Source organism: Lissotriton vulgaris, chromosome 5, assembly GCF_964263255.1.
Source record: "Lissotriton vulgaris chromosome 5, aLisVul1.2, whole genome shotgun sequence".
In the NCBI taxonomy this organism is placed as follows: Eukaryota; Metazoa; Chordata; class Amphibia; order Caudata; family Salamandridae; genus Lissotriton; species Lissotriton vulgaris.
Window position 1 is genome coordinate 61,586,828 of NC_141693.1, and position 134,151 is coordinate 61,720,978.

At 48.6% G+C, this 134,151-nt stretch overlaps 1 long non-coding RNA gene across 1 annotated transcript; it reads right to left on the bottom strand.

Moving 5' to 3' along the window:
* Positions 1–42,387: 42,387 nt before the first annotated feature.
* On the bottom strand, positions 42,388–107,408 carry LOC147710166 (uncharacterized). Its single transcript, XR_015295852.1, has 5 exons — positions 107,178–107,408; positions 93,891–93,912; positions 92,402–92,575; positions 85,526–85,578; positions 42,388–43,343 (listed from the first exon to the last, which is right to left on the bottom strand). It is a non-coding gene; the product is annotated as an uncharacterized LOC147710166 (long non-coding RNA).
* Positions 107,409–134,151: the final 26,743 nt, after the last annotated feature.

Sequence of the window (134,151 nt, forward strand, 5' to 3'; positions counted from 1 at the left end):
ATGGATCATGCTACCTGGTTCGGACCAATTCCATTTTATGGAATAAAACCCCTTAAAACTCAGATGCCACGGACTCTGTGTCTCTTATTTTGATTGAGCTATTTTATTGAACTTTACCGCATAGAAATTAAGTACCAGGTAATTTTATTTACCACAAAAGCCACAGCTTCTTTAAAAGGAAACAGTCCAGCGATGAATCAGTTGAAGAATTTGTGGCAGCTCTTCGTGTTCTTGCTTCTACATGTGATTTTGGAATTGGGATTGGAATTAGAATAGGATTTGTAAAGCACGTCACTATCCAGAGGCGTCCCAGCGCTGAGCCTGTGGAGTTAGCTAGGGAACGGGTTTGACCTAGGGGAAAAGCCAAGTTTTCAGGAGGTAATGGAATTTTAATGGATTGGTTTTCCTACAAATGTTGAGGGGGAGGGAGTTCCAGAGCTTGGAAGCATTGTAAGAAAAGAGGCGTCCTCCTGACCGCGCCTTCTTGATTCTGGGATTGTTTGCCAGGAAGAGATAGTCAGATCGTAGCTTTCTGTTGGCTTTGTACGGTTTAATCAGGGCTCTTAGGATAGGAGGGCCCTTACCCTGGAGGATTTTATGTGTTATACAGAGGGACTTAAAGTTAATTCTCTCCTGGATTGGGAGCCAATGGAGGGAGCTTAAGGCAGGTTTGGCTGAACATCGATTTGTTGTGCCTGTAAGCAGTCTGGCTGCCTAATTCTGGACGAGTTGGAGTTTATTTATGACTGTTTTTGAGGCGGCAAGTTAGAGGGCGTTACCGTAATCCAGTCTGGAGAGAATAAGACCCTGAATGAGGAGTTTCCTGGAATGAGGAGGTAATAGGGGGAGGATTTTTCGTGTCGTTCATTGCAGGCCAAAGCAAACTCCAGCGGTTTTCCTAGCTTGAGTTTGAAAGGTGAGGTCCTGGTCAAGCCAGATACCCAGGCTTTTTATTTCTTTTTTTGGGGAAGGAGCTGGCCCCATATAGGACGGCCTCATGGAGTTGGGGGGGAATTTTGATTGATTGACCAGCACCAGAATCTCTGTTTTATCTCTGTTTAGTTTAAGAAGAGATTTGTTCATCCAACTGAAGATTTCTTTGAGGCAGGAGCATAGATTTTCCGGAGTGGAGAGATCCGTCTGGTTTAGTGAGACAACAAGTTGGGTGTCGTCTGCGTATGTGACCAATTTAATACCGAAAGGGGCTACAATTTCCTCCAGTGGGGACATATACACATTGAAAAGTGTAGGGCTCAAGGACAATCCCTGAGGCACATTGGAGTGGAATGGCTCTAGATCGGATGTTGCCTTCGGAAACCTGAAAGGTTCTTTTTTCTAGGAATGATTTGAGCCAGGATAGAGCCGACCGTGTAACTCCTATTCTGCTGTGACGGTGAGCCAGGATACGGTGATCCACCGTATCGAAGGCTGCGCTCAAGTCCAGGAGGATCACTGCTGCAGATCCTCCTGAATCCAGGATCATTCTCGCCTCTTCTACAACTGCCGTCAGGGCGGTGTCCGTGCCCTGGCCAGGACGAAAGCCTATCTGAGAGCAGTGTAGGAGTCCACTGGACTGAAGAAAGGCGGAGAGCTGTTGGTTGACAAATTTTTCCGCCACCTTGCTGATTCCTGGTAGTAAGGAGATGGGCCGGTAGTTACCCATCTCCAGGGGATCAAGGTGTTTTTTTTTTAGCAGTGCTCTTACTATGGCTCTTTTCCAGTTGGGGGGAACAGTGCCCTGTCCTGGAGAGACGTTAAATAGGTAGGTGATGGGGGAGGTAATGGTGGATGTTACTAGCTTCAAAATGTTAAGAGGTGCAGGGTCTAGGGGGGAGCCACTTTTAATTGATTGTAAGATGGGGGAGCATCTCCACTGTGAGGGGGGAGAAATAATCTAAATGAGGGGCATCGTTTGAGGGAACTGGAGAGTGGTGTTTTTAGGATATTTTGGATTTTAGTGGTGAAAAATTCTGCCAGTTCGTTGCATCTGCGACCAGAGTGGTCAGAGACAGAGGGTGGGTGTGGGTTTTTCCAAAGATTTTTAACAATGCAGAATGTTTCCCTAGAGGAATTGGCGGAGGCTTGAATGTTTTCTTCGAAGAAAGCCGTCTGGGTTGTTTTGAGGGTGTCTTTATAGGACCTAATGGCAGCTCTGTATTAGTTTTTTTTATTATTGGCCCAGTCTTTCCTCCATATACGTTCTAGTTTTTTTCATGTCACGAAGTTCTGGGGTGAACCAAGGGGATTTGAAGGTTCCGCTTTTCTTTGGTAAGATTTTTCTTGGCAATACATGGTCCAACGTGTTTTCTATCCAGATTGAGAATTTCTTGTCTGCTGCTATCAATCGGTCTGAATCGTATGTGGGGACAGTGAGTTTGAGTTCACATCTCCAGTCATCAGAGACTAGTTTAGGCCAGGGTCGATCTGGGAAGCGTGGAGTCGGCGCATGGGTGAGCTCAATAAAGGTTGCCAGGTGAATGGTACTAGGAAGTGGTCTGACCACGGGATGGGTAGAGGCTCACTAATTTTTAATTTGGTATTATTTGAGAAGATAGGGTCTAATAGATGACCTTTTACGTGTGTGGCTTGAAGGCTCTTAAGGTGGAGATGATAGGTAGCCAAGTCAAGTGCTAATTCACCTGCCACTTTGTCCAATGGGTCATCAAAGTGGAGGTTTATATCTCCCAGCAAAGTAAAGTTGGAAGAGGTGCTGGCAGTGAAATGATGGTTTCCAACAGTGAGCTACAGAATTGTCCCTGTGCTCTCGGGGGGCGGTACAGGAGGATGCCCGAGAATGATTTTGAGGGGGAGAGTTGAATAATAAAGTGGGCATTTTCACAGTCAAGGATGAGGCTATCCAGGATGCGGCAGGAAAGGTGGTTTTTTATAGAGAATTGCAATCCCCCCACCCTTACCACACGCTCTGTCGAGGCGTTGGATTAGGTATCCTCGGGGGAGGGCTTGAACAGCGTCCGGATCAGAGCTTGGGGACAACCAGGTCTCTGGCAAAAACAGAACATCCGGTTTTGTGTCCTGAAGCAGTGTGGACATTTCCAAGGAATGTTTAGGCAGAGATCTGTAATTCAGCAGAGCCATGCTGACAGGGGCCTCGGTGGGGTATGAAATTCTCTTTGGTGACAAAGTATATGGACAGTGAGCACAATGGCTTTGTAGTTCCTCCAGGGAAAATTAATGGAGGCATGGTGGATTTGTGGTCTGCCTGATTTGAAGTAATGTATCCCGTGTATAAATTACAGGGACTGAGGGAAGGGGGGCAAAGATTCCTGGCCCTGGGCCTGGTCTGGCTCGGATGGGCGCAGACGGGCTTGCCATTGGCGGGCATCGCGGTGTGCATCTCGGTTTATGCAGTAGCGCTTGAAACTAGAACGCTGACCTCGTTGCACACCAGCACTTCCGGTCTGCGTGGCCTTCCCTCCACTCAACCGGAACACTCCGTGGTGGACCGGGGAAGACGCAGCCTGCCCGTATGATAGCAGCGAGTGGTGAGTGAGTTTTTGAAAACAAACAATGCGGCGCTATTTAAAACAAAAATGGTCTGAGCATGAGGATTGTTGTGCAGGATATAAAATCTCTATTTCTTATGTTAAAAAGTGAAACATTGCGGTAAGCATATGCAGTTCAGCAGATAAGCAGTGAAATTCGGGAGCCCTTTACCAGGCGCTCCTACCTCGGACTGTGTTGCCCAAGTCACTGTCCCATAGCGCGTCCGCGTTTTGGGAACTATACAGATATTTCTATCAGAGACCAATTTGTTTTTAACTGTTTCTCAAAAAAAATGCAAGAACGTCTTATAACATGTTGTAATCTGTCTCTTTCAGAAGTTGTTGATATAGGTAAAAGTACTGAACGCTCTATTATTTCTTCCCAAGCATTGTCATGTCAAGAGGGTCGTTCTCCCATTTCCTATGTTTCAGATAATTCTGAATTCACAAATTCCAATTCAGCTATAACAGTTAACAAAGATATTAAAAGAAGTTTTTGTTTTCACTGTGGTTCTAAAAACCATATTGCCAATTTTCCCTCTTGTCCTGCTTTGAGTAAGAAATGCAGTAAATGTAAGTGAACAGGTCACTTTCAAGAATTGTGTAGATCTCGACGTTAGAAATCACAATATAGAACTAGAATCTACTTCCACATAAAATTCTGCTTCTATTTCTGACTGCAACACCAAATTCTCAAACCTCCTTCTCTCGATAGATGAACCTTCCAATTCCATTGAGTATGAACGTCCCCTCTGCCAGGCTTTTATTAATAACAAATCATTACAAGTCATGGCCGACTCTGGGGCTCCTATTACTGTTTTAGCGAACACCACCTTTTATAATATTTGGGGATACTCTATTCCCCTTAAAGCCCCTGATATCTCTCCCAAAGCTTTTGGTGAGAAAGATATTGATCTTTTAGGTTTCTTTATTGGCTCATTACAAATTGTATTGTATGGCATACTTGTATAGCTCTAAACTGTCACCCAAAGGGTTTCCTGGCGCTTGACTTGATCAGCCATACACAACTTTTGTGCGACTTTAGAACTTTACGGCAACCTGGGAAAAAGGTGTGTTTTTAATCCTTTTTTAAAGGAGGAGAAGTCCTCCTTACTTCTCAATGACAAGGGTAGAGCATTCCACAACTTAGCTGCAGTGAACCTAAAGGAACGTCCCCTATCCGCTTCCTCATGATTTTAGGAATAACCACCAGGCAGGCGGAAGAGGAGCGGAGGGATCTGGCGGGAATGTACCAAGAGAACATCGTCTGCAGCGAAGAAGGCCCCTGGCCATGAAGAGCCCTAAAAACAAGGCATAATGCCTTAAAATCAACACGCCGGGCAATTGGCAGCCAGTGGAGATCCATGAGCGCCAAGGAAGATGAATCAAGACGCCGTCTGGAAAGGGCCAGCTTAGCAGCCATATTCTGCACCCGCTGCAGTTTACCCACTAGGGTGGCTGGCGCGCCCAGAAGTAGCGCGTTGCAGTAATCGAGCCTGCTTAAGATGATACTACGCACTACCTCTGGGCGGGCATGCCCCGGGAGAAAGGAAAGGATCTTCCGCAAGGTTCGAAGCAGCAGCATGCACTTTGCCACGGTTTTATTACAATGTATGTAGGAGGGTGCTGCACTCTGGTATACAATTTTATCAAAGTTGAGCGATAAGTGTGCTGTGTTAGATAAGTGCCTGGACACTAACTTAATCACTGTATGCGGCCTGACGCCGAAAGGCCGTCAGGACTCTAACACGCACTACAAAAATTAAATACTCCTTTTAGCGAGTTACATTCACTTTTATCAAGTATGCTTAATCAAAAAGTTCATTACATTACAACCATCATAAAGAAATACTTTTTTTACATTGTCAAATTGGCTTCACGTTTCAAAAAACAAAAGTATAAATGTATACATTGAGTAAATATCACAATAACACCCGATGCATTTCGGGGCATCAGCCCCTTCGTCAGGAGTCTGTTGAAAAAAAGGGAAAGGAAACCTTATTACTTTCAATGTTCTGTGGAATCAGTATTGTTGAATTCTACCTGTTTGATTCATAGGGGGCTTACCTTGTTATTGCAAGTACTGAATGCTACTATCCGATGATGAGCAATTAAAAATTAAATTCTATAATGGAGAAAGAAAACATTCTTTTACCCTCTGCGAGTTTATTTTATATGGGTTTATTCTCAAGATCAACGTTTTAAATTGAAGAGAGTCATGAATTTTACCTGATACTCCCTCGGGTATGTAAACTCTGTGAAAAATAGTATGTGCGCTAGCCCACAACAAGAAACATATAAAGGAACCACACGTTGTTACAATTGCAAAAACTGTAACAACATAATACCTGGAAACATACTACTACATCCACGTACTGGTGAAAAAATTCAACTGAGACATAGTACGACATGTAACTCAGAGTATGTGGTATACCCCATCAAATGCCCATGCGGCTTATTATATGTTGGAAAGACTGAGCGAAAACTAAGATTGCGACTCTCAGAACACAAAAGCCGCATTCGAAATAAAAATTTAACATCTCCACTTGCAAAACATTGGTTGGAAGCGGGACATACTATAGCGCAACTGAGATTCCAAATTATTGAAGTACTCCCGCAGCGATTAGGTTTTGACAACTAAAAAATCCTACTCTAGAGGGAAGCTTTTTGGATTCGAAAATTACAGACTCTGACCCCCACTGGGTTAAATGATAAAATGGACATGGCGTGTTTTCTGTAATGCACGCAGAAAAACAAAAAAACATTAACACATAAGGTTTCAAAACACTAAACCCCATTGGGTGACACCAACACACAGTGATACTTGTATATACTTGATTCCAACACACTACATAAAAAACCTTTTTTTAAAAATTGTTTTTGGACTAGATATTGTAAGAACACAGAAAGTAATTGCATGAACATATTTTTAAGTTTGTAAATAGGCAGGTGAGATGTTGCTGATAATATTTTTTTGCATCTTTTCATCATTCTTGGTCTTGTTGATTTCTCTCAAAATAATTAACGCCTGTTTAATTGTTTTATTCTCCACACCGATATAATCTAGGACGCCATAAATACCGTGGCGTTAAGAAAGTAATCGAGTATAAGCCTTTTACCCATTTATAAACAATGCAACAATGTGTTTAATGCTTAACAGATCGTAACAGTGTAAAACACCTTGTAGAAATGGCGCCCGTAGATGTTTAGTCCTATTTTGATTTCCGTGCATAGCATACCAAAAGCGAGAAAGGACATTATATCCAACAAAGCTCAGGCGGGGCGTTGATGCTTTAGCCTCCCGGTAAACTGTAAGGAGCTTCATTTCGAGCGTATCAGTAAGCATAGCTTTTTCCCAAACCATTAGAACACTAAATAGCGAGTACGCTCGCCGACATCTAGTCAGTTTATTTAACAAAAGCGTGTATCTTTTTTCACGCAGTGCCATTAAAAAATATATAGCGGGATCGGCTCAACACGAGAACCCGCAGGTAAGGTGCACAGAACTTACTATCATATGCATATCGGTATCGCGAGTGCTACACTCGGTGACTATATAAGGGTCATACATTGAATTTGATTATTTCAATGTTCTACAGGCATAATTTATTCACGAACAAGTGAGAGGGGTCAAGCTATAACCGAAACCCTACAGGTAAACAGAACTTCCTTTTCCTAAAACTCATGATGGATTTTGTAGCACTGAATAAAAAGATTGAAAGTTATATATTTAATCATTGCAGACAAAACAAACTAAGATCACCTCTATGAAAGCAACAGGTGAGCCCAATACTGAATTGGAGATATCGAACTGTCAATATTTTATTCATCAATCAGTTCCATAATTTATAGTCCATGATTATTATTATTTTTCACAGAGTATACATACCCGAGGGAGTATCAGGTAAAATTCATGACTCTCTTCAATTTAAAACGTTGATCTTGAGAATAGACCCATATAAAATAAACTCGCAGAGGGTAAAAGAATGTTTTCTTTCTCCATTATAGAATTTAATTTTTAAATGCTCATCATCGGATAGTAGCATTCAGTACTTGCAATAACAAGGTAAGCCCCCTATGAATCAAACAGGTAGAATTCAACAATACTGATTCCACAGAACATTGAAAGTAATAAGGTTTCCTTTCCCTTTTTTTCAACAGACCCCTGACGAAGGGGCTGATGCCCCGAAATGCATCGGGTGTTATTGTGATATTTACTCAATGTATAAATTTATACTTTTGTTTTTTGAAACGTGAAGCCAATTTGACAATGTAAAAAAAGTATTTCTTTATGATGGTTGTAATGTAATGAACTTTTTGATTAAGCATACTTGATAAAAGTGAATGTAACTCGCTAAAAGGAGTATTTAATTTTTGTAGTGCGTGTTAGAGTCCTGACGGCCTTTCGGCGTCAGGCCACATACAGTGCCACGGTTTTATTGACAAACGCATCTAGCTGTAGATTGGGTTCGAACAGCACCCCCAGGTTCCGGGTGGACACTGCCACTGCCCCCGTGCTCTGGAAAGAAGAAGGCCAAAAGTCTGGTGGCAAAGGCCGAGGGACGCGATCCAAAGAGCAGTGCAGTACCTCGGTCTTTGAGCTGTTGAATTGCAGTGAGTTGAGACTCAACCATTCTGCAGTAGCTGACATACAGCGGTGGAAAGTCTCCTGTGACACAGCATCCTTACCCTCAAACGAGAAGATAAGTTGCGTGTCATTCGCATAATTGATGACCGCAATGCCATAGGACTTGATTAAACTGATCAGGGGACGGAGGTAAAGATTGAATAGAATCGGGCTAATGGCCGACCCTTGAGGCACGCCCTGCCCCACCCTCCTGATGTCCGAGCGGTAGGGTGGCAAGGCAACCACCTGGTGTCTATTACCAAGGTACGAGACCAACCAGTCAAGGGCCACGCCAGAGACCCCAATCTCCTCTAGTCTCCTGATCAGAGTGGCGTGGCTGACCGTGTCGAACGCGGCCGACATGTCGAGCAGCATTAAAAAGGCTGCTCGACCAAGGTCGACACGCGAACGAAGGTCATCCAGGGCGGTCACCAAGGCAGACTCAGTGCCATGAGCTGGCCTAAAACCAAACTGGGCCGTATCCAGGCAGATGTTAGTCTCCAAAAAACTGGACAGATGTTTTGTCGCCAGTTTCTCCAGGATCTTAATTGGGAGAGGGAGCAGAGAGATAGGTCTATAATTCGCTGAGCAGGTAGGGTCCAGTGTGTCCTTTTTCAGAAGTGGCGATACCACGGCCAACTTCCAACAGTCCGGAACCTGAGCAGTGCTAAAGGACTGACAGCAGATAGCGTGAAGAGGGGGGTAGAGCTCCTCATGGAACAATTTCCAATATTTATGTGGCAATGGGTCTAGAGGAGAGCCCGACGAGATCCCATCCGCCACAGAGCAGAAATCCTCAAAAGAGGGAAGAGGGAACCTGTTCAGCTGAGCCCGCCTATCGTCCGGCTCTGAGAAACCAGGAGTGATCCCCCCTACAGAGTGAGGCATATCTTGAAGAACTGAGGTGACCGGGGTCCCAAGATTACTCAGAATGAGGGAGATCTTATCCTCAAAGGCCTTTGCCAAAGAATCGCAAAGCAGTTGGGAGGCCAAGATGTCCTTAGAGGCACATGCGGGGCGAGATAGATCCCTAACAATCTTAAACAGTGCCTGAGATTTATTTGCTGCTGTTAGCAATGTTTCCTCAAGGAAACTAGCTTTAGCGCACTTAATCTCAGTTTTGTAGACCAGTAACGCCTGTTTAAAGACAACCTTGTCGGACTCAAGATATTGTCTCCTCCAATGGCGCTCAGCGCGTCTACACTGGAGTTTCAGTTGAAAGAGCTCCTTGGAGAACCAAGGCATAGCCGGTTTAGCCCTGTCTCTAATTTTCCGTAGTGGAGCTAATTCATCCAGTGAAATGGACATTTTCTGACAGAGGGTCAGATAACTCTCCTCCACGTTGTCTCCCAAAGAGAAGCCTTCCGCTAGCAGGGTTGGCAGACTCGACTGTTTCAGGAGCCTAGACCATTGCCTACCCAGCTTTGAGGTGGCTCCTGTCCTGCCCCTCTCCAAAGAATCAGCAGGCAGTAGCAGGGAGAAATGGACCAGGGAATGGTCCGTCCAACATTGAGATATGATGATGTTCCGTACCAACACCCGACTGGCCTCTGCCAGGATCATGTCCAGTACATGACCCTTTGAGTGGGTCGGGGTGAGTATCAGTTGCTGCAGATGGATGTTGCGACAGGACTGAATCAGCTCTGTATAGGCTAGATCCATGGATCCATCCGGCCACAGATTAAAGTCTCCCAGGATTAAAATCCTAGTAAGTGAGTTGGAGAGCTCGTAAATCAGGTCAATCAACTCAGGAATAGCAGACAGAGCATTAGCCGGAGGTCTGCAGCACAACAGCCCGGAGCACAGAACACCTCCTTGTCCGTTTATAGAGAAGGCCATTAGTTCGCACCCCTGGACTTCTCTTATCTCTAACTGGGAGACATCTAGACTTTCTCTGTAAATGAGACCTATGCCTCCCCCTCTAGTCCCTACTCGGGGCTTATGTCTGATTTTATAGCCGGGAGGGCAGGCAAGACCCAGTTCAACCGAACTGTCTGCTGAAGTCCATGTCTCTGTCATGCAAAGCATGTCTAAATCATGTGACTCTATAAGTAATGCGATTTCATCGTGGTGTCTGCAGAGCGATCTAACGTAAAGCAACCCACAGGACAAAGTATCCTGACGAGTGACGATAGTGTGAGCCTGATAGCTCGGTGTTGGAGAGGGGTCCATACTTATGAGCTCGTCTCTCGTGTAGGTAATATAGTCAGGAGGCTGGGAGGCAGCATAACCGGCGCCCGGCGCGACTTGTGCGCGAACGGGCGCAAACGGGCTTACCTCTGGCGCACTTCCGGCGCGCCTGCGACACGCCCGCTGCGCGCCTATGCTGCGCGCTTGAGAGGTCACAATCTGTATACCGTAGATCGCGGACGTCCTGTGAGGGCAAGCCACTGGTGCCTCCACCAAGATGGCGCCTGAACTGCATCGCCTCGTGTAACCCTCACCCAATATGGCGGCGAAGAAGACGGCGCAATGCAGACCCACCCTCCCAGTAGTCCCTCTGTCCCGCAAATGCGGGTGAACAACTATTAAAGTGCAGGTAAGTGCTAACAGGGATGCCCGATATTTCTAGTAAGGCAGAGTGCCAGCAAGCGTCTGTGTCTAAAAACGGGCAGCGCGGCGCTATAGATCGAGTGCCACGACAATTTAGCTGTAGGAGTTTTTAAAAGCAACCAGGTGCCAGTCAGAATATGAAATAAATTCAAAAGCAGCGCGAGTGCGCAAATCAGCAAGTCAACCCTTCTCAAGGCAGGACCCACCTTTTTATGGACTCCACCTTCGAGCGCGGACGTCCTGTGAGGGCAAGCCACTGGCGCCTCCACCAAGATGGCGCCTGAACTGCGTCGCCTCGTGTAACCCTCCCCCAATATGGCGGCGAAGAAGACGGCGTGATGCAGACCCACCCTCCCAGTAGTCCCTCTGTCCCGCAAATGCGGGTGAACAACTATTAAAGTGCAGGTAAGTGCTAACAGGGATGCCCGATTTAACAATTTAACTCACTTCCCCCCACTAGACCTCTCCACTTTAGAATCACTGGCCCTCAGTGTCAAATCAGGTTCCCCGTCCGACCCTGCCCCTCCTGACATCCTAATGGCAGCATCCCACACTATCTTGCCCGTCATCAGAGAGGTATTAAACTCCTCCATCTCCTCTGGCACTGTTCCATCCGTGTGGAAGCAGGCCATGGTTAGGTCTCTGATCAAGAAACCCAATCTGGACCCGTCTGATTTGGCGAACTATCGCCCTATTTCTCTGCTCCCTTGGCTGAGCAAGGTTTTGGAGAAATATGTGAACCAACAGTTGGTGTCCTATCTAGAGGACCACCATATACTGGATCCCACTCAGACGGGTTTCAGACCCAAGCACGGGACAGAGACCGCCCTCCTCATGGTCGTAGAGGAAGCGAGAAAAATCTTGGATCAAGGAGGATCAGTGGCAGTGATCCTCCTTGATCTAAGCGCGGCTTTCGACACAGTGTGTCATGACACCTTACTAAGCCACCTGTCTAGTGTGGGGATTAAGGATAGAGCCTGGGCCTGGTTTGAATCCTTTCTCAGGAACAGGTCTTTCAGGGTTTTTGACGGCGATTCAGTTTCCTCCAGTAGACCTCTAAATTGTGGAGTTCCTCAGGGCTCCTCTCTGAGCCCTGCTTTGTTCAACCTATACATGAGGCCACTGGCCAGTGTCGTCCGCCCTTTCGGAGTTAAAATCATCTCATATGCGGACGACACACAGCTGGTGGTCTCACTGGCGCAGGAGTCATCTCGTACTGCGCCAGGCGGGCTCAGAGAATGCCTGGAGGAAGTGAGGAGCTGGATGACGTCATCATCCCTGAAATTGAACAGAGAAAAAACTGAGCTAATGCTCCTAGGACTCTCAGAACCGGCACTTCCCCCTTCCCTATGGCCCCCTAGCCTAGGACCGCCGCCAACCCCCAAAAATTCCATCAAAAGCCTTGGGGTATGGCTGGATAGCTCACTCTCCTTCAACACCCAAGCTACTAAACTCTCAGCTACATGTTTTGCCATTCTGAGAGTACTAAACAAAATCTTCCCCATCCTCCCCCTGGAAGCCAAACAGGCGGCCATTCAAGGACTCATCCACTCCCGGCTCGATTTTAACAACGTACTTTACCTGGGTGCATCCGAATATACCCTTCGAAGGTTGCAAACTGTTCAGAACAGCGCAGCTCGCCTTCTACTTAAAATCCCACACAGACACTCAGTTAGGACCGGGTTAATAAGCCTCCACTGGTTACCGGTCCGGCAGAGGGTTCTGTTTAAGGCGCTATGCATAGCCCATCAAGCCTTTTGGGACATGGGCCCTATCATTACCCGTAACCTGATCACTCAGTACATCCCAAATCGGAGTCTCCGTTCTAGCCAGACCCTCCTGGCAGTAGTCCCAATAATAAAGAGATCCAGAACTGGCGGAAGAACGTTTATGTACAACGCAGCGAAGGCCTGGCATGCTCTACCACTTCATCTTAGAGCCACCCAGAACCTTACTATGTTCCGCAAACAACTGAAGACCCATCTTTTCACATCTGTTTGCTAAATCCGCTATCTTTTTCTCCCATCCCTGTGCACTGTAGGTTCACGATTTCCTTAGCGCTTGGACGCCCACGGGCAACAACTGCGCTCTACAAATCCCCAAGTTTACAAGTTTACAAGTTAACAGGGATGCCCGATATTTCTAGTAAGGCAGAGTGCCAGCAAGCGTCTGTGTCTGAAAACGCGCAGCGCAGCGCTATAGATCGATAGAAATTCTTGGAAGTTCTACCAAAACCAAAATGTATGTTGCAATCAGAGGAAGAGATTTGGTAGGTTGGAAAGCTCTAGCCAGATTGGGTATTATTTTAAAACCCGGTCACAAAAATCCTATTGTTTTGGGAGAGGCACCTATTCTTGCTATTGACAATGTTGATTTTAGTAATTTTTCCCCTATTGATTTACTCAAAAAAGAATTTCCATTGGTATTCAGCAGCAACATTGGTACCATCAAAGGTTTTGAACATGTTATTAGACTTAAAGCCAAAGCTATACCTGTTACCCATAAGGTTAGACCTGTTACCATTAGTGTCAAACCTGATCTTAAAAAACAATTGGAAAAACTTACAAAAGAAGGCATCATTACCCCTACTGATTCCTCAGAATGGGTTTCACCCATTGTTCTTGCTAAAAGAAAAATGGCGATCTTCCTCTTTGTGTTGATCTCAGGTCGCTTAAACGTAACATCATTGTTGATTGCCATTCCCTCCCTCATATCCAAGAAATGCTTTTAAATATCTGTCACGCAAAATATTTTTCTACCATTGATATGCATGCCGCTTATCATCAAATACCCTTAAATGTTGATTCTCAAGAACTTACAACATTTATCACTCCTTTTGGAGCGTACAAGTACTAGAGGTTGCCTTTTGGCCTAGCCTCGGCAGCCTCAGTATTTAAAAAAGCCATGGATGTTCTTTTTAAAGATGTTGCTAATGTTCAGGCCTTTCAGGACAACATTCTTGTTTTTACTGAGACGAGAGAAGCCCATTTGGATACTTTACATAAGGTCTTTTCCATTTTAAATACCAGAGGAATCACCATACAACCTGAAAAATGTAAATTTTTGGTTGATGAAATTGATTACCTTGATCACACCATCACTCCTCAAGGTATCAAACCCAAGTTTTCAAATGTAGAAGCCATTGTAAAAGCTCCTCCTCCCTCAGACAAGGATGCTGTTAGATCTTTTTTAGGTCTGTGCGAATATTATGCTCGATTCGTACCCGACTATGCCTCTTTTGTTTAACCTTTGAGATCACTTTCAAAGAAAGGCACCACTTTCGTTTGGACCAATTACATTAATTCTGCTTTCACTAATATTAAGACTTTATTGGTTAATGCTCCTGCTCTTAGTCCTTTTGTACATGTTCATCGATGTTCCATCACTGCAGATGCCAGTCTAACTGGTCTTGCTGCTGTATTTGGTCAGCAAGTCTTTGATAAAGATCATACAGCAGCTTTTGCTTCCAGATCGTTATCTGATGCTGAAATCAAGTATAGCACAATCGAAAGAGAGGCACTAGCTTGTGTTTGGGCTGTTTCCAAATTTAAGTCTTATCTTTGGGGAAATTCCTTTACTTTGTACACTGCTCACAAACCTTTGGTCTATCGCCTGCAAGGTGATGGGTTAGGCAAAGCCTCCACCCGTCTTGTGCGTATTCTTTCCAAATTACAGGAATATAATTTCACTGTTAAATATATACAAGGCGGAAAAAATTTCAGAGCGGATTGTCTTTCTCGTCAACCCTTACTTTTTTCTGATGACACTATTGATGAGTTTGATTGTGTTGTAGCTTCTATTGATGCTTCTTTCTCCGATGATATTATTTCTAAAAATTAATGGCTTGAAGCTACTTCAACTGACCATATTTCAAAAAAGGTTTATGAATATATTGTTAAAGATTGGCCTCACATTTGCAACATGCCTCATGACTTAAAACCATATGCTCAAATTTCTTCAGAATTGTCTTTGGAAAATGAAATTTGCACTAGAAATGGTTGTTTTGTTCCTCCATCTTCTCTGAGAAACAAACTCATTTCTATTGCACATGATGGACATCTTGGAGTTACAGCCACTTGCAAGAAAATCAGAGAAAATTATTTTTGGCCCTCTATGAATGCTCAGGTCTCTTCTTTTATTGATTTATGTCCTCAGTGCATTGTTTCAGACAAACATTGGAAGATCACGCATAATCCTCTTCGTCCAGTTCCTTTACCGGATAATCCTTGGACGAAAGCTGCCTTGGATTTTGCTGGATCTTTTCAACTTTTACCTAATTCTAAAAGTGTTTTACTGGTACTTATTGACTACTTCTCAAAATGGATATACTTTTCTTTTGTTGAGTCAGCCTCCACTCAGTTCTAACTTTACTTAAGAATGTGTTTTCACTTGAAGGCCCTCCAAAGGAATTAGTTACTGACAATGGAACTCATTTTGTTTCTAATGCCATGAAAGAATTTTTGAAAGATATGGATATTAAGCATCTTCAAGTTGCTTTATACAGTCCCTCTGCAAATGGCCTAGCGGAAAGAGCTAATCGCTTTCTTAAAGAAGGCATTCAAACTGCTCTTTCTTTTGGTTTAGATTTTAGTCTTTTTCTCAAAGACAAAGTCAATGCCTATCATAAGTCACCTCACTCTACTACTCGCTTCACTCCTTTAGAGTTGCTGAGAGGCAGGAGGTGTTGTACCAAACTTCTTCCATCTTGGTTGGAATGACATTCTTTATCTTCCAGTAATTCAAATGCTAGTATCATGTTACGTCAATCTGTCTCTTAGCACAGAGCAAGCAAAAATCTCATTTTGATCTTTAAAAGCATGTTCACACCAAAGACTTTGTTGTTGGTTCCTGGGTACTTATCAAGAAACCTTTTTGTGTCAAAAAAGGAGAATCTTCCTATTCTTCTCCTTACAAGATTACTAAAGTTGGACTAAGTGCTTGTTTATTGCAAGATGGGAAATGGTGGAATAAAGGTAGACCTGTTCCTATCTCCAACGATCAAGTTATCATTCACATGAAAACTTGTGTAACTCCTGATTCAGATGACTCTATTTTATTTGAAACGCCACACATCAATGTTGATAAAAGTATTGTATCCAATATACCTTTATCTATTTCTCATTGCAATGTTGTTACTCCTTCTGTTTCTTCTCACAATGTCTCTAACTTACCTCCAAGGAGAATTTGTAAGCTACCTGCACACTTTAAAGATTTTGTCATGTCATAATTTCTCCATTAAGGGGAAGATGTGTAATGTTCGGATATTTCTTCTATTTCTTTACCTCTCTATGCCCTTTCTCTATTTTTCCTACTCTTTACTCGGTTCTATTCTAGAACTCTACTTCTGGATTCTCTACTCTTCTCCTCCGACTGTTGGGAGCTCACTGCTGTGGGTCCCGATATTTTATCTTTAAATAATCAAGAAGAATTATCTCCTTGAAGAAACCGCCTCCTTGTCTTCCTCGACGGTACACACATGTTAGAAGAGCCAGGTTTTCCTCATGGCCTTGGCTCCATCCCTGCTGCCAGGCCATCCCGGGTAGGCTGCGTCTTGAATACTTGAAACCCGGTTGTGCCAGGATTGGGATAAGGGAGTCCCAGGTGGCACATCCCCTCTGGCCCTGCCCTGGGAAGCACTGCAATTTTGCTTTTTCTGGATTGTGGTGGATGCGGTTGGTTCTGTCTTGGGAGGGCTTTCAGTCACACCAACCCTTCTCATGCCGGGGCCCAGTGGCTGGTATCACCCCACTGCATGCCTCTGACAGTGGACTGTTCTACCGGGTTCACCCCCAGCAGTGACTGGAAGGAGAGCCTAAGGCTGGGCAAGACACAGGACACCAGCAAATCACGCCCAGTTAGCAGGCATCGAAGGCAGCCGAAGACCCAAGCCCTTGGGAGCGCCGTATGAGGTGACCGGGCAATTGCACTTTTGGGGAGACAAACAAAATGCAAAACAGATTTCAAAATCCTCTCTCTCCTAATAGGGAAGAAGGCCATTAGTCTTTCTCGTAATTTGGGCAGACTAGGTCAAACAGGAGGACATTTGAGTGAAATAATTTGACTTCCTGAAATCCTGGCTGGGTTTGAAACTTCAAATGAGTCCCCTTCATGATTTGTAGGGTAACTTGGCCATCTGGTCACTGTATGTCTTCCTATGGCACGGTCCTCCAGATGACTGGACTCAGACTTTGACCATCTGGTCATCCCATGCCTTTCGCAGAGAGATGCTGCCACACATTCTATAGGAACAGCAGGCACAGAGGACCATACAGAGGCAGCTGGATCCTAACCATAGGGTTAGGTCCAGGTCAAGGATGGGGATTGCCAACTCTTTCAATGGGCCTCCAATCAGAGCTTCTTACCCTGACGGAGAAGGGGGGCCCACCCAGGGCCTCTGGAACCCGTTCCTTGGCACTTTGGGATACAGCGACCAGCAAATGAAGCCCAGGCGCAGAGCACCGCAATGCCAGACCTGCTGGAACTCTGACTCAGAAACTGGTCAGCGTTCTCCTACCCCCCCATAGCAGGGGAGTCCAGGTGCGGCTTACAGAAGCCTTTCCTAGGTGCTTTGTGAGACGGCAGGCCTGTGAATTGGGCCCCTGGCCCAGAAGTCTGTGTTTCGGAGCCTGCTGAAGCTCTGGCTGGTGACCCATCCAGAACTCTGACTAAGCAGGGGAGCCCTCCTGAGGCTTGTGCAACCCCAGCCTGGGCCCTCTGTGACACTACAAATTACCACCTCAGACCAGTAAATGTAGCCCTGGCCCAGGAAAGCCCGGAGCTCTGAGGAGGGACCTGGTCAGAGGGTTCAACCCACGCTGAGTAGGAGAAGCCTCCATGGACCTACGGAAGGGTAACTTTGGAAGCTTGGAACACCAACAGTTGGTGCCTGTTGGACTCTTACCAGGACCTGTCAGAGGTTTCAATCCTCTGCGGGCCTGTGGTCCCCCGACCAGGGTATGGAAGGATGCCTCTGTGCAGAAGAAGAGCCTCGCAGTCCCCATTGAGCCTGGTCACAGCCTCCTGGCTGGAGGAAGCATCTGGTTAGTGCAGCAGACGTTCTCTCAGACGTTCTCTCTCCTTCAACAATTTTGCCAGCAGGAAAATTGTCTAGGCTTTTTGTAATATGTGTACCTAGGGTGACAGGGGTAGGGGAGGTTAGGTTCACATTCCAAGGCAACTCAGACTTCTGAAGACTGATTGATTCATACCCGGAGATCCTGTGATCTAGGGGTAGAAGTATAAAGCCATTTAGCGGTTGTAAAATCTGAAATTCGCTTAGTCACATGGTCTGCCACTGCCAAGTGGCTTTTAGGAATGTATTATATGCATTTTCTGATTCTATGACAGGTTACAGAATTCCAAAATGTATTCCAAATCTGTCCCCTCTCCCTGGTTCAATCCCACCCTCTCCTTCGTTCACTGACGAGTCGAACAGTCTTAAGCGCAGCAGCGGAGTCTGTGGTGCTCGTGGAAGGGCAACTGTGAGTCTGAAGCAAAATAAATATTAATGACACTCACTTTTGTTTGTTCCAGGAATGACCAGTTCTATGTCACAGTACAGAGAGTGTTTACACAGAGCTAAGAATATTATTACTAAGGTTCATCCATTCACTATTACACTAAGCACAGCACAGCACCCTTGAAGACAAGTTACTTAAGATATACATTTAAAATGTAGAGATCCACTACATCCAGCAGACACCCACGATCAACAGAAGTGACGAGTCAGAGCGGTGCAGTCCTTTGTCGCGGTTTTCCCTCTTATTCCTTTCCCTTATACCCGTTTCCGTAACTGACCCTCATATTACTGTCTACGTGGTCACTGGGGAGGCGGTGAGCGACGGAAATATGCTTTGCTCCCACTGGATTCGGAGATTGAAGGTCAGTGCACACTGACTCACTGCCTTATAGACTGTGCACTCTTGTGATACAACGCCGGGCTCCTGAGATGGTGTAGCCTTACAGAGTGTAGACTGACATGGTGTAGGCTTACAGAGTGTAGACTCTTGTAATATAACACCTAGTTACTGACATGGTGTAGCCTTACAGAGTGTAGACTCTTGTAATATAACACCTAGTTACTGACATGGTGCAGCCTTACAGAGTGTAGACTCTTGTAATATAACACCTAGTTACTGACATGGTGTAGCCTTACTGAGTGTAGACTCTTGTAATATAACACCTAGTTACTGACATGGTGCAGCCTTACAGAGTGTAGACTCTTGTAATATAACACCTAGTTACTGACATGGTGTAGCCTTACTGAGTGTAGACTCTTGTAATATAACACCTAGTTACTGACATGGTGTAGCCTTACAGAGTGTAGGCTGACATGGTGTAGCCTTACAGAGTATAGACTCTTGTAATATAACACCTAGTTACTGACATGGTGCAGCCTTACAGAGTGTAGACTCTTGTAATATAACACCTAGTTACTGACATGGTGTAGCCTTACTGAGTGTAGACTCTTGTAATATAACACCTAGTTACTGACATGGTGCAGCCTTACAGAGTGTAGACTCTTGTAATATAACACCTAGTTACTGACATGGTGTAGCCTTACTGAGTGTAGACTCTTGTAATATAACACCTAGTTACTGACATGGTGTAGCCTTACAGAGTGTAGGCTGACATGGTGTAGCCTTACAGAGTATAGACTCTTGTAATATAACACCTAGTTACTGACATGGTGTAGCCTTACTGAGTGTAGACTCCTGTAATATAACACTTAGTTACTGACATGGTGTAGCCTTACAGAGTGTAGACTGACATGGTGTAGGCTTACAGATTTTAGACTCTTGTAATATAACACCTAGTTACTGACATGGTGTAGCCTTACAGAGTGTAGACTGACATGGTGTAGGCTTACAGAGTATAGACTCTTGTAATATAACACCTAGTTACTGACATGGTGTAGCCTTACTGAGTGTAGACTCCTGTAATATAACACTTAGTTACTGACATGGTGCAGCCTTACAGAGTGTAGACTCTTGTAATATAACACCTAGTTACTGACATGGTGTAGACTTACAGAGTGTAGACTCTTGTAATATAACACCTAGTTACTGACATGGTGTAGCCTTACTGAGTGTAGACTCCTGTAATATAACACTTAGTTACTGACATGGTGTAGCCTTACAGAGTGTAGACTCTTGTAATATAACACCTAGTTACTGACATGGTGTAGACTTACAGAGTGTAGACTCTTGTAATATAACACCTAGTTACTGACATGGTGTAGCCTTACTGAGTGTAGACTCCTGTAATATAACACTTAGTTACTGACATGGTGTAGCCTTACAGAGTATAGAGTCTTGTAATATAACACCTAGTTACTGACATGGTGTAGACTTACAGAGTGTAGACTCTTGTAATACGACACCTAGCTACTGAAATGTTGTAGCCTTACAGAGTGTAGACTGAGATGGTGTAGCCTTACAAAGAGTAGACTCCTGTAATACAATGCCTGGCTGGCCCCTGAAATGTTACAGCCTTACAGAGTGTTTTTCCTCCTACTATGCCTGGCTCACGATATGGTGTAACTTTCCATAGTGTAGACGCCTGTAATAAGACGCCTGACTCCTGACATGGTGTAACCTTACAGAGTGTAGACCCCTGTAATGCAATGCTTAGCTCCTGGCATGGTAATGGCTTACAGAGTGTAGACTCCTGTTATTCGACGTCTAGTTACAGACATGGTGCAACCTTACAAAGTGCAGATTGAGATGGTGTAGACTTACAGAGTGTAGACTCCTGGAATCCAGAGAGACGACCAGACGACTTCTGCACCATGCCATATCCCGCCACACTCCAGGAGTAGGGTGGCTAGAACAGGTACGGCAACATATACTGGGTCTTGCAAAGCCACGGGGAGGGAACGGGTAGGCCTGTGGGAGGACACCGCTTCTCTCTCTTCTGGTGGTCACACTCTTCGTAGGATCGGTGTATCCCTCACACTCCCTGCCCCAATATAGATGGTCTCAGGTGACGTCCACTGACCCGTGGTCTGTCCTCTTTTCTTTCCTTTTTCCCGTACCGCCCTGGACCGGGACTTCCACTGGAGTGCTGGTTCGGACCCCAGCCCTCCCGATTTTTGCTGGAACCGGTGCACGAGAAAGAACCTCCTCTTAACCGGATCCTTGCTTTACCTTGTGACTTTCTGTAATAACCCTATCCGCATATAACAAAACATCTGAGAACCTTTCTTTTGGTCACCTACCCCCCCGCCACAGAGGGTAATAGTCATACAGAGTGTAGACTGACATGGTGTAGCCTTACGGAGTGTAGACTGAGATGGTGTAGCCCTACAGAGCTTAGAATCCTGTAATACAACTCCTGGCCGGCCCCTGAAATGTTACAGCCTTAAAGAGTGTAGTCTCCTCTAATACTAACCCTGGCTGCTGACATTATGTAGCCTTACAGAGTGTATACTCCTGTAATACGACGCTGAGCTCATGACATGGTCTAGCCTTACAGAGTGTAGACTCTTGTATTAAGAACGCCTAGCTACTGAGATGTAATAGTCATACAGAGTGTAGACAGACATGGTGTAACCTTGCAGAGTGTAGACTGACATGGTGTAGCTTTACAGAGTGTAGACTCTTGTAATACGAAGCCAGGCTCCTGTTCTGTTGTAGCCGTAGAGAGTATAGAATCTTGGAATTCGAAGCCAGGATCCTGACATGGTGCAGGCGTACAGAGAGTAAACTCCTGTGATAAAACGCCTGGTTCCTGACATGGTGTAACCTTACAGAGTGTAGACGGAGATGGTTTAGCCTTACATAAGTGTGGACTCCTGTAATACAATGCCTGGCTCCTAACATCATATAGATGTACAGAGTGTAGACCCCCGTAATAGGATGCCTGGTTTCTGACATGGTACAGGCTTACAGAGTGTAGACTCTTGTAATATGTTGCCTGGCTCCTCACATGGTACAGGCTTACAGAGTGTAGACTCTTGTAATATGTCGCCTGGCTCCTGACATGGTATAGCCTTACAGAGTGCAGACCTGTAATAAGAAAACTGGATCCTGAAATGGTACAGGCTTACAGATTGTTGACTCCTGTACTACAACGCCTGGACCACGACTTGCTATAGGCGTACAGAGTGTAACCCCTATAATACGATGAATAGATCCTGACATGGTACAGGCTTACAGAGTGTTGACTCTTTTTTTAATCATACCTTTTTATTGAATATGTGACGACAGAGAAATAACAGTCCAATCAGTATCATCAGGCTTTGTAGATATACGTAATAGATACAGGATCCCCCACTTCACACAAGTTGGAACTCGACGTTATCATAAGTCTACATCACTACATACATTTGTGACTACATTCTCGCCAATGGCTACTGCAGAGGACCTCATTCCTGAAGCAGAGCAGAAACCACCCGGTGTTCATTCCAGTGACCCCAAATCTTTTCCCACTTACGGGGGCAACCGCGACCCTCATAGATCACCTTCTCCGCCACCATCATCAGTCCATATCACGCCTCCAATCCTTGAGCTGTGGTGGTTTTGCTCCCACAATCTTGCTATGTTCCTTTTGGGCACCATGAGGCCTAGGGTGACCCATATTTGCTCCATGCGGCCCAGATCCGTGCCCTCCCACACATTCAGGAGGCAGCACATCGCCGAGGGAGACGAGCCCCCACCTCTGACACTGTTTATACAGGCCACCACTGAGGTCCAATAAGTCTGTATTGCTGAACATTCCCAGAGTATGTCAGTACCCAACGTTGCCAGAGCTGAAGCAATGTGTCGGATGCACTGTTATTAGTTTATTAATATGTTAACGAGATTTCTTTGCATACCATGCAGTCATCTAATAGTCTGTTTTCTAACAGGGATGCTTCAGGGAGGACCTCCCCTTTAGGGACCGCTGCCATTAAAGCGTGGCAGTACGGAAGGTTTCCGAGTCGGCAAAGTCCTATTCATGCTATAAACGGCAAAACTGTTCCACCCCTCCATAGATCTTCCACTCTTGAGATACCTATCAGGTCCCATTTATCAAAGCCGGGTCTTCGGCCTAATGTGCCCAGTATTCCTGAGTCCCATAGTGGTGTTGTCTGGGTGATCCTACCCTCCCAGTCCAGTGTTTTAAGATTTGTGTGCCACAGTTGGACCGGAAGAGCTGTGGGTCCCGTAAGGATCATATATCTTGGGGAGGTGTACAGTGCTCATGTGTTTCCACTTGGCCCTAACACATAACGGTCCATATTGTACGCTGGGCCATCTGGCGGACGCTGTACCCACTGGTTAACAGTGGCTAGCTGTGCCACCTGGTAATATCTGTGGATGTTGGACAACGTTATACCGCTATCATACTAGTCATATGTCCATTTTTTTAGGGCTATACAAGGGGCACCCCATCCCACAACAAAGTCCTTCATTCAGTCTCTAAAGTCTGGAAGTAGTTATTGGTGACTGGGAATGATGTATTTTGCACACGTAAAGAAACTGCGGCAGGGGGGGGGCGTGGCTTGGCTCGCGGCAAGATGGCTGCACAGTAGTGCTGCTCTGCCAGCCATCACTAACATCCTGCTGAATATCCTACTCCTAGGTGATCATCCGTGCATTCCTGGAATCTGAGGGGACAGATGTCACTAAGTGCTGCATTTTGATCTGACTTTGGGCCACCGAAGTGGGCTGAAACTGCATGGAGATGGCACTGCGAGGAACTGCGGAGCACTAAGATGGCGGCCGCGAGGCTATAGAGGGGTCGCGGCCACGCTGTGGGCTGTTTCAGCTTGAGAGGCGTGTAAGAGCTAACCGCAGGAAACGACACAGGCTGAGTTGGCTCCCGCGGAGTGCAGGTGAGGCCGCGAGTGTGCCCTTTATAGAAGCTGGTATCTGCTGGGCAGCCCCCCCCCAGCGCGAGGCGAGATCGGTGCCTGCTCTGGGGCCTGTGGCATCTACACGAGGGCCCGGATCTGCACCGCAAGCTAGGCCCTGTACTACATTTTGGCAGCTGAATCTCCCGGGCTGTGTGCGCTGTATACTGCTCCTCAACCTGCCTATTCCCTCACATCACTAGGAAGGCGTGCTAGGCGAGAGGCCTCTGTGAGCTGCTGCGGCCTGGGCGCGGCGTTGGAGGTGTGCACCGCATTTGATCTCTGCTGCCATCAGCGGCATTGGGACTGTGGTTATTGCCTAATCGGAGCGCAACTCTGGTATCTTTGGAATTGGAGACTTCCCTGAATTACTGCGGCCTGGGGGTTGTGCAGGGTGTGTGCGCTGCATCTGATCTACGTGGCCATCAGTGACCTTGAGTCGAAGTTTTTGCCTATATCGGCGCGTAATACCGGTATCATTTAAACTGGTGGTTCTGACTTTCAAGTGGCTTACCCGGGGCTTGGCACTACTGTACGGAGCTGGTGGTGGGTAAAACATACTGCGCCCTTGTGACTGCACTCAGGGGACTTCATAATCACTGATCTCTGGGACGACTTGGAGACACGCCTGTATTCAGCTGCAAAACATTGATAACTCCCCCCCCTTCTCTTATATCAACACGGCTTGGACACTGGGCGCAATGGGCAAACCCGAGAAAATTCAACCCCGGCTCACGTTTGAGCTCCGCAAGGGTGGAAAGTCGACACAAAATGCTGCATCCGACTCTGAGCTGGAGTCCGCAGCGCAGTCACCAACGGCACTGGAAACGACACTGGCAGCCATTCAGGCCAGCTTACAATCAATCAACTGCAAAATTGAGGTGCTGAACAGCAGAATGGACCATATATCGTCCAAACTCGATAAACATGCACTTCGCCTTGGTGAAGCAGAGCAGAGATATCAGACACTGAGGACGGTCTACAACAACTGGCAGCAAAAACATCTGACATTGACAAGATTCTGGCGCTTATAAAGGAAGAAAATGAGGACATTGAAGCGCGCTCTCGGCGCAATAACGTGTGTATTTTTGGCCTGCCAGAGTCGACCAACGTGGGCAGGCTGGAGGACTTCGTTGAAACACTGCTGCGTGAGGTATGCGGGGCTGACAATCTCTCCAACATGCTGGTGCTGGAGAGAGCCCATAGATCACTGGCTGCTCATCTCCCCCAGGTGCCCTCCGAGGCCCATAATTGCCAGATTGCTGAATTTCCGCGATCGAGACACTGTCCTCCGCATTGCACGCCAGAAGGGTACCATCTCACACCAGGGCAACACACTATCGTTCTATCCAGATTTCACAGCTGTAGTGAAGACAGCCAGAAAGGAATTTCAAGGAGTCAAGAAAATGTTGCCGAAGGAACAGGTGCCCTATGCGATGCTGGATCCAGCCCGCCTGCGGACAGGGGTAGATGACAAGGCCAAGATTTTTGCCAACCCGAAGCAGGCCATGGAGTACGCCAAGACACTCAGGTGCCAGAAACAGGTTGCAAGTACAACGTCAGACATTGATGAATAAGATTGATGCCTGTGTGGGCTGTTCTAGTGTGCCTTAGGTAATAGATGTAAACTATGGAAGTAGGTGAAAAGCGCACTCAATTATATTGATAATTCTGCTTTTAGGTTGATATGTGTGCAGTGTTAGAATTATGTCTGCTAGACATATGTACGACAACTAGTGAAAGTGGCTTAGCTCCAAACGGGCAACTAGGACTCTAACACTCATCAACAGTGGCAATTTAGTAAAGTAAATTCAATTTTTAATAAAGCAATTATACAGATCGTACTTAATCGAAATTTGTAAACAGGTCTCTAATCATACATCTGATTATTACAAACCCATAACAATACATCAGTTTTAACAAAACATCAAATTCCAAATGATCCTTTTTTGATAGCCCAACCCTATGCATTTTGGGACATGCGTCCCTTCGTCAGGGGTTTTCTGTGGAAACAAGAAACATAAGGAAACAATTTCATTTGTAGCACATGGAAAGAATATTGAAAGTGTTAGTAAAGATGGACAAGGTCTACTAAATTGACTCCATTTGGTGGTGATACCATCACCAAGGTGAAAAAACGGCGAGTGCACACACACGATACCCCAAACTTACTGAATAATATCTAGTTAGTTGCTGCCGCCGGCTGTTTAAACACAAAGAAATGCAAAGAATAGCTTAAAAACTCCACAATTCTTTCGTGGTGTTTTCTGGGTCTTAGGGCAGGGGACTGCAGGCGCGAACTGACCGTGATATTCCTCCACATCCTGAACCTCCTGTTTCAGCGCCATTGACTTGATCGATTACTGTTTATTGTTGACGCGTTTACTATTCTGCCTGCCATTTTTCGCTGCTGGGAAATTGTTTGGCACCTGATCCTTCCATCCTATATTATAAAATGAAAACCTTTTATATCCTGTTTACCTAATTGTGCTGTTCAGTGGCCAAGAGTATACTAGCATGGAGAATCTGCTCCCCGAGGTGCTGCATGTGATTAAAAATTGCTTTCTGTTACTCTAACTGCTTAGCGGCCGGCCCCGGGGGTTGTAGGCCCATGCTTGTCTTTGGTTGAAATGTCAATAAAGGTTTAAAAAAAAAAACTCCACAATTCGTGGGAGCTCCAACTTAAGTAAACCGGACCAGAACAGATGCGTGACTAACATACCTTTTTCAATAATCTCTGAGGTGCAAAAGGTGACTTCCGCGTGTTCAAGAAATGTAAGCATAAATCTATGAATGAAAAGTACAATGTCAAAGCCCAGACTAAATAGATGGTCATTATCTGAAAAAGATGTACCCTCTCTGTGAAAAACATTAGTGAAACGAATTATGTGAGCATTGACTTTTCGTTCCACTAATGTTTTATACAGAGATACAATATCACGCCATTTACACAGAGCCAGACCACCTTCCGGCTACCAGCCACTCTTGTTGAGGTGAGCCATGGTGGCTTAACGCCGTTCTTGTTCTATTTTTTCCCTACCACATACTTATCCCTGACTTAAGCACTGTAATTTATATGCAGGGATGATCGACCCGTCAACATTTTGCAAGAACGATCGCTTTGTTTGTTACTGCTACCTCCCGGTGAGAAGTGGGGTGCATCTTTTTCAGATAATGACCATCTATTTAGTCTGGGCTTTGACAGTGTACTTTTCATTCATAGATTTATGCTTACATTACATTGCATATCACAGATATAGTTGTTGCATTGAGCGGAAGCTTCACGCATCGTGGGAGAAGAGCGTCACCGCTGTTGTTGTTGCCGTCGCATCGTATGGGTGTCGCCGCTGCAGTCCACGCATCGAACCGAGAGCTTCTCGCATCCCCGAGAAGCGTACCGCATCTGGAAGATCTCCACGTCTTTATTTCTTTGTATCTGAACTTTGCCGCATTTCCCATCGCTGGGACATTGCTTGTCGTGGAAGCGCAACGCAACTTAAGGTACATTGACGCAGAGTGTCGTATCTAAGAACTGAACTGAACTAAGCTTAAAACTACCATCTTAAAGTAATCATAGTGTGTATTTTTGTCGTTTATGGTCTTGTGGTAACTCTATATAAAGTCTACTTATTTTTTATATAAAACCTGTGTGGTGTCCATTTGTAGTGTTGTCACTGGGTTACTGTATGTGGTCACAACAGCTTAACTTACAACGCCTCTGAAATAAGCCTTGACTGTTCGCACCACGCAGCCTAGAGGGTGAGCAGGGGTTATTTTAGGAGTGTAATCCCCTTGTCCTGACTAGAGGAGAGGGTCCCTATTTGTCACAAGTACCTACCTGTGCCAACTAGAGACCCCCAAATCTAACACAGGCCCATCGGCATTTCCATGTACGCAGATGACATTGTTCTCTTTATTCGTGATCCACAGGTCCACCTCTCTGCAGTGCTTTGTGAGTATATCCGGTTTGGCCTGTATTCCGGGTTGACCATAAATTGGGAAAAACATCGGTGATAATCCCACTCACGCTGTGCACTTTCCCTCCCTCACTGGAATATCCCCTCGTCTGGACTACCGACCCCGTTAAATATTTAGGGATCTGGGTGCATCGGGATCCGGCAAGGGTTATTAAGGAAACCTACGGCAAGGCATACACTGCCTTAGTGGGCCAGGTGGAGAGATGGATTCGACTTCCCCTGTCTTTGGCTGATCGGATTGCCGTGATCAAGATGGTCATTCTTCCACGATTCTTGTAACTTTTTTGCAACATTCCACTTAAGCTGACCAAACATTTCTTCTCTATGCTCCGATTACAACTTCTCTCACAGGTATGGGGTGGCAAGCAGGCAAGGGTCGGGTGGGCCACGCTCACACTCCCTTTCGCACGCGAGGGGGGTTCGGGGCACCAGATCTATACATCTATTTCTTGTGCGCACAGGCTCAACGCGCCTACTATTGGTTCAGGCCACGCTCATTCACCCCGCATGTCGCTGTGGAGGAAGGTGACGCATATCCAACGCCATTGATGGGAATTATCACAAACACATAAAGGGGAACCCCTCATCTAGAAATAAACACTATTGATACCACAGTGGCTGCATGGCAGGCGATTGGTAAATTAGTAGAGAAGACCCCTCTATATGCGCCGGCTCTACCGCTGGCGGGACACGCTGCGCTGTCCATCACCTGTGAGTCTGGACCGCTGCGCGAGGTGGGGATAATACACATGCAGGACTTATTCCCAGGTGGCACATACTTAGATGACAATGACATGGGATTTGTCGCTGATCCTACCCCACTCTTCCAGGACACCTGATATCGATTAAAAAGGGCCGTCAAAAGCCATTCCTCATCCCTTCTTGCTGAACCCCGACCCTCAAATCGCCACAGCTACTGATTATAGCCTCCTCCAAGGAGAAGCTCATTACTAAATTGTACAGGTCGGTTAAGGAGGAGATGGTGAGGAGGGAGGATAAAAGCTTAGAACGTTGGAACTCCATATTAGACCCCCCCATCACGCTGGTTGACTAGGAACATATATGCATGCTGACAGGTAGGCTATCGCCGAATGGTAACTTGCGGATTTTACATTTCAAGTTTCTCCACTAAACATATCATACACCTGCTAAATTACACAAATTGGGGCTGAGAGACTCGGCTCTATGCAGGAGATGTGGTCATGGGGAGGCGGACTTTCTCCATCTTGCTTGGGGCTGTGGATCAGTGTTACAATTCTGGGGTGAGGTGATTAGCAAATTACATGTCATGACGGAGGTCCTAGTGCCATGCACACCTCTTACATGTCTACTCCATCATGTACCCACATTGAAAGGCGTGCAAGCCAGATTTGTACGAATAGCCTTGCTACTTGCAAAGAGACGTGTAGTGATTGCATGGGACAGTAAACTCTCTCCTAAAATAGATATGTGGGTCAAAGATTTGGTCTACTGTTAGGAAACCTTAGAACTATATGCTGAAGAATTGCCTACGACTTCTCGCCCTAAGGACATCTGGGAGCCGTTGAGACAATACCTGTTGCCTCAGGCACGTAACTCTGATACATCTCCCTGAATCAGTATTGCATTGCTACCTATATATGTGTAATGTGTACAATTCCAGACAGAGTCAGGACACGGCCAGACATTTTTTATGCGTCATTTCACCTGTAGATCACGAGCGATATATTTCCAGCTGTTAACCTCTGCATGAATTGTTCTTTTTACTTTTATTGTTTTTACAGTCTGTTCAAGACATGCACCAGATTGTTTTTTTCTTGATGTAGTGCTTGCTGTTGCACATGCTACGAAACCTTAATAAAGAAATAAAAAAGCAGTGCCATCATCTTGAACAAAGCAGCTCGTCCAAGAAGGGACAGGGGCAGGGCCCTCCAGTGGCAAACGTCTTCCCCTCCCTTGTTTCCTCTTGATGTGTGTCCCGGGTCTGTTGTCCTGATGCATCTCCTGAACGGCATTGTCGTCATCCATGCCGGTTCGTAGCCCCCTGCTTGCTGACAGTTCTCCAACCGACCAACCACTCCCAGGCCTCTTCAGGTGATGTGAAAAACCAAGTTTTCCCCTCTGCTTCCACTCGTAATTTAGCCGGGAACAGCATTGCACACTTAATTGCCTAGTCCATCAACACTTTTTTGACTTGAGAAAGCTGCGGCGTTGTCTCGGAACTTTGAGCGTAAAGTCAGGAAAAAATGTTATTTGCACATTCTCATAAGTCACTGGGGGTGCACTGCAAGCAGTTTGTAATATCATGTACCGGTCTCTGAAGTAAAGATTTGGGCTATGATATATAGCGGGCCTGCCCCTGGCCGTGGGCACCCCACCTCCCCGGGATCCGGTGGGCCCATTCCACTGAAAAATATTTAGAGATGCCACGAGTCTGTAGCTCCTTGGTCACCAGATCTTCAACAAACAGGTAACCTGCTGGCCGATCTGCGGACTCCGGAACCCCCAGTATGCGTATGTTGTTGCGTAGCCGAATCCATAAGTGTTTCCAGCGAGGACTTTATCCCCTGGATCACCGCCATGATATCTTGCAGCGTCAAGGATTCCTCGCCCGATAGAGGTGGCCCCACAAACTGTGTTTGGTCACAGGCCCACCACCGGGCCCAGCATTCTCCATTAAGAGGAAGTGGTCCAGCTTCGTTTGATGAGCGCCTCTCTGGCCTTTACCCACTGCCATGGTGTCTTCTTCAGGGTACCGGAAAAAGGGCAAGTAGGAAAGGATCGGGCAGGGAGGGGGTGAGGAGGAGGGTACTCCCCATCGCCTGCCTCTGGGTACGAGTTACACCCAGAGGCCTGTAGGCTTTCCCACAGTTTGAAGACCAGGTCTCCTATCCCCACCTGCACACACCCCCACGATAGGCCCAGAAGCTCCTACTGTCAATGTCCAAGGTTCACCAAGGGGGGCAGAGGGAGGCGGTCATGAAGGGCCCAGTTTCAGATGTTCAATCTGGGCCAGTGATATAACTATGATGAGTCCAAGCACTCTGCTAATGCACTGGAGAGGAAAAGGAGAAAAGTCCCTTCACCAGCCAAGTACTGGCCTCTGCAGTAGTAGCATGAAGCAGAGGCTCTAATGGAAGTGGCACCCCTGGGAGAGAAGCACTGTGTTGCACTCACCAGTGCTTGTTGGAATCTCGGCAGGTCGGTTCGAGGCTAACTCCCCAGTGACGTCCCAGGAGGGAAAGGAGGCCGTGCATGCAGCGTTTCTCTAGGCCTCCGGCATGCCAAGTTGCAGCAGGCATGTCTCAATCCATTAATTGCTCTTTTTTGCAACATTGCAAAAAGTGGCATTTTCAAAATTGTAATGATAAATTCAACTTCACCATTCACTCATTTAGGAAGGAAAATGCTACTTACTAGTATGCATCTGTTCTTGGCATGTAGACCTGCAGAGATTCACACTTGTGCATAGACCGCCATCTGGTGATGGGCTCGGATGCTTGCACCTTGTTGTTGTCTTGGAAGAAGTCTTTTGTAGTCACGAGATAGGTGACTCCTCCCTTGGACGATAGTGCGCATGGGCATCGATCCATCCTCAGATTGTTTTTTTGCCATGATGGGAAATGATGGAGTTTGTAAGAAACAGAAAAGATGTCCTTATGAATGTATCCAAGTAAGATAACACTGGAACAGATACAAACCCGGGGAGGTGGGTCGGCGTGTGAATCTCTGCAGCTCTACATGCCAAGAACAGGTACATTCTGGTAAGTAGCATTTCCGGTTCGAGGCATATGAGCTACAGAATTCACAGTTGTGCATAGACTGTACAGCAGTGTCTCCCCTAGCGGTGGTCGCCTGTATCGGTTGCAGTGGTTTGAAAAAATGTCTTAAGAATAGCCTGGCCTACAGAAGCTTGTTGCTTCGCCTGCACATCTACACAATAGTGTTTGGTGACAGGTGACCACCCAGTGGTGGTCGCCTGTATCGGTTACAGTGGTTTGAAAAAGTGTCTTAAGAATAGCCTGGCCTACAGAAGCTTGTTGCTTCGCCTGCACATCTACACAATAGTGTTTGGTGAAAGTGTGTGTAGTAGACCATGTTGCTGCCTTACAAATGTCTTCTAGGGGAACGTTCCCTAAGAATGCTATGGAAGCCCCTAGTTTGTGTGTTGAATGCGCTCGAGGGGGAATGATAATGTGCGTTTTGCTTTCTGGTACCATATTTGAATGCATTTCACTATCCACCGGGCAATTCCAGCTTAGGAGATGGGGTTGCCTTTATGAGGTGGCGAGAAAGCTACAAACAGTTGTTTCGTCTTTCTAAAGGCTTTAGTCCTGTCTATGCAATAAAGTAAAGCTATTTTAACGTTGAGCACGTGAAGAGCTCTTTCCGCTACCGATTCAGAGTTTTGGAAAAATACTGGTAACTCTACTGATTGATTAAGATGGAAAGCAGAGATTACTTTGTGAAGGAATTTTGGATTTGTTCTAAGAACCACTTTGTTAAGATGTATTTGTAAGAATGGTTCTTGTATAGTTAAAGCCTGGATCTCACTTTGCGACAAGGAAAGCTACTTTCCATGTAAAGAATTGTAATTCACATTTGTGTAAAGGCTCAAATGGGGGACCCATGAGTCTAGTAAGAACGATGTTTAAGTTCCACACCGGAGAGGGTAGCAGTCTGCGTGGAATTATCCTTTTAAGGCCTTCCATAAAGGCTTTGATAGCGTGTACTCTAAACAATGACAAATGTTGTCTGTTTTGTAGGTAGGCGGCAAGGGCAGCGAGATGTAATCTTATAGATGAGTATGCCAGATTGCACCTTTGTAGATGCAGCAAATAGCAAATAATGTTTTGAACCGAAGCATCTAGCGGGTCAATTTTGTTGTTATTACAGTAAATGACGAATCTTTTCCATTTAGCTGTAGCAAGCTCTAGTAGTGGGGCGTCTGGCTTCCTTAATTAGGTTCATACAGTCGGGTGGGAGGTTGAGGTAACCGAACTCTAGGATTTCAGAAGCCAGATCGCTAGATTCAGTTGGGCTGGATTTGGGTGCCTTATTTCTCCATGGTTCTGCATGAGCAGGTTTGGGAAGATACGTCATTTTTGGTGCGGAACTACTGAGAGTTCAAGAAGTGTTGTGAATCATGGTTTCCGTGCCCATGTGGGAGCAACTAGAATCATCTTGAGAGACTGTTGTTTGAGCTTGCGTACTACTAGCGGAATGAGCGGGAGTGGCAGGAAAGCATATGCGAATCGTCCTGACCAGTTCATCCATATTGCATTGCCCTTGGACAACAGGTGTGGGAACCTGGCGGCGAAGGTTGGGCATTTTGCTTTTGCGTGGGTGGCGAACAGATCTATGTCTGGTTGGCCCCACATCTGGAAAAATGGTTGAAGAACTTGTGGATGAAGTTCCCATTTGTGTATCCACTGAGTCTGATGACTTAACAGATCCACATTCTGATTGTTCACGCCTGGAAGATGTTCTGCCAGAAGATATATGATTTGTGGAATGGCCCATCTCCATATGAAGTTGGCCCTTAATGTAGGTGGGATCATAAGGGAAGGGTTTATATTTTTTATCAATCCGAGGATTGAGAATTCTAGCCCTTACTGGGTCTTTGAATATCTCTGGAGCATGTTTAATGATGCCCTTTAACATGGGTAAAGTTTGTACTGTCTTTTGTGACAGTGCAAAAGTGTCTATTAGGAGGTCTCCCTCTGTGGGGTGCGAATGTATTTGAACACCATGATATTGGGCAGCCCTATCAATGAGCTAACTAAAGCCAATATTATCATCTGGGGGAGAGGGCTTTGTTAGGTATGCATCGGGATCAGGAAGGTCTGGAGGATCTACTGGGTCATCATAGTCATTTCCTGTGTCTTGTGGTATGTCTGTGTCTTCATCAGGGTCAGTAAAAGGGTAATTATTTCCTGCCCCACCCCCTAAATCATCATCATCCTGTGGTGGTGGTGAATATGGGGGAAGTATGGGAGACTTTGGAGGAGAGAAATGCTTAGTAGGAAGAACAGGAGAAGAGGGTTTTAAAGGTGACGTTGCACAGTCTTTTTTCTTCACAGGCACCTCAGGGATGTGTGGGGTGTCCAATTTCCTCTTCTTGTGTGGAACGTAGACAATATGGCCTGTCATAGAGTCCACATGGAGAGTTTTTTGTTTTCGATCGATTTGATCCGGTAGAAATATTTCTTCCTCTTCGATAGTAGCTTTCGCCTCCTATTTCTTTGGTTCTGAGCGGGATTTCTGCTCTGGAGCCTTAGAAGGGGTTTTTGGATCCTTCGGCTTAGGAGTCGAGTCAGAAATCTTTTTCGGTTCCAAGTGTTTGGAAGTGGTTTCGGATCTGATGCCTTTTGTTCTTTGGGTGCCAAGGTGTTCGGTGCCGAGGCCTTTTTGGGGACTAAGGGAGTAGGATGTGCTCCTGACTTCGCTGCCGACGGTGTTTGTGGGGCACTGACATGCTGCTTGGTCAGTTCTGAGCCGCCAGAAGGCTTTTTCTTTGTCTTTAGGGCCAGGCCCAGGGGTGGGGCTTCTGAAGCTTTCTTTTGAACGCGACTGGGGCCAGCAGGCAAAGGCTTGACCGGAGCCTTCTTTTTTTGGGTGGGGTTGGGGTAGGGGCAGTTGTACTCACTCGTGACCTGGAGTGATGTGGTTATCGGAGTTGGAGTCATCTGCCTCGGATACGATGTCAAGATCCTCCGAATCCTCTGCTTCCGGAACATCGGGGCCTTCATCCAAGATGTCTTCTGGCACCTATACAGCCTGTTGCACCATAACGTCTTGTCGGGCCCGGCGATCACGGATAATCTTCTTGGACCGGAAGGAGGCGCAGGCTTGCCAACTTTCCTCCTTTTGCTCGGGCGAGAGGCAGAGGTTGCAGACCTTGTGTTTGTCGCTGTGTGGAAATTTAGCTCCACACTGGGGGCATTTTTTGAATGGAGTCCTTTCCTTTAGCCGTAGGCCCAAAAGACGTCGATAGGCCCAGTGGCCCGCGTTGACGACCGGAATCAAAATTTGAGTTAGCGCATCGAAAGGCACGTAAACGCAAACAATACCGTCGAGTTTGTGATGGGTTACGCGTCGAAAAGGTTTGAATAACATGGTACCAAAACGGAGAGCTGAAGTCACAGCTGTAGGAGAGTAGGGTCTGCTTCCTATGGTCACCCCCACTTTTTGCTGTGATTTTCTGGTTTTTCGATTCTAGTGTGGCTGTGGGCCTGCTAATCAGACCCACAGCCCAGCTGTTCTCTCTCTAAATTGATACCATGTACTTTAGGTACATACCAGATTGGATATTGGGTCACCTTTGTGAGCCCCTGTATAGTGTACCATAGGTACCCAGGGCATAGGTGTATCCAAGGCCTACCAGGGGATGCAGCATGTATTATGCCACCCCTGGCTGGCCATCTAAACTGACACCACAGGCTGATCACTCAGCTTGGGTAAGATGGTGTTTTCACCCCTTACTTAGATATAGTATATCTATATCTAGCTTATATATAGACACATAGTAACCTATAAGTCACTCCTATGGCAGGCCTTAACAATCCTCGAGGCAGAGTGCTTAGTTTTATGTGAGAGGGTGCCCTAGCATGAGCTGAGCCCCCCTGCAGCTTTCGGAACCATCTCCTTATAGCTGTTCTATGATATAGCCATACCATATACTCTTAAGTGCATTATAATCCTTGCGGTTAATGCTAACTTTGGTTTGGCTTTATCAAAACATGTTGTGTAAGGTGTCAAACACTTTGGAATACTACCCCCCCCCCCAACAGTCCTGGTAGCGGGGGTAGCCTTCCACCCTTCTAGAGGGAGAAGACATGTAGTTACTGCTTTACCCGGTTAAAGTTAAACAGAGCCTCAGCATCACAAAATGGATGCTGCTGCCACAGACACGAGTCTGACCTCCTGTTGCTATGGGAAACTCCAGCAAGGGAGGTCTGGACAATAGGTTTCCTGTCGAGGGAGGTGCCAGCACCTCCCCAGACAGCCTGTAGTGTATTGGGGCAGGGTGGGTTGAATAGAAAGATGTTTTTCCAGACACTGCCTGGGTCAAACAAGGTGCTCCATGCATAGCCCGGTTTAAACCAGTTGCTGGGGCACTCCAGCCCTGCTCTGGCATGAAACTGGACAAAGGGAAAGGGGTGTAACCACCCCTTCCCAGGTCCACCCATAGGAGTGACCTAGCAGGTAATCCAGCCCCTTTTCTTAGTATAAGTATAGAAGCTGTGTCCCCAGGACTTTAGATTATCCTGGAACTTAACTTTGATACTGAACTCTTGGACCTTTGACATTCTATTTTGACTAGAAGACTGAAGACATCTCCCTTGTGGTCAATGAGTGACCACCCTGTGCAAACAGTCACCACCAGTAACTTGCCGGTTTGCTTTGTCGATGCTCCTGCTGGAACCCGAAGACTCAGCGACACAGGAACTAGACTTCCAGACTTCTCTGACTCCGATCCACATCCAGAGCAAAGCTGAGACCCGTGGCGGACACAAGAGATGTGGGACCAGACACCCTGTACATCCTGCATTTTGCTAACTGCATCGACTCCTGAGGTAACTCACAGTTGTGCATTGGGGTATGAGAAGCCCCAGACCCGAGCACCATTTGCACCAAAGCTCAGCCCGCCACACTGCACGAGTGCCGCGTGGGGCCTGTTCCTGCATTTCAGCTCGACGCGTCTTCCCAATTGCTAGCCCGCTGGCTAGTTAGCCCTCTAAAGACTGCTTTTTGAATTTACACTACTGGCCTGGTTGTTCCAGGCTTGCTCCAGCTTCCCTCCAAAGGAGAAGCGCCCCAGACCTTGCTGGTCTGACTCGAAGCCAATCTTCACTTCCTGCGTGAGTTGCGTTTGCCAAGACTTGTTGGGTCCAATCCGGATATCGACGCCGCAGTCAACTAGATCCTTTGTGGGACAGCTCGAATCCAGCTCCTGGTTGTTGTCAACACCTCCTGGTCCTCGTGGCTGCAGAGACAAGCTTCACCTCTTCACCTGAAATCACCTCGACATCGCCTGGTTCCTTCCTGGTCACTGGCTAGTGACCCAGACTCTGTCTCCTCTGCTTTCAGGTTCTTCAGTTCCTCGATCCACCCTTGAATCCACCCGGACACTTTTCATCTGGTCGGCTGCAGCACTTCTTTGCAGATCTTCATTGAAACCATCGACAAAACCCGACACCAAAGGACACCTATGCACCTGGCTTCCCTGGTTGAGGAAACACGAGTACTCCGGTGCTCCCATGGGTCTTGACTCTCGAAGTGTCCTAGTCTAAAGGGGTTTTGTCGTAGTCCATCCGGAAGTGCCCTAAATCTATAACTTTGCAACTTTTATGTTCCCACTATAAGTCAATGGCAACTCGCGACTGTGTTTAGACACTGCACGCATCTCCCGTGGGTCTCCTACTTCCTAACCTTTGGTTGTCTAGTGTAGCCCCAGCGATTCTCTAGGCCCTAGGCCTTTTCACTATTTCTGTGGTGGCTCTTATACCACTATTTTAGTATATGGTTTTTGACGCCCCTAGGGCAAAACTGTATTTGTGCAACTTATCGAATGCTAATTGAGTAACTTGTGATGTATTTTTACCTCTGACCTCAGAAAGAGTACAGAGGGATTGTGTTAGAAATAAATACATATATATTTGATATATACCTTGTGTGGTGTCCTTTCATTTGGTATTCAAGGGACTATAATTGGTAAAACTAACAGCTTCACATGCTCTTTGGAGTTTAGCCTAAGACTGCTGGTCCATGCTACCACTAGGATAGCTTGTCTATAAGGTTGGCTTTACAACAACCATCAATAATGGTCGATTTAGACTGGTGCAAGGTGCCACTAAAATTAGTGACACCATATGCCATGCTAACTTCTCACAACAGCCGAACCCGATGGCGGAAAAAAATAAACAATCTGAGGATGGAGTCGATGCCTATGCGCACTATCGTCCAAGGGAGGAGTCACCTATCTCGTGACTACAAAAGACTTCTTCCAAGACAACAACAAGGTGCAAGCATCCGAGCCCAACACCAGATGGCGGTCTATGCACAAGTGTGAGTTCTCCAGCTCATATGCCTCCAACTTACAGTTTATGAAATGCACCTAGGAATCCCCAATGTTATCCTTTTGGAGGGGTAGGCCTCACCGTGGTGAAAAACAAATTTGGGAGTTTTTTACTAACAGGACATGCAGAACTTAAAAGTACATATCCTACCTTTTAATTAAAAGAAACAATTGATGGACGGAATGCTGGGCAATGCATGCATTCACCCCCAGTCACAAGGATCTGGGTTAAATCCATCATTCTTTTGCTAACCACACCACCCCAGTTTGGACCCAACCATATGCAAATCAGTCTTCCCCCTGTTCCTTGTGGGAACAGTCCAGCCCGAACTGCCAAGCCTGGTCCTTCCTGGACCGGGAACAAGCATCCTGGGACCGGTTTCAAACTGGAATGGCATGGTGAGAAAAAAACTATGAATTTAGGCTCAGATCTCTGTACTTGGGTGAATGTATGACATTGTTCTGCATTCTGTCCATCAATATTTCTTTTTGCATTTGTCACCCTGAGTGGGAAGGGTATGCCCAGGCCTGGGTACCGGACTCTCCATGCCACTGGAGTCAAGGTATTCTTGCTGATGAGGGTTGAAAGCCCGAAAGCGGTCCTAGGATGCTTGTTTCCAGTCCAGGGAGGACCAGGCCTGGCAGTTCAGGCTGGACTGTTCCCATTGGGAGCAGGGTCAAGACTGATTAGCATATGACTGGGTCCAAACTAGAATGGCATGGTGAGCAAAAACGATGGCTTTAGGCCTAGATCTCTGTACTGGGGTGAATGTATTTTTATTTTTATTTTTTTATTTTGAAAGTTTTATATAGCGCGAACAAGATCTTTGCAGATATCAGAGCGCTTTACACGGCTGGGAATGCCAGCAAGAGAGTGGGGTTACACATAAGACGTACAGTACATCAATAATACCAGTATAACAGTTAAATGTGTGCATAGATAGTCAATAGCATCAATAATACAGGTAAGATACATATTCATAGAGTTCGAACAGCGAGTTAAATGTGTGCGTAGATAGTTAGTAGCGACAATAATTCAGGTGAAGTACATAGTCGCGGTCTCACTACAACTCAAAATGGCTCAAGGTGAAATACATAGTCATAGAGTTCGAGCAAAGTAATACAGGTCAGAGTAGGGTCTTTCCAAATCCAAACTAATAGGTCAAGTGTATTTGGCCATAAAAATAGCTTTTACTTCTTTCTTAAAAAGTGTGAAGGAGGAGATGAGCCTGGAATGTATGACATTGTTCTGCAATCTGTCCATCAATTGTTCTTTCTACCTTTTAATTACACAGCACCTTGACCTACCTTAAGGGTGACTTATATAATAAAAGAGGAATTTAAGGCTTGGCCAGGGGGTTTAAATCAAAACCAAACGGGATGATGGAGGGAGTGTTGAACATTGCAAGGACTCACCCCCAGTCAACTGATCTGGGTTTAATCCATCATCATTCTTTAGCTCACTCCCCTACCCCAGTTCAGACATGGCCATATGCAAATCAGTCTGACCCTGTACCTCATCAAGTCAAGTCAAGTCAAATGGATTTATATAGCGCGCTACATACCCAGAGGGTCTCAAGGCGCTTGAGGAAGGGTGGGGAATTACTTGTCAAATATCCAAGTTTTAAGTTGCTTTCTGAATGCTAGATGGTTCTGAGTGAGGCGAAGGTGAGTGGGAAGTGAGTTCCAGGTTTTAGCAGCCAGGTAGGAGAAGGATCTACCTCCCGTGGTGGTTTTATTGATGCGAGGTACGGTGGCAAAGGCTTGGTTGGGGGATCCTAGTTGGCGGGGGTGGGGTGTAGAAGGAAAGTCGTGTGTTGAGGCAATCGGGCCCGAGTTCGTAAAGTGCTTTGTGTGCGTGGGTTAGGAGGCGGAAAGTAATCCTCTTATTGACAGGGAGCCAGTGGAGTTTTTTCAGGTGACTGGAGATGTGGTCTTTACGCGGGATGTCTAGTATGAGTCTGGCTGATGCGTTCTGGATGCGTTGGAGTTTTTTCTGGAGTTTTGCGGTGGTACCTGCGTATAGGGTGTTTCCGTAGTCCAGGCGGCTTGTAACCAGTGCATGAGTGACCGTTTTTCTGGTTTCGGTGGGGATCCAGCTAAATGTTTTTTTGAGCATGCAAAGAATGTTGAAGCAAGATGATGAGACGGCGCTGACCTGTCTGGACATCGAGAGTGAGGAGTCTAAGATGACGCCCAGGTTCCGTGCGTGATCCGTCGGGATGGGTGCTTTTCCAAGAGCCTCTGGCCACCAGGAGTCATCCCAGGCGAAGGGGGAGGTTCCTAAGATAAGGACTTCTGTTTTATCTGAGTTAAGTTTTAGACGGCTATGCTTCATCCATTCGGCTACTTCTTTCATTCCTTCATGTAGGTTGGTCTTGGCGGTATTAGGGTCCTTGGTGAGTGAGAGGATCAGTTGGGTGTCATCAGCGTAGGAGATGATGTTGAGGTTGTGTTGGCGTGCGATGGCTGCGAGGGGGCTCATGTATACGTTGAAGAGGGTGGGGCTGAGTGAGGATCCTTGTGGTACACCACAGATGACTTCAGTGGCCTCTGACTTGAATGGTGGGAGGCGGACTCTCTGGGTTCTTCCGGTGAGGAACGAGGTGATCCATTCCAGTGCTTTTCCTCGGATTCCGATGTTTCTGAGGCGCTGTAGAAGGGTGTTATGGCAGACTGTGTCGAAGGCTGCGGAGAGGTCGAGGAGGATGAGGGCGACTGTGTCTCCATTGTCCAGTAGAGTTCGAATGTCGTCTGTTGCGGCGATGAGGGCGGTCTTCGTGCTGTGTTTGGCTCGGAAGCCGGACTGTGAGGGGTCGAGGGATTTGTTGGTTTCGAGGAAGGTGGCGAGCTGGTTGTTGACGGCTTTCTCGATGACTTTGGCCGGGAATGGTAGGAGCGATATGGGTCGGTAGTTTTTGAGTTCGGTGGGGTCAGCTGTGGATTTTTTCAGAAGGGCGCTGAGTTTGGCGTGTTTCCAACTTTCTGGGAAGGTGGCGGAGTTGAGGGAGCAGTTGATGACGTCTCGGAGGTGAGGTGCTATGATGGAGTCTGCTTTGTTGAAGATGTGGTGAGGACATGGGTCTGTGGGGGATCCTGAGTGGATGGAGTTCATCAGGCGAATAGTGTCCTCAGTGGAGATTGGGTTCCAGACGTTAAGGATGTTCAAGGGGGGTGAAGGTGCGGCAGCAGGTTGTGTGGGTTGGTCTCCGGGTTGGTTGTCGAAGCTGTTGTGGATGTCTGCGATTTTGTTGTGGAAGAAGGAAGCTAGGGAGTCGCAGAGGGCTTGAGAGGGGGTGATGTCGTTGGAGTTGGCTGAGGGGTTGGTAAATTCTTTGACGATGTTGAATAATTCCTTGCTGTTGTGGGCGTTGTTATCTAGTCGGTCTTTGAATGCGGCCTTCTTGGCAGTTCGGATCAGTTGGTGGTGTATGCGGGTGGCGTTTTTGAAGGCGTCCCTGGTGCTGGTGTTTGGGTCTTTTTTCCAGGCCTTCTTGAGGGAGCGACTGCCAAGCCATATCTTCCCTGGACCGGAAACAAGCATTCTGGGACTGGTTTCTGGCTAATCAGCCGTCATCAGCCAGGCTAGCTTGAATCCAGTGGCAAATTGAGCAAGGGACCACTTCTGGGCATTCCCTGCCAACTTAGAGCACACAAAGCAAAACCAGAGGGGATGATGGACGGAGTGTTGAACATTGCAAGCACTCACCCCCAGTCAACTGATCTAGGTTTAATCCATCATCTTTCTTTAGCTCACTCCCCCACCCCAGTTCAGATATGGCCATATGCAAATCAGCCTGACCCAGTGCCTCAGGGAAACAGTCCAGCACGAACTGCGAAGCCATGTCTTCCCTGGACTGGAAACAAGCATCCTGGGACCGGTTTCTGGCTAATCAGCCGTCATCAGCCAGGCTAGCTTGAATTCAGTGACAAAGTGAGCAAGGGACCCACGTCTGGGCATACCATGCCAACTTAGGGCACACAAAGCAAAATCAAAGGGCATGATGGACGGAGTGTTGAACAATGCAAGCATCTTCACCGGCCTCGTCATGCAATCTGGGCAGGGCCGGCTTTAGAGTTAGGGGCACCAGGGGTGATAATACTTTTTCACACCCCTCCGCCCATGACCGCCATTTCCAAATATTACCTCCCTCCCACCTTCCAACTGTGGCACTCATCCCTACTCAGCTCCTCTCTCACATGTGAGTATTTTGCTTTATAGCGCTACTCATGCCAACTCTAGGGTGTCAGAGCACTTTACACCAAACACACATTAACAGAGGCAATGAATCTTACAGGTGTAAATCAGTCTATAGGAAATATTACACAAACGAATGAGGATTACCGTTCTGTGATCTGCTTGTACACATTCTTTGCAGCTGGCATATTAACCCTCTGCGCTACTTAAGGATGACTTGAAACTGTGACAAGACAAAACTATGATCTCTCTCCAGCAGAAACATTAATCACCTGCGTTATCTTGACATTTTTATTGTTGCCTGAAGGCTGCTGGACACACAAGGAAGCAGCAGGTGCTTTTAAAACCCAAAGTTATTTCTGCACACATCGCAGCTCCCAGGTCAGCCCAGGTGCGGCTGCACCTGTCGCACAGTCCTAAAGCCGCCCTAAATCTTGGTTACATACAGGGTGCACGTGACAACTGTCTTGCCTCTGAGGTATTTAATATTAGCACTGTTGTCGGGCTGGGGCAGGAATGGTTTCTAAGGTCATGTTTAAAAACAATCACTTTCAATAAGTACTACTCAGCTCAGCGCTATAATAAGCATATTAATGTCAAAGCTCCACGTGTGAAAGAAATACACATTTGTGAATTTTGAAGAGACTTTATCATATGTTACATGATGTCTGGTGCATGATTCACACAGCAAACATTTCCTGCCCTTGTTTTAAAATTGTACAATTAAAAGAGATATGTAGTAGTCCGTTTCATGTGAGGCTTCTGGTTGTCATGGCAACATGTGGGAGGGTCGTTGTGAAGAAGATTCTTTGGAATGTTGGTGTTTGAAGATTCTATGGAATGTTGGTGTTTAAACTGTGAATGGCAGTTGAGGGGGGCTCTGCACATTGGGTGGGCTGACATCTATACATTAATAAATCTATATGAAAGAAACCTTTTCCAGTCACTGGAGTTACTGCCCCCCAAGGGAGCGTTTTATTATTTAAATGCATCTCTGCTTGTGATCCTCGTCACATTATCACTATGCGGGGAATGGGTGGGAGGAAAGGATGAGGGGCTGAAGCTCCCTGCGGCTCTCACACCAGCCTCAGCTCCGCTCTCAGGAGATAGAAGTACGGGAAGAGCCTCTGTGTGAAGGGGGCCGGCGGGAAGGAGAAGAGAAGCTCCATGGAGACAGCATTGTACAGGGACAGCCGCCCCCCTCGTAGTCCAGATACACCCCCAGCTTCAGGGGCTTCTCACGAGGGGCCAGAGGGGTCTCAGGGGAGGTGAGAGCCGTGTACTGACCCTTCGACCACTGCAGAGCCCAGACTCCCCCCTCAGGTAACCATGTGAAGCCTCCCTTCCTGTCCACAGACTCTGCTGCGACCCCCACATGCCACCCTCACCCCTCCTGCAGCAGCTGCACCTCCCAGTAATGTCTGCCGGAGGTGAACCCCTCGCTCCCCAGCACACAAGTCAAGTACAAGGTGAATCTCTTGGGGGTGTCCGGCAGGGTCTGTGCTGTGCCCGTCCATCTCACTCGTCTCCCTCACTCAGACAGGAGGAGCAGAGGATGAGCCGTGTCAGGATCCAGAGTCACCATCACTGCAGGGAAGAGATTCACAATTAGAGATTTAATTACACAAATAAAGGCTGCAATTACTGCTTCTGTTTTACATATGATTAATTTACCCCACATCTGGAAGGTGTGCTAGAGAGCACAGCACTAGACTGATCACTACACTAAAGCACACATTCATCTACAGCACACACTGCACCGACCAGCACACTGCACTACATAGACAAGGTATTCTACTACACAACACACTGCACCTCGCAGCTCATACTACATCACACTAACACACAGTAACAGATACAAGAAGAGTACTTTACTAGTCAGTACTCTATATTACATGGTACAGAGGAAGAGAGCTACTAGAAGGTATACAGTACTAGTCAGTAAAGTGCATTAGATCGCACTTAGTAACAGAGGTACTCAAAATGATACTGTACTAGTCAGTACACTGCATTGGATGGTACAGTGTGACAAAGCTACTCCAAGGCATACAGTACTAGTCAGTATACTACATTAGATGGTACAGAGGAACAAAGCTACTAGAAGGTATATAGTACTAGTCAGCAGTGGCAGTTTCTCCATGGGGGCATAAGGGTGTTGCCCCCCTGTATGTGTTGCTAGATTAAAAATGTTATGCTAACAACAATTATAAATGTTTATATTCCTGGCCGTGTCACACTGTTTTTATTTCGGCCACAGCCGGGTGCAATGCCCATTGCAGGCAGATACCTAGTCGTCCAATCATGTGAGTGGGGGGGGGGGGGCATCTTATAAACCGTACCAGAGGGAGTCAGACTGGCTGGGCCTGAAGTTTAAGTGCGCATGTCGGGTTGCAAGGGTGTTTTCCTAAGACCAACCCGACATGTGCACGTGAGTCCTCTCCACCAGCACAACTTTAGTGAGTCAGGGATCACAGCCGCAGCCTCCACCGGTTATCAAGGGAGCGCTGACTTTGGCTGCTCCAGCCAATCCTGGAACTGCTCTGTGAATGGATTGACTCAAGAGAGGCGAGGAGTAGTCCTGGTCTTGGAGGCAGCAGGTTTGGCTTTACAGAAGAACATGGGCAATCACAGTATGGATTTTTTATAAAGCCATTCAGTGATTAGTCATTTTCTATCCCATGCTGCCTTTCCTTCAGTTGCTACGGTTCCCGCCTCATAGTGCCCAGGGACAGAGTGGAAAAACAAGGGTTAAGCGCCGCCTGACCGAGAGTAACTTAGAGCTCTCCACATCATCTGGTCCTGGTCCCAAGTAAAAGACCCAAGAAGTGACATAGTAAGGCCTTCCTGTTACGTTTTTAGGGTGAACATTATCTGTGCTCAGTGTGCTGGAGTTACAGTTATGTAGAACTGAACACGGAGTCCCGACGTCAGCTCAACCTCCTGTGATTCTGGGCCAATCACTTAACCTCCCCATGCCTAAAACAATTTACGTGACCATGTGTACTTCTAACTGGTGTTCATGCAAAGCGCAGCAATGCCAATGAGATTGATGTCCAATCTCAAGTTAACCTGTCTGGCAGTGGCAGTGCACTTAGAAATCCCTTTATATGTATTTAACTGAGCTTCTGTAGCAGCTCGTTCGCAACCTCCCATCCACAACTTTTACACCCACCAACTTCAAATGGCACCAGCCGCCACTGCCAGTCAGTACAGTGCATTAGATGGCGCAGAGTGACAGGGCTACTCCAAGGTATACAGGATTACTTAGTAAACTGTGTTATATGACACACAGTCATAGAGCTACTCCAAAGGTATACAGTAGTAGTCAGTACACTGTATTGGACGGTGCAGAGTAGGAGAGCTACTAGAAGCAATACAGTACTACTCTGTGCGCTGCATTAGATGGTAAGGAGTAAGAGAGCTACTAGAAGGCATACAGTACTAGTCTGTGCACTACATTAGATGGTACTGAGTGACAGAGCTACTGGAAGGTATACTGTACTAGTCAATAACCGCATTAGATGGCACAGAGTGATAGAGCCCCTGGAAGGGAAACTGTACTAATCAGTGTGAGAAGTTAGCCTGGCATATGATGTCCACTATTCTAGTGGGCACCTTGCACCAGTCAAAACGACCCTTATGATGGTGGTTGTAAAGTCAACCTTATAGATCAGCTATCCTAGTGGTAGCATGGACCAGCAGTCTTAGGCTAAAACTTCAGAGAGCATGTGAAGCAAGCTGTTTAACCAATAATAATCCCCTGATTACCAAATGAAAGGACACCACACAAGGTATATATCAAATATAGATGTATTTATTACTAACACAACCCCTCTGCACTCTTTAAAGTTACAAGTTACTCATTAAGCATACTATAAGTTGCACAAATACAATTCTGCCATAGGGGCCTCACGGACCATATACTAAGTAAGTGGGATAAGAACCACATCAGGAATAGTGAATAGGCCTAGGGCCTAGGGAATCGCTGGGGCTACACTACAGAACCCAAGGTTAAATGTATGTGTAAATGTATAGGCATTTATATAGCGCACTACTTACCCGGAGGGTCCCAAGGCGCTTCGACCGCTGCGAAACCCTTCCTGGCTTCCCTGAGAGATGGTCCCTTAATGGGTATCTCCAGGGTGAGACCAGGCATCCCCGGCGGTCTGGTGGGGCCGTTAGTGAAGATGAGGCAAGCTAATGGCCAGAGTTGCCGAGTGTGATCGCTGATCAGAGTGGGCACCGAGGCGAGAGAATTATCGAGTCCGCTGACCCTGGTCCAGAAACCTGCCGCGCCGGGAATCGAACCCTGGTCCCGGGCCGTCCTCTGCTCTCGGGTCTGCCGCCTCTAACCGGTGAGCCACACTACTTCACTTCACAAGGTTAGGAAGTAGGAGACCCACGGGGGACGCGTGCAGTGTGGGAACACAGTCGCGAGTTACCATATAGTTATAATGGGAATGTAAAAGTTACGAAGTAGTAGATTAAGGACACTTCCGGATGCACTATGGTACAACCCTTTTAAACTAGGACACTTCGAGAGTCAACACACACGGGAGCCCCGGAGTACTCGAGTTACCTCACCCAGGGAAGCCGGGTGCATAGGTGTCTTTTCGTGTCGGGTTTCGTCCCTGTTTCCTATGGAGAGCTGCAAAGAATTGCTGCAGGCGACCAGGAGAAAAGTGTCCGGGTGGATCCAAGGGTGGATGGAGGATGAGAAGAACCTGAAAGCAGAGGGGACAGAGTCTGGGTCACTAGTCAGCGACCAGGAAGGAACCAGGCCATGTCGCGAAGATCTCAGGTGAAGAGGTGAAGCTTTTCTCTGCAGCCACGAGGACCAGGAGGTGTCGACAATGACCAGGAGCTGGATTCGAGCTGGCCCACGAAGGATCTAGTTGACTGCGGTGTCGGTATCCGGATTGGACCCAACAAGCCTTGGCAAACGCAATCCACGCAGGAAGGGAAGATTGGCTTCAGTTCAGATCAGCAAGGTCTGGGGAGCTTTTCCAAGTCTGGAGCAACCAGGCAAGGGGTGTAGTTTTAAAAGAAAATCTAACTATCCAATGGGCTAGCAACCGGGAAGACGCGTCGAGCTGAAATGCAAGAGCAGGCACCAAGCAGCACTCGTGGATTGTGAAGGGTTGAGCTTCGGTGCAGGTGGCGCTCGGGTCTGGGGCTTCTCAAACCCCAATGCACAACTTCGAGGGTGCCTCTGTCATTGCACTGTTAGCAAAGTACAGGTAGTCCACGGGTATCCAGTCTCACGTCTCTTGTGTCCGCCACAGGTCTCAGCTTTGCAGTGGATGTGGATCTGAGTTGGAGAAGTCTGGAAGTCCAGTTCCTGAGTCGCTGAGTCTTCGGGTTCTGGCAGGAGCGTCGACAAAGCAAACCAGCAGGTTACTGGTGGTGCCTGTTTGCACAGGGTGGTCACTCCTTGACCACAAGGGAGATGTCTTCAGTTTTCTAGTCGGTATAGAACGTGGAAGGTCCAAGAGTTTCGTTTCAGAGTTTCATTCCAGGATAATCTAATGTCTCTAGACACAGCTCCTATCTTTATACTAAACTAAGGGGCTGGATTACCTGCTAGGTCCTTCCTATGGGTGGACCCTGGGAAGGGGGTGGTTACACCCCTTTCCCTTTGTCCAGTTTCGCGCCAGAGCGGGGCTGGAGTGACACAGCAACTGGTTTGAACCGGGCTATGCATGGAGCACCTTGTGTGCCCCAGGCAGTGTCCGGAAAGGCATCTTTCCATTCAACCCACCCTGCCCCAATGCACAACAGGCTGTCTGGGAAACCTATTGTCCAGGCCTCCCTTGCCGGAGTTCCGTCCAGCTGCAGGAAGTCAGACTCGTGTCTGTGGCAGCAGCATCCATTTTGTGATGCTGAGGCTCTGTTTAACTTTAACCGGGTAAAGCAGTAACTACATGTCTTCTCCCTCTAGAAGGGTGGAATGCTACCCCCGCCGCCAGAACTGGTGGGGGGTAGTATTCCAAAGTGTTTGACACCGTACACAACATCTATCTATATCTATACTACTATTATAAAGAGAGAACTGGGAACCTTTGAGGCGGGTAAACTCCAGAACTACACCACCAATCACGACACCCAATACAGCGTTGGAAAGGGGAGTTCCAGGAGATGGTCATAGGCTATACATCTGGACACCATATACATTACAAAGTGCAAACAGCATTAGGGGTAAAGTAGTTCCCTGTGGGCGTTGTTCTGCTGGGGCGTGTCAAAGTAAACTTGTGGGCGGAAACAACTCATGGGCTGCAGCTACAAGCACACACAAAAGCACTACGACTTCAGGCACAAACATTGCAAAATCACTCACATTAAGCACTCAGCGGTTTATCTATACAAAAAAAGGCATGTCACTTACATAGACAGTGACTTAAGTCGACGATAAATTCATCCGACTTCAGGCACAAAGATTGCATAAGCACTCGGCGGTTTATCAATACAAAGAAAGGCACGCCACTTCATGGACAGTGACTTAAGTCGAGGATACATTCATGCCGCGTTATTAAAGAGCCCCTGAATGCCATAAACAAAGGGGCGCGGCAAATAGTACAAGAGGCGCGGCACACGCACGCTGTCATAAGGGGCGAGTAAACTCAAAGAGGGCTGCAACTTAAAAGCACTCCGCCTTCACGCACAAAGAGCACTCGGCGTTTTCAGGGCACGTCAAATACAATAAATGCCATGCCACTTACATGCGCTGTCAATTCGCTCGCCTTTACATTCATTATCACAGGGCCCATAATTGACATAATGAAAGGGGCGCGGCAACAACTAAAACAGGCGCGGAACCATTGGTCACACGTAAGGGGCGGGGAACACCTCTTCCCTACGCGTTCCTTGTCAGTGGGGAGAATGTAAAAAAAGGGGTGCGGCTTACAAAATAAACCAATCGCGCTACATTGCACACATTTCACACAGTACTTGCAACAAAAAATATGCAAAACCTTCTCCGATTTGTCTAACGAGCACCTTCGTAATAGGGGGCTAGCAGAGGGAAACGAGACACACAACCTTCGAACGCTAGGAAAACACTTGCATTGCATTTATTTCGCGCTGTGCCACTCTCTAATCGCATTGTCATTCATTAGACTTACTTACTGAGTGCACGCATTACTTACCAATTACAAAGAAAGCCTTACTCGCAGGGCCACTGTCTTCTCTCATTCTCATTGACAACACTTCGCCAAAAACACGAACAATAATGACTACGGCCATTAGTTCATAAATACAACAACACACTTTATCTATCAGCCACTCTACTTGCGTTTGCATTACCAGCACTTCAAGAACAACACGATAATTAATGAGTGCCGGCATTAATTCACGATTACAAACAAAGCCTTGCTCGCAGTGCCACTCTCTAAAATTGCTTGGCAATGCAAAACGGAGGCTCAAACATTACTTTGCTTCAACATTACAAAGAAAGGCTTGCTCACAGTGCCACTGTCTACAATTGCTGCGCAAGATAAAATGACTTTCAGCCTTTGAAATACATAAAACATTCACACGGGGCTGCCAGAAGAAAAGACATCACGCATTCTTTAACTCTATTTATACTTTGACTCAGACAGTGCTGAATGCCAATTCACGCCGCTTTCAGCTATCGCACTCTTTTATCAACACAATCTTGAACTTTCATCTACAGTATTGCCCTTTTAAAGTACCAGACAACACTAAAACAATACCTGCCATAACTCAAACAGAGTTTGACACTGTTTACTACTTCCCAAATAGGGGGTGACCTCTAACCAAATAGCCATTTCAGTAAGGCTAATTTACCTTTCACAGTCAGGGCTGCTGTATACTAATTAACAAAGCTTTGTCTAGCACACACTTCTCTTGCCTTTCTCCACTCAAATATTCACACATTTAAGGACCTTTAAGTCGGCTGTGCAAATAAACTGTATACTAATTAAGAAAACTTTGCCTATCACACACTTCTCTTGCCTTTATTCACTCAAATATTCACACATTTAAGGACCATGAACTCGGCTGTGCAAAAAAAATATCTACATGGTAGCAGAACAACTAGGGGAGTAATAAAGGGGCACGAGTTTAAAACAAAAAATTTGGGGGGAAAGGAGACCCTTTCACAATACTGTACTGCGAACAGACACAGTAATACCTTTCACACATTCAAATCTTTCATTACAATTGCAAAACATTTACCAAAACATACATCACCAATTCAGAAACACGGGACAGCATAAACATTAAAGGACATAAACAGCACTGCAATTAAACATTAAACTTAGCTGCACTATCATTACACTTTTCTTTGCTTTCACAATCTATATCTATATCTATACTACTATTATAAAGGAAGAACTTTGAGGCTTTGAGGCGGGTAAACTCGGGAACCACAGCGCCAATCCACACATCCGATACATCTTTGTAATCCTCAGGGTGTGCAGATGGACATAGGCTATATAAATTAAAAATAAATACGTTATTAAAAAAAAAAAGTTAAAAAAAAGTAGTCCCTTCAAAGTAGCGCCGGCCGCGACGTGCGTGCTGACATCAGGAGCGGCGTACACGCGAGGAGCGGCGTACAGGAGTAGTGGAGAACAGCACGGGGAGGAGCGGCGGAGATCAGCGCGGGGAGGAGCAGTGACGAGGAGCGGCGGAGATCAGGGGAGCAGCACACATGACCGGCGGACAGTCGGTGAGGATCAGCGGGCAGACAGTGAGGAGCGGCGGCGGGGAGGAGCAGTCAGCGGCGGATGAGGTAGGGCGCCAAGTTACCAGTCAGCAAAGCAAACGTGAGGGAGGAGCGCGGCGGGGAGGAGCGGTGAGCGAGCCACAGGTACCGGAGGAAAAACAAATGTGTGCAGGAAAAAGTAACGTGGGCAGGTTAACAGGAGGAAAAAGAAAAATGTGCAGGTGACAAAATCGAACAAAGTGGAGCGGGGAGCAAACGGGCCATTACAGGACGAAAAAGTGAAACGGGGCATTACAGGGAGGAAAAAGTGACGTGGGCAGGTTAACAGGAGGAAAAATAAACGTGTGCAGGTGACAAAAGTGTACAAAGTGGAGCAGGGAGCAAACGGGCCATTACAGGACGAAAAAGTGAAACGGGGCATTACAGAGAGGAAAAAGTGACGTGGGCAGTGACATGGGCAGGTTAACAGGAGTAAAAAGGAAAGGTGTGCAGGTGACAAAAGCGTACAAAATGGAGCGGGTAGCAAACGGGGCATTACAGGACGAAAAAGTGACGTGGCCAGTGACGTGGGCAGGTACCAAACGGGGTATTAAAGCAGGAAAAAGTGACGTGAGCAGTGACATGGGCAGGTTACACAACATCAGGGCCGGCAGGGGCCCTGAGCCACGATTGCTCCCGGACAACGTCGGGACGGGCTGCTAGTACTAATATAATAAAGAGAGAGCCCAAACCTTTGAGGCGGGTAATCTCAGGAACCACAGCACCAATCACAACACCCAATACAGCGTTGGAAAGGGCAGTTGCAGCAGAAGGACATAGGCTATGCAGACGCCCATCATATACATTTAAAAGGTAAAAGAACTGTGCCAGCAAAGTAGTCCCTTGTGGGCGTGTCTGAGTTGTGCTGTGGGCGTGTGCTGGGGGCGTGACAAAGGCTTGGGGCGTGTAGTACATTGCACCCTTCATGCCATGTCTCATATTGTGTGCTGTGGGCGTGTGCTGGGGGCGTGGGCGTGTGTGGGGCGCGGGATTACGGGAAAAAAAGCAAGCGTTGTGCCCAATATTTCATTGTTTTTTCTTCCCAGGTTCTGTACATTCCAGCTCCGGGTGTCCACCCTGCTCCCTTTAAATACCCCTGCACCCCATAATCATAACACACCCTTACTCCTTAAAATACCCCAGCACCCTTAAACACTAACCCATCTTAACCCTATAAATATACCCTGTACCCCAAAACCCAAACCTTGCCCTAAACCCTTAAAATACCCCTGTACCCCAAAACTCAAACCTAGCCCTGAACCCTATAAATACCCCTGTACCTCAAAACACAAACCTACCCCTGAACCCTAAAAATACCCCTGTACCCCAAAACCCACACCTAACCCTGACCCCTAAAAATACCACTGTACCCCAAAACACTAAAATACCCCTGTACCCCAAAACCCAAACCTAGCCCTGAACCATAAAAATACCCTGTACCCCAAAACCCTAACCTACCCCTGATCCCTAAAATACCCCTGTACCCCAAAACCCAAACCTAGCCCTGAACCCTTAAAATACCCCTGTACCCCAAAATCCTAAAATACCCCTGTACCCCAAAACCCAAACCTAGCCATGAACCCCTAAAATACCCCTGTACCCCAAAACCCAGACCTACCCCATAACCCTAAAATACCCCTGTACCCCAAAACCCAAACCTAGCCCTGAACCCTAAAAATTCTCAGGTACCCCAAAACCCAAACCTACCCCTGAATCCTAAAAATACCCCTATACCCCAAAACCCAAGCCTAGCCCTGAACCCTAAAAATATCCCTGTACCCCAAAACCCATACCTATCCCTAAACCCTAAAACTACCCCTGTACCCCATAACCCAAAACTATATCTGAACCCTTAAAATACCCAAACACCCCAAAACATACACCTCAGTACCCCAAAACATATACCCCTATACCCATGCTTACCTTATCCAAACGTTAAAAAAAACATGCTTTTACCATTCATGCATTTACAACGAATTTCGTTGTAAATGTATGCGTGGTAAAAGCATATAAAATGTAATGCCATGCGTTATAATGGCATTGCGGAGTCATGGTACTTTCCTAATGAAAGTATGCGGAGTGATGGTATGCGGAAAGAAAGTTGCGGAATAATGGGTGTTTACCCTCCCCGGTAAGTACATTGGTGGCACGGCGGCCCACATCTCCAGCAACATACTCATATTTTTTCACCACCGATTTGAAAAATGCACAGGTCTCTCTCATTGATGGCCAGCACCGACATACACTTTTAGACACACCTCCCGCCACAAGTTCTAGAATTGCGAACTTTAGAGCTGGGGAGCTACGTTTGAATCTCGGCATCAGCTCAACATCCTGTGATTCCAGGCAAATCGCTTTGTCTCCCCGTGCCTACCACAAATGAATGTGTTCTTCTGTAATGTAAATTGTGCTCATGCCATGTTGTCAAGTTCGCGCTATATAATATTGCAAGGAAAAATAAAGTAGAGAAACTCGAGTTCACACACTACTGAACGCGCACTCTTAAGTGCATCAGCAGTGCACTGTGAATCGGAGCGTTTCACAGGCCTGTCACAGATAAGAAATGCTATCAAAACGAAATCCTACAAAACAATATACTACTGGCCGGCAGCAATTCATACCCGGACAACGTCGGTACGGGCTGCTAGTATATTATATAGTACTGACTAGTACAGTACACCTTGGAGTAGCTCTGTCACTCTGTGCCATCTAATTTAATATACCGACTACAACAGTTTACCTTCGAATAGTTCTGTCACTATAACATTTTTAAGCAGTGTACTGACTAGTACACTTTACCTTCCAGTAGCTCTCCTACTCTGTACTATATATTATATAGTATTGACTGGTACAGCTCTGTCACAACTAATGCAGTGTGCTGACATGTACTGTATACCTTGGAGTTGCTCTGTATTAACTAATCTGGTGTACTGATTGTAGGAGAGTAGGGTCTGCTTCCTATGGTCTCCCCCACTTTTTTGCTGTGATTCTTTGGTTTTTCGACTTTAGTGTGGATGGGGGCCTGCTAATCAGACCCACAGCCCAGCTGTTCTCTCTCTAAATTGATACCATGTACTTTAGGTACATACCTGATTGGGTATTGGGTCACCTTTGTGAACCCCTGTATAGTGTACCACAGGTACCCAGGGCATAGGTGTATCCAAGGCCTACCAGGGGCTGCAGCATGTATTATGCCACCCCTGGCTGGCCATCCAAACTGACACCACAGGCTGATCACTCAGCTTGGGTAAGGTGGTGTAATCACCCATTACTTAGATATAGTATACCTATATCTACCCTTCTATATCGACACATATATACCTATAAGTCACTCCTATGGCAGGCCTTGACAATCCTGAAGGGAGAGTGCTTGGATTTATGTGAGAGGGTGCTCTAGCATGAGCTGAGCACTTCTGCAGCTTTCGGAACCATGTCCTTATAGCTGTTCTATGATATAGCCATACCATATACTCGTAAGTGCATTATAATCCTCGTGGTTAATGCTAACTTTGGTTTGGCTTTATCAAAACACTAGCAGCCCGTCCCGACGTTGTCTGGGTATGAATTGCTGCCGACCAGTAGTATATTGTTTTGTAGGATTACATTTTGATCGCATTTCTTATCTGTGACAGACCTGTGAAACGCTTCGATTCACAGTGCACTGCTTATGCACTTAAGAGTGCGCGTTCAATAGTGTGTGAACTCGAGTTTCCATACTTTATTTTTCCTTGCAATATTATATAGCGCAAACTCGACAACATGGCATGAGCACAATTTACATTACAGAAGAACACATTCATTTGTGGTAGGCACGGGGAGACAAAGCGATTTGCCTGGAATCACAGGATGTTGAGCTGATGCCGAGATTCAAACGTAGCTCCCCAGCTCTAAAGTTCGCAATTCTAGAACTTGTGGCGGGAGGTGTGTCTAAAAGTGTATGTCGGTGCTGGCCATCAATGAGAGAGACCTGTGCATTTTTCAAATCGGTGGTGAAAAAATATGAGTATGTTGCTGGAGATGTGGGCCGCCGTGCCACCAATGTACTTACCAGGGGAGGGTAAACACCCATTATTCCGCAACTTTCTTTCCGCATACCAGCACTCCGCCTACTTTACATTACGAAAGTACCATGACTCCGCAATGCCATTATAACGCATGGCATTACATTTTATATGCTTTTACCACACAGGGGTAGTTTTAGGATTTAGGGATAGGTATGGGTTTTGGTGTACAGGGATATTTTTAGGGTTCAGGGCTAGGTTTGGGTTTTGGGGTACAGGTGTATTTTAAGGGTTCAGGGCTAGGTTTGGGTTTTGGGGTACAGGTATATTTTTAGGGTTCAGGGCTAGGTTTGGGTTTCTGGGTATAGGGGTATTTTTAGGGTTCAGGGGTAGGTTAGGGTTTTGGGGTACAGGGGTATTTTTAGGGTTCAGTGCTAGGTTTGGGTTTTGGGGTACATGGATCTTTTTAGGGTTCAGGGCTAGGTTTGGGTTTTGGGGTACAGGGGTAGGTTCAAAGGTTCAAAATAAGCTTTATTCGATATTCAGAAAAATATCATATAAGCATACATTATTATACAGAGTTTAAAAAGCATTTATATAAAAAATGAACGAAAATATTTCATTTTAAAAAGACATACAAAAATCAGGGGAAAGTTAAAAATCTACGATTAAAAAAGAAAGATTAAAACAAACAGGAATGATTACTATCTCCAATTTCAATCTAAGGTTTTCCTGAATTTTATCACTAATTTTAAGAACTGTTCCATTTTGGTTATCACCTCCTTATCTTCAAGTTCCTGTAGACGCTCAAAAGCAGTTTTACATGTCCTGATATTCCATCTCTTAAGTAGGGGTAATAGTAGGGCTTTTCTCAATCTCCCGTAATACTTGCAAAAAAGGATGGTGTGAATGTTAGATTGTTGTGATATAGTATCACAGGGACAGGGACAGGGAATCCGCGACCAATCATTGCACAGGGGTATTTTAGGGTTATGGGGTAGGTTTGAGTTTTGGGGTACAGGGTATTTTTATGGTTCAGGGCTAGGTTTGGGTTTTGGGGTACAGGGGTATTTTTAGGGTTATGCGGTAGGTTTGTGTTTTGGGGTACAGGGGTATTTTAAGGGTTCAGGGCTAGGTTTGGGTTTTGGGGAACAGGGGTATTTTAGGGTTTTAGGGTACAGGGGTATTTTAAGGGTTCAGGGCTAGGTTTGGGTTTTGGGGTACAGGGGTATTTTAGGGTTCAGGGGTAGGTTTGGGTTTTGGGGTACAGGGTATTTTTATGGTTCAGGGCTAGGTTTGGGTTTTGGGGTACAGGGGTATTTTTAGGGTTCAGGGGTAGGTTTGGGTTTTGGGGTACAGGGGTATTTTAAGGAGTCAGGGCTAGGTTTGGGGTACAGGGGTATTTTAGGGTTCAGGGGTAGGTGTGGGTTTTGGGGTACAGGGGTTCTTTTAGGGTTTAGGGCAAGGTTTGGGTTTTGGGGTACAGGGTATATTTATAGGGTTAAGATGGGTTAGTGTTTAAGGGTGTTTGGGTATTTTAAGGAGTAAGGGTGGGTTATGATTATGGGGTGCAGGGGTATTTAAAGGGAGCAGGGTGGACACCCGGAGCTGGAATGTACAGAACCTGGGAAGAAAAAACAATGAAATATTGGGCACAACGCTCGCTTTCTTTTTTTTCCCCGTAATCCCGCACCCCGCACACGCCCACGCCCCAACACACGCCTACAGCACTCGATATGAGACATGGCATGAAGGGTGGAACGTACCACACGCCCCCAGTGTTTGTCACGCCCCCCAGCACACGCCCACAGCACAACACAGACACGCCCACAAGGGACTACTTTGCTGGCACGGTTCTTTTACCTTTTAAATGTAGATGGTGGGCGTCTGCATAGCCTATGTCCTTCTGCTGCAACTGCCCTTTCCATCGCTGTATTGGGTGTTGTGATTAGTGCTGTGGTTCCTGAGATTACCCGCCTCAAAGGTTTGGGCTCTCTCTTTATTATATTAGTATAGAGAGATAGTATAGAGTAGGAGAGTTACTAGAAGGTATACAGTACTAGTCAGTACAGTGCATTAGATGGCGACAATTGACATACCTAATCCAAGTTATTCAGTACTATTCGGTAGACTTCTTTAGATGATACAGAGTGACAGAGCCACTACAAGGTGTACAGTACAAGTTAGTACACTGCATTCAATGGTAAAGAGTGACAGAGCTACTAGAATGTATACTGTAGTAGTTAGTACACTACATTAGATGGTACAGAGGAACAGGGGTACTCCAAGGTATACACTCCTAGTCAGTACACTGCATTGGATAGTACAGTGAGAGAGCTACTCCAAGGTATACATTATTACGCAGTACACTGTGTTGTAAGTCACAGAGCAAAAGAGCTACTCCAAAGGTATGGTGTAGTGTAGTAGAGCTACTAGAAGGCATACAATACTACTCAGTGGACTGTATTACATGGTAATGAGTGACAGAGCTACCGGGAGTGTTACTGGCGATTCGATCACAAGGGAAACGGAAGTGACGCAAGTGATGAGAGGACACACCGCAATCCTAGGAGAGGATCAGAGAGGCTCTCCTCCTGTGAGGCTCCGGCCCTTACTCGGGCCTTTGAGCATTGCTAGAGCTCAGAGCTCGGAGCTTGTACCTGCGTGCGCTGGCATCCCCACGGCTCTGCTCCGAAGAGGAAGTTGGCTGTGCGGTCCCAGCGGTCCCTTGCCAGTGAGGTCTCAGCAGCAAGGCTCCAGCAGCAAGACACTGGCGTGGACGGCAGTGGCGGTAGTGTGGCCCTGCGTGCAACATTTACCACGCTCAGGCTCGCTCCGTTCAGCAGCGGCCACTTTGCAGCTGGGATATTCAGGCTAAGTCAAGGAGTGCGGCTGGTGAACCGGCGAGGACACAGGGGCAACAAGAAGGAAGTGACACTGGAATCTTGGGATTATACTCCAGAGCCCAGGAGGCAGGTGGTTGCAGGCAGTGGCATAACAAAGGAACATTCAGCCCCTGTGGTGCAGGGGAAACCTGGGCTGCAGGGGGCCCCTCAGCACAGTACTCAGGCCAAAAAGCTCCGGATTAACCCCTTCTATGCTTATGACGAGCTCAGCTCATCATGGGGCACAGTGGAGCTGTGCTCATGACGAGCTTAGCTCGTCATAACGGCCGCGGCACTATCACATGCGGCTAATTCCCCGCTTGTGCGGGGGTTCGGTTGCAGTGGGCATGGGGGGACCCAGGGAGAGGCAGGCGCGAGCCGGTCTCTCCCTGGGTTCGTTGTTGCGGGCACGAGCTGGACAGGGCAGGTGTGGGTGATTGGAGGGGAGGTGTTAAAAGGGGTTGGAGGCAGGCGAAAGGAAGTGCGTAGTGGGAGGCAGTGAAGGGAGGTTCGTTTTGCCTACTGCTCTTACCTGTTGCTGTCGGGGATATGGACGAGGCGGCGGAGGTCCGTCGGGCGGTGCAGACCCTCTGTGCAGCGGGACGCGAGGACTTGCTTCGTCCCGGAGTGCCGGCGGAGCCGTGGGTGGGGTTGGCCCGCCCCTCTCGCAAAGCGGCTGAAGGCGTGTCGAGGGCGGCGACTGCCTGTCTTTCACCATGTCCGGAGGAGGAGGAGGACGGCGCTGTGGCTATGCCGGCGGTTTTGCCGGTGACAGCTCCGGGTCCCGCGGCCTTGGCGCCCCCGCTGTTTTTACCGGGCGCCCAACAGCAGGTATGTTTGGCCCTCACTGGGGCTGCTGGCTTGCGAGGGGCGCCCGGTGGGAGGCGGGACGTTCTGTGGGAAGGCCTGTGCAGCGGGAAGGCGGGCCCCCTTCTGGGAAAGCTAAGAAGCCTTCTGTGTGTGCCAGGGCTAAACGGGGGAGGAGCCTCGACTTACAGAGCCTCCCCCAGGCCCCCTTTGCTGCTCCTGTGCAGGGGACTCTCCCTGTCCCCTTGCGGGCTGTGCCTGATGGTGCTCCCCCCTACCTCATGGTTAATGGGCAGTGTTACCTTTTGTCCCCTGCCACCCCTATGTTGGGACATGCCCCTCCTCCTTTGCCCAGTGGTGTGGTACAGGGCTGTTTAGATATTGGGGATCCTTCCTCTGCGCTGTCTGGGTTTTCAGTGTTGGGTGCCCCTTCTGCCAATGAGGTGTTTCTCCCAAGTGGCTTGTCATCTACCCCCCCCCCAGGTTCACAGGGCCCCGGTTCCTGGTTTTGTTGGGTCCCCTCCTGGTTTGCCGCAGTCCCAGGGTGCTGGTGCGTTGGGTATGGGCCCTGGGGGGGGGGCGCACTCGGCATCCAGCCTGGTGCTTTTTCCAGTCTCCCGTGGGGTGCCCAGTGCCTTGCAGGGTGGTTTGGCGTGCAGCTTGGGTGGTGGCCCAGGGTTTGTGCCTGGTTCTGGGTCTTCTGTGGGTGTTCCCCTGGGCTCCGCTGGGGGGGGGGCATTCTCACTGGTTCCTCTCAGTCTGGCTTGAGCGGCTATATTTTTCCTGTTGAGGCTCCAGCTGGGCGGCTGTTGGCTGGTTCGAAGGGCTTGCGGACTGTCCATATGGCTGTTTCCTGTGGTGGGGTCACGGGAGAGTTATCTGGCGCCGATCTCTCTTCTGCAGCTTTGCACACAGTGCGCTCTAATGACATTGATTGGTAGTATTACGATGGGGGAGTTGGTGATGGGGCTCTGCCAAGTGGCAGTGCACAAGATTCATTTTCTGGTGATGTGCTACAGTTGGACGTGCAGGAGGATGATTTGGAAGAAGGGGAATTAAGGGAGAAGGATGTTGGGCTTTTGGCAGCACGGGCCCATCAGGGTGGGGTGGGGCAATTCCCTGTTTCTCGTATCTTGCAGGAGTCATGTGCGGACCACGCAGCGGTACGTGAGGCAGCGGGAAGTCGACCACCTCAAGGGGACCGTGTGGCTTTTCATCAGAAGTTGGCCCAATTGCCAAGAGGTAAGGACGGTTGGTGGTCTGTTTGGAAACCAGGGGAGAGTCTCCCGGCTAAGCGTACCAGATCGATTGGTACGGGTGATGGGGTTATTGAGGTGCGAGTCGCTCTGGCACCGCGGCTTGAGCGGCCGGCGGGTTTGAATGTTCAAATTGCAGGGGAAGTTTCCGCCAGTGGGCCTGTACGGTTAGGGGACTCGGTGACTTCTACGAAACCAGTTGCGGAGGATAGTATCCTTCCCAAGAGATTGCCTTATTCTGGAGTGGGGATGCCTTTAGGGTCTCAACTGTCTGAAAAAACTAAATCTCGAATCTGGAGTGGCGAATTTGTTGATGTGTTTAGGCTCCTCCATCGAGATGTGCAAGCTAAGGAAGGGTCTAAGGAGGAGGAATTGGAGTTGGCTCGGCGGCCTCGAGTCCCGAAGTCTATTGAGAACTGGACGTCAGCTTTCTTGATTTATGCTAGTGTTTATTGCCAGCGTCATCCGAGTAAGGCGGTTGAAATGTTCAAATATGCTGATGTCATCCGTAAGGCCTATAGTTATTTTGGAGGTTTTGCCTGGCTGTCTTACGACGAGGAGTTCCGGGCTCGGATGCGTGCGTTCCCTGAGCGTTCCTGGGGTGAGGTGGATGCGGAGTTGTGGCTCCAGTGGATGGCGTCTGCTCACCCGCCTGCTACGACCCACACGGCTAGCGGCCTGCCGGTGCAGTATCGGCCCTTTCAATTTTGCCCCGCTCATTCTGGGGCGGGGATTTGGGGCAGAGGGCAGTCCTCCACTTCTGGGGCGTGCTGGCACTTTAACAGGGGTTCTTGTAACAGGCCGGCATGCAGATACAAACATGAGAGTGCACAGTGCGGGGGACGACATGCCCTCACCCAATGTTTCCCAGGACAGCGTTTTGGAGACCAAGGGAGGGGTCCACGGGGCAGGGGGCAATCTTCGCACTTTGTATCTAAGGGCTCCTACTCCTATTAGGCTTGAGGTACTTGACTTGTGGTTGGTGGACTATCCTGATTTCGAGGCTGCCAAGATTTTATCCTGGGGTTTCAGAGTCGGTTTCCGGATTGGGTACCAGGGTCCTCGGTTAGGCAGGTGGTCTGATAACCTAAAGTCCGCAAAAGAGTGCCCCCAGGTTGTACAGAGGAAGTTGGATGCAGAGATTGCGGCGGGCAGGATTGCTGGTCCTTTTCTTCGCTGCCCTATCCCTGATTTGATAGTCTCTCCTCTGGGAGTTGTCCCCAAAAAGGCGGCTGGGGAATTTCGGCTCATACACCATCTGTCTTGGCCGGAGGGTTCCTCTATCAACGATTTCATTGACCCGGCAGATTCTAGTGTGACCTATGCTTCTGTAGATGACGCCTTGCGGCTGGTTCGCACAGCGGGTCCTGGTGCCTTGCTGGAAAAGAGTAACATTCAATCGGCCTTTCGGCTTCTGCCCATTCATCCCTGGGATTTTGGTCTCTTGGGCATGCATTTTGGGGGATGTTTCTATGTGGATAAGGTTTTGCCTATGGGCGGCTCTGTGTCCTGTGCCCTATTCGAAACCTTCAGTACATTTCTGCAGTGGCGCTTCACTTTCATCAGTGGCCACGCCTTGGTTTGTCATTATCTGGATGACTTCCTTTTCATTGGTGAGGGTCAGTTTGGGCAGTGTCAGTTGGCATTAGAGATCTTCCAAGCTATGTCCACGGAGCTGGGTGTCCCTTTGGTGCCGGATAAGACTGAGGGACTGTGTACATCTTTGACCTTTTTGGGGATTGAGATCGATACCCAGGCTATGATGGCGCGCTTGCCTGCTGACAAGGTGCGGGAGATATCTGATTTCATCAGGTTGGTGTTGGGCGAACGCAAATTGGAACTTCGGAAGGTTCAGAAGCTTTTGGGGTACTTGAATTTTGCGTGTCGAGTGGTTTGGGCGGGTAGGACGTTTTGTAGACGTCTGGGCCTGTCTTTGTCTGGCGCCAGCCTTCCTCATCATCGGGTGCGCATTACCACAGCTGTCCGAGTCGATTTGAGTATCTGGCTGAGTTTCCTCCAGGATTTTAAGGGCGTGTCCTTGTTTTTTGCAGACGAGGACATCGTCTGGCAGGTGCAGCTTTTCACGGATGCATCTGGAGCTAACGGCTTCGGCATCTTTTGGGAAGGGCGTTGGTGCGCGGCTGGCTGGCCTGTGCATTGGCGGGAGCAAGGTCGCAGCATAGCTTTTTTAGAATTGTTCCCTTTGCTGGCAGCTCTTTACATCTGGGGGGATGAGTTCCAGAATCGTTCTGTGTTGATCCACGTGGACAATATGGCAGTGGTTGACCTCGTTAACAAACAGAGGGCCCGGGATTTGCGTGTGTTGAAGCTGTTGCGTGCTTTCATGTTGCGGTGTTTACAGCTGAATATTGTCTTTAAAGCTAGACCTGTTCCAGGAGCCACTAATTGTATCGCTGATGCTTTATCTCGATTTCAGTGGTTGGAATTCCGCAGACTGGCTCCTGGGGCGGATCTAGAACCGACTGCGATCCCACAGTACGTATGGGCCTTGGGGGATTGAGGGTCCAACAGTTGGTTGAGAATTCAGTGGCTGCCTCCACCCGTCGGAGTTATTGGAAGGCTTGGCAGGAATTTTTGCAGTTTGGTGAGGAGTTGGTAGGTCTGGCACAGGCTGTTTTGTCTGATGAACAATTTTTGTTGCATTTTGTTTTGCATTTGGCGGACAAAGGCCTCCCTCACAAGACCATTTCGGGTAAGCTGGCAGGGGTATCCTTTTACGGTCAGCTTTGGTGGGGGAGGGATCCTGTTGGGGGGGTGTTGGTTCGGAAAGTTTTGAAAGGTTTGGGTAGGTTTCAAGCTGGTGCTCTGAAGCTGCGGCAGCCGGTGACTTTTGATTTGCTTCAACTGCTGTTATCCCAATTGGATGTGTGCTGTTATGATGCATTTGAGTGTCAGAAATTTCGTTTGTGTTTTGTGTGGTTATTTTTTGGGGCGTTTCGGGCTTCTGAGCTGCTGGGTTTGCGTGATAGGGTGGGTATGACTAGCAGTGAGGTGGTGGTGGAGCATGACAGGGTCCGCCTGTGGTTGCGCATGTCCAAGACTGATCAGTTGGGGAGGGGTAAGTGGGTCTTTTTGGGGCGGAGCGGTGTGGCTTCTTGCTGCCCTGTAGGGGAATGGGAGGTTTTTCTGACATCCCCTCATTTTGCCCCGGGAGTAATTTCTTGTCATGCTGATGGCAGTCCAATTGTTGTTTCTCAGTTGTTGGCTGTTCTTCGAAAGGTCCTGTTGGGTCTGGGGCGGGATCCTTCTCAATTTGGTACTCATTCCATCCGGATTGGGGCGGTGACGGAGGCCGCCAGGTTGGGGTGGGATTGGTCCCAAATTCAACGCATTGGGCGTTGGCGATCGAGATGTTGTGAGAAGTATGTAAGAAAATAGCTCGCCTTTGTTTTGCCCTAACATTTGTTTTTCTCCTAGGTCCTTGGCATGCGGTGGCTAGAGCAAAAAGGAGGGTGTGGATTCTTGGCCATTCTTTTGTTAAACGGGCTGCTGTAGCTGCTGCACGTCAGCTTTGTGGCAGATCTCTGCGTTTAAGCAGTCTGACACATGAGGTTTCCTGGCATGGTACAGGGGGCATGCGGTGGGGTGGCATCTTTCCCGCCTTGTCTGCTCTGGTTTCGGGGGGTTGGAGGGGCCCGCCTGATTTACTGGTGCTGCACCTGGGAGAAAACGATTTAGTCTCTTTATCCGGTTTGACTTTGCTCAAGTTGATGAAAATGGATCTCGACGTCATCAAGACCGCCTGGGTGAGCACCATGGTGATCTGGACAGAGTTCGTGCCACGCTTACAATGGACTGGGGCGCGGAATTATTCAGCCATGGAGAAAGCACGAAAAAAAGTGAATCGCGCTATGAGACTGTTTTGTAAACATTTATGCATCTACAGTTTGGCTCACCATCATTTGCAGGTTTCTGAGACACATTTATTTTGTGAGGATGGTGTTCACCTGTCCCAATTGGGCCTTTCATTTTATCTTTCAGAATTGCGTGACTTGATAGCTAAGGTACTGAAAGTGCAATTGTGGTGTTCTCCTTCCCCTCATCCTTGTCTTTGAGTGGGGCAGGAAAACTCTAAAGGTTTTCCTGGGTGGCGGTTTTTCTAGTGGGGGTGGGCAGCCTGGAGCGGGTTGGTCCATCCTGAAAGGGCAGTTTATTGGGAAAATCAGGGGGTATTCTTCAAGAGTTAGTTGTTCTGGTTTTAGTTAGGTTTAACTTGGTGGGGAGGTTACTCCTAGGTAGGGATGTTTAGTCATGCTGTGAAGATTGGAATTTATTGAATAAATTAATGTGTTCAACAGATATTGATTTACACACCTGTCTTAAATAAAGTGGCCTTTCTTGCTCTTGAAAGAAGTGGTGGACAGTGATTTCTTGCGCGAGGGGGGACCCAGGGAGAGCCGGGCGCAAGCCGGTCTCTCCCTGGGTTCGTTCGCGCGAGCACGAGCTGGACAGGGCAGGTGTGGGTGATTGGAGGGGAGGTGTTAAAAGGGGTTGGAGGCAGGCGGAAAGGAAGTCAAGTCAAGTCAAGTCAAATAATTTATATAGCGCACTACATACCCAGAGGGTCTCAAGGCGCTTGAGGAGGGGTGGGGAATTACTTGTCGAATATCCAAGTTTTAAGTTGCTATCTGAATGCTTGATGGTTCTGAGTGAGGCGAAGGTGAATGGGAAGTGAGTTCCAGGTTTTAGCTGCCAGGTAGGAGAAGGATCTTCCTCCCATATTAGTCTTGTTGATGCGAGGTACATTGGCAAGGGCTTGGTTGGAGGAGCGTAGCTGGCGGGAGGGGGTGTAGAATGAAAGTCGAGTGTTGAGGCATTCGGGTCCAAGTTCGTAAAGTGCTTTGTGTGCGTGGGTTAGGAGGCGGAATGTTATCCTCTTATTGACGGGGAGCCAGTGGAGGTTTTTCAGGTGGCTCGAAATGTGGTCTTTACGCGGGATGTCTAGTATGAGTCTGGCTGATGCGTTCAGGATGCGTTGGAGTTTTTTCTGAAGTTTTGTGGTGGTGCCGGCGTATAGGGTGTTCCCGTAGTCTAGGCGGCTCGTGACCAGCGCGTGGGTGACCGTTTTTCTGGTTTCGGTGGGGATCCAGCGAAATGTTTTTTGGAGCATGCGAAGAATGTTGAAGCAGGATGATGAAACGGCGTTGACTTGTCTGTTCATTGAGAGAGACGAGTCCAGGATGACGCCTAGGTTCCGTGCGTGGTCCGTCGGGATGGGTGCTTTTCCAAGGGCCTCTGGCCACCAAGAGTCGTCCCAGGTGGAGGGAGAGGTACCTAAGATAAGGATTTCTGTTTTGTCTGAGTTCAGTTTCAGACGGCTGTGCTTCATCCACTCGGCAACTTCTTTCATTCCTTCATGTAGGTTGGTTTTGGCGGTGGTCGGGTCTTTGGTGAGTGAGAGGATCAGTTGAGTGACATCAGCGTAGGAGATGATGTTGAGGTTGTGTTGGCGTGCGATGGTCGCGAGGGGGCTCATGTATACGTTGAAGAGGGTGGGGCTGAGTGAGGATCCTTGTGGAACGCCGCAAGTGACTTCAGTGGCCTCTGACTTGAATGGTGGGAGGCGAACTCTTTGAGTTCTTCCGGCGAGGAACGAGGAGATCCATTCCAGAGCTTTTCCTTGGATTCCGATGTTTCTGAGGCGTTGTAGGAGGGTGCTATGACAGACTGTTCGAAGGCTGCGGAGAGGTCAAGGAGGATGAGGGCGACTGTGTCTCCATTGTCCAGTAGAGTTCGAATGTCGTCTGTTGCTGCGATGAGGCGGTCTCAGTGCTGTGTTTGGCTCGGAAGCCGGACTGTGAGGAGTCAAGGGATTTGTTGGTTTCGAGGAAGGCGGCGAGCTGGTTGTTGGCGGCTTTCTCGATGACTTTGGCCGGGAATGGTAGGAGCAAGATGGGGCGGTAGTTTTTGAGTTCGGTGGGGTCGGCTGTGGGTTTTTTCAGAAGGGCGCTGAGTTCGGCGTGTTTCCAGCTTTCCGGGAAGGTGGCGGAGTTGAAGGAGCAGTTGATGACGTCCCGGAGGTGAGGTGCTATGATGGAGTCTGCTTTGTTGAAGATGTGGTGAGGGCATGGGTCTGTAGGGGAACCAGAGTGAATGGTGTTCATCATGCGGATGGTGTCCTCGGTGGAGATAGGGTTCCAGTCGTTGAGGATGTTCGAGGGGGTTGAGGGTACGGCAGAAGTTTGTGAGGGTTGGTCTCTGGGTTGGTTGTCGAAGCTGTTGTGGATGTCTGCGATTTTGTCGTGGAAGAACGAGGCTAGGGAGTCGCAAAGGGTTTGAGAGGGAGTGATGTTGTTGGAGTTGGCAGAGGGGTTGGTAAATTCTTTGACGATGTTGAATAATTCCTTGCTGTTGTGGGCGTTGTTGTCTAGTCGGTCTTTAAGTGCAGCTTTCTTGGCAGTCCGGATCAGTTGGTGGTGTGTGCGGGTGGCGTTTTTGAAGGCTTCCTTGGTGCTGGTGTTCGGGTCTTTTTTCCCGGGCCTTCTCGAGGGAGCGAAAGAGTTTCTTGGATTTCTTAAGATCATCGTTGAACCAGGGGGCGTTTTTGCTGCCGAGTTTGTTTTGAGGTTTTTTCAAAGGTGCTAGGTTGTCGGCGCTGTTGGTTAGCCATTGAGTGAAGTTAATGGCTCCTTGGTTGGGGTTCGAAGAGTGGGCAGGGGGGTTTTGAAGAAGCGATGAGGAGATCTGGTCGATGGTGATTTTGTTCCAGTTTCTTCGTAGAGTGGGTTGAGGATGGTTGTGGGTTGTGGTCTTTTTGTAGACAAAGTGGCCACCGGAGCAGGAGCCTGCTAAGAGCTCCTGGTGCTTGGGATTCCCCTAGAGGGTTTTATCCCGGTCAGCACCCTCCACTCCGCGGAACCGAATTCGTAAAAGTAACAGGAGTAACCAGTAACTTTTATTTCCTCTTACCTGTCCGGTGGAAGGCTGGAGCAGCCCGTCGCAGCCTGGGTCAGCTGGAGACATCACCTCTCCCAACGAACGTCTGCTGAACACGGGAACCGGATGCCCCGAGCCTCGATGCCCTGAGCCTGCGGAGAGTCGGCACCCTGATGCGTCGCTTTGAGGCTCCCCCAGCACGATTGTGATCACGAAAAGGGCTCCTGCCAGCGTCGAGTCCTGTGCCCGGTTGTGGAGCGACCTGAAGCTGACCCCCTCCCCCACCCCTGTATCGGAGCAGTGGATATACCGATAAACCGATGGGCTCCGGCGTCGGTCGAGCCTTCGAGCCTCTGGAGGATCGTTGCCCAGAAGCCCTTGGACTTTGTAATTGTTGACCAGCGCCGGATACTTTGCAAATAAAGAAGCACAGCATCATAACCGGCGTGCGTTCCACCGAATCGCGCAATACCGAAAATGGCCGCCGCAGTGGAACGCATAACTACAACTCCGACTCTGAAGCCGGGAAACCACTATCTCGGATGCCCCCGCGACGAGTTCTCACTACTGCAGTGTTCGAGGAACTGATTCTGCTGGCACAACTACCGCCGAGTACGATCGGCTGCACCGGAGAGTGGCCCCCCTCCCACCCGCTCCAAGCGCAGGCTGCTGATTGCGGTAAATGTGAGTCAGACCTCGGCAATGCATTTGAGGAACTGATTCTGCTTTCACGACTACCGCAGGGCACGATCGGCTGCACCGGAGAGTGGCCCCCCCTCCCACCCACTCCAAGGCGCAAGCGGCTGATTGCGGTGCCTGAATGTCGACGGACCCCCCCCTCCCGCCCGCATCACAGCATAGGAGGTTGGATGCAGAACCAGGAAGGACGCCGATTCAGTGGATCCAGCTCCCGGAAGCACCGGGAAACGGAGGGGAAGTTATAGTGGCGCTTGGGATCTGCTGATCTGCTGATCTGGGCTCTGGGACCAAACAAGAGCTGAAGGTCCGACATGAGCCGCCCCCACCCGGGAGCGGATATGTGTCATTGAGCCCCCCACCTCCCAGGGACATACAGGTTTGGAGCATCGATTGGAGGCATAAGGTATTTATCCCACCCCACCCGCCTGTGCACATTTTTAGTCCACCTCCTTTGTACAAAATGGCTGGGGCCATTAAACTGCTCGCATTCGTAAGCTCCCTCCTTGAGCAACATGGGGCCATAAATCTGTAGAAATAAATCCTCGCTAGTACCTTGGATGTCCACGAGGCTCCACAGCTCTAACTCCCCCACTTTTCCTCACCAGCAAGCTATGAGCATTGCCTGCCTGAATAGAAAGTGAAATGGTCCTGCTCTGAGCCCAAAGTAACAACAACAGACAAAGGACCAATATTTCCATTTCCCCCATCGGTTCGGCCATCTTAGCTTGTCTATCTGGGGGAGACCATCATGGCCTAGTCATTTCTACCATCGACCTTAAAGACCTAAGACCTCTTAGACTTTCAGACTACTTCTTATTAGCGGTTGCACAATTTACACAGCTGGACGTTTTTCACGGCGGATTTAGATAGTTTGCTTCTTCACAGTGATATGTATTATTTTATTCCTGATTGTATCCAGCACACTTCACTTTTTTCTGCACCAATTGCAATTGCTACCCATATATTAATGCCTCGTACAGTAGCATTATATTCTATTTATTCCTAACTGTATCTTGCACGTCCCACTTTATAGTCACCGGTAATGCACCGTTTGCTACCTCATATATTCTTCTTCTTCTTTTGCTGCTCGCTAATGCCACTTGCTGTGCCATTTAATCTGTGTCTTAATCTATGTGTGCAACTGTATTCCATCACTGTACCTTACATATTTGTGACTACTCACTATTGGCACCTTTGATCTAGATACTTGTGTGGTCTGCACAGTTATTTTATTTTATCTTATTCAAGTTTTTCTTTCTCAGGGCTATATTCCATATGTTATACCTCATATATATTTCATATGTTATACCTCATATATTTTTCGTGGCCGTTCACTAATGTCACTTGTTGATTCATATAAGTTATGTGTGCAATGGTATTCTGTCACAGACTCCGTATCCTACATATTTACATAGATATTATTACGGCTTGCTCAGGGTTAATTCCAGTATTTGTCAGTATTATACTGTTACTTGTTCAGCACTTGTTTATAACCTACATCGAACTCACCCCTATTCCTAATTGTACTGTCGGTTTTCTCTCACATAGTCTTGTCACTGATGTAACTTGCAACCACATTGTCCCTTCCCATATACGCTGATTACTATCGCATATATGGTAACTGCTCACTTTATTCTGCTCCCTCATATCCTTAGTGCGCACCCTATACTTGTGCAACTCGCACCCATATCAAGTGTTAATCTCGTATGCACCGAGTACTACCTCAATTACCATGGCAACTCACTAGTGTCAGTTGTTCTTGCACGCACCATCTACTACCTCTCCCAATTATCTCACTATTTTCGTCGGCTGTACTCTGCACATAGCATTACTGTGAACGCACTAGTATCACTTTAGGCCCTGGCAACTGTCTAGGACAGTGCACCCTCCCTACTACACCCTCCTTCCTACACCCCCCCTACACCTATCTAGACTGTTCTCCCATTATGGAACCCGTCGGCAAACACACATATAAAATCAACTACCCACCAGCACTCACTAAAAAAGCCGCTAAACGCTTTAAACACAACTTCCTGAGGTCCCACCCTGAAACTCCGTGTGCAGACACCTACTTCTCACCAGTCAATGGTTCACTGAACATTGATATTATCTTCCACACCACACGCAGAGCCCAATGGAGAAACACGTTCCGCACTCTACTCTCCGTCTCCACCTCCAGGAATTTCGCGCATGGCCTAAAACTTACCATCACTCCATCACAACTCTTCCCTGGCAGAACAACCATCACTATATACAATAACGGGATTATCCTAATTCAATCCACAGACAAGAACCTGGAACTACTAGACAATCTGTTCCCCACGTTCAAACAGCACCTCACCAGTCATCGGACACCCACTCATAGCATCCGCAGGCCCATCACTCCTGAACTCACAGCCCCCAACCACAACCCTCCTAACCTAGCTCAAACAGACATAGATCCCTCACCCACACATTCCAGCGATACCCCCTCCCCCCCCTACAACCTCACCCTGTCACCCTCCCATACCACACCCATTCCCGTCACCCCTGACACCGCAGCCTCAAACCACACCCATTCTAATCCACCCCAACCCCTAAACTACATGCACCTCTCCTTTACTCCCGACACCCCAGTCACTCATCCACCTACCATACCTACCTCACTCCCGTCGAGCACAGACATAGATTACTTACCCTCTTACACCAACCTCACCCCTTCCCCCCACACACCAGCCCTCATCCACTTACCCACCCCTGATACCACAGCTCCCACCCAAAAAGACATGCACCACCCCTCTACTCCCGGCACCTTAGTCATTCCCCCACCTACCATAGCTATCCCACATCCCTCAAGCACAGACATAGATCTCTCTCCCTCTTACAACAACAACCCCACTCCTTCCACCTACACACCAGCCCTCATCCCCGTTCCTCTCACCCCTGATACCACAGCTCCCACCCGCATCCCGACTATCCTAGATCAACATCAGACCGACACACACAAAGGCAAACCCCACCCTTTATCCCCACCCATTCTCAGCCCCCACTTCCTCCCACTAACTAATCACACAGAACACTCCACCTCCATCAGCTCAACTCGACCCTCTCTAAATAGAACCATCTACAATCCCACTACCCCCCCCCAGTCTTACCCCCATCACCCAACCTCCACCCACTTCACCACTAATAAACGCCCATCCTCCACCATGCACTCTACGCCCACAACCAATACTCTCATCCACACCACCAACCTCCCCCCTATGTCATCCACGCCTGACCCTCCCACCCCCACCTCCAACACATGTCCCTCAGTGGACCACATTACGGCCTCCCTCCTCCAACTCAAAGAAGACATGTACAGCATCAAACAACAACTACTCTGTCTATCACACTCCAGCCACCCCCCACCCAACACTCTTCAACAGATCAAACAAGACATTCACATCATCAAACATTTACTCAGCACACACCCCAGACACCACTCACGCGTCTCCACCATCACCTCCCCTCCCAACTGGTCCTCCACCCGGGCGGCGAACTCACGCACTCGACTTCCACCACACTGGACCTCAATCCCTGTTCACAATCGTGAAAACCGCCCCCTTCGCTCCTGCAACCCTCTTTCGGACCTAGACACAATCACCCTCCTCCGCTCCTATGACCCAGCTCCCCTTAGCAACACACCCGACACACTCACTGCCATACCTACGATCCACTCCAATCCCCTTAGACCCCCCACACTGAACAACAGATTCGCTATCCATAGTAACCTGAGTAAAGTCCCCCTCGCCCTAGAGCACCCTTCCACCCTCGACACACCCCGTCTCAAATGCACTCTCCTAAACTGCAGATCAGCCGCTAGACACTCCGCCGCTATCGCCGATCTCATCCAAAAATTGGATCTGGACTTAATCATCATGACTGAAACATGGCTAACAGAGTCTTCTACACCTATAATGGACATTCTGGTTCCCCCCAACTACCTCATCACTAGACTTGACAGGTCTGGCAATAAAAAAGGTGGCGGAATCGCATGTATATACAGGAGCAACCTCTCTGTACTGAAAGTATCTTCACCTTCCCCGCCCTCCCCATCGTCCTGTGAATACATCAGCCTAGATATTATCAGTGAGGGCAAACCGATCTGCACTCTTCACGGCGTTTACCACCCACCCGGTGACAACCTCACCTTCTCCCAACAAATCATGGACATGATCTCAACCAACGCCGGGCGGCAACTCACACAAATTTACCTTGGGGATTTCAACCTCCACTGGAATGATCATAATGATGCTGTGGTAAAGGGTCTGAAGAATTTCCTCAACGCCCTTGACCTTACACAAATTTGCAACAGTCCAACACACAAGAAAGGCTCTATCCTCGACCTCATCATCTCCAAAGAGGCCGCTATCCAACTCGAATCTATCCAACCCTGTGACTGGTCGGACCATCATATCATCACGTTCTTCATCAATGAAAAAGTTAAATTTAACCCTATCCAATCCGCCAGGCCCAAAGTCTGGAAAAGAGACATGAAAAAACTAAACTCAAACTCTCTGCCCTCCAACAGCTACAACTTACTACTTCCTCCGGCTGGCGTGAACGACGTCCAATCCTTGACTGATCACTATCTTAACAATATGACTGCAATAATTAATGAAGTCGCGCCCTTGCAGCTAAAAAAAGACACCACAAAAATCTCCAATCCCTGGTATGACGGGAGTCTCAATGACGATAGACGTGCCATGAGATTAGCAGAGCGCTCCTGGAGATCAGCCCCCTCTGCACTGAACCTAAAAAACCTGAAGAAAAAGAGAAATGCCTACTTCAGGAAAATAAAACGATCTAAATCAGACTTCTTCAGCCGTCAGCTAGACCAAGCCAAAAACCGTCCGAGAAAGCTGTTTGAGCTTATCCGATCACAAACCAAAGAACAACCCCAACCTCTCAACACTATGTGCAATGCCCCTTCCTGCGAAGACTTCGCCTCTTTCTTTAACCTAAAAACGGATAACATAAAGAATGATCTCCTCATGGACGCAAGCCTCTATCCCAAACCACACTGCATAACACCCACTAAACCAAAAAACAATGCAACCTGGTCAACCTTTGTCACCTACACGGAAGAAGAAATTGGCAAACTGCTCAGCACTCTGAAACCATCCAATCACCTCACGGACCCCCTTCCTGCTAACGCTGTAAAAGCCCTTACCCCGTCGCTCCTTCCACTCTGGACCAAAATCATTAACAGCTCACTTCAACAAGGAATCTTTCCCGACTCCCTCAAAGTTGGACAAGTAACACCTTTGCTAAAGAAACCTACAGCCGACCCTTCTGACCTAAACAACTACCGTCCCATTACCAACATTCCGACTCTTGCCAAACTGCTGGAAAAATGCGCACAAATACAATTGACTAAACATATTAATCAATTTGATCTCCTCAACTCTCACCAATCAGGCTTCCGAGCCAATCACAGTACGGAAACTGCCATGATTCACATAATCGATGACGCCCTCCAAATCCTAGATCATAACAATACCTGCCTCCTCATCCTCCTTGATCTCTCCTCCGCATTTGACACCATCAAACATGAGAACCTACTCGAACTATTAAACACAAGAATGGGCCTATCTGGAACTGTGCTCAAATGGTTCACTTCTTTTCTGCATAACAGGTCGCAGAAATTCAAGAGCAACAACTTGATGTCCGCACCAAGACCTGTATCGCTAGGCGTACCACAAGGATCCTCCTTATCCCCAACTTTGTTCAACCTAGTTATGGAACCTCTCACCACCTTGCTGCAAGAATCCAATGTACATTTCCACATGTATGCTGATGACACCCAACTCTATCTCAAACTACAATCACCCAAAGACATCACGCTTTTGAACTCAACAATCAGAAGCACCCAATCTTGGTTGGCCGCTAATCATCTCAAACTCAATGCCCTTAAAACAGAGTTCCTCCTGATCGCACCTCCCGCGAAGATCACTACCGCGCAAATGTGGCTTAAAGACCTAACGGCACTCAATGTCCAACCCACCATCGTGGACTCAGCGAAATCCTTGGGCATAACACTTGACACCAATCTCAGCATGCAGGAACACATCAACAAAGCAACTAAGGGAGCAAACTACCAAATCAACACCCTGAGGAAACTTAAACCTTTCCTTCCAGCCAAAGACTTCCAAACTGCGGTACAATCACTAGTCATACCTCGAATAGAATATGGCAGCACCGCCCTCTGCGGTCTTCCCCTAGCTACTACGGCACCCATAAGAGCCTCTCTAAACGCCGCAGCGAGACTTATCACTGGATCAAAAAAACACTCTCACATTTCCCCTGACTTCAAATCCCTGAACTGGCTGCCGTTTGAAGCCAGAATACACCTGAAAATCGCTTGTTTGACCCACAAGGCTGTACACCTGAGCTCACCTAGATACCTCGCTCAGAAGCTGACGATTTCTGGAGGCTCCAGGAACACTAGAGGCACAAACAATCTTTTGCTAAAGCCTAAAAGATTCCGCAAGGAAAAAACATATAAACGCTCTTTCTCAGGAATGGCCCCCAGGATTTGGAACTCTCTCCCCCCTGAAACAAGGCTCATCACCTCTACCATACTGTTCAAGAGAGAAGTAAAAGCAATCCTCATGGCTAAATACACTTGAACGACTATTGGGGAAAAACTACAAAGACTCGATACTCATCTGTACTACTTGTTCGAACCCTTGTATCCTATGTATCTTATATCCAACATATCTTATGTTGACTCTGAAATTGATTTATTTGATTGTGTTATGATACCACTTAGATGTACTTCTAACATGATTGATGTATCTGCGTATACATGCTCCCCTCCTCTGTAAAGCGCTCTGATATCTGCGAAGATCTTGTTCGCGCTATATAAAACTTTCAAAATAAAATAAAATAAATAAAAATAAATAAAGTGAACGCAGCTGTGGTCCACCCAATGGAGAACTGTGGTGTGACTGAAGGAGATATGTTTGCTGGAGGTGAAGATGGGGTCGAGTGTGTGGCCTGCGTAGTGAGTGGGGGTGTTAACAAGTTGTTTGAGTCCAAGGTTGGCGAGGTTGTCCAGTAAGGTGGTGGCGTTGCTGTCGTTGCTCTTTTCCAGATGAAAATTGAGGTCTCCCAGTAGAATGTAGTCCTCGGAGGGGAGGGCGTGTGGGGTGATGAAGTCAGTGATGTCTTCACTGAATTGTGCACGGGGTCCTGGTGGCCTGTAGAGGAGGGTGCCTCTGAGAGTGGTCTTGGGGTCGGTGTAGATCTGGAAGTGAAGGTGTTTGGCGCTAGTGAGGTTGACGTCTGAGCTGGTTGAGATGCGGATGGAATTCTTATGGACGATGGTGATGCCTCCTCCTGTTTGCTTGGTGCGGTCCTCACGAATGATCTTGTATCCTTCCGGGATGGCAATGGTGATGTCTGGGGCTGAGGAGGCGTTCATCCATGTTTCTGTTAGGAAGGCGACGTCCGGAGAAATGGTGTCTAGTAGATTCCAAAGGTCGATGGCGTGTCTGTGGACCGAGCGGGTGTTGAGCAGGATGCACTTCAGGTGGTTGGTGTCAGATCTCTGTTTGGTGTTCGTGGATGTGGAGTTGGTCTTGGTGCCGTCATATTTGCAGGAGTTGCAAGTGAAGGGTCCATGGGTGTGTCCAGGAGCGGCTTGGGCGCAGGTGGGGAGACGGCCGGGATTAAGGGCTAAGAGGGTGGAGGCGTCGTATGTAATGTGGGTGGGGTGGGTAGGACGGGGGCCAGGGGGTCTGGCGCTGGGCGCGGGCTTGGCGCGGACGGGCGTTGACGGGCTTACCTTTGGCGCACCTTCAGCGCAACTGGGGCGCGACCGCTGCGCGTGGACGCTGCGCTTAAAAGCATCTGTCATATATGGATGGGGGGGGGGGGCGAGGGAGGAGCAGCCGGGAGGCGGGTGCGGGGCTGGTAGGCGAGGCTAAACCACAACCACAACAATAAGCACAAAATGGCAGTGATACAAACAGCGCAGGACGAGATGGGGTACGGCGCTACGGTAAATAAATAAATAAACAGTGAAACCAAGTCTGCTAAGAGGCGCTGCAGATAGCGGAGCGTGCACAGCAAGGTGAAAACGATACCAGCAGAAGCAGGCTGATGTGTAGGGAGTAGCGAGGGGAGCGACCTCTTAACCGAGGCTCAGGACGGTCACAGCGCTATTTCCGGATGTGAGGGGATTTAATCTCTGTGGGAGGGAGGAGCAGCCGGGAGGCGGGTGCGGGGCTGGTAGGCGAGGCTAAACAACAACAACAACAATAAGCACAAAATGGCAGTGATACAAACAGCGCAGGACGAGATGGGGTACGGCGCTACAGTAAATAAATAAATAAATAAACAGTGAAACCAAGTCTGCTAAGAGGCGCTGCAGATAGCGGAGCGTGCACAGCAAGGTGAAAACGATACCAGCAGAAGCAGGCTGATGTGTAGGGAGAATCGAGGGGAGCGACCTCTTCGCCGAGGCTCAGGACGGAAGTGCGTAGTGGGAGGCAGTGAAGGGAGGTTCGTTTTGCCCCACCCACCCTTCCCCCTTTTTTCTCGCTAGGTTTTTTACACTTTGCAGTGCTTTAGGCGCTGCTCCGGCCTTCGGGCTTCGCCACTTTAGGACAAGTGTCTTGGTTCTTTTGGTAGGCGGTTTTTCTAGTGGGGGTGGGCAGCCTGGAGCGGGTTGGTCCATCCTGAAAGGGCAGTTTATTGGGAAAATCAGGGGGTATTCTTCAAGAGTTAGTTGTTCTGGTTTTAGTTAGGTTTAACTTGGTGGGGAGGTTACTCCTAGGTAGGGATGTTTAGTCATGCTGTGAAGATTGGAATTTATTGAATAAATTAATGTGTTCAACAGATATTGATTTACACACCTGTCTTAAATAAAGTGGCCTTTCTTGCTCTTGAAAGAAGTGGTGGACAGTGATTTCTTGCGCAAAGACGTGACGAGCTCAGCTCGCCATGAGCACAGCTCCACTGTGCAGCATGATGAGCTCGGCTCGTCACGAGCACCACGGAGCCGCGGCCCTCCCCGCGCCACAGGGAAATTAGCCCCGCGTGGAAGGGGTTAACTCTGGAATGGGGCCCCTCCATGTACCTTGCAGGGGGGCACCCTCAACTTTCATTACGCCACTGGTTGCAGGTATGGCCAGTGCTGCGGTAATCTCAGAGAGGCGCGGGAGCGGCTGGCACAAGGCCGGTGCTGCATGCTCCTTCGGAGGATCTCACCTGTAGCTGACTGTCCAACATGCCAGTGGCCCAGTGGAAAAAAAAATCCCACTAATAGCATTGCTGGGGCAAAGACTTGTGTGTGACTTTGCGTGTTCAAGTAACCATCGTGTGAGTACGTGGGTGCGCAGTGTAATCTTTAAACCCCTGACAGCTCAGAAAGTGGAAAACCTGCGAAGGTACTCACCACACGACGGCTATATTTACTCCGTCAATTGAGATACTCAGTATAGCGTGGTTGATAGTCCCACTATGCGCTCAGGAAGAACAGGAGGGGCGCCAATAACTGCTCGGAGTAGACAAAAGTGTTCCAATCGGTTGATATTAAAAAATATGAAACCCACACAAGCAGAGGCAACAACAAAACAAGAAGGGGGGTAACTTTTATGGTTTACTTTTGTGAATCCTAATAACGTTTATTTGATTGATTGATTGAACAAGAAGGGGATTTCCTTCAATTATGCCAGAGGTTCCAACTACCAGCCAAATAGTATAGGGGGAAATTTGTTTTTTTTTAAAGAATTCAGTGACTGCTTTACTTACATATCACAATGAGGCAAGTGAATTACAAGCCCGCTACGAGCGTTTTAACCTGGTTTTTCCAAAATAACACCCAAAACTCCGAAGATAGCTCTAAAGGCTGTTAGCCTTTAGACACAGAAATTAAAACTAAAAAACCTGCCTTCCAGTGTGAGTACTTGGCGAAAAGGAGCTTCCGAGCCATGGAGAGAAGGTAAACTCAGGTGTTGAGCTCATTGAAGTCAGAATGACTCAGGGATTTTGCAGTCTGAGCTGGATACAGTTCCTGAGGAACTGTATCTTAATTCCAAAGGCCACTGGCAGGTAAATGTGTAATAGAGCCAAACACTGTCCTGACAAAGGTCAAGGTTAGACAAGTGATAGTTGAGGTGCGCCAACCATTTAATTCCAACGATAACACCTTTAAGCCTCAACTTTCAGGCTTGGACAGCAAGGATCCTGTCCAGGGAACAGAACAGTAAATTACCAATGGAATTTCTCTTATAGGGCTGTCGAATTCCATTCGAGTTCTGGAGGAAGACTCAATTGGATGAGACCTTTCCATTCGCAGGTGGAGCCACAGGCAAAGCCTGTGTTGTTACAGGGAGAAGGAATACCTCTGGCTGGCCCCCCCTTATCACTGTCTCCAGACATTTCCCTACAAGCTGAAGTATTGGACCGCCACTCCCCTTGTCGGGGAGGAAACAACAACAATACGTGGAATATTTTGCTTAGTTCCTTTCAAACTACTACCACTCTAGTAAGTCAGACATCTAGGTGGACTTATTGAATACAATGTCTCTCTACATTATCATAATCGATTAAAAGATTGGGACATTAAATTCACTGGTCCAGAGGGCACAAGTTGACACACAATATGTTCCTGCCTGTACCTGCAGTCCACTTTTAGATAAACTGTCATCACTTCCAAGAAGTATAGAATCTGTTTTGGACGACATTAAGCTGCAGTTAAAGACAACTCCAAGAAAAGTGGACATTACCACGCCAACCAATTCTGACAATTGTGCTTCAAATAATAAAGTTCCTTGGCAAAAAAAATCACAATTAGGAAAGGTTACAGTGGAGTAGAGTGAAGTGATTTCGGAACAGCGGCGAGGTGGAGCCGAAAGGTCGTAACTAGCAGGTGCCACAGGAAAACTGAAAGCTGTGCTGTCTCTCTGCTTTGTCCACTTCACAAAACTAGTATAGATCTGGGAGAACCAGTAACCCATATTACCCATACTTTGTTAAGGTACAACCCACTTGAAGACATCACACAACCGACTAAAAGACAGCGTAAGAAGCTTGGGAAAGCAATAACAAAAAGTCCAATTTGGGAAAGAGTGGATCACGTGCTGGTCAGTCTGGTCAAGTCTACCCTATTTTTTTTTAAATAACCGCTAACACAACAGAATCAGTTAACTCGTTGGGAGAGGAGCTGGACCGAATTAAAGCAGCAGATACTCACAAAACGGACCCCAGTCGAGTAAATAGTGACATCACAAGTAATATAAGTGAACCCTTACCACAATTAAATCCAACCTCGCTACTGGAAGCTCCCCCGCTACTGGAAAATAAGAGTCTTAAAGCAGCAAAGTTAGAGCAGAAGCAAGAACTAGGAGGAAACAATAGGCTCACAAGTGGTGAAGCTGCTCCTCAAAACTAAACCAGGCTTCTACGGCGTCCTTCAGGTATAAAAGGATGAGAAATCTTGAGGCGACTGTCCTGCAAGGGGGTGCTTCTCAGAGGTACTAGAAGGTGTACTGTACTAGTCAGTACCCTCTATCAATCAATCAGTAAATTTGTAGAGCACGCTGCTCACCCGTGAGGGTCTCAAGGCCCGTGTGGGGGGGGGGGGGGGGGGGGGGAGTACGCCGCTACTGCTCGAACAACCAGGTCTTGAGGTGTTTCCTGAAGGTGAGATGGTCCTGGGTCAGTCGTAGGTGTGCGGGGAGGGAGTTCTATGTCTTGACTGCCAGGTAGGAGAAAGATCTTCCTCCGGTGGTGGTTCTGCGAATCTGTGGGACTTTGGCGAGGGCGAGGCTGGTGGAGCGGAGCTGGCGGGTGGGGGTGTAGACCGAGAGACGTTTGTTGAGGTATTCGGGCCCATGTTGAGGAGTGTTTGTGTGCGTGGGTGATTAGCCTGAACATGATCCTCTTGCTGACAGGGAGCCAGTGCAGTTTTCTCAGGTGGGCGGAAATGTGGCTGTGGCGAGGGATGTCGAGGATGAGTCGTGCAGAGGCGCTCTGTATGCGCTTAAGGCGTTTCTGAAGTTTGGCTGAGGTTCCTGCGTATAGGGCGTTCCCGTAGTCCAGTCGGCTGGTGACGAGGGCCTGGGTGACCGTCTTTCTGGTTTTGGTGGGGATACACAGGAAGATCTTTCGGAGCATGCGCAGGGTGTTGAAGCACGAGGACGAGACTGCATTGACTTGTTTTGTCATCGTGAGGGAGGAGTCCAGGATGAATCCCAGGTTGCGTGCGTGGTCCGTGGGTATGGGTGCGGTGCCCAGCGTCGTGGGCCACCAGGAGTCATCCCAGGCAGATGGGGATTGTCCGAGGATGAGGACCTCCGTTTTGTCCGAGTTGAGCTTCAGATGGCTGTGCTTCATCCATTCTGCGACATCTTTCATTCTGTCCTGGAAGTTGGCTTTGGCAGTGAGAGGGTCTTTGGTGAGGGAGAGTATCAGTTGGGTGTCGTCGGCGTAGGAGATGATGTTGATGTTGTGTTTGCGTGCGATGATGGCGAGGGGGCTCATGTAGATATTGAAGAGGGTTGGGCTGAGCGAGGAGCCCTGGGGTACGCCGCAGATGATTTTGGTGGCTTCGGAGCGGAAGGGAGGGAGGCGGACTCTCTGGGTTCTGTCGGAGAGGAATGATGTGATCCAGTCCAGGGCCTTTCCTTGGATCCCAGTGTTGTAGAGGCGGGTTATTAGGGTGCGGTGGCAGACGGTGTCGAGGCTGCTGAGAGGTCCAGGAGAATGAGAGCGGCTGTCTCTCTGTTGTCCATCAGGGTCCTGATGTCATCGGTGGCTGTGATGAGGGCGGTCTCGGTGCTGTGGTTAGCTTGAAATCCGGACTGGGATGGGTCGAGCGAGTTGTTTTCTTCAAGGAATGCAGTCAGCTGTTTATTGACAGTCTTCTCGATGACTTTAGCCGGGAAGGAGAGAAGAGAGATGGGGCAAAAGTTCTTAAGGTCTTTGGGGTCTGCTGTTGGTTTCTTCAGAAGGGCGTTGATTTCTGCGTGTTTCCAGCTTCCAGGGAAGGTGGCTGACGTGAAGGAGCTGTCGATGATGTTCCGGAGGTGGGGTGCGATGATGGTGTCGGCTTTGTTGAAGATGTGATGAGGGCATGGGTCGGATGGGGAGCCGGAGTGGATGGTGTTCATGACGTGGATGGTGTCTTCCGTGCTGATGGGGGTCCATACGCTAAGGCTGTTAGTGGGGGTCGTTGGTTTGGTGGCTGGAGGTGGAGTCTGGGGTCCGAAGCTGTCGTGTATATCTGCGATCTTGCGGTTGAAGAATGTGGCAAGGGAGTTGCAGAGGTCTTGCGATGGTGTGATGTCGTTGTTGCTGGCGCTTGGGTTGGAGACCTCTTTGACGATGCTGTAGAGTTCCTTGCTTTTGTGGGCGTTGTTGTCCAGCCGGCTTTGAACGATGTCCTTTTGATGGTGCGGATCATCTGGTGGTATTCGCGGGTGGCGCTCTTGAGGGCTGTCATGTTTTCTGATGTCCGTTCTTGGTGCCAAGCTTTCTCGAGGGTTCGGCATGATTTCTTTGCGGCTCTGAGGGCGTCTGTGATCCATGCGGTTTTTCTGTTACTAGTCTTGCCTGAGGGTTTCTTCAGAGGAGCGAGGTCGTTGGTGCAGTTAGTGATCCACTGTGCGAGATTGTGTGCTGCGTCGTTGGTGTTGTGGGTGTCTACAGGCGGGTTCTGGCTCAACATTACAAAAAGCAACATGTCTAGGTATCGCCCCAGAGAGCCCACCCCCCAAGAACAGGGAAACAGAGGCTCGTTGAGACGCCAGAAAGAAAAAGGTGCAAGACCAAGAGACAGCCAACCCTACTAAAGAGGAAAGAACCCTCCCAAAGCCGGAAAAGAGCAATAGGGACCATAGAACAAAACAATCTAAAATAACAGAATCCCCCCCCGCACCCGCCACCCTGCACCCCTGTAATGGCTATGGCCTAACCCACTAACAGTGTGCCTGTCGCCCCGAAAGTGCCCCACAGAAGGGAAAAAGTACAAGAAGTGGAGGAGGAGAGAAACAGACACACTCCCGGGCACCCGGTACCCCCCGCCGGCAGTAACCTTCCCGAGGCACAATAATAGTCAAACAAAACAAGCATTCGGCATTATCACGGGAAGGATGGTCATCAACAAGAAACACCCCTATCCCACCCCAGGCCCGGTGAGATACTTGGTGCAATCCCGGCAGAAGTGAACTGAACAATCACAGGAAAATAAAAGTCAACCCTGCAAATTTCACGGGGTGATCTATCGCCAAAGTCACAACTAATGTGATCAGAGGAAGCGTCTCAGGTGGTCCAAAGCAGTGGCGAGGGACAAGAGCAACTCAAAGTCGAAATCAGCTCTGACCAGTGCGGATCTGTTCCGGAGCACGTGCCAACCAAGCCACAGCTGACCAGAAGCAGACAAAGCGTCCATGGCAGTCCGAGGCAATGAAGACGGAACAAAGTCTGGACACAAAATGGCGACCTCCGTTAAACAGACGGGTCGGGACGAAGAAGAATGGCAGTCCCCTTCGACAAGACCCTGAGACTCGACATTGACGATCAAAACCTCCAGCGATGATATTCCATTGGATAGGAAACGTGAAGGGAAGACCAGGCATTGTAGCGGGTAAAGGAGAAATGAGACCGGCTCCCAACAGAGCGAAGTCGGGCTGCCGCTCGGGCACCTTCAGATGGCGGGTCAAATCGCTCGACTGGACCAGGAACTGCTGTTCCGTTGTTGCGGCCACAGTGGTCGGTCGTGAGCAAACATCATCCAGCTTTGCCGCCAAAGAGACATACGTGACGGTGAATTGTGAGCGGAGCGCCCCAAGCGCCGCCATTACGGAGCTCAATGAATGTGCGTCATCCATCCCCTCCATCCCGGGGCCCAAAGGACGGAGGGGGACACAATCTCCAGCCCACATCGCCGTGCTCCGGGCACACATTTAGCGATACCAACAACAGGGGCGCCCCGAACTGGCACGCTCAACACAGTCACCGGCCGTGGGTGCAGCCCGTCAGCCCCCGGACCGGGAAACGAGGGTCAGGCACACAACCCCCGGCCACGGTGCAGGAGGATCACAGCACGTCACGATGTCCCATCACCAGTACCATCCATCAATGAGGTCACAAATCGAGAGTGGAAAGCATTATTCAAATCCGGAAGACCGGCTACAATCTCGGACTCACAGCCGATGTTGATCAGTTCCCGCTCGGACAGTCCAGAAATAGAGGTCCCGGCAGCAGCACCAGGAGTAGGCCGAAGATAGGAAACGACATAAGTCCGCCGCTGAACAAGGTAGGAAGTCCGGGACAACACCGTTAGCATCAGGCGACCTTCATATATCCAGGCATGGGGCGTGGGTAGAGGATAAACAACAGGATAGACGAGCCGCAGGCGGAGGTCGGCGGAGCCGGGAGCTTATGCGGCCATCTTGAATCGCGGCGTAGCTCCTCACCCCGGAGGTGGTTTTCTTGAAGGTGAAGTGGATGCAGCTGTGGTCGGTCCAGTGAAGTCTGGTGGAGTGGCTGGAGGAGACGTGGTTGCTGGCGGAGAAGATGGGGTCGAGCTTGTGGCCGGCGAGGTGGGTGGGAGTGTCCACCAGTTGCTTGAGTCCGAGGTTGGCGAGGTTGTCTAGCAGGGCGGTGGTGTTGCTGTTGTTGTTTTTCTCTAGGTGGAAGTTCAGGTCCCCTAGGAGGGTGTACTCTAGTGAGGCTAGGGTGTGCGGGCTGATGAAGTTGGCGATGGTTTCGCTGAATTGTGTCCGTGGGCCGGGGGGTCTGTAGATGAGTGTTCCTCTGAGGGTGGTCTGGGGGTCGGTGTGGATCTGGAAGTGTAGGTGTTCAGCGGCAGTGAGTGTGTCTTCGGAGCTGGACGTGACGCTGATGGTGTTCCTGTAGATGATGGCGATTCCTCCTCCAGGTTTGTTGACGCGGTCCTTCCGGTTGATTTTGTAGCCGTCCGGGATGGCTATGGCGATGTCCGGGGCCGAGGAGGTGCTCATCCAGGTTTCCATGAGGAAGGCGGTGTCTGGTGCTGTAGTATCAAGGAGTTCCCTGAGTTCGATGGCGTGTTTGTGGACGGAGCCGGTGTTGAGCAGGATGCACTTGAGGTGGTTGTTGTTGTCGTTGCTGAGTTCGGTGGGCGGGGTGCAGGTTCGGAGGCAGGAGAATTTGCATGCTTGGCAAGTGAAGGGTCCGTGGGTGCACCTCGAGGTAGCTCGGTGGCAGGTCGTCCGGTGTTGAGCGCGGTGAGGGTGGCGCTGTCGTACCTCAGTCGGGTGCCCTGGCAACGGCTGGGGCCAGGGTTTCTGGCGTTGGGCGCGGTCCAGGCACGGACGGGCGCAGACGGGCTTGCCTTTGGCGCGCCTTTGGCGTGCCAGCGGCGCGTCCGCTGCGCTTCCGAGCGGTGCCCTCCATAAGAAGCAAAGTGGGGGGGAGGAGCAGCCGGGAGCGGGGCAGCCAAAGGCCGAGGGTATTGGGCACAGAAGGCAAAAGGGGGCGGGCCGCAGGGAGCAGCGGCGGGAAGCGGGGAGCAGGTGGGGGAACAGAGGGCAAGGGCAAAACGAGGGGCAAACAGAGGGGAAGAAAACCACAGAATACAAGCCAGAAATGGGGGAGAAACCAGTCAGCAGCAGTCACAGGCAACCAGGAGGAGCCGTGCGGCGTGAGGCGCGACTATTAGATGGCACAGAGTGACAAAGCCACTTCGAAGGTATACAGTGGTAATCAGTGCACCGCAATGGATGGTACAGAGGGACAGGGTTACTAGAGGGTATACAGTACCAGTCAGTACACTGCATTAGATAGTACAGAGTGACAAGGTTACTAGAGGGTATACAGTACCAGTCAGTACACTGCATTAGATAGTGCAAAGTGACAGGGTTACTAGAGGGTATACAGTACCAGTCAGTACACTGCATTAGATGGAACAGAGTGACAGGGTTACTTGAAGGTATACAGTACCAGTCAGTACACTGCATTAGATGGCGAAAAGTGACATACCTAATCCAAGTTATACAGTACTATTCGGTAGACTTCTTTAGATGGTACAGAGTGACAGAGCTACTAGAATGTCTACTGCAGTTGTTAGTACACTACATTAGATGGTACAGAGGGAAAGAGCTACTCCAAGGAATACTGTACTACTCAGTACACTCAGTTATATGGCACAGAGTGATAGAGCTATTGTAAGGTATACTGTACTTGCCAGTATACTGCATTAGACCGTACAGAGCAAAACAGTTACTAGAAGGTACACTGTACTAGTCAGAACAGTGTGCTACATGGCATAGAGTGACAGAGCTACTCAAAGGTATATAGTACTAGTTAGTACACTGCATTAGATGGCACAGTGTAACGGCTACTTCAAGGTATGCTGTGCTAATCGGTACTCTATATCTAGCGGCAGAGTTAGTAGAAGGGATACATCACTAGTTAGTACACTGCATTGGATGGTACAGAGTAAGAAAGCTACTAGAAGGTACTTGTAATAGTCAGTACACTGTATTTGATAATACAGAAAACAGTTATACTGTACTAGTTAGTATTCTATATTAGATGATACAGAGCAAGAGAGCTACTCGAAGGAATACAATACTAATTAGTACACTGCATTGGATGGTACAGAATGACAGATATACAATACTAGTCACATACTACACTGCATTGTAGGTGGATGTACAACATCAGTATAGGTATATGCCCTAGGTCAGTATAAATGCATGCGCCAGGTCAGTGTAAGTTTATACACTACGTCACTGTAGGTGCATGTGTTGGAACAGAGTAGGTGTCTAAGCTAGATCAGTGTAGGTGGATACGCTAGGGTAGTGTAGGTGCATGCGCTAGGTCAGTGTAGGTGCATGCGCTAGGTCAGTGTAGGCGCATGCGCTAGGTCAGTGTAGGTGCATGCGCTAGGTCATTGTAGAAGCATGTGTTAGGTCACTGTTGGATCTAGACCTCTGAAACTCAGAATGATTTGTGCGGTAAGTACCAAATTCTGAGATACAATTCTATGCCATCCCATATTATACTATGATCCTGTCCCACAGCTCACACCATCCATCACTTCATAACGTTCCATACCATACCGCAATAACATCCCATAACATAGAATTCCATACCACACCCTCCAATAACATCTATTCCCTTCCTACCCCATACCATACCACCATAACATTCTATGCCATGTCATACCATTCCAAAGCACACCACACCAATCCATGCCATCCCATTGAATGCAAATGACCATTTAATACCATCCTATCCCATTCCAAACCACACCATCCCATCATACGATATTATACCATGGTCCCAACCCATAGCACACCACACCATCCCATCCAATCATAACGTTCCAATCCATACAATACCATACACACTATCCCATCCCTTCCTATCCCATATCATACGAACATAACATTCCATACCATACCACACAAAACCATATCATACCATACCATGAACCGTAACATACAGAGCTAATCGTCACAGTGATATTTACCTTTATAACTCTTCACCACCATCTCTGGGCACTGAATCTTCACATTATTACGCCTGTAATAACAGACACATCATCTTTGTATTAAAGAGCAATGACAGCTACAGGAACAGAGGATGAACATCACATAAGACCTGTATTTGAAATAAGATTCATATTAAGAGCAGCGCCTGCGGACTAGAGCTCAGTTGGAGCTACTGTTCATATACAACAGTCGAAGCTCTAACGATATCCAAAAGTTACTTTAATATCTTATGCCAGGATGTGGGTGTTCAAAGGAAGTTAGCTTAGTGAGACCAGTGTGCTTCATGTAACGCTATGGAGTGCCTCGGGGTGGGTCTACTAAGAGCAGCGGTTAGCTCAGTGAGTCAATTGTATAGAGCTATGTTGAAGCATTTAGGCCTGAATACGATTTGTTTAAGTTTGGGGACCCAAAGTTTTCAAACAACTTAAGTTGAAGGCACTCTTAACAGCCTTCTCGGGATAGATTTCTCTGCGGACCTGGCACCAATTTAGGGCTCTCCTCGAACCCCCGAGTAGCTTAAAGATAAACTTAGTTATCCTCTCAAGCATGGCAACTTTTCCACCTGGAAGACTTCAGAAAGGGTGATGCCCTCTTCACATAACCAGAGATATCTGACCTTTGAAGGGGGTCTTTCCAAATTTAAATACCCGTAGCTCTGTTCTTGGTGGTCATCCCAAAAGTTGTCAGAGGTGAGCGGTTTGGTGCAGGAGGATTTTCTTGAGTGGGTGAGAACTAAGCAACAACCTAATACAGAGGTTTCCCAGTGGTATGGGATATTTATTTCCGCAAAAAACCACAGGTGATGGACAGAATGCAGAACAATGTCATACATTCACCCCAGTACAGAGATCTGGGCCTAAATCCATCGTTTTTTTGCACTCCACACCACCCTAGTTCAGACATGGCCATATGCAAATCAGTCTGACCCTGTGCCTCATGGGAACCGTTCAGCCCGAACTGCCAAGCCATGCCTTCCCTGGACCGGAAACAAGCTTCCGAGGACCGGTTTCTGGCATTCCAGCCGTCTTCAGCTCAGCTTGCTTGAATCCAGTGGTGTGGAGTGCATGGGACTCACGTCTGAGCATACCCATCCCACTCGGGGTGACAAATGCAAAAACCACAGGTGATGGACAGAATGCAGAACAATGTCATACCTTCACCCAAGTACAGAGATCTGGGCCTAAATCCATCGTTTTTTTGCACTCCACACCACCCCAGTTCAGACATGGCCATATGCAAATCAGTCTGACCCTGTGTCTCATGGGAACAGTCCAGCCCGAACTGCCAAGCCATGCCTTCCCTGGACCGGAAACAAGCTTCCGAGGACCGGTTTCTGGCATTCCAGTCGTCTTCAGCCCGGCTTGCTTGAATCCAGTGGTGTGGAGTGCATGGGACTCACGTCTGAGCATACCCTGCGCCTTGACGCCCACCTGGGCTTAGTTGCGCGATAAAAATTGTTTTTCATTTCATTTCATTACCCATCCCACTCGGGGTGACAAATGCAAAAACAACAGGTGATGGACAGAATGCAGAACAATGTCATACATTCACCCAAGTACAGAGATCTGGGCCTAAATCCATCGTTTTTTTGCACTCCACACCACCCCAGTTCAGACATGGCCATATGCAAATCAGTCTGACCCTGTGCCTCATGGGAACAGTCCAGCCCGAACTGCCAAGCCATGCCTTTCCTGGACCGGAAACAAGCTTCCGAGGACCGGTTTCCGGCAGTTCGGGCTGGACAGTTCCCATGGGGCACAGGGTCAAGACTGATTTGCGTATGGCTGGGCTCAAACTGGAATGGCATGGTGAGCAAAAAAACAATGGATTTAGGCCCAGATCTCTGCACTGGGGTGAATGTATGACATTGTTCTGCATTCTGTCCATCAACTGTTGTTTTTGCATATTTATTTCCGCAGCAGATGAGACAACGGGAGTTGCATCCCTGCACTGGGAAAAGGAAATTCCGGAGCTGGCTACAGAGCAATTACGGCGAGTATCTTTAAATCTGTTGTACACTCTGGTCAAACCAGCACCACTTAAAAATAATCATTTGTCGACTCTCCATAGTGCTTATTGGCCACTAGCGAAGTTAGCTAAGACCATCAAAATATAAGAAGTGCGGTGAAACAGAAGCGGTCGATACCGTGTTACATGTACCCCTATATCACATGATCTATTACACCGATGATGCCTGTGTCTTAAGGACTATAGATACTCCTAGCCTACTTGAACAACATGAGGCTTGCGTGTCTTTGCCTAAATAAAGTTATCCAATTCAAAGCCAAACCATTTTGGGACAGTATACTATCCACGAGCATGCGCAACACACTCAGTACGCATGCTAATGTGCATTCTTGTATAATTCTTACAGTAATGTACTTGGGAGGGTATTACTTCTATTATTATCTTTTCCTAATTTGAAATAAGCAGCGGACTACCTGACGATATGTAATCGTATCGGTTCTGAGTTCAGCCGACTCAGACAACGTGCCAAAGATGCGCAGGGCGTACTTTATTCCGTCCCTTTGCCCCGGCTGCTGGCTCCGGTACCCACGGGTCTCTCACTGCAAAGCGCGGCGATCTGAACTATGTCCGGACTATTTAAGGGCTGCCCTCTGCTCCGGTCACAGATTGTGTACCATGACGGGGTAACGACGGACAGGTAAGTGACGGCATATACATTTGGGCCTTTATTTCGTGTCTTGGTGGGCGTGTATTTCGGAGTTAGAAAGAGGTTTTCACAAACATTCACAGGGCTATCTCTACCGACAATAGCCCTCATAGTAATTACTTGTGTGTTGTGTGATTCCTTTGAATGACCCCGCTGTCATTGAGTGGACAGTCGAGTTACTTATAGTTCCCTTTTTAGGTCTCGGCCTAGCGTTACACTGCGCAGCAGTGTTCGCGCAGCAGAGATTTTATGTCAACAGTGTATGGGGGCTTGAACCCGCCCCTCTTCTCCATTTGCTGGCTTCCTAAACGGAGCCCAGCCATTGGAGGAGAGGGGCATCACTCCATTTAAGCCCCGCCTTTTTGGGACAGAGGGGTATGTTTTTTGTGTTCTTTCTCTCCCTGACGTCATCGGGAGAGAGCACGCCCCTCATCACGCTGCCTGCACACGCCAGTCGGCCCTCTGATTGGTGTTCGTTATTAGCCAATCAGAGGGCCGACTGGCGCGTGCAGGCAGCGTGAGCAGACTCTGCCTCGCTTTTCTCGTTTTCATCGTTTCGGGGTCCTATGCTGAATGCCATTTTGTGTACATTACTGGTGCGTTCATATGCAGTTATGTATGTGCAATTGCTGTAAGGACCAGCCCCCCGCCACGATCTACTGGCCCCGAGCCGTAGCTCGCACCGTAACATTGGACTCCGCCTGTGTTCGCTCCCCTCCTGACCAGCGTACAGCTAGAGCGCACCATTGCTATTAAAGTGAATAGTTGCGGCGCGTATCCCAAGAGCACTGCGCCTACTGGAACATCGAGCCAGCCGGAACTCGCATCGCCCCAAGGAAGACACCGCCACGTAGGAAAACCCCACAAAGAAAAAGGTACTGTGTCCGTGTTGAATTGTGCGCCGCGCTCTGGACTGAGGAGTCCGTGAGGCACGCACCTCCTGTAAAAGCTTTTGCCCCCAACGCTGGGCGCACCGTACGCGTGAGACTCTTCCAGCCTGTCTCACTGCCGCCGTATGAGTCGCACAGCCATCCTACGTCTCGTTACCTCACCAGCGCCGTACGCGTGGTACGCGAGACGCATGAGGTTTAGCGAGGCCCTTCCTGCATTGACCGTGCGAGACGTACCAAAGCGCACAAGCTTTCACGAAAGGAGTCAGCACGTTCCATACACCGCTTTGATTATTGTGGAGCCATTTTTAAGTACTATAAATCCGTTTTGAGAGCCATTTAAACTGTTGTGCTACTCATTGTGTAGTGATTGTTTGGGATGTTCGTTGCACTACTGATTGCTGCTCCATGTGCAGGGCAGACTATGCTCAAGTGCGCCTCTGTATGAGAAGATGTGGGATGAACTGTGTCCTATGCAGAATACCACTTCTTGTGCAGTAAAGTATGCATATAAACCGTTGCACAATCAGCAGTAAGGGTGGTATGTGCAAAGTGCAGCACTGTATCATGTTACTCAATGCACAGTGATTGTGCGCGATGCTCATTGCACTGCTGATTGCTACTCCGTGTGCAGGGCAGACTATGCTCATGTGCGCCTCTGTTTGATAAAAGATGTGATGGGCTAGGATGGCCGAGCTGCTGGGGGATGAGCTGAGCTCGGCCGCAGCCCGCGGAGAACACCAGCGGGTCCGCGGCCTCCTGCATTACGGGGCCAGTGCCGACGCCGAGAACCGCTTCAACAGGATGGCGCTGCAGGTGGGTGCGAGGTGCGTCACCGGAGGGATGGGGGCGGGGGCGCCCGAGGGCCGGGGCTGAGGAAAAGGAGAGGGTTTACCTGGGGGTCGGGCTGCATAAGACCGGGAGAGCGGGGGTCCCCTGTGGGCCGACGTCTGCAGTAACCCGCCTGGGAGTTTAAGGAGGTGGTTAACCTATTGACTCGAAGCTGCAGAAGCCAAGGAACCTGTCTAGAGGGGCTGTTTGGGAGTGGAGAGTGCCCCTCTGAGGGTGCCCATCGGATGGCTGGGGCTTGCAGAGCTGAAGCCCCACACCAGCGCCCAGGTGTCCCGCTGTCTGGCGCTATATGACGTACGAGAATGGAAAGTGCACCCCTTGTCCATGGATAACTAGCTCAAATATTGTCACCCACACTTTATGTATCACTGAGAGTGTGTGTTCCACTGAGGTTATCCACCACCTACCCACCCCTCCGCTGGCTAGCACCGGGTGGTGAAGGGTGGGCCTAATGTAACGCGCAGTGGCATGGCATGGCATGTGCTTGCTCTCCTGCCCCCTGGCTGTGCTTGCTCTCCTGCCCCCTGGCTGTGCTTGCTCTCCTTCCCCCTGGCTGCGCTTGCTCTTCTGCCCCCTGGCTGTGCTTGCTCTCCTGCCCCCTAGCTGTGCTTGCTCTCATGCCCCCTAGCTGTGCTTGCTCTCCTGCCCCCTGGCTGTGCTTGCTCTCCTGCCCCCTGGCTGTGCTTAGTGCAGCATGCGTCCCTCTGGACCCGGCGCAGAGTCTCTCCTGGTCACGGCACGCAGCTTGGATAACGCAGGTATGGGTTTGTGCTTGTTCGTTGTGCGTGCTTTTCTGCCCCTGCCTTGTTGTGCTTGCTCTACTGCCCCCTCGTTCGTTGTGCTTGCTCTCCTGCCCCCTCATTTGTTGTGCTTGCTTTCCTGCCCCCTCGTTCGTTGTGCTGGCTTTCCTGCCCCCTCGTTCGTTAGGCTTGCCTGCCCCCTGGCTGTGCTTGCTCTCCTGCCCCCTGGCTGTGCTTGCTCTCCTGCCCCCTGGCTGTGTTTGCTCTCCTGCCCCTGGCTGTGCTTGCTCTCCTGCCCCCTCGTTGTGAGCGTTTTTTCTGGCCTCTGTTCCCTGTGTGTGGCTCTGTGTGTGTGTGTGTGGCTCTGTGTGTGTGTGGCTCTGTGTGTGTGTGGGGCTCTGTGTGTGTGTGGCTCTGTGTGTGTGTGGGGCTCTGTGTGTGTGTGGCTCTGTGTGTGTGTGGGGCTCTGTGTGTGTGTGTGTGTTGCTCTGTGTGTGTTTGTGTGGGGCTCTGTGTGTGCGTGTGTGTGTGGCTCTGTGTGGATACAAATGCAATAGGTATCGCATTTGCGAGCGATTAAGCTATTGGCATTGTAAATGACAATGCCATTTATTTATGTTTTAAAAACAAAAACATAAATAAAAATAATGTCATGAGCAATGCCAATAGCTCTAACCTTAACAATGCATTTTAAATGCTTGTTAGGAGTTTGGTTCAGCATACTCAATAAATATATTCTGCCCATTCATTAGTTGAAGAAAATGTGACAGAAGTTGTAAAGAAGTCGCACATATGTCCCCAGACTATTGAGGCTTCTAATGACTTGTTGTAAGTTTATGACACCATTATGAGGGAGTCATGTTTCTTAAAGTGCACGTTTATCACCACCGATCTGATCCCTGACCTCTGATTCGAAAGTTCCCTTATTTTCTGCCACAATTAGAAGGAGTGGTTTAAGAAGCGATTACAGTTTTAACCATGAATAAGCCCTTGCCTAGTGGGCAAAACGGCCATTGTTTTCACAAATTACGACAGTGTCATGTCTGCATTGTTCTATAGTCTTTCTACACGTGTGTCCTGATGGTTGGGTTGCATGCACACACATCTCTGAAAAGATCACTCTCCACATTTATAAACGCATGGTGTGACACGAGACCTTGTTTCTTTACTGAGCAGGCCCCCTTCCCTGAGCTGTCGCCAGGTAGAGGTGTGGCTACTTATCCCAATTATATGGGTAAGTGTATTTTCTCTAAATATATTGTGAGATCCTGGTAATGAGGCGAAATGCTCCACCTCATAGCATTACATGCACCACAGTTCACTTGAAGGATTGTTGTTTGACCTATTGACCTTTGTTTATTGTCTCACCTTTACAGATATTTCCAGTAACACCAACCATCAACGTACAGGATTACTGGTTATGTATGGTTTTTTCCATAGGGATGGGGAAAGGACACAAAAAGGACCTCTGCCCATTCAGGCTCTTCAGTGACAGGTGTGGACACCAGATTCCAGTCTGCTGAGCCAAAGGCTCTCACAGGGGAATAAAACTGCATCAGAGCTGCAAGGCTTGGACTCTCGCTTCACTACTAAACTCTCAGGGAGACACACTCATTCTATATTTTAAATCTTGTTCACATATACATTTTGGCCAGCAGGAAACAGTTTATTCATCACGCGCTGCTTGATCTTTCTTACCTTGCACCTTTTTGGGCCACAACAGCCAAACAGCCAGGCCGCACATTCCTTGGGAAACTGACTGGAACCTCAGGTCTTGGATCAGTGCTGGAACCATGTGCAATTATTTTGTGTTGTCCACCGCCATCTTGGATTATTTTGTTAAGCGATCCAGAGGTTGTGTATCTGTTAAGGCTTTGAGGAGATTATATTGTTAGCTACACAACTGAATACATCATTGAGAAGTACAATGTCTCATTAAGCTCTGAGATAGCAAGACCAGCCAGTAAACAAGCAGCACATATGTGTGTGTTACCTCATGGTGAATGTTTGGAAACCTATTTACAGGTTTAAGGATTGAAATGAGGCCTGTGGAAGAATCCCTCAGGAATGGAGACACTCCACAGGAGATCTAGATGTGGGGGCAGTCTCTGCAGGTGAGGGAAGGTGGCTGGGAGGGCTGGTGTCAGCCCCTCCTCCTCATCCCACAGGAACGGAGACGTCTGTTGACAGGCCAACGGTGTGACCACGATGCAATAGTTGTAAACAAATGTCTCTTTATCTTATTTCAGAAATGAAAAATGCCAATGATCTGATGCTCCAGGACCACACCCCATGTTTTCAATGATATACGACATGATGCTGAGCCGCTGAAGTTTATTGTTTGAATCTATATTGCTACCAAAAATTATTTAAAAAAAGACATTAAAAGAAAAGGATTGAAATTAGGTTTTGGAAGACATACCAGGAAATCTCTGAGATTTGCAGAAGGATTCGGGGCCTGGAATGAGTGGTCAGGGACCTGGGCAGAGGTTTGAGGGTTGAAATGAGGTTTCTCAAAAGGATGCTATGGACTGGAGGGAGGTCACTGCAGACTTGAGAGAAATTTCTTAGGATTAGGAGCACATCTGAGGATTCCAGTGAAGATTATGGGAACTGGACAGGACCTCTTCTAATTGGAGGGAATTTACAAAAAGTAGAGGCATGAACATGGCTTTAACCACATTTCAATGATGTTTGGAAACACAGAAGGAATGTTTTGAAAACTGGCATTGTAGTTAGGAAACTTAGAATGAGCTTTTGCACAATTCCTAATTGAGGAAAACCTGAGAGGAAGTTTCCAGAATGTGCTTGAGTTTTCTGTGTGTTCAGGGAACTCTTCTGGGGACTTTAGTTAAGTTTAAAGATACAACTATGTTTTGTGAGGACAGCAGCTCATTTCTGCAGCAATTATTTCAAGACTCAAAGGAGTTTTCTGATGACTCGCAGGGATTTATGAAAATTTAAGAGCATTTCCTGATGATACAAGGGAGTTTTAGGAGGACGTAAGTTTTCAGAGGAATCAAAGGTAGTTTCTGAGGACTTAAGGGTTTTTTGAGGATACAGCGTGATTTTATGAGGATCTGAAAGCTTCCTAGCACTTTGTGTGAGCTTAGTAGTGGCATTTACACACTGCAGCAATGAGACCTGCTCCTTACACACTGAGAGGAGGATAATAAACCAGCCTTACCTGCTCAGGGTGCTTCTGACATCTGCAAAACAGAAAAACAAAGTGAAATCAGTTTCCAGAGAAGATGTTAAAGTTATTGCAGAATTTTTAGGAGTGAAACACTTCGATCTATCTATGTTTAGAAAACAGTGACTGGGGTCACATGACACGGCACATTCTGTGGCATTGCATGACCTGGCACAGAATGTGCCATTCTGAATGACATCAAATGACATAGCAGAAACTGATATTCTGAATGGTAATGACACAGCACAGCATAATTCTGAATGGAGTCACAAAACACAGCACAGTCTGATCTTCTGAATGGAGTCATGTGACACATTGTATGATTTTCTCAACAGGGTCACATGCATGGGCATTATTTAGGGCTTGCTAGGGGTCGCAGCTGAGAATCCTGGATTGCCCCTTGTGACCCCTGGCACTCCTTGTGCGACCCCTGGCTTCAAAGGTAGTAAAATCAGTGCCACGAAGACAGAGGCAGCTCGCCCTTATGAGAGTTGTGCTCCGCCTTCGTTTTCTGCCACTTTTTTATTACATTAACAGTGAATAACCTGCCAGACGTCCTTGTTGTTGATCCTGGTGTGCCATGTTTTATTATACTAATAGTATTACAGGTAACAGGCGTTGCAGGAGGAAGAATGAACAGCAGGGATACTAGAAGAGTGTTCTTCAGAAGAGTAAGGTACAAAGAGAAGCATTACTAAGAGGGCCATGAAGGAGTAGTTAAGAGCTGAAGGGGTAGAACTGTGCCCAGCAGGAGGAGGTACAAGAAGGAGGGGTACTAGATGAGTGTCCCGCAGGAGGAGGTACAAGGAAGGGGTACTGGAAGAGTGCCCTGCAGGAGGAGGTACAACCAGAAGGGGTACTAGATGAGTGTCCTGCAGAAGGAGGTACAAGGAAGGGATACTGGAAGATTGCCCTGTAGGAGGCGGTACAAGAATAAGGGGGTACTAGAAGAGGGCCCTGCAGGAGGAGAAGGTACAGGCAGAAGGAGTACTAGAGGAGTGCCCTCCAGGAGGAGGTACACTGCAGGAGGCGGTACAAGAATAAGGGGTACTAGAAGAGGGCCCTGCAGGAGGAGGTACGGGCAGAAGGTGCACTAGAGGAGTGCGTGTAAGTGGAAGCCATACTGGAAATGAGATCACAGCTACCCAGGAAGGACAAAGACCTGTGACCACCTCTTGTGCAGGGTAGTGTGGTTCTGGGATACGTACTCAACTTTACTTAACTTAGCATCAGCTGTGCTTGACTTCAGCCTCACACAAACCTACATTCTTTTCTTTTTCGCTACTCTCTGTCTGTGCTCTTTGCCCCAGGCTTATTATAAAAAGTTTTACTGTTCTTCGTTTTGCCTTGAACAAGGTCTGCACATAATGTACACTGTTGATGAGCAAAGCCGCTTGTTGTTCTGTTCTGATTAAAATATCTGGTCAGTCCTTCGAACTTAGACATAAAGTTTTGTCGCAGTTGCGCTGCTGGATTTTTCGGGTTTAATAATGCACGGTAACTCTAACACACTCGAAGAAAGCTGTTCCCTGGACATGAGCTCCAGCTCCCATGATGTAAACTAAATCATTTCGGCTTCCAAGTAGGGGGTCTGCTGCTGTCAAAGCCCAGAGGTCTTCCTTTTTAGAAGAATTTTTTTTTTTACCAAGGGGAGGGGGTTAGGCTTCATATCCTAATGTTTCCCCCCTTCTATATTTGTATTCCATCGTGTAGTGACTATGCTTACAATATTAAGCTTATGCATCATGTTACTGGTTGTGGCTCGTATAATCTATTGTAGAGCACTATAGATAAAATAAACATTTTGAACTATTTCAGTGACTCTGACAATTCTTAGTGTGGACAAGTGTGAGTATGCAAAAAGGTGGTTCTTGTTCCCGCGACGTCCTGAAGTAGGTCAGGCGTGCTTATGTTCTGGGTTGTCTAAATCACTCGTATCTTCTTGTATGTTTAGAGGAGACCGGATGAGACACTATAGCTAGCCAGTTGGGATTTTGGGGCACTGGCGTGGTAGGTGCTACACCCCTATTACTGAGGTCCTGTTCTTTATGTGCATAGTTCTGTGTAGGTGCAGAATCCCTACAACATCAGTAATCAATCAATCAGTACATTTGTAGAGCGCACTCCTGACCCGTGAGAGTCTCAAGGCGCTTGTGGGGGTGTGGGGGTGCTGCTACTGCTCGAACAGCCAGGTCTTGAGGAGTCTCCTGAAGGCTAGTTGGTCCTGGGTCTGTCGCAGGCGGATGGGGAGGGTGCTCCAGGTTTTGCAGCGAGGTGGGAGAATGATCTGCCGCCGGCGGTTGCTCGTCGGATACGGGGGACGGTGGCAAGGGCGAGGTCAGCGGAGCGAAGCTGGTGGTTCGGGGTGTAGAAGGTGAGTCATTTGTTGAGGTACGCTGGTCCGGTGTTGTTGAGTGCTTTGTGGGTGAGGAGCTTGAAGGTGATCCTCTTGTTGACGGGGAGCCAGTGCAGGTCTTTCAGGTGGACTGTGATGTGGCTGTGGATGTCGAGGATGAGGCAAGCAGAGGCGTTCTGTATGTGTTGCAGTCGTTTCTGGAGTTTGGCTGAGGTTCCTGCATAGAGAGCGTTGCCATAGTCAAGCCTGCTGCAGATGAGGGCCTGGGTGACCATTGTTAGACCTGGCACCATTGGCGTGGGTCTCCCTTCCATTTTTTCTGTTGCCTCATATGTTTTTGCTGGTGTTAGATGCTTTGGGCACTGTGCCACTGCTGTCCAGTGCCACAGTGCAAGTGCTCCCTACTATAAATTGATGTATTGATTAGTGGTTCCCTGATTGGATGTTTGGTTTACTTGTCAGACCCTAGTAAAGTGCACTGAGTGTGCCCAGGGCATGTAAATCCAAATGCTGCTGGTGGGCCTGCAGCACTGGTTGTGCCACCCACAGAAGCAGCCTTGTAAAATGTGTCTAAGGTCTGCCATTGCAGAGTCTGCATGCAGTCTGGTACTCTCATGCTGACTGGGCAAGTGCACCCACTTGCCAGTCCCTAAACCTTCCCTTACCTTCATGTTAGTCACCCCTATGGTAGGCCCGAGGGCAGGGTGCATTGTAAGTATAAGGTAGGACAAGCCCTGATGTGTGTGGCATGTCCTAATAGGGAATTACAGCCATTTTCATTTTTCACTATTGCAAGACTACCTGTTTTCCATAGGCCAGAATGGGCTGTTAGAATTATTGCATTCTATAATCCTAACAGACTCAGAGAACATGGTAGAAATTCGAGTTTAGTATGCCTGAACTCAGAATAATAAAATACATCTTTCAGTAAAGTTTATTTTAATATTCTGTGTTTGCAAATACCACTTTTAGAAAGTAGGTATTTGCTTGCCTAACCTTTCAAGCCCGCCTCTGCTAGGATGTGTATCTGCTGACTGGTTTATGTGAGTGACAGGGCTGGGGAATTCCAAAGGGCAGGGCTAGGTAGCCCTGTGGTGAATAGAGAGATTTACATCCAGATGGATGGGAGGAGTGCACCTGGGCTCTGAATAGGACTGTGCCTTTCCACCACAATGCTGGCTCCACCTCCTGTGGAGTGTCTGATGTCTCTAGCCTGCTCCCTGAATAGAAAGTCAGAGTCATGTCCACAGAGTGCTCCAGAACTGGTTTAGGCTGGGCATGGGCACCTCAGCCCCAGAGGAACAAAGGATTTAGGGGTATAAGTATTGGGACCCTGCTCTCAAGAAATCAGATCCAGATCAGAAAAAGATACTCCAGAAACCTCTGAAGTTACAAGAAGAAACCTCTGCCTGAAGAGAAGGATCTGGGAAAGATGAAGGAGGAATATTGTCCCTCACCTGGGGGATTGGCCTGCAGTGGTTGCCTTGCTGCTGAAGGAGAAGAGAAAGACTTAAAGACTTTATTTTCACTTGTGCAAGGATCTCAAAGGGCTTGTAAGAGAGCTTGCCCCCTGAACGAAGTCCCAGGACCAGTGGACTTCACCCGCCTTGAGAAGAGCTGTGGGAAACGCTGTTTTCCGTGGCTGCCGAGGCAGGGAGCTGTGTACGCCTCGTACGATCGACTCATGTCCTGTAAAGCACCGTACAAAGTCCGTCCACCTCAATCAACGCGGCTCTGCGCCCAACCACTCGTACCAATGACGTCAACGAGCCGTAGCTCGCCTCCCTTCATCGAGCCGCACTGGTCGTAATGACACGTACCCTGCTGCTGAGTTCAAGTCTACGATCGCACCTGGAGTTGGGTACGCTTCGCATGTTCGCGTCGCACTGCTGCCTCGCGCTCAAAGACTGTACAGCGTAGCTCCCGCAGTACGGCTCGTATGCCGCAATGTAAGCTGAACGTCCCGCACCAAGCACCGTCCACCTCCATCAACGCGGCTCTGTGCCCAACGACTCGTACAGACGACTTCAACGAGCCGGAGCTCGCATCGGGACTGGAGGACAACTCACCGCGCAAAGCTTTCTTTTTGCATCGCCCGTCCGTGCCGGACGCATCACGAAAAGGTACTGTGTACGACTCGCACAACACTCTGAACGCATTAGACCGAAGCGTCCGCTGCGCTTGATAGACTCTTTGTGTTCTTTTTATCACCGTGAGAGCCAGACAAAGGGTACGAATCGCACAGAACCCTAAAACTAAGCATTTTAACAAGAGCTCTTTATTGCTGATAGTATTGTGGATTATTTTTGTCGTTATTTGCTCTTGTGCTAAGTCTTTATATAAAAGCTAACTATTTTTGATATACTACCAGTGGGGTGTCCATTTGTAGTGTTGTCACTTGATTACTGTATGTGTCCACAAATGCTTTACACACTGCCCCTGAGATAAGCCTTACTGCTCGTGCCAAGCTACCAAGTTCAAAGGGGTGAGCAGGGGTTATTTTGGGAGTGTACCCCCTTACCCTGACTAGAGGAGAGGGTCCCTATTTGCCACAAGTACCTACCTGTGCCAACTAGAGACCCCCAATTCTAACAATCGTCCTACTGGTTTCAGTGGGGATCCATCTGTAGATCTTGCGGAGCATGCAGAGGGTGTTGAAGCAAGTGGAGGAGACAGCGTTTACAGGCTGGGTCATAGACATCGCTGAGTCCAGGATGACCCCCAGATTGCGTGCGTGGTCGGTGCAGCTGCCAGTGTGGCCGGCCACCATGAGTCGTCCCAGGCGGAGAAGGTGGATCCGATGATGAGGACCTCCGTCTTGTCCGAGTTCAGTTTAAGGCGGCTGTTCATCATCCATTCGGCGATGGCCCTCACTCCTTCGTGGAGGTTGGATTTGGCAGTGGTGGGGGCCTTGGTGAGGGAGAGGATCAGCTGGGTGTCGTCAGCGTATGAGATGATGTTGAGGTTGTGCGATCGGAAGATGTTGGCGAGCTGTGCCATGTAGACGTTGAAGAGTGTTGAGCTGAGGGACGTTCCTTGGGGTATGCCGCAGGTAATCTTGGTGTCTTTGGAACGGAATGGGGGAGGCGGACACTCTGGATTCTGCCGGTGAGGGAGGAGGTGGTCCAGTCCAGGGCATTGTCGCGGATCCCTGCGTTGTGGAGGCGTGTGCAGAGGGTGTGGTGGCAGACTGTCAAAGGCGGCCGAAAGGTTCAAGAGGATGAGTGCTGCAGTTTCTCTGTTGTCCAGCATGGCCCTGATGTTGTCGGTGGCAGCGATGAGGGCTGTTTCGGTGCTGTGGTTGCTGCGGAATCCAGATTGGGATGGGTCCAGGATGCTGTTCTCTTCGAGGAAGGAGATCAGTTGCCTCTTGACAATCTTTTCGATGACTTTTGCCGGGAACGGGAGTAGGGTCGGAAGTTCTTGAGGTCCTTGGGGTCTGCCTTGGGTTTCTTGAGAAAGGCGTTGATCTCAGCGTGCTTCCAGATATTCAGGAAGGTGGCGGTCTCAAAGAAGCTGTTGATGATCTTGCGGAGATGGGGTGTGATAATGGAGCTTGCTTTGTTGAATATGTGGTGCGAACATGGGTCAGATGGTGAGCCGGAGTGGATAGTGTTCATGATTTTGATGGTGTCGTCGTCGTTGACGTGGGTCTAGGAAAGCAGTGTATGTCGATGTAGCTGGGGGGTGGTGATTCTGAGGTGTCTGTGTCTGTCAGGGGGTCCTGGTTGCTGAAGCTGTCGTGGATGTCTGCCACCTTGCGGTGGATGAAGGTGGCTAGGGAGTCGCAGAGGTCTTGTGATGGCGGGATGTTGTTCGATTTGGAGCTGGGGTTGGAGAGTTCCTTCACGATGTTGAAGAGCTCTTTGCTGTTGTGTGCGTTGTTGTTGATGCGCTCTTTGAAGGAGGTCCTTATGGCGGTTCGGATGAGCACAGCGACACGGGCACAACAAGTGGTGCTGTGCGGCGTGAGGAGCGACCTGCCAGATACAGGGTCAAGGGTCTCTTAAAGGATCTGCTTGTGTGAGGCTCCCGCCAATTACTGGATTAATTCATCCCAGATTGTGGTGAGCTGGTGGAGTGAAGCGGCGGAGATGGGAGACCCTTGATGAAACTTTGGAGAAGAACCAGGCATGAGCAAAGGATTTTGAATATTGTACTGTTTATGACAAGTCATCTATGACCCACAAGGCTACTGCTGCCAGGTGGAAAGATACCTGCAGATGCACCTCATTTACTGAAAATGGCATTAACATAGTGGAAAAGAGCGCTACATTATACTAAGGAATTGACCCCGTACGCCCCTAACATTCCTATATTGGGTTTACCGCTGCAATCTGGCACTATCAGTAGCAGGAGAACTAGGGCATGGAGTGAGGATGGGGTTACAAGCATAGGCGACTTTTTTGTGGATGGTACTCTTGCAACGCATGATGTATTTGTTAGAATGCATGGGGTGACTGACACATTATTTTTGATCCATGGTCAGATAACGCGTTATGTACGCAAGGTATGGGCCTTGATGGGTCAGAAACCATTGATGCATGGCTTGACGAACATGCAATATCTAATGGTAAATGACAGTCCTGTTACGAGATGGTTATATAGAGGGGTGCGCACTGTGGTTGCGATCCTGTTGCAATCCCTTAGAAAATGGAAGGGGATAGTTGAGTACCCGAGACAGACCTCCAGAAACCAGAAATTCAAGTTCATACAATGGAGTATTGTACACAGAGCATATCTAACACCACATAGATGACATGTAATGTACCCTGCAGTTTCAGCTGCTGCTCAAGATGCCATGCTCCACAAGCGAAATTATTCCATATGCTATGGAGCTGCCCTAGAACAGTACATTATTGGTCTGAGGCGAATAAAATATTGCGCGCAATTGCACCAATAAGGAACGATGACGCGCCAGAGTACGGTACATTAGGACTGGGCCCGGCAGGCAAGAAGTCTGGCCCAATACGCAAATTCATGAACCTTGCTCTTATATTGGCAAAACGTACTATTACAAGGCGATGGGAAGCGGCAAAGCCACCTCCCATTGCAGACTGGCACAAAGAAATGATACGATGGGCAGAGCAGAGGGTGCGGAGATCAAACGCGAAGAACACAGGGGGCTGCGTAAAAGGTTGATATCCCCAGATTGGAATGTACTAATGGAAGAGTTTGCCGATGTGGAGCTTCACACAAAGCGAGAACACTAGTTGTATTCCTAGTTGTTGGGAGGCGTTTTGCTAGTGTAAAGGGAGACCATGGTTGTTCTTATCGCAATTGGTACATTTACATTTTTTACTGCTGGATTAAGAAACACATGAACATGGTCTGGAAGTGCTTCGGATCTGAAAGTACGTGTTAATAACATCACATAGAGTTGGCATCACAGCTGAGAAGGTGGGAGGGTTAGGGTGGGCCTGTTATTTCATAGTTGTTTGGTAATATTGTTTATTTTATATTACTTACAATGAATCGTAATATTGTCGGAACTTGTATTGCAGACACTAGCTGGTTCAACACTGAGATGTAAGTGTCTCACAGGATTCCTAATAAAATGACGTAGTGGGCAAAAAGGAGGCATAACATGTTTGATGTAAGACATGACAATAACAGGTAGATGTGATGCATTGTAATAACGTTCTTGAAATATAACGAGATATACTGCATGTCCTCACTACTAATTGTAATGCCACATTGTGGCACTTTTATGATATGAAAATAGTAAACTTTGGTAAAAAAACAACAACTTTGAAGCATGAAAGAAAAGAGGCAGCCATGTTATTCTAAAATGTCGCTTTCATTACAAGTAGGCATGCTTATTGTATAAGGCATGCTTATTTTATAATTGTACATGTTTTACACAACCTACTTTATTCTGAGCGGAAAAAAGGACAAGTTCAGTAAAAAGGCATTCCTGTCCTTCCATGAAAGACAACAGTAGTGAATAGTACTTTGAATAGGATCTGATGAATGTAGATCGATTTCTTACTTAAGTAACCTATATATTTCCTCTAGTGTTGGGGTCACGTTTGTTTTAATGTGTGTCCAAACTGCAAATAAGCTTTAAATTAACGCCGAAGGCTGTGCTGGTAATGCCCTTTGACTTTAAATATTATTTGGTGAAGTAACTTGTGACTGGTATTAAACGTGAGCGCTTCCTTTACAACCCTAAAAAAAATAATCTATGACCCACATGCAGCATGGCTAAATTACGAGTTCATGTCTGTATAAGGACTCAAATGCACAGTTTCGAGCGAGACAACAGGTGCACAGCTGGCGAATGGAAAGTGTCCTAATTAGAACTACAGAGTAATTCTAAGAGAGTATGTAAACTAATGAAGAAAGAATTGGGAAGGATTTTGGGCTTAATGTTTACAACCACACATGTTGGCTGTACTGTCTATACTGATTCACAGCAAATGACTCTACATTGATGACCACTTATTGCTGGTGTCTCCAACCTTTACTGTAATAAGAGCCACTTATGATCAAAGAAAAGCACCAGAGATACTATCATTTGTGTTGTAATAGTGACCACATAGGGCAAGATTACAGTAGTGGTCCTCCCGTGCACGATTACCAGCAGTTTGAAATGCCTCTGCATGAGTAATACATGATGCCATAGGTGCAATGTCCTCGGTTCATGGTAATATTAATAATACACCTCTCCGAGGCTGCATGAGTAATACATGACAGCCATAGGTGCAATGCACCCGACCCAAGGTAATAATATTAATAATACGTCACTCCAAAGCTGCATGAGTAATACATGACGGCCATAGGTGCAATGCACCCGACCCAGGGTAATAATATTAATAATACGTCTCTCCAAAGCTGCATGATTTATCACTCCAATAACACCTTTAAATATATTTTGGAAATCCATTTTTCCTCAAAAGATCAGTTCATGAGTTCTGAAACTAAATACATATTCATTTAAAATCCACGCTTTAGAATTTTAGTACACATATATTAATTCAACCAAGGAAAAACATTTCATTTCATAGGCTGGCTACACACAAGAGCTACTTGCAGGTTTCTGGAGAGATAGCACTAGCTCACAAGCTACTCGTTGGAGAAGCCGGGTCTATTGAAATCATAAGTCAGTAGAGTGACTGACTTAGTGGGTGGTAGCAAGCAGAGGGCCACTATTGTCAGATAAACCAAACGCATAGGACCCTTTGAAGTTCATCAATTAGTCATGGCCCATCGTCCTAGACTGACACAAAAGGTTCATCAACATGTCGGGAGTTATCTTCCTGTAATTATAAGAGAGGTTACACCAAAAGGTCACGGAACTCCATCATAGGCTGAATTGTGAGGTCATATCAACGGGTCAGGGTCCATCATTCTTGTAAGAAGATTAGCCTCCTGAGGACTGTAGATCTTACCCGTCCTATTTCATTTCTCAACACTGACGCAAATCTATAAGCCAAGCTTTTAGCTTCATTGGGGCTTGATTACCAAATTGCCATCCGGGGAAGAATGGCTTTATTATCTATCCTTTTCCTAGAAGTAAAAATTACATTTTGACATGTGTTTAGGTTAACTGGTAAATTACATGTTTGTACCAACATTGACAGGTCATGGTAACTATAAACAACTTCGACTTAGACCTTTTCAGAACTGGCTGTGGAACCAGAGAGCGATGTTCCCCGTCACCCTCAGAGGGATGCTCTCTGTCGTCCTCAGAGGGATGCTCTCTGCCACTCTTGGAGAGATGCTTTCTGTCACCTGGGAAGGATGCTCTTTGTGACCCTCGGAGAAATGCTCTCTGTCACCTGGGAGGGATGCTCTCTGTCACACTCCGGGGGATACTCTCGGTCACCCTCGGAGAGATGCTTTCTGTCGTCCTCAGAGGGATGCTCTCTGTTGTCCTCAGAGGGTTGCTCTCTGTTGTCCTCAGAGGGATGCTCTCTGTCGTCCTCGGAGAGATGCTCTCTGTCACCCTCGGAGAGATGATCTCTGTCACCTGGGAGGGATGCTCTCTGTCACCCTCAGAGGGATATTCTCGGCCACCCTCTGAAAGATGCTCTCTGTCGTCCTCAGAGGGATGCTCTCTGTTGTCCTCAGAGGGTTGCTCTCTGTCAAACTAAGAGTAATGCTCTCTGTTACACTTGGACGGATGCTCCCTGTCGCCCTCACAGGGATGCTCTCTGTCACACTAAGAGTAATGTTCTCTGTGACACTTGGCTGGATGCTCTCTGTCACCCTCCTAGGGATGCTCTCTGTCACCACCAAGTGATGCTTTCTGTCACCCTGCGAGGGATGCACTCTGTCACCCTGCGAGGGATGCTTTCTGTCACCCTGCGAGGGATGCTTTCTGTCACCCTGCGAGGGATGCTCTCTGTCACCCTGGGAGGGATGCTCTCTGTCACCCTGGAAGGGAGGCTCTCTGTCACCCTCCGAGAGATGCTCTCTGTCACCCTCCGAGGTATGCTCTCTATCACCCTCTGAGGGATGCTCCCTGTCGCCCCCGAAGGGATGCACTCTTTCACCCTTTGTGGGATGCTCTCTGTCTCCCTGGGAGGGATGTACTAGATGTACTAGATGTTCTCTGTCACCATCATCTAGTGCCCTTTACAAGGAGCTACTTCTCAAGAAGCTTCTTGGCTATAAACTAATCAACCTATTTGAGCAGAGCATCACTGTTAAAGTGACAGAGTATGACCACAATAAGTAGGTTTACACCACTAATCCCACCCTAAGCCATATAGGTAATGAATGTGGTTGCCGTTTAGAGTTTTAAGATAATACAGTCGTATATCAAATTTATTTTCCTGCCGGGAAGCAATTTGCGGACATTCATTTTGCACACTCTGTAATATAACCAAGGTTTACCCGTCATATAAATTGTCACTATTCTTCAAACTAAAGTGTTTTCTGTGGCAATCTCTATCTTTATCTGGGACTAGCATCCCGTCCCGACGTTGTCCGGGTATGAATTGCTTCTGGCCAGTAGTATATTGTTTTGTAGGATTTCGTTTTGACAGCATTTCTTATCTGTGACAGGCCTGTGAAACGCTCCAATTCACAGTGCACTGCTGATGCACTTAAGAGTGCGCGTTCAGTAGTGTGTGAACTCGAGTTTCCCTACTTTATTTTTCCTTGCAATATTATATAGCGCAAACCCGACAACATGGCATGAGCACAATTTACATTACAGAAGAACACATTCTTTTGTGGTAGGCACGGGGAGACAAAGCGATTTGCCTGGAATCACAGAATGTTGAGCTGATGCCGAGATTCGAACGTAGCTCCCCAGCTCTAAAGTTCGCAATTCTAGAACTTGTGGCGGGAGGTGTGTCTAAAAGTGTATGTCAGTGCTGGCCATCAATGAGGGAGACCTGTGCATTTTTCAAATCGGTGGTGAAAAAATATGAGTATGTTGCTGGAGATGAGGGCCGCCGTGCCACCAATGTACTTACCGGGGGAGCGTAAACACCCATTATTCCGCAACTTTCTTTCCGCATACCATCACTCCGCATACTTTCAATGTGAAAGTACCATGACTCCGCAATGCCATTATAACGCATGGCATTACATTTTATATGCTTTTACCACGCATACATTTACAACAAAATGCATGAATGGTAAAGCATGTTTTTTTTTAAAGTTTGGATAAGGTAAGTATGGGTATAGGGGTATATGTTTTGGGGTACTGAGGTATATGTTTTGGTTTGGGTATTTTAAGCGTTCAGATATAGTTTTGGGTTATGGGGTACAGGGGTAGTTTTAGGGTTCAGGGGTAGGTTTGGGTTTTGAGGTACAGGGGTATTTATAGGGTTCAGGGCTAGGTTTGGGTTTTGCGGTACAGGGGTATTTTTAGGGTTTAGGGATAGGTTTGGGTTTTGGGGTACAGGGTATATTTATAGGGTTAAGATGGGTTAGTGTTTAAGGGTGTTGGGGTATTTTAAGGAGTAAGGGTGGGTTATGATTATGGCGTGCAGGGGTATTTACTGGGAGCAGGGTGGACACCCGGAGCTGGAATGGACAGAACCTGGGAAGGAAAAACAATGAAATATTGGGCACAACGCTCGCTTTTTTCCCCGTAATCCCGCGCCCCGCACATGCCCACGCCCCTAGCACACGCCCACAGCACACGACATGAGACATGGCAAGAAGGGCGGAACGTACCACACGCCCCCAGCGTTGTCACACCCCCAGCACACGCCCACAGCACAACGCAGACACGCCCACAAGGGACTACTTTGCTGGCACGGTTCTTTTACCTTTTAAATGTATATGGTGGGCGTATGCATAGCCTATGTCCTTCTGCTGCAACTGCCCTTTCCAACGCTGTATTGGGTGTTGTGATTGGTGCTGTGGTTCCTGAGATTACCCACCTCAAATGTTTGGGCTCTCTCTTTATTATATTAGTATGGATGACAAACAACCCAGTGAGCTTTACATTACTGATTTCAAGGAACCGTTAGTGGCAACCTGCATCAGGAGACAAGTAACCGCATTAGAACAGAAATGTTTTCAAACTTCTTAGAAAAGAAGGAATTTGGTTTCTTTCCAGTTCTCTCAGGTGTTGTCTCTCATTAAGCTTTCCATTTCTATCTAACTTTTGACACATTTTGCTCCTTGGTCTTCCTATATTATTTACTGTCCTGGAATTGCTTGGTGTGTTGCATTCTCCCTAATAGATAAAATACATAAATAATTTGTATATAGATGGGTTATTAACTTGTATATCACACTGTAAACGGTCACTGTACATTTCTCTGTTTGTATATGGAGTTGGGCTCACAGCATCAAGTGTGACAATGTAAATTGTGTGTGGCTCAGAGTGTGTGGGGTCACTGTGCATTGACCTGCCAAAAGACCATATGCTCTCCGCACATACATTTAATGCTGCACACAAAATATGAATATTTCCTTTAGTTCTTTTGATTTATTTCCAGACAGTATCTCACCTTCAGGAGTTCCCACGCTGGCGCCTCACACTTCGTTTCTATCTCCGTTATCAGGGCCTTTAGAGCACTGATTTGATTGGACAGTGTGGTGATATTTGCATTTTCTATCATGGTCATTTTCTTCTCCATCTCCTCCAGTCTTCTGTGCAGTGCTTGCTCATTTTCTTTCAGAAGCTGCCGCAGCTTTTCGATCTCAGTTTGAATTTTCGTCTTCTCAGTTCGTAGCTTGTTCTGTTAGAAGCAAAGAAAAGCTGTTTAGATATTAAAAATCTTTCTACAAGCCGTCCTTAGAGTCGGAGTCCAGGAAGACGGTGGAGAGGATGATAGTTCCTTCAAAAATCAGACCACTAATGTGCTTTTCCTAATTTCCTGCCCTCCCCCTTCCCTCAGACACCTCATGAACTGAAGAGAGGTCAGAATTTGTGAAGCTGCAGAGCAGCCTGATCCATGGAGAGAGTGCAAGGAAGAGAACCCACTGCAGGCAGAGACGCTCGATCCATGGAGCAAGTGCAAGGAAGAGAATCCACCGCAGGCGGAGACAGTCAAAGATCCAGAGACGGGCTGAGTGGAGAGACTGGCTGAAGTCAAATGATGATGTAAACAAGCATTTACAATGAAATGGTTTCGCCTTTGGAAAAGTTTGAGCTGTTGGCATTGTAAATGACAAAATTTGTATTTATGTGTTGGTTTTGAAAACGGATAAATAAATGGCATTGTCATTTACATTGCCATTAGCTTAATCTCTCGCAAATGTGAGACCTATTGTACCCTACGGGCGAGCTCAGCAGACAGCAATTACTACCACACACACACACACCCAGAGCCACACACACACACCCAGAGCCAGCCACACACACCCAGAGCCAGCCACACACACACACACCCAGAGCCACACACACACACACCCAGAGCCAGCCACACACACCCAGAGCCACACACAGACACACACACACCCAGAGCCACACACACACCCAGAGCCACACACACACACATCCAGAGCCACACACACACACACACACACCCAGAGCCACACACACACACCCAGAGCCACACACACACACACACACCCAGAGCCAAACCTAAAAATTAAATCAAATCATGGTGAGCAACACAGGATGGAGAAGAATGTGGCCCAGAGCAATTAACAGTCCCCGAGATGAATTCCGGCATTTACCCATCGCGTTTTTGTTTTCCTTTGTACCAAACTCTTACACATACACACCAGACTGACTGCATTAATAAACAGTGATGAAAATGCAGTGGTTAAACAAGTTTGCCGCAGTAATCCGCGTGAATTATAGCACTGGGTTGACAAATAGGCTAATGTTTATAAAACCGGCATCAGTGAAATAGGAGCGCCTGTTTATAGCGCTGCGTGAAAGCAGGCCTGTCACAGCAGGAGCTAACAAGTTAATTATTCAACGGAGTGGGCGAGGACAGCTGCGGGCAGACCAACAGCAGGGTTTTGTTTGTAAACGGCGGGGTCTGGTCTGCGGGATTATTCTGCAAGGAGAGGCGGGCGTGGAACTGGAATCCAGCGCCTACGGGTCGGGATGCCAGCTTCCAAGTGGGCAGATGTGAGGCAATGTAAATGACAATGCCATTTATATATGATTTAAAAAAACAAAAAACAAAAAAATGTCATGAGCAATGCCAATAGCTCTACCTTTAATAATGCCGAGACCATTGCATTGTAAATGCTTGTTTAGTTCTGGCATTAACTAACAGTTTTTGGTTGTTCATTCTTCTATCTTCATCTATTGATCTCAGCAGTGGCAATCCCCTATTGCCTCTGCCCATCACAGGACACAGGGCGAGCCCACTTCAGCCATTGGTTTACCAGACTGAGGGACTGCATTCTGTTCTTGTACAATGTGCAGAGCAGAACTGGGGGCCCCCTGAAAGGCTGGGGCCCTGGGCCAAAGCCCACTTTGCCCATGCCTTATAAGGTCTCTGAAAGGTAGGAAAGAAGGAGGAAGAGAATGACGGAAAGGTAAAGGGAGAGAGATAAAGAGGCAAAGAGGGTCTGGTGGTGGATGGAAGAGACATTAGGTCCTTCCACAGCGCCAGTCGTGAGTTTCTATTGAAAACGTTGGACCCCAGGACTTATTCTTTTACAAATTAAGCAGGAGGGTTATTCTTGAGTTTCCAGCAGTGAGAAAACTTAAATAAAGAGTTTTGTGAACCTGGTCCTTTGGGAGTGGGACATCACTCACAGCAACTACTACAGGCACAGATGTACATCAGGGGAACAGTGGGGATATCGTACCCTCAATATAAATGTCAATTGGGTTTGTGATCGTTTGACTTATGTTTTATTCCGAACTTTGCTCGAGAGAAAGTGTTTTATTCGAGAGAGAGTGTGCTTTATATGAGAGAGAGAGAGACTGTGCCTGTGTGAAACCATGGAGCAAAGGATGCGTTTAGAGATATTCGGACGAGCATCATGTCGCCTGCAAATTACTGAAAGGATGCCCCTAAATTGAAACGGTGCATCGCCCACTCTTAGTTAAAACTACCACACCGTTGAGCCTCACACAGTTCCAAACATTATGGTGATTGTTGACCGTTTTTGAGAAAAGTTTGGACTTTATTGAACTCAAGCTGTGAGCCGTAATGCTGTTAAAAAACTTGATTGAAAGCATTCCAATAACACGTTTGTTACTCAGTGATTGTTTTGTGCAAATGTCTTGTCTCGGCACATTATATACGGAACGTTCCACACCAATTCTTTTACTAACCTAACAGTCGTGGGGTCCATCCCAGCCGCTCTGAGCTTCATCAACCCCACCTAAGCCAAAGATCACACTGGTGAGTCCAACGTAGTAAGGAGTAGGTCAGTGGTTGTTGAGCGTTCATGAGAGCGGTCGGTTTTTGTTTAGCAAAGGACAAAGAGGTGCAGCTATAGTTATATTATCGATATGTCTTTATTCTGATTTCTAGTTAAAATCAGGGGGGTAGATTTACAAGCCCCTTGCACCACTTTTCCTATGTTAAAAGTGACGCTAAAGTGGCGCAAGGGGCTTGTAAATCTGCCACAGGATCTTTTCTCAGTGAGTGCTGCGACTGAAGTAAAACCTCTAAATATCGGGACATTTTGGTGCGTGAGTCTACGTTCCCTTCTCCCAGGTTTGGTGGGCTCTCCCTTCGAAATCAGATTTCGTGAGCTGCCCGTGACTCTCGCTGGGCTCAGCACTTCCCCGAACACACCGGAGCACTTTGCTGCCGGCAGCTACCACCACACCTTCCCCGGGCAGGCTAGGACTGGTGCAGGGATAAATATTATCTCGGCCTAGAAACAGCTGCAGGCGGGTCACTGTCGAGGGACGGAGCAGTGTTTTGTGTGCATATTTACATATCAACATATTTACAGTTACATTTCGCTGGTAATTCCAAATCTCAGACACAGGAAAAGTAAGTGATTTACACATAATCACACGTTGTTGAATATTGTAGCTGGACAGCGGGAGGGAGGGCGGGAAAGGCACGGACAGCGGGAGGGGGCAGGAAAGGCACGGACAGCGGGAGGGGGGGCGGGAAAGGCACGGACAGCGGAAGGGGGGCGGGAAAGGCTCGGACAGCGGGAGGGGGGGCGGGAAAGGCACGGACAGCGGGAGGGGGGTAGGAAAGGCACGGACAGCGAATGGGGGGGCGGGAAAGGCACGGACAGAGGGAGGGGGGCGGGAAAAGCACGGACAGCGGGAGGGGGTGCGGGAACAGGCACACGGACAGCAGGAGGGGGGGCGGCGGGAACGGCCAGCACTCACCTGGACCTGGACTTCCTCTGGCGGTGGTCGGCCGCGGAATGACCAAAAGAAACCTGGACGGACAAAAAAATAAACCCCGCCCACTGACGTGATAAAAGGGGCAGGATGAGAAAAAATCTCAGGAACGCCCACGAGTCGCCTCGCAGAATGACGGACGCCTCTCTCTTCCAATGGCTAGCCTCCATTTATGGAGCTAGCCAATGGAACAGAGAGGCGGGACTTTTGTCCATACTGGTAAACAAAAGTTTTCACCTGCGCGAAACCTAAAAACGTTTATGAATCATCAAATGGGTTTAGTACTTTACACCAGATTTATCAAATCGGAGGGTTTGTGGCCATTAAAAACATTCATACATCAGGTCCTTTCTCGGGTCTCGCTTATCAGCACATGCGGTCTCTTTTGAGACATACTCTATCTTCAGTGTAGGCTTCAAGCACTGGCTCTATTTGGCAAGCCACATGCACAATTTATATTATTGTATCCGAAGTGGCTATCTGCCTTTGTGACTGATTCGGAGACGGTGACAGACTGTGTGGTGCAATGCTTGTTTCTGCCTCCTGAGATAGTATAACTGTCTGAGGAGAGTTCCTTCCCATGGTTTCCTCAGGCACAGCCCATAAGCGTGTACTCCTGCTAGTTTTAGCCCTGCCACTGCTAATCCACTGATTAACATGCCATGCCTGTACAGTTACAGTCACGCTTGGGCAGACAAGTAAACAGTCTCCTAACAACCCATGATGGAACACAGGTCTACCACACTACCACTGGGGGTGAACCCTCAAGGCATCACCACCACCTTACTCGAGGTATAGCACTGGGCAAACCTCCTCCACCCAAAAATATGGGCAGCTGCTGCAGGTGGGACTGCCATTGGAACATACCGCATGGAGTATCCTGTGTCTTTAAAAGACAAACATGCTATGTATGCCGAACAGTGCTGCTGCTCCCTGTGTCAGTCAGCGACTCCACCTAAGCCCAGAACGTGCATAACACTTAAACCCTACAGATTTAAGTGGTAGTATACCACTTGTTAGGGATTATTCATGCTTACCCAATTTACATTCTCTTCCTATGGCTTTTTAAGGGCTTCCGCAATTGGCTAATCCGATTTCAAATGTCTTCTAAGAGGAGTCTTGCGCGTGCAGCTCTGAGAGGTAAAAAGCTGGTCCATCCTACGTGGATAAGCTGATCCAACAATGACAGATACATCTTTTAGCCAATCCGATCTGTCACAGTCACGTACCAGCCCGCCTCATTGCCATTGGCCCTCGTTGGGTGCGTGTTGCTTAGGGCTGTGACTGATTCAGGCTTATATCCTCTGTCTTTGTAGTAGTCTTCTGTGCATTGATACTCTCTTGTCAACATGAAAATTGATAAAGCACTGAAGTACTAACTGTGCCTAGGGAGGTGTTGCTCGATACACTTAAGATATTTCAGTTACTATGGTGAGACCTTACTGCATTGAGCTGAGCCAAAGCTATCAGTGGCACTCTTACCCGATTGTCATCTAGATTAGGTTTTCACTTCCAAAGTTTGGCAGATTCAACGGTCTATTGTATACCATCCATTTCTGCTCGATTTCCAGCTTTTTCAAATTAACCATGACAGTAAGGTGGCGCTGGACAGATCCAAGGCGACTCCTCACAGCCTCTTCACCGAGCAGTATTGAACTCCCCTTAAATGAGTCCTCGTCAGCCAAAGAAACACTGTGCTGGAGAGCTCATTCTAAAATAGATTGGAAGAAAAGAAGCACAGTAATATCTCTGTGTACACGGATTATGTTATAGCTGCTCAGTGTTCACCCCTTACTAATCCTACTGGTCTGTTTAGTTACGAAGCGCCACGAAACATTAGTGTCCATTTCCTGAAAGCATCAACGGTGCCAGTAGCGCTTCCACTACAGAAATTGTTCTAATAAGGAAAACCTTTTTCCGCCATGGAAAACAATTATATCAACTTTTATTACATCAGAACAGTCCTTAGAAGTGCAGGTTTCGAAAGCGATATTCCGGTTATTAACTGACAACACTTCCTTACAGGTTGCACGTTGTATTATATTGTTCAGTTAAGTTTCTTATAACCCACTCACATATGTTATTTCCCAAGGTGTCACTAGGGTAGAACACCACAGTAATTGTCTCTGATCTGTGTCCCAAGATGGTACTTTCTGGGATTGAGTCGTCAAGCCGAGTTCATGTGATAGCATTTCCAGTGAATTAATCATTATTCTAATCCGTGGTACTACAGACTTGCAAATCCTTCCTCTTTGATTGTCCGCTGGGCACGCCAGCCCCAAGCCCGGCAGTGACCCATTCGTCATCGCCGCGAATCTAAACCACTCAGATATGTACCGAACTGCCACGCCTCCACCGCGGTACGACCTGCCTCCTCAGACCCACACTCAGCCTTGCAGTAGCGTTACCTACTGGAACTTTACTTGCCCGGTCGCCTTCGACGCGAACTCACTTCAGCAACTCAGCAGCTATATCCAGCTTCCAGCATGGCAGCTCGGCAGTGTTTATTTACCATTTAGGAGTACAGGAACTCTACAGCCAATGAGCATTGCCGAGGTCTGCACTGCACATTAGGATTGGTTGAGTTTTTACCAACAGTCCAATCCCGGGGTAGTTTACGTATCAGCACTCCCGCCCAACCTCAGATGACTTCCAGGATAAATTCTGTCCTGAGATTGGCTTTCATTAAAAGATCAATAACGGGGATCAGACATTAGGCTGAGTTTATTGGCGGTTTGTGTAAGTATTGACCAAGTGGTCAACTTAAGCGTATTGAATATTTGTATTCATATAATTTTAAGTCCTTGATTTTTCCCGCAATGGATGAAATAAGGACTTTATCATGGGGTAAAGACGAGTGGCTCTCCTCACAGAAGACAGCGAGAGGGGGGCGGGTGAACGGTCTCACGGACAGCGGGAGGGGGGGCGGGCAGGCACACGGACAGTGGGAGGGGGGCGGGTGAACGGTCTCACGGACAGCGGGAGGGGGGCGGGTTAATGGGCACACAGACAGAGGGAGGGAGGCGGGCAGGCACACGGAAAGCGGGAGGGGGGCGGGCGGTCACACGGTGTCAAGAATTCCCGTCAGGAAGGGGTAAACCAGCATCTGGAAAAGACGGACTACGAATCCCAGGATGCTTAGCGAGGAAGATGTTATGTAAACGGGAGAGCCGTTACATAACCCAAGGAAACACGCCCTATAAAAGGAGGAACCTGGAGGAAGAACACTGTCGGATATTGTGTTTCCACCGACACACCTGCTTCGTGAAGAGCAGCGTTCCGGAGTGGTGCTCCAGTCAGGCAAGAACGGAGGTAGGTCGAGTCGTTACTCCCTGGGCCGTGTCTTGCCAAGCTTAACCTGTTTTTGACCCGGAAGCTCTACCGGACACCCATTGAGCTTCGCCTTGACTCGGCTGAGTCTAGGCGCCTTGGCACTTGCGCTGGTAGGAGCCGTAGCTCCCAGCCCGACCCGAGATACAGGGACTACCAGCTGTGACGCACACCGGGGGGTGTTTGCCGCGTTACAGGCTAGGCAGTCCACAGGATCGATTGAGCGGCTGCTCTCGATCCCATTACCATACCTTGATTTGGGCATCGGTGACGCAGCACCAGGAGGTGACTTCGCATCCCGGTGCAGTACGAGGAAGAGGTTGAGCGGCTGCTCCCTTCAGGTAGAGACCCCGGCTGGGTGTTTTCCTGACTCCTCTGTTCTCCCCCACACTCTTCGTGCCCCTCACAGCATACCGATTGGCATTTTCGGCCATTGCATATCTGCCCTCTGTTGGCATACGCCGGGACCGGCGTATTTGCAGAGGACGGTTAGGACCATTCGTGCTGTGGGTTGGTAACGTAGAAAGACTGGAGGTTTCCAGTGACTATATCTTTTGTTTACTTATTGTATCATTTTTGCCTTCATTAAAATAACTAACCGTACACAAGTGGTTGCGTCCTCATTCTCGTGTCTGTTAACGATCCTGAGACGTTCAGGACGTTACACACGGACAGCAGGAGGGGGGTCAGGAAACAGCCAGCGGGACAGGGAACAAGGCGAACAATGAACACTAACATCGGGGGGGGGGGGGGAAAGTACACGCCCACAGTGGCCACGTCTTCATGACGTTGCGGAGAGGGAAAGAATCGGCGGAACGCCCACCAATCGCCTCGGGAAATGACGGACAGTTCTCTCTTCCAATGGCTAGCCTCCATTTATGGAGCTAGCCAATGGAAGAGAGAGGCGGAACGAAGGCCACACTGTTGTAACATTAGATTTCGCTTGCGCCGAAAAGCTGCGCAGTGCGCAGCTTTCGACGAGGCTAAACCTAAAAAAGGGGCCCAGGAAGTTTCAGCCCTTGGGAGGGAAAACACTAGATTTGGGGATTGTGGGCTGTCCCTGTCCTGCCACCACATTGGATGTGCTCGCCCAGAAGGAGACACTGAGGGGGTGTCCTACAACATTCAGATGGTGGGGAATCACTGATGTGGTAATTTCACGTTCAAAATCATAAAGAAAGTATGTGCATTCTGTTACAAAATAAATCAATGTTTCTGAAGGTAATTCAGCGTTTCCAATTGCAGATGAGTGACAAGATTGATTAGACCTCTTGTCCTATCCTAAGATAAGAGGCTGTAAGTTATCAGTCGAGGTATGTCGAGGTATGTCACACTGTGGCTTAGAGCAGGAGCCTGTGTGTTATCAGGTGTGGTACGTCACACTGTGGCTTAAAGCAGGAGCCTGTGTGTTATCAGGTGAGGTATGAAACTGATGTACTGAGGCAAGTGCACAGCTTGTTAATCTGAGTCTCTTAAAGTATTATTTTAGAACTCTTCGTAGGTGCTCCACAGGAGACGTTCAACGTCCCAGGACGTCAAAATTGTGAATTTATTTATTTATTTTTTAATTTATAGCCTTATAGAGCGCCTGATTCAATTCCCGAAGGGATATCTCTGCGCTTGTGCTTCCACTGGTTAGTCTCTATCAGGTTTTTTTTTAGCTGTAATATAAGGGAAAATTTTACCTAAGGCAGGGTGAAGAGATATGTTTTTAGGTTTTTCCTGAAGGATTCAAGGCTGGTGATTTGTTTCAGCACAGGGGGTAGGGAGTTCCAGAGGACAGGTCCTTTGTAAGAAAGGGCCCGACCACTTTGGCTCTTCTGAACCTTGGGACCTGAAGCAATTGGTGGCTACTGGAGCGTAAAGTACGTCCAGGGGTATATGGAACAAATTTTTCCTTTAAGTATCTGGGACCAGTGCCAAACAGGCATTTATGTATGGTACAACATATCTTAAATTTAACACGCTGCTTTACTAGTAACCAGTGGAGTTGGTGAAGAAGGGGACGAGAGGGAGTTCTGGGGGGGGGCATTGAGAACTAGCCTCGCTGCAGTGTTTTTGACTACTTGTAATTTTTTCAGTTGTTCCTCATTGGCCGATATGTATAGGCCATTACAGTCGTCCATCCTACTTATTATTAAGGTCTGAACAAGCGTTTTTCAATGGTTGTCTGGCAGAAATGGAAAAACACGTCGAAGCAGCCCAACCACACGAAAACATGCACCTGTGACTTGGGTAGTGTGTTCCTTAAGTAGGAGTGCCCGATCCAGCCGAATACCAAGATTTTTAACTGTTTGTTTCGGGCTTGGGACAGGTCCCAACTCCAAGGGCCACCAGTCTGGGGACCACGTTAGAGTTGCCCCCCCAAACAACATGACCTCAGTTTTGGTCACGTTGCATTGGAGGTAGTTCTGTGCCATCCAGTGTGCCACTGCTCTCATTACATCCGCAAAAGATTTTTGGATTGCGGGTGTGAGAGTATGGAAAGGAAATAAAAGCTGGGTGTCATCAGCGTATGACACCGGGGTGAACCCATATGATCTTATAATGTTTGCTAAGGGGGCCACATACACGTTAAAAAGCGTGGGGCTTAGGCAGGAGCCCTGTGGCACTCCCTTGGTGAGCTCCCTAAGGGTGGAAGAGTGGGAGCCCAGCTTGACACCTTGTGAGCGGCCCGAAAGAAAGCTTTCCAACCACGACATAGCCACACCTCCTATGCCAACATCTCTCAATCGGTCGAGAAGAAGTTCATGTGATACCGTGTCGAAGGCAGCGGATAGATCTAACAGCACCAGAATCATAGAGCCCCCTCCATCAAGTGACATCCTGATGTTATCAGTCACTGAGAGGAGGGCTGATTCGGTGCTGTGATTGGGCCTGAAACCAGATTGGGAGTGGTCCAGGCCCTCCGCTGCCTTGATGTAATTTGACAGGTGAGTATTCACATGCTTTTCGGTCACTTTGCTGAGATAGGGCAAAAGGGAGATGGGTCGAAGATTGGAAAGGTCCGTCCATGGAAGTGCGGCACTCTTTCGGATAGGGTTGACCACTGCTTTTTAGGTTTTGACTAGCGATGCATGCGTACGAAGTACGAAGTACGCATGCTCTAGGAAAAAATCTTATGAGCTGTGTTTGGAGTCGGGTCTCCGCCCCCTCTTCCCATTTGGCTAGCTCCATAAATGGAGCCTAGCCATTGGGAGAGGTAACTGTCCGTCAATGCCGGACCAGATTCGGGGGCGTTCCCGAGAATTGTTGGCTTTTGGCTACGTCACGCTACGTCAGCTAAAAGCCCTCGGGAACGCCCCCGAATCTGGTCCGGCATTGAAGGCACCCGGAAGAAGTCCAGGTGAGTGCTTGCTTTTTTTTTTTTGCCCGTTCCCACCCCCTCTCCCGCGTCTCCGTTCCCCGTTCCCGCCCCCCCTACCGCTGCCTCGCTCTCCGTGTATCCCCGGCCCCGTCCCCCTCCCGCTATCCGTGTCTCCGGACCCCGTTCCCGCCCCCCCTACCGCTGCCTCGCTCTCCGTGTATCCCCGGCCCCGTCCCCCTCCCGCTCTCCGTGTCTCCGGACCCCGTTCCCGCCCCCCCTACCGCTGCCTCGCTCTCCGTGTATCCCCGGCCCCGTCCCCCTCCCGCTCTCCGTGTCTCCGGACCCCGTTCCCGCCCCCCCTACCGCTGCCTCGCTCTCCGTGTATCCCCGGCCCCGTTCCCGCCCCCCTCCCGCTCTCCGTGTCTCCGGACCCCGTTCCCGCCCCCCCTACCGCTGCCTCGCTCTCCGTGTATCCCCGGCCCCGTTTCCGCCCCCCTCCCGCTCTCCGTGTCTCCGGCCCCGTTCCCGCCCCGCTCCCGACAAGAGACATCTGAAGAATTCTGGTTCACACTCCGATTACAAATGCATGGTGTTACCTGGCGTCCAACCTATAGCTCTGTGAATCCCGGCATCTAGGCGCATGAACTCCCTGGCCTGTGACTGTAAGCATCTTTTTTACCGATCTGTAATAAGGAAGCATAATACGCAGGATTCCTGGACACACCGGTATGAATGCCATGTACGACGTGCGTGGGCGGCTTGTTGGCAAAGCTTGAAGGAAACGGTCCAGAGGCTGGGAAGAGCGCGCCCGTCCCTTCCTCCCCGAGCTTCCCTCGGAGCTGACGCCTAGAAGTTTACTCCAGTCAGTCTGCTTTCACTTTCGTACGACACTACTACGACAGGAGAGGGTCGTGTAGCAGGACCAGGTGGCACGCGGGACAGAGGCGCCCGGCGGAGGAAGTACCTGCAGGAACCATGGGCAGGGTGGTATCGGTCCTTGAGCAAGCGCCTGCGGGTAGGGTCCTGCAGTGGGTAGGGCCGGGCACTCTGGAAGGGATTGTGGGTCTGAGATGGGGGCAGCAGGAACCCCGGGCAGGGGTCAGCGGTCCTTGCGTTAGTGCCTGAAGGGTTGGGTCCGGCAATTAGACTGGGACTAGGACTGGGCATGCCCTGGGGTAGAGGGGATGCTTGGCTCTGGGAATAACACTACGGGACTCTTGGAGGGCGAGGGAGACAGAAACATATGAGGGCAGGAGCGAGAAAGTAGGACGGCGGAGGTCCGTGGTGGCGGCTGGAACCCTGGCGGGATTGGGGGAGGCTGGACCCCAGCTGTGCAGGGGGGGGGGGGGGAGTGCCCGCTCGACGGGAGCCGAGCGGACAGGATCACGGACAGGGTAGGAACAAGAGAGCAGGATTCGGAGGCAGGAAGGCACTAGCCACTGGCACAGCAGAGAGAATTCACGGGTGACGTAGATGGGTGAAGGGGGCATCAAGGGTCCAGGGTAGACAATAAGGAGCCGGGGGAGATGGCAGTCAGGTGGCAGTACAGTATGGGCATGCTGCGCAGTGGCAGGAATGGTGGCGGGTGCCAGGCTTCTGGAGGAGGGCGCAGCGGAGAGATGTGCCCACGCAGAGCGAAGCCAGCAGCAGCAGCACTGGGTTAAGTACCCTCTCGTGTCCCTGTGTGCTGCAGCCAGCACCCCGCGGCGTGCCCACGGGCGCCGAAGATAGCTATCAACCCGCAGAGGCTGGTCGGTGCCAATGCGTGCCATTAACGCGTCATCCTGTTTATTATTGACAGTCTAATAGGAAAAGAAGGTGAACGCGGTGCCCTCGTTCCCATGATGCGTTTTATTGTTTTATGACATATCATCGGGGTTATGGGTAGCAGCAGTGCAACAGGTGCAGTGGCACCGGCGCCAACGGCTGCGAGGGGCTCACTGTACCTCAATTGTAGCTCCCTTACTTCCAAACGATGCTGTAGGGGACTGGGTGGAGTCAGTGGGGGGTTTTCCCAGTAGTTGGGAGGACATGCTACCCTTCCTGGGCCACTTCAATCCCTCTAGTCTGGTAATGCTATAGAAGTGTCCCTTACAGTGTGACAGAATTCCCCAAAAAAGTGCCTTTGAGTTTGAAACGCTGCCCTGTGTGTGCGCCCCGCACTCACCTGTGCCAGCAGGCGCTCCACGTGCTCCCGCACCAGCTCCCGCAGCTGCACCCCCGGCTCCCAGCGCGCCCCCAGCGGCGGGGCAGCAGGCGCCCGGCGCTGAAGCTCAGGTACAGGCACCCGGCCAGGCAGGCCAGGCACAGGCAGCAGGAGGCCAGCAGCGCCCCGGCCGTGGGCGGCGGGGGGGGCAGGAGGGTCCGCGCGCAGGAGGTGCCTTCCCGGACACCCCACCGCCCTCCGCGGCCGCCAGCAACAGCATCCCCCGATCGGATGCTGAACGCGCTCCCGGTGGTACTCCTGAGCCGGGTCCGCGGATCCCCTGATGGCACTGATTTCCTGGAGCTCTCACATTTGCAACATTGACAAGTACCAGCAGGTGGACGTGTTCACGCATGGAAGTAGGTTCGTGCAGAGAGTGTGCAGGTAGGGATGTGCCCAGCCAATCAGCTTCCAAGACACTTAAAAGTACACATGAAGAGTGTGCAGTGGGTGTGTCTGTGCGTCTGTCCCTCTCTGTGTGCAGTGGGTGTGTCTGTGCGTCTGCCTCTCTCTGTGTGCAGTGGCTGTGTCTGTGCATCTGCCTCTCTCTGGCTGCGCCGGGACTTCCGGGTTCATGATGCAGTCACAGAGCAGTGAACTGACTCCTCTGCTGCCTCTGCTCTGACTCGAGGGTTCCCTCCTTTCTCTGCAAAAATACCAGTCATTTGGTTTTCTTCTCAGGTTCTGAAAGTGCCAGGAGCGGCCTCCTAAATATGGATTTGTAGAAAATCCTCCAAGTTATTTTTAACTTGTCAATTCTGCGTGCTCATTTCCACCGCCAATATCTAACTTTCACCAATGCAAGACCCATTGCATTGCAAATGCTTGTTTATCTGTTTGAGGTAGGCACAGTTTTATGCGGTACATGTGGCATATCCATAATTATGGGCACAATTCAACTTGTGCAAAATCCCTTCATTCCATTGGCTTTGATCAAAAAACATTTGTGCAAAAACAATTCTATATTTCATTCGAAAAATTATTTGTAAATATTTTACTGGTTATAACTACACATATTAGTTTACTTTGAGCACCATAGAATGTCCCTTCTATTCACTATTTACACTGCTCATATTAGTTACTTTTGTACTCAAACAGGAGCTGTTCATTGAAGGTCAGAGCTCTAAACCTAATAGTGACTACAATAAAAAGCTGAGTTTGCTTTCTCGTGGTAGACCTACTGAAAAAGTGAATAAAACAGAAAAGACACTTTGACTCTCCTCATCGAGCACCTGTTTAATACTGCAGCTTTTCTATATTTAACGAGGGCGTGCTATTTACAAACACACACACCGGCAGCACACATACTTATCGCAAGGAGGGGGAGTGGAAAGGAAGCTCTCTACGGGTTTAACACTGACCCCAAAAAATATTTACAGGATAACTCCCTGCAGGCAAGTATAAGAAATAAACTGAGCACAGACCGTATTTGAGGTCAAACTAATAGCTCAATACTAACCTTAATAATCAAGAAATCTTGAGAAGTGAAAAGAAAGTTTTTGTTTTTTAATTTCTGAGAAATTTATTTCATAGGCCAACATGTGTTTCACGACACCTGTCACTTCTTCAGGCCAAAATATTAACATTACAAAATGCAATATATAATTCTCTGGTTGTGGAAAAGATATTTTAGGTGCACTGATGATCAGAATGAAGATTCTCCTGAGTATTGAACAGTATATTCATGTATATCGAAAACTCATATACGGAGCGCAGAGGAATTTCACTTCACTCACGGTACGACGGCCGTATGTAATGGTAACGGGGGTCTCTGAACCAGCCCCCCGTTACCATTGCATATGGTCATCGTACCATGAGTGAAGTGAAATTCCTCTGTGCTCCTTATTTGAGTTTTTGTGAAACACGTGTTGGCCTATGAAATAAAATTCTCAAAAATTAAAAAACAAAACTTTTTTTTTTGCTTTCTCGACTCAAGGTTTCTTGAATATTAAGATTTGTATGGAACCATTAGATTGACCTCAAATACAGTCTGTGTCCAGTTTGCTGCCAGCACACACACTCACCACATGTACAAGCTTCACAGCACTTCATGTATTGCACTTCCTGCACGCACCCATACAACCAGTACAAGCTTTCACACCGCGCACACTGCCCAGCATTAGATCTTTCTTGTCATGTCATGTATTCCTCACAGGCATGCATACACTCAAGACATGCACTAATCTCACATGTCCTACACAGTACTGCTCTATGCCTGTAAAGTACCCATACCAGGCACACATACAACAAATGCAGTCACACTCCTGCACCATGCAGAACTCCATATCTACCTGATTTAGGAAAAGGATGAGTTGAGAACACAGCAGCAGTACTTTTAAACAGGTGATTGAGCCTGTAGGCCTCACTCCAGACACACAGGGTAAAAGGTCCTGTTCACTACTACCGATCACTATACTGTATGCTGCCAGCACTGCACTTGTGCTGCTTCACTCCTGGTGAAGGCGGTAACCATCCACCACTATGCAGGTAGCACTTGGCTGCCGCTGGCACAGGGCATTTCCCTGGTGGGCAGCCAGGGCCGGGGCCGGTTTTAGGCCCCTGGGGGGCCGATTTTCTTACACGGCCGTTTTTGCCACATAGCTGCAATATCGGCTGCTGTAACGAAATCGGCCGAAACCATACCTGGCAAACTGCTCAGCCGCACCCAAAACCCCCCAGGGGCCGGCCAAGCACTTTGCCAGGGCCAGTTTTGGTTCCCAGTCCGGCCCTGCCATCCCGGGTTGATGCGATGTGTTTTATGGCACCCAGTCGGCGCTGTAGCAGTAGCCCCACCTCCCAGCAGACAGGGGTCCAAAGCGGGCATCTAAAATGTGAAGGCAACACATTCTCCTACCTTGTCCTTTTGACCAGTTCACTGATATTTCATCCAGGGATAATGCTGGAAAATCCACCTACATGTTTCTTCCTCATCGCAGGACTTCAGCAGGTGCTTTCATCCAATAACACATTTAAATCAGATTCCTAAATCTTCATTAGAAGTCTTCCAGGCGGTCACTGTTGTCTTTAAGGCCACCACTGCTGCGAACCAGCAGGGTTTGTTTAAACATGGCCACTGGCCACAAAAGCTCACAATTTGATCAAACAGTGTGGATGATGTTCGGACTTTCAGTAGCAATCCTTTTTAGGTCTCGCCTGTCGATGCGCATGCGCATCGAGCAAGGCGAGACTATTGCGAGTTATCCACTCTTTGGCAACACTGCAAGGAATCGTGGCGATTCCTTGCAGTGCCCGTGACTTTTAAGGTCAATGCGCATGCGCATTAAGCTTATGCGCATGCGCATTGACCTTAAAAGTCACGGGCGCGTGCACGTCCGTGTTTGTTTACCCGCTCCGCCCCCTCCCGCCGTGTCGCATTTCTCCTCCCCCTCCCCTCCGTCTTGTACTCACCCTCTCTCCCATCTCTCTCTCCCATCCTGGTATCTCTCTCTCACCCTTTCTCCTCCCACCCTGCCGTCTCCCTCACCCCCCTACCATCTTCCCGTCTCTCTCACCCTCTCTCTCATCCTGCCGTCTCTCTCACCCTCTCTCCCAGCTCGTCAGCCAGGCTCCCTCTGACAGCCTCCCGCCTTCACTGCCCGCGTAGAAGATACCGTCCGTGTTTGTTTACCCGCTCCGCCCCCTCCCGCCGTGTCGCATTTCTCCTCCCCCTCCCCTCCGTCTTGTACTCACCCTCTCTCCCATCCTGCTTTACCCTCTCGGTAAGTAGGTCCTTCGTAACTCCCATAGACTGCTAGTTGATGTTCCCAGCTTACCTTTTAGCTCCGGTTGCACTCGTCTTTTTCCTCTCTCAGAGGTCTTCGGCAGGACGCGCTGTTTTTAAAGGGGATTCAATTGGATAATTGGCATCAGCTTTGCCACAAGTCCGCGCCTTCGTATTATGTATGTGTTCCCTGGCGTTTTGAACGCGCCATCTTGGAGGGGAGAATTGAGGTCTGTAATTTTAGTCTGGCAAGACTGTGGCTTGGTGGGGTCGTTTAATGTCCCAGCTTGTGTGGCACCACTTTGCCATCCAGGCCGCTGCTGTCGCCGGACATGTGGTTGTTCTTCTGGCTACGGTGATGGCTGGATCATCTTTGTTGGTTGCAATAGGTGCTTAGAGGCATCTAGTCTCCCCGTTCTCGGTACATATTTGTCTTGCAGTGCTGCGCTCTGCGGAAGGAAGAAGGCGCACATAGACCGAGGTGTTTCTTTATTTCCGAGTCCTGGCCTCATCTACTGAGGGGGGGAGCCGGCCTCCGCCATGTCTGTCCTCGTCGTGGACTTTGAAACTGCCCCCTTCTGGCACTTCTCAGCATTTCTTGTCTCGGTCCCCAACTCTTCTTTGTGGCGCACGGGTCTGTAGGTGTGTGTGCGCAAGCAGGCACGCACACACACTGAATTCCATCACCACTATCCCCTCCTCCACAGGCACACATACACACGCACTCGATATTCCCGCACACCCACCCCCGCTGTTCACCCACACTACTGCTCCAAAGCCTCCCCCATGCATAACCTGCCCTCTCGTTCATCCTGTGCGCCGTGCCTCCGTCTCGCGCCAGCCACACATCCGCTCGCTTCTACAGTGCTACACCAAGCCTTCTCCCGCCATTCTACCAGCCAGCCTCTCTTCCTCTCCACAGTGGCGTAGCAGGTGTGTCATGTGCCCTCGTGCAAGAAAAAAACGGGACCCTGGTCGCAGTATGAACTGCGAAGTGCAGCAATAATGATGGTCTACTGGACCGTTATTGCTTCTGGGCTCCGGTGCCGCTGCACCAATGGAAGCTACACCAATGTCCCTCCCCCTGGCTCTCATCCTCTCCCTTCCTGATCCATTCACTCTTGTTTATTTCTTCCCAGGTACCCTTTTCATAGCAGCCATTATGCGATCACTACACATCTCCCTTCCTCTCTTTCATTGTTGCCTGCTCTCCCCTTCATATTCTGCTATGCCTCCTTGTATAATAAATCCATGATCAGTCCATCTTCTTCTCTTCGCCTACCTACGTCTTCTCACAGCTCGTACCCACCTACTCAATTTCCCTCCTCCTCCCCTCTCCTCCAGCTTCTCTCTTTGTACATCCAATTCGCTTCACTCCCTCGTATCTTCTACCTATGGCGCCCTCTCCTCTCCTCTGTTCTTTTCAATTAATCGTCAACACCTTTCTCATTTTCATTATGTCCTTTATGTCCGGGATAATGTGTGCGGCCGCAGCCTAGTGGCCAAAGGCTGGTCTCATGAAACACTCCCTCCATCCCCCATTCCCCACCTTTCTTCTGACGCAGGAAAAATGTCAATTGAGTTGGAATCTGACAACATGGAGGCTGCAGGAGATTTAAAGGCGCCACCTCCCTCCTGCTTCCAGGCTGACAGCGAATCCTGCACCCTTGGCCGATGGGGTGGGTGTGTTGAGCACGCACATTGCTCCCCGTTTGTAAATAGTGGTTTGTTTCCCCACCACCCCTTTCCAAAATGGACTGGGTGCCTGCACACTCTTCTGACATGTGAGATTTCCATTTGCACGTATGGGACCATATGACCTGTGTTTTTATAGGGTGCTGTCTCAGTTCTCAACCACTCACTCACCCTCACCCTCACTCACCCTCACCCTCACTCACCCTCAACCCCTCACCTACCCTCACCCTCACTCACCCTCAACCCCTCACCCTCACTCACCCTCAACACCTCACCCTCACTCACCCTCAACACCTCACTCACCCTCAACCCCTCACCCTCACTCACCCTCAACCCCTCACCCTCAACCCCTCACTCACCCTCACTCATCCTCACTCACCCTCAACCCCTCACCCTCACTCACCCTCAACCCCTCACCCTCACTCACCCTCACCCTCAACCCCTCACCCTCACTCACCCTCAACGCCTCACCCTCAATCACCCTCAACCCCTCACCCTCACCCACCTTCACTCACCCTCACCCTCACTCACCCTCACTCACACTCACCCTCACTCAGTGGAGAAGTGTGGCTCAGGGGTTAGAGGCGGCGGACCTGGAGCCTGAGTTCGGCCCTGGACCAGGGTTCAATTCCCTGCCTCGGCGGGTCTTGGGCTCAAAAATTCCACGGACTCGTTAATTCTCGCTCCAGTGCCTTCTCGACTCACGGGTTCACACTCTGCGACTCTGGGCAATAGCTTGCTTAATCTCCACAACGGCCCCTCGCGGTGGGATGCCTGGCTTTCACCTTGTGGATACCCTGCCAGGGTTATCTCACAGGGGAATACCAGGACGGGTTCCCTAAGCAAGCGCGGAGATGCCCCAGGGTAAGTCGTGCGCTATATAAGTCTCATTCATTTCTCATTCATTTCATTTCATTTCATTTCACTCACCCTCAACCCCTCATCCTCACTCACCCTCAACCCCTCATCCTCACTCACCCTCAACCCCTCACCCTCACTCACCCTCAACCCCTCACCCTCACTCACCCCCACTCACCCTCAACCCCTCACCCTCAACCCCTCACCCTCAACCCCTCACCCTCACTCACCCTCAACCCCTCACCCACCCTCAACCCCTCACCCTCACTCACCCTCAACCCCTCACCCTCAACCCCTCACTCACCCTCACCCTCAACCCCTCAGCCTCACCCTCACTCACCCTCAACCCCTCACCCTCACTCACCCTCACTCACCCTCAACCTCATGCTAAAGATTTACAAAAAAACCCATAAACAATTCTAAAAGCACTAACTCTAATGCTGCGAGACCTATTGCATTTCTAATGCTTGTTTCTTTATGTTCGTATTTTAACACATATTAGTATGATATCAGCAAAGATTTTACCGTTTTAGTAATTGCTTAACTCTGTACAACAGCAAGCAGTGACTGAAAAGTGCACAACCAAGTGACCTGTGCAAAGGATCTACCACTACCGGGCACCACTTTTGAAGAGTTTAAAAAAAGTAAAATGAAAATAAAAAGATGGAAAATGTGTTAAAAACTGCAAATTATAATGCAGCGGATGCAAATTTATCTGACAAATGCCGTTTGTTAATTAGGTGAAAACCGGCGCAGCAGCAGGGTCACATATTTACAGGGTCCCCCACACTCCAGTCCGATTTCTGACATGGGGCTTTTATTTGCATCATCTGAAAGGCACTAAGGGCCTCATTTAAGAAGTGCACACAGGGGCGGCCCTTGCTCCAATCGCCCCCTTGGCGGGAGGAAACATGCTGCCCTTGCTGATAAAAATGCGGCAGCACGTCCTAATCACCGGTCAGCTGCGGCAGAGGGTGAGGGGTTACTGGGAATAGTGCCAACATCTGCCCATACTCCAGCCCGCTCACAACAATTTCCCCAATAACCGACACCACATAATGTTTTGTTGGAGAAAGTTGTTGCAGCTTTATTTGCATAAATATTTTGCCAACATATTGGGTTATCTTACGGGCGATCAAGGGTCAGGCCGCCCCTCGCAACATGCCCACCTGATGAGCCATAAACCCCCTGTGGTGTTAACCGCGGGGATGTTGTCAATATTGGGGGAAGGGCTATCCCCTCCCCCAGGCGGACCTCCAGTCCACCCCTTACTCACGCCCCTCCCCACTACGGGGGGGGGGGGCAGAGCATTGCAGGCAACCCCCGGTTGCTCAGGTCCACAACCGCCCGCAGGACTAACGGGGCGCCGTCGCTCCTCCAGGATCCCACCGAGGATCTCCCTGGGGATAATTGGCTCTCGCACCCTTACTGTGCTCCTGTAGAGGGTACCCTTCTGTACCTTCCATCGTTGGATCGCCCTGTAACTCCCCCATGGCTCTGGATGTGGCCCCCGCAGCCCCAGAGCCCCCCCACCTTCTATAGTTCTTTTATTTACCCCCTGCCGCTACCAACACTTCCGCTAAATCCAGCAGGAAGAGGTCCAACCCCCCTTAGGATAGGTGTATGCCATCTTCTTCAAAGCACCCTGTGCATTTTGCATGTAGCAACCCATGCCTGACAAAACCAAATCCTCTTTGCCCCGTGAATCTGCGCATTGCGCTGTTCACACGCCTGCACGAGGTCTCAATGGCATCCCCTGAACGTGTGCCCCGCCAAAACAGCCTTGGCGTAATTTCAGACCAACATATCTCACAGGCCCCCAGCATGCTTCTCAATTCGCACAATTTGCGAATCATCATGTGCAACAGGTCCCTAGGTGAACCAAATCTTCACCACCTAAGTGTATTACTAAAGAATCGGAAGGTGAACCCCCCCCCCCCCCGCCCAGTCTCTGAAGGATCTTTTTCTTCAAGCTATTCCAATGCATGTCAGTTGTTCACAACCAAATTATCCTGTTGCTGTGAACCAGTGCTTCCATTTTCCGCATCCGCCCACTGAGATACCCTCAGGATTCCATAATCTCCCGTCACCCAGACCGTTTTACCTGGTAAATACAGATGCAGAAACCAAAATTCCCCTATCAGTTCTGCCTCTCCACAGGACTGTGAACTGTATCAGTAATGTCCCTGAACCTCTCAACATTACTGCAAACTATGCTTAGGAGATGTCCCTATTAGTACTCCATCCCCTCAATTTCAGCACTGTCAAGGCCAATCGCACCCTCCTGGGAATGGTCACTCGCGCCCCCTGCACCCAGAAAGGCCTAATTTATGCGTAACCCATAACCTTGCATTTATTCCCGACAGTGTATCAGGGTTCTGTTGAAACATAGTTTGCTTGACTGCCTAGAGCACATTGCTCCGTCCCGTATATGATTTTTCTCTACTCCGTTTCTGGCTGCCGAGCTGCTGACCTTGCCCGCCCAAACCCTGGGCGAACTAAAAGAGGCTATTCTGCTATTCTTATAAGCAGCTGCTGTTGCTAACGATGATCCCATACAGAACTGGTAAACTAGATGCTGTACTATATCATTTTCGCCTGGTGCAGCACCCCTTAGCCCAACATATCAACTTTACAAACCCAGGAGCAAGCCTGAGCGGGCTACCCCGGGTCCATGCTGCACATGCCTTAATCGTAGGAGCTCTACCCAACGCAGCATACGTCCCAACAGAAATGACACATTTGTATCCCACAGCAGTGTTTCAAACAAAGCGAACCAGGCCTCCTTACGGCTAAAAGGATGACCTGGACCGAAGGCAATTGTCCCTCATGATCCTGGCGGGCCCTAGCCGCACTTACGAAAGTCCAGACTTGACAATACCGTTGCCCCTGACCACTTGGACAGTCCCTCTCCCCTGCTGTGTGCAAACCCTATGGTGTGACACAAGTACTGACCTTCAGAAAAGTTCTGGAGAAGACCCCTGAACACCCCCTTCTGAAAACCTTACCAGTCTTCTGCCCATCTACCCTTGTGGTTACCCCCCCTGTCACCTATGAGCTGTAGCCAGTAGTTGCATAAGGTACTTGAGCACAACTGGGGCTGATGTGTAAGGATGTCATGGTAATTTCACAACCGCTACACTTAACACTGCTTCTACTCTCCCCTACCAGAAGTCAGAACCGGGTTGTCACCTTGCCCCCCAAGAGCACTTAACCAGGAAAAGCATTCAGGCTCATAGACCGGAGCACCCCTGGCCATTCCTGCTTCCGTTCCCACCTGTCCTTCTCAGAGTGGTGCCTGTGTACTTGATCCAATTGTCCTGCTCCGAGCCCAGGCAAGCCAGCCTGCTAGGAGTGGTTTGACCATTATAGAACGAAGCCCATGCACAGCTTTTAAGCCACGGGAGTGGAGGAGCGGACAAGGACGAGAAGCCACCATTAATTGCAAACCATTTAACATTGATTAACAAGGCCCTCATCTCAATGGCAAATGCGGCAATAATGCATGCAGACAAACTTGATGCTCAAATTACCATTCTACAAGCAGTTGCAGGGCTGATCTCTGGGATAGATTCCAAACTGGACCACCTGAACTCACTAATACACAGATCACAGGCTAACACAACCTTAATGGCCAAACCAGAGACCTGTGGTTGCAGCCCCATACTGCTTAATTTAGAAAAATTACCAGATATAATGAACACGCTAATTGACGACCTTGAGAACGAAGTCAGTAGGCATCAGAACAACTCACCTGCACAGCAAAACACCAACGTGCCCTGTAACATAAAAGACCCACAAATCAGTGACACAGATTCTCCCCAAGATGAGAAGAGCTCGGGCACTTAGGCTCCAGCGATGGTCGATGAGACCGGAACAAAACCGAGCTCCATCCGTGATAATAATCTCGAACACCATCACTCTCCAAAGCCCGTAAGCCCAGAAACTCATCATCTTTCTAGAAAAGACAAGAAAAAACTAAAAAAGTTTAACAAGCAGAAAAAAACAAATCTCTTACCAACGGATCGATCCGGCAATGATTGCTGCCCGAAAACCAGATGACCACCGCTCATATCGACATCCAACACGCGACCTGTCATCTAAGCACCACTAAAACAACAGGAAAAAATTTGGCATACCCAGAAGTCTCACATGCAACCAACCCTGACATTAACCTGAGCATAGCGGACCACCTGGCACCCCGCCAGCTAGCCTCGCCGACCACGAGTGAACAAAAACATGCACTGGATCCACAAGGGCAACAAGTTGGGGACGTAACCCAGGTCCCACAAAGAGACCGCGAAGTCCATCTAAAAAGCCCTCAGCTTTGCGAACAGTTGAACATAAGAACGAGTGGAATGACCCAAGACATCCAAAAAACAATCAGTCCACTCACAATGTCAGCACAAGCCCATAGGGTACCTCAAGGCAACTTCGAGCCTAACCTGGAGCCTACTGGGAATCAGGACTCGAACCTCAGGCCATCCAGACCACCTCCGGAGACGACAGCACAGCAGACAACAGCCTTATTAAATCAGGGACGAGTTTGCCCGTTACCACGCCACAGGCAACTTCGATCCTCTTGCAGGCCAATGACCCGAAGGATGTACATTCCGTTCACAATCCGACCCTTATTACCCATCAGGATCGAAAAATACTGCTGTATCCTGAACACGTCTCACAGGGCAAGTGGGATATTCTTAACCGCAGCAATCTTTTAAAACTCTGTGTAAATATCCCTGGGCTAGAAAGGATAAAAACAACGGACATCGAGAGCGTTTCCTTTCTCACTCCAGACTTCAATGAGCTAAATGAGACCACAGAGCTAAACTTTACTAGCCCATCCATGGCAGAGGCCCTGATAAGAAACTATACGCTACTGGAAAGCTGGGGCATAAAAAGAAAGATTCAGCCTGTACCAAAATATCCATCGTTTTAAAAAATCCACTACCCGAAGAATTGCCCGGACATCCAGGAACAGACCACTGGGAGGAACTCAGGCGGGAACGCTCCGCTCGACCGAGCACTACATGTGGTGTCCATCTTCCAGGGGGACCAAAGGCGGCACGAGCATAGGACTCACTAATGAAACCCCTATTAAAATAACAACAAACTTGGGTCAGGGCAAACGCTTCTGCTCAATCAGGGGAAGCGCCAGCAAAGACTGGTCCTGGCTGCCGCAAGCTTTACATCCCAGCTCCTAACATCCATCTTCCCAAAAACAAGGACCGCAACCAGCATCGGTCGACAAATGGCTCAGAAAATCACACAAATCGAACACCGACCACCAGCAGATTGAACATCATGACTTGGAACGTTGCAGGCATTATAAAGCTCGCTCAAAATCAAGCCGCAGTGGCATTCTTGGAAGAAACGGATATAATTTGTACCGAAGAAACTTGGGCAACAAAATCTATATCAATAAGAGGGTACGCAGAATACTGCAAACCAGCCATCAAGAATAACATATTTGGAAGACCCTCAGGTGGGATATTGTGGGCGTGGGAGTAGGGACGACCGTGACACCAAGTAGTGGGGTTAAAGACGGTTTTATTTTTATCGCTCTAGCAGGTTTAGACATCAACGTCTTTCTATTTCGAAGGGTCAGTCTCTCTCGGGCGAACACGCTGGGGTCCGTGGCGGTGGTCTTCTCCTTCCTTAGTTGGGGGTAGATAGGATGTTCTTACAGCTGCCTCCGGCTCCGGTGCATGCAAGAGACCACCAGAGAGGAAAGCCGTTAGTGTCCAGTCCTCAATGGGGGTTGCACCAGGGGGGTATGTGAGGGGAACCCAGTGAGTCGTGCCTTCTGATTTATACAGTGCTCGGTGTACAAGGGAGGTGGGGGAAAAAGGAGAGGAACTGGGAAGGAAGTAGGAGAGTGGAGGGGAAGGGAGAACAACACAGGGTAGGAACAAACAGGGGCTTTCTACACTATTCACACGCTATCGCTTCGCCTCCCCAACCAGGCTGCCCAACGCCGCCGTACCTGTGACAGCCACACTCCTCCCTCGGGAGCGTGGCACGGCGGTCCGCAGGGTCGTTGGCCTCCTGGCTTCCCTCCGTCCTCCGACTCTCCGTCCCCTCCGGGATGTTCCTCCGGGCTGACTCTCTCCGCGTTCTCTCCGGTTTCGCCTCCGTCCTCCGTTCCGCTTGCTTCCGCCTGTCTCTCCTCCTCCGGGGTGCTCGCACACCCAACGAACATCACTTCCCTGCTTTTCACCAATCCGGTCACTCTGACGTCCTTCGGAGGCGTGTCCTCCTCTTCAGTGGCAAACGCCCAGTTAAAGGAGCCGCTGTTGTTGTCCTCGTCATCCGGTTCGCAGCGTCCTTCCTTCCACCGGTCAGACTGTAAAGAAGGAGTCGGGGGATGGTCAGCAGGGTAAGGGTTCCACCAGTCACGCGAGGTAGGCATCCCCACCTCGTTACACTCCTCCCCCCCTGGGTTCGTCCGCTCGGGGAGAACGGGCATCCTAGAAAGGAAGTCTGCATTCCCGTTGTCCTTTCCCTTCCTGTGTATCACTGTGAAGGAAAAAGGTTGCAGGAAGAGAAACCACCGTAGGATTCTCGCATTCTGGGATCGGTTTCTCTGCATCCATTGCAGTGGGGCATGATCCAAAAAGAGAACGAAGTAGTAGCGCAATTTGTCTACCGCCCAGTGGATTGCCAGGCACTCTTTTTCCACCGTGGGATACTTGCGTTCCTTCGGGTGGAGTTTCCTACTCACGTAGAGTATAGGATGTTCGGCACCATCCTCTCCTTCCTGGGATAATACTGCGCCAATGCCAGTGTCAGAGGCATCAGTAGCCAGGGAAAAAGACTTCTCAAAGTTCGGAGGGATGAGGACCAGACTCGTGGTGATTGCAGTCTTTAGAGCCTGAAAGGCGGCTTGGGCCTTTTCGGAGGGTGGCATTGGAAGGGTGTTTTTGATATTTTTCTGAAGTAGGTCGGTAAGGGGACTGGAAAGATCAGCAAAATTCTAAACGAAGCGCCTGTAATAACCTATGAGGCCTAGAAAAGCCCTCAGTTCCCTTTTAGTCGATGGAAATGGAGTCTGCGTGATGGCTCTGATTTTCTCCTCTTGCGGGGCTATCACCCCCTCCCCTAGCATGAACCCCAGGTACTTCACTTTTGGGTAAGCAGCTCTTGATTTCTTTGCGTTCACATGCAACCCTGCTTCCTGTAAAGCAGTCAAGACATTGGCCAAGTGTCCCATGTGGTCCTCCCAGGTGGTACTGAAGATGACTATATCGTCCAGATACACCGAACTGTATCGGGTATGTGGGGCTAACACAGTGTTCATTAGTCTTTGGAAAGTGGCCGGGGCTCCGTGGAGGCCAAAAGGAAGTACATTAAACTCAAAGAGCCCATCTTCTGTTGCAAAGGCGGTTTTGTGTCGGTCCCCCTCCCTCAGGGGGACCTGCCAATAACCCTTGGTGAGGTCGAGGGTAGTGATGTAACAAGCCTCCCCAATCCGTTCAATCAATTCGTCCACCCTGGGTATGGGGAACGCATCAAAGGACGAAATAGCATTCAAGGCACGGAAGTCCATACAAAAACGGGTAGACCCGTCGGGCTTCGGAACCATGACTATGGGCGATGCCCAGTTACTTTTGGAAGGTCTTATCACCCCCAGTCTGAGCATGTCCTGTATCTCCTTCCTCACATCTGCCCTTTTTGCTGCTGGTATGCGATATGCCATCTGTTTCACCACCTGACCCTCCTTTGTTTTGATCTGGTGCTCTGCCAAATGAGTACACCCCGGAGTGTCCGAGAATATCGCGGAGAAAGGGTGTAGGGTTTTTAACAGCTCCTTTCTTTCGGTGTCAGCCAGCTCGGCATTCACTGGAAGGTCCACCAAGATGGAGGCAGTGTGGCGGGATGGTAACACTAGATGGGCGGAGCGTGGAGGCTGTCCTATCCATCGTTTGAGGAGATTAATGTGGAAGGTTTGCCTCCGGGTAGGAGACATTTGTAACCGGTATGTTGTTCTCCCAAATGAGTCTAGAACCTTATAGGGCCCCTTCCACTCACTCTTGAACTTTTGGGATGAAGATGGTAGGAGCACTAGGGCCCAA